A 134949-nucleotide genomic window follows, 5' to 3' on the forward strand; every position below is an offset into this window, starting at 1 on the left:
TATTACCTTCAAACACACAGTGCCTGAGCTGAGGTGCGGTGTCCCGGGCTGTCCCAGGAGCACCAAGGAGCAGAAACCATCCCTCTGTGCATGATCAGGAATGTCACCTTAACTGTTATTGCAATGCACAAATGAACTGGAGTTTTCCTACTGAATTCAGTTACATCTCTTGATATTTAGAGCACATTCACTTCACTGATATGACTATTGGGAACAAGAAGATATGAAATAACATGCCATTGGGGAAGGGAAAATCCTTAATCCAACAGGAACTGGGATATCATGGCAGGCTAGATGAATGCAGTTTAGTTTCTACACAATAACAATAAGAGTTTTTGTAAAAGGGCTCAATGTGCCATCATCCACTGCATCAGAGCTGTGTGTAGGGCTTTGCATCTTGTATCTTTTGACAGCTATGACATGTGCGTATTTGCTTGGAGAATTTTCTTGTAGACATAGCTCCAGCCATGGAGGAGAGTCCCTGGTGAGCAGTGACTGTAGGCTGGTCTCCAGTCAAACCTCCTCTGTTTTGAGGGTATTGGTGTGATGTATGGGAGGGCAGCTTTTCAAATTCTCACTGTCATGAGTGCACATCCTGGTTGATGGTGAAAACAAAGACTGGGAAGAGCTGCAACCTGTATGGCTTCTGAGTCAGTGAATAATCAAGGGTAATCCCGTCTTCTAGTGTCAGAAGCAGAAGATGAGATGTGAAATATAATGTTAATGATCAGTTTATTATGCACATTGGTCTGTATTCACAAAGACATTTAGGAGTTCAGGTTGTGTTAACTTGAGCCTTGCTTTCATTTAAATGTCCTGAGGGTCCTGAACATCCCTGTGGAACCTGGATGATGTGGCACACAGCTAAGACCAGAACAGACAGAGAGTTTCACAGCATGGTGTGACATCGTCCTTAATGTCACCTCGCTCTGCACAGACGTGACAGTAATGCTGATGTTTTGTGTCCAACTCAGGCGGAAAGAGAGGCTAAGGAGGGCACACAGTTCTGCTTCTGGCAAGATGACGAGGAATGGAAGATATGCAGGGTGAGTTGTTAGCAACTATCTCTGGTCAGTCAGTTCTGTTGTGTAGACTGGGATATGAGCTACAGCTCTGAATTTTCTCTGTTTGCCTCTGAGTCACTGACAAACACTGTGAGGAACCCCTGATACTGATCTGCCATGGAAAAAACCCAAGTGTTTGTTTTCTCAGATAAAATGTACTTTGGATTTGACCTAGAAGGTTCATATCTGGTGGAGAAAGACTCCTTCTGTGCTGGAGTTTAGCTTTTTTAACCATGATAAAGTTACCAATCATACAGAAACTTGGAAAAAAATAATCCATGATTTGCAGAGGTGGACCAGCAGAGCTCTTGATTGATATCAATTTACAGACCTTGCCTACAGATCAAGTAAATTAAAATCTCTTGCCTCATTACTCCTGATTCATATATTTTCTCAGTGGGCTGTTTTTAAAAAATCACAATTTAAAATATTTATTTTGTCAGTGTTAAATGCATTCTGTATTTTATGTTTGTAGTTTGATTTCCATATAGAAAACCCTTGTCTTTCAATACATAAAAGCTAAAAAACTTTGTCTGTTGGTGCTCCCTAGTGTTGAAGTTTGCATGCAGAAAAAATGAAAGAATTTTGCTAATGATTTGGCAATTCCACATGTTAATTGCTTTAAATTTAAGTCACTCAGAAAGCCTGTTTGGGGATATAAAGTCATCCAGAAGTATCAGTACTTGCAGGACTGTGCTTCATGTAGCACAAAGTCTTTATGATATGAAAAATATACAGAGCACTGAAGAAAATCCTTTTTCCTTTCTAGGTTTTGTTCATTTCTCTCCTTAGCATTAATATGCTACATAAACTTGCCTAAATAAGATTGTTTCTTGTTTCTTTTCTCATTCTGTATCAGACAGAAAGCCACACACACACTCACGGAATATTTCTGCTCTCAAACCCATCCCTGGGATCTGTTTCCAGCAGCAAGGGGTGCAGTTTGCAGTAGGGTGGTCATTCCTCTGCTGGGCTCTATGGCTCTCTCCCCATAAACGTGCCAGGCTGAGGACAAAGCATTGGCCAAATGGACTTTGACGAGTGCCAAACTGGCATCAACCCTTGCCTCTCTCTTGGGCTGAACTTTGCCAACTTGAGAAATATCTGAGGGAAGGTGAAACCCCACAGCCATGGGCAATGGTAGGTAAGCTAAGAAGAGTCTCTTCTGCCTTCCAACTGCTGCCAGCCATGGCACAGGAGTTACTTTGAGCCTGAGCTGATAAACAGAGCCTTGCACTGATAAATCCTCATTGTGTCAACCACATAAAGCCTTCGGATTTCTCTAGCACATGCTGGGATTTACATCTACACAGGTAAATGAAAAAACAAAAGGAGAAGCTGGTGCAATCTATACATTCAGATCTGCTATATTATAAATACATGTATGTAATATATAAAAGCATATAAAATGTGTATATACCTTTGAAATTGCTCCACTGTCAAACACTCAAGCCCAGCACAATAGTGTTGGCTGAGGTTCATTTAAGTGAAAGGTTGCCGAGGCTGTATTGCAGAAAAGGGAAGACCATAGCACCACATACACAGAGGCAGTGGGGTGATTCTACCCCAGGGAAACTAATCCCAGTCCAGTAAAGGACAAGGCTCACTGTGATGGTTTAGATTCTGTTGAGAAAGGGAAATTACCCCCGTACTTTGAAAGGCCCTAGAGAAAACAGCAGTGTCAGGATCATCTCTTTTTGCACAGAGGAATCACTGGCATAGGAGTATTGATAAGGGATCTACTCAGTTCCCTTCACCACTTCCCTGTGGCTGGCTTTTGGCTGATGGTTTAGTCAAACAAGGTGGTTACCAGATGATCTGATTGATGCTTATCAAACTTTTTTTTTATTTTATTGCAAGTACTGTTGATTATCAGGGATCCTTATTGCTTCACACTGTTCCTTTTGAAGCTTTTTCTCTCCCTTTTACTATCAGACAGGATATCATCGTCCTGCATTCAGCATTTTCAGCACCATATAATCTCTTGTAGGAAGTTGAGACCTGCTAGCAAACTGACTGGAAGCAAATTGAAATCAGTCTGTGGAACGTGTAAAGGAAAATTTTTATTTCTAGTGTTTGTCTTATCTATGCATAATACTAAGCCTTCACTCCCAGCACAAGAAATCCCAGTACAACAGATGGCTCCTGCAGTGACAAAGAGTATTTCCAGTGGCCTGGAACAAAACCTTTTCCCCATGTACTTTCCATGACTTAGGTCAGCTTTCGAGAATTGGTTCTCTGGGCGTTTCCAAAGCCTGCTAGCAGGCAATGTGCATCCTGGCTCCCTCGCTGCTGATGGGAAGAAGTTGCCTTGGTAAATATGGGCAAGTCAGCTCTGGTACAAGCCTCTGCCTCCTCAACTCCAGGTATGTTCATAGGTATTCACAATGCAGTCATCTACATCAAGGACTGATACAGCTGCAAAAATACACATATTTTCTCCCATCTTTTGTCTAGAATACGTGCTCAACTATAGGATACAAACACCTCACAGAAAGCAGGGCTGAGGCTCAGAAAATAAGGCTCATGTTGGGTCTTCCTGGTGATGCAAATGGTTAAAGTGTTTTTCAGAGCTAAACACCCCGAACTGTGCCTGATATGGAGAAAAGGCAACTGCACATGTCTTCAGAAGCAGTGGCTGGGTTCGCTTGCTGCTGCCCTAGAGTGACCTTGGTGCTGACCACAACCACAATGAAGTCCTGAGTCCTGGGCTACTGCTGATGCACCAAATACTTCCAGCTTGTTAATCAAGGTTAAGGAGCAGCAAGAAGAAAGGGAATACTTGACTGTCCGACAAAGCAGCCCAACAAGGCAGCCTCAACTCAGTGCTTTCAAATCCCAGAGCATAAAATCTGAACCCACTAACAAAATCATTGAACAGAAATTGTTTTTCTCTGCTGCTGTTTCACAGCATCCTCTGTGCTGATACAACCCCCTCTTCCCACAGTCTCTTCCTCTGCTCATTGATCCCACACCTCCTTCAGACCAGCGGTGGTAGCCAGGGAGGCAGCAGGGGTGCGGGTTTCCTGGTGTGCCTGGCTGCAGGCAAGGCTGCTCACCACCGCCATGCTGTGCCGGGGCAGTGTCACCCTTGTCATCAGATGGCCCAGTGACAGACGGAGCAAATAAGATATTTTATGGTTCACTTTTCTAATTGCCACAGGATATGTCAAAACAGCTCATCATTGAAGCCACTCAGATGGTCTTTCGTGCTTAAAGGTGTTTTGATTTTTTCTTTCAATATATCTTCTTATGGGAGGCATATAGGGTGATAAAAGTTTAAAGAGGAGAAATACTTCAGTAGATTATTGAATTAAGTGCAAAGTGTATTTTCCTCTAAGTCCAGCATGATATTAAATTTTAATCTGCCACACAGGGATGATATATTTCTCTTGTACTTTGTTTTCATGAAGATTTTGAGGGGGGAAAAAAATCTAGTGAATAGTATCAGTTTGTGCTCCTGAAACTCCCGACTTTGTCAGAGAGCAGATGGCTGAAGCCATATCTGCAAGGTCTGTGAGATGAGGGGTACATTTCAGTAAACTCTTTCTAGACATCATCCAAGAACTGTAGGTAGATGGTAACAGTCCACTGTTGTGAACTTTCTGGGGCAGGATGAATAGTCTTCCCTGTCTCTGCACCTAGGGGATCTGGAAAGCACCAGGAGATGTGACTTAAATTGAAGAGCTGTTTGGCTTTTGTTTTGCTTATCTCTCAGAAAACATTGTAGTGTTTTCCCCCTTCCTTCTACTCTTTCCGCTTTACAGTTCTAGAGTTTCTACCCTGAGCAGAGCTTTTGGGTGAGAACATAGGCTTCTCTCAGATCAGGGTTAGAGGTTGACTTGGGAGGATAAGGTTTTTCTGATGAGGAGGAATTAAACATTGGATGAAATAGATGAGACGTGACCTTGTGAAACCCAGATAGAAATGCTACAGTCTCAGGCAGAATATCTATTGAATTTCTTTGCTCCCTTTAAGATAACATTTCTTCATTCTTTGAAAAATGGCCTTTTATAAATGCATTGCAGCAGAGATAAAGAATGTTATGTTTGTTTTATGGCAGAAATATCCCTTGTAGAAATAGTCAAATTAGGACCATGGATATGTGCATAGACATGCCCAAAGTCTGAGTGTTATAAAATGACATGCATCTGTACACTGACCTCTCTCCTGATTGCTCCCAGTTTGATTCCAGAGATAGTGCTTTGGCCTTTGGGGAATACTGCACCAGTGCTTGAGACCAGAGACTTGGTAAAGCACAGCATCACATGGGTGTGAAGCCCTGCAGGACAGCCCTCCAGACGGAGAGCATCTTTTGGTGCTCATGCTTTTCTGTAGAATGATGGAGAATCTCTAGTAGGAATGGACCCATAAAGAATATCAAGTCCAACTCCCTAGTCCTTACAGGACTACCTAAAACTAACCATATTACTGGGAGTGTCGTCCAGATGCTCCTTGAACTCTGACAGGCTATGTCAGGCTTTCCATGTGCAACTCTGTCTCAGAAGGCACAATTGTTTGCAGGAGCCATTGCTTGCCATATTGCTGACCAAATTTTCAAGTGCTTATTTCCCTAAACAGACTTATTTGATTTCTCATGCTTTTAAAGGTCATGAGGAAACCTTCTGAGTAGCTGACTATGAGGACTGAAAGTGACCGCAAAATGGAGTGTCAGCACTAGATATCACATGCTGTTCAGATGCCCTAACACATCCTATGTTATAAAGGAAGGATGCACATATGCAAGTGCTGATCTCCAACCAGGGCAGAAGAGGAAGAGATCACTCTATAGACACAGTCTGTGAGAAACTGAGGAAAACAAATGCAGAGCCATCTTGCAGTGTCATGAGATGAGCTGCCACACTTGGGAAAAGCTCCTTTCTCTAGTTACTTTGGTTACATGAGTGCCATCTTTGTGATCCTGGTTCAGACCATCTGTGAGCTGACAGCCTTTTGAGGCACATCAGCAGTTGCATGCAGCTTTGCCGAAATGTGAGTTAGCCCAAGCAGTGCTCTTTGCTACTGTGATACATCAGCCTCAGGCAACTGAGTTAAGTTCACATGAACCCCCATCTAAGAATTCACCATGGATGTACTTAGGCTGTCCTCAAGCCCTGACTTAAGCGTAAAGTCTACCAGTGTCAGTCTTCACCTAACATTTCCATTAATGCTGACTGTGGTGTTTATCTGCTAGCTTGTTCTCTGATCATGAGTGGCACATACTGCTTGTAGACTGTGTGAACTGCCCTTTCCTTGTAATAGTTTTTCATGTTAAGAACAAGTGTAAAAGTAGTTTCTCAGATACACGGTTTTAGCCATTTGCATTATACTGTTACACTGATTTGCAGCTCACAGCTGTAGTTTGTTTCTGCAAGACTGGGAGAAGCCAGGCATCTCCTGTTTGAGGTCCCACTGGGTCTGGAGAGGCTGAAGGGTCTGCCCTCAGTGAACTGTAAGTGCTGAGGGTCAGGATATGCTCTGGAAGGTGGAAGACAGTATTTTTCACTGAATTTTACAAATCCCACCCAGCAGCAACCATGGAGCCAGAGTGATGACTATTTTGATTTGTTATGACAACTTCACACAAAATAATAAGGAGCTGGCAAAACATCAGTTTACTAATTGTGTCCTCGAGTTGTTTAGCAACACTTCCTTGGCCAAACTCAGAACTAAGGCAAAAGAAAAAAAACAAAACAGAACCTGCAAAGGCAAGTAGAAAATGAAGCTATTCAGGAAGATCTGAGTTTCTTTTCTTTTTCAAAGAAATATATGTCCTTGGGTCCCAACAAATTAGGAAATATATTTTGCAGACTCTGACATCTTGAAATGTTTCTGCCGGTCTGCTGGAGTGAATGGGGATGCCCTCTGGATGAGAGGTTTGGGTTTTGTTCCAGACTTCGATTATTTTTTATGGCAAACTTCTTCCTTGGTTTCTGCTTGTCGTTGCTGTGTCTGTTTTGCATGGGTGTATTCTCTCATTTTGCATTTTAATTCTTGCCCTGTCACCTCAGTCTCGGGGTGGTGCCCTTGTTGCAGGGCAGAGGCACTCTGTGGCTCTCAGCCTCTGGATGCACTTCACTGAGCACCATTGCATGCCCAGAGTTCACCATGGCATGTAAAAGGTAAAGAGCTGTAAATAACCTCAAATGCCTTTGGATTTTCACTTTTGGGAGCCCCACTTTTTCTCCCAAGAGAGGGTGCAGCACCAGGCAGGTATTTTGCCCTGGCCTGGAGTCTGTCTCCTGTTTCTTAGTGAAAGCAATAACAAATTATGAGAATGTACCAGTTTGCCAGATTCTCACTCTTCCGCCTTCAAACTGAGAGCAGAGAGGCTGTGCAGCTCTACCAAGCAGCACAATGAGATTGCAGTGCATTGAACACTTATGGCCTAATGCAAATTATTCCTCTCAAATCATGCTGGGCAGCTTATATTTGTACCAAGAGCGGTCCTTCCACAATTCTCTAGAACACGTCTGTCTCAGGGTGTTTGTGGTGAGGCCGTTGAGTTCTGGATATTCCTGTCACTAGATCAGACCTGCCTTCATTAATGAGTAACCAAATCAAAAAAAACCTCCAACCTTTCATTTAAGAGGCTGTAGCAACCAGACCAAGGTCACACCAGTCTGCAAAGCTGACAGACTTTGCAGGCAACGGTCCTAGGGTTAGTTAATAAGGAAGCTGTTTGGTTGGTTTCAATGCACACAGGTTGCAAGACATATGGGAAAGTCATGTGTGTGTGTGATTTTTTTTTTTTCTTTAAATGGTTGAATTATTCTCCCATATGCTTACATTTATATGGCTGTTGATATGCTTCTGATGTATTGATTGGTAGGAATTTTGCTCACAGATGAGAATAAACAATGTTTTTCTATGTACAATACAGTGAAGGAATGAACAAAGTGACTGTGGGACTTCCATAGGGCTTCATCTCTTTTTCTAAACCAGCACCATTAGTGCAAAGAGCCAAGAATTCAGGTAAGGAGAAAGATGTGATACCTGATTTCCTCTTGGTTCATTGGCAAGGCTACTGATTTATCTGTGTTCTGTTTTACTGTACTTTTGGTTTTGATTATGCTTAAATCTCTCTGCAAGCCTTGTTCATTGATGAGTTATTGTGTTAAAAGAGCTCTGAGTTCTCACTATGGCAGCTATGTGAAGATTTACTGCCTTTCTTTACTAAAGGAGGAAGTGATGTTTTGACTTGATGCAATTTCATTTTGTCAGCAAGGTATAAAAATCATAACAGCATATGTGGCTAAAAACCTGAAGTAGAAAATGATTGCTCATTGCATTTCAAACTTCACAAAATGAAATATTTTGAGTATTGTTTTATGACAAATATTTTGCTTTTAAAACTTCATATTGGGTTTTGGCTTTTTTGAGGCAAATCAAAATGATGATGTTCTACTGTAACAGCCTATCAACTTCAATGTTGTTTCAGCCTCGCAATGAGGGAGGAAAATCTTTTGCATTTTTCACTGCATATATAGTTTGTCTGGAAAACATTTTTCAAGTTTACTAACCATTACTATTTCCCAAAGACTCTATAACCTTCTGCTCCATCAAATAAATTTTGATTGACCACTGGAGTGAGAAATAGACTAGCAGTTCTGTCTTTTGCTGTTGGTAGAAAATTCTGATGAGCTTTGAACAGTGATGGTTTGTGATTTAGACAGGCTAGTCAAAACTAAGTACAACAAAAAGCTGAGGGAAGGATTCACTGCAGCAAAACACTTCTGTAAAGGCGAGCTATAGGCATGTGAAATGAATTGATTACAGGTAATAGATGGGGCTGCTTATTCCTGTTTGTCCTGTTTGTTGTTTTATGTGTTTTATAGGAAGAACTGTCTCGTGGTTTTATTCTTATTCCTAGAAAACATTTTTGAAAATACTTCTAAGCAATGAACAGCAATAGCAGGCCTTTCTTCATCACATTCAAAATTATTTATAAGCCACTTCTTAAATGGAAATAATGCACAGTCATGATTAGTACTCCTGATAAATAAGTGGCAAAAGAAGCCATTGTGACTTCCGGTCCTTAAAGTATTCTGTAAATTATTGATAACTGTGTGTCATGCATTTCTGGCCCTTTCTAGGTACACTGTTTAGCAACTTTGTACTCTGAGCAGACATACAGACTGTGCAAATGAGATGTCTCTCTAAGGATAAAGGCACAACTGCTAGTGATAGTTACTTGAGCTTTTGTTACGAGTTCGTGTGCTGTAGATGGACACCTTCACTATGGACAAGACTATGTTGATGCAGCTGATCCTGCTGAGCCTGGACATTTGGAGCAGCGAGGGGTGTTACTGTGAACATTACCCATGGGGGTCATGGTCTGCCTGTTCACAAACCTGCAATTACGGCACACAGACCAGGCACAGGTAGGACCAAACTATCTCACTACTGTGTTTCTATTTATTCCCTGAGAAAACACCACTTCTGGGCAGGTGAAACTGTATCTGAAGCTGCAGTTTCCATTATATTCTGAGGGAAAGAAAAAAAAAAAGTAATATCCAAGTGTTTACCAGATGAACAGATAATATTTTAATTGCAAGATTGATAATTACAAAATTATGTATATAGAGCATTATGGTGCCTCTAAACAAACCTATATCTGCCAATACCCATAAGCAAGGAGAAAACAGCCGGGTCCTAGGACAGCCTGGACAGCAGCGTGCATGGAGCACCAGCCCCATGAGCAGCCAGGGCTCAGCACCTCCTCAGGGAGCTCTGACCTGTGCAGGGCAATGCCATGGAAGGGGTGAGCTCCAGCGTGGCAAGCTTACAGCAGGTTCCTCATCCTGTGTTTAAGTTTATTACAATAAATAAACTCAAATAAAGATTCAGCAGCATCAGATTAAATATAATTCGGTGGTATAACCTAAAATTATGAGAAATCCCTTCTTTTCTTCCTGGCTCTTTTCACAGCTATTCTCTGGGACATTTCAAGTTACATGAATCAAACAGAAGTTTCTTGCTCTGTAAATTTAAGGGATATTGGGATTTTTTTTTTAAGATGAACACTTTGCAACTACCTATTATCTCTCAAGTTTTTTTCATTTGGTTCAAATAGTTTTCTTTATCAGCATTCACCTACAGTTACAGAACATCTACAATCTGTCTATGCTTCCTTCCTAGCATAACTTGTTCAATTTTTTTAGGCAAATAAGAATGGATGAATATTACAGCCAAAACTTCTGCGACCAGCTGTGCACAAAGCAGGAATTACGTGTATGTAACCAGCAAACATGCCCTATCAACTGTCAGCTTGGAGACTTTGGCCCTTGGTCAGAATGTGACCCATGCATTAAAAAACAAGTAGGTAGAAAATGTATTATATGGATTAAATGCAAGAAATTCTGCTTAAGAGATTTCTTTGTTTCAGATATTCAATTTCATGACAATTGATCTGCCAAATGACAATTTAAGTTAGCAAGAGAAATTGGTTATGCATGATAACAGTAGAAGATGGAGAGAACAAGTTAAAACAGCAGATCAAAACAGAAAGGGGTGATTTTGTAGCATAAATCCATTTATGAGGACCTCAAAAGTCCCATTGTCACAATTAAATATAAGTTTTCCTGAAAAAAGATGAATTAAGCTGTAGAGTTTACATGTATGTTTAAGGAGGAAATTGTCACAGAATCTTTAGCTTATCCATAGCTTTCTGTATGTTCTAAAGACAAGAAAAATAGGATCAAATAATCTGTTAAAAAGAGTTAATTAGCAAATCCTAACTAGCACTGGCTAGAAATATTCAGGTTATATCTTACACTGATGGTCAGGATCAGTTTGAAATTGCCATTACGAAATCCAGAGTACCATTCACACAATCTTTATAGCCTGCAAAAACATCAGGTGGATGTGTTTAATATCTGTGGAAAAAATCCCCAGGATGTTGGTTTTTCCTCTTGGACTTGTCTGTTGACTGATGGTAGACTTGGGGGTGAGATGGCAGAGATGGAAGAAGTAAAAGGGCTAGTTCAAGTAAATTTGCCCTAAAGACTCCAAGCCCTGTCAAATGTAATGTTGTAGGAAGTGGAGGGGAGCACAGATTAATTGGGGTAGTTATGTGGCTGGTGGGTCTGAGCTTTGAGTCTGACCATGATAGCAGCTCTGATTTTCTGTGCAGACACAGCCTACAGCTCTCCTGTGAATCTTCTGCTCAGCTTTCAGAAATCCATGCCTGAAAACTATCTTAGAAAATGTGTTAGATATCATAAGTATAACTTTACATACATATATCACTTTCTGATGCAAATTCAGGATGGCAAAGCTGAGCATGACATGTGAACCATCCTGTGACTGGGATGGAGAGTATGAGAGCAGAGCAGGGACAAACTCTGAAAGAGTGGGAGACAGTCAACAAACTGCAAGAGCTGAAAGGGGGCATTGCTCTCAATTAAACTGATTTTTATTTTTTGTAATCAATATTCTCTTAAATGGCTGAGTTTCTTACCCACATATATAGAAGCATTGTTCATTTTTATTAACTTTAAATATTGATGCAACATATTTGCTGCTTCAAGCAAAAGGTGCTTTTGTGGACTGTGATCCATTTTTTCCTCCAAGCTATAAAGATCACTGCTTGTGACCTTTATAAATTTGAACAGCCATCAGAATGGAGGACGTGACTTGCAAGGTAAGTTTGAAGACTAGTACAAGCAAGCTTGTAGTGAGGGGGAGGGAGGAAGAGGTGAAAGCTCACACAAATAATGTAGTGAGTGTTGTGGATCCCAAATCCAAGTACAAGGAAGGGTTATCTTGAGTTCAAAAGCTTTTGGATGGTCTGATGTGACTCTTCACACTCTCCCTCCATAGTGACTTGGTTACTGATTTTTAATAGACATTCTCCTGCATTGTTTGACTCCAAGGTCTGTCTTTAGGAAGGGAAGTAACAGAAATAACAGAAATTGTGCTTATCTTGTGGGGACGGAGAAGGAACATTTCAGTCATATGCAGGCAGGTCTCACCAGCAGACCCTTGAAGGGGAGTGGAAAACATATCTGAAGTGATTTGTCTAGCAGCCTTCAGCTTTGTTATGCTGTGTGGAGGGTACCGACTTGGGGAAAGAAACCCCAGTGAGCTGCAGATATTGATTCCAGATCTTCTTGAGTAACAGAAACTTTTAGAAAAACATTTTTGTTCTGTCCAGTCATCCAGTGCTCCTCAGACAAGATGCCCCTTGCATGGGAAACAAGCAAGCTGGTTTAGGGTGGGAGTACATGCCACTGAGAGAGCTTTTCTATTTCAACAGAGATGACAAAGAGCAGGAAATTCTTCATAAGCTTGTTCACACACCAGTTCTTACTGTACATTTAAAACTGAAGATCCACAGACTGAACTTTTGTTTCCCCCTGTGCTGTAGCCCAGGTTGTCAAGTATTTAATCATGTATGTTCTGTTAGGACTATTGAGGCTCTTGGATTTCAGTTACCTGCCTGTGTTACCTGGGTTGATGGCATGGTAGGATACAACAACAAAAATAACAGAATATTTCCTTTGGGACTCTGGTTTTCGTAAAGCTTCAGCAGCACTAAGGCACATGACTCTGACTGGGGAGGCACTTAGCTACAAAGACGGATCACACAAATAGCCCTGGTTTTACCTCTTCTGTCTTTCAGTTTCGTGTCAGGACACTCTTGCGACCATCCCAGTTTGGGGGTCAGGCCTGTACTGAGCCTCTGGTGGATTCCCGTCCATGCTTCCCAACCAAGCTCTGCAACATAGTGGAAGTTGATTGCAAGAATAAATTTCAGTGTGAAACTGGTAATGATAATCTTCATTGCATGACTGATGCATTATTAGATAGTCAAAAGACTAGGCACTGAGACAAAACAAAAGATCCAAATGATCCAGATCTTGTATATTCCATGCACAAATTCCATGGAAAAGTCTGCTTAAAGATTTCATATGTATTAGTACCAGCTTATGTTTATGGTTTCTTCTGTAACTGAAAGCAATTCAAGTACAATCTCTAGCCTGAGATGACCATGATAGCTAGACAGTAGCACTGTTCAAATAATGTTTCTTTGCACAGATTTTTCATGTATAAACATATCCATAGAATTTATCTGAATATGAACTTGCACTGTTTTTATTAAATGTGTGGGTATTTCTTTTTTACTTCAGTTTAAATATACCTGATTAGCCTCAAAATAACTTTATCCACATATCTTTTTGCTAAACCTTGAATGAAGCCTTCAGAAATTCAAAGCAAGGGAAAACTGGCAAAACTGAAACAAGCATTTCTTATTGTAAAATTGAAAGCGTTATGCTGCCTTGCTGATAATTCCTACAGAAATTTCACACCTTTACCAAGGAAAAAGATTGCCCTTTTTTGCATTCAGATGTGAAGAATCTTTGCATAATGTTTCTTGATGCTGCTTTTTCCCTGGTCTAGGTCGCTGTATTGCAAAAAAATTGGAATGTAATGGAGAAAATGACTGTGGGGACAATTCTGATGAAAGAAATTGTGGGAAGAAAAAGACCGTTTGTAACAGAAAGTATGAGAGCATCCCAGGTGTGCAGTTAATAGCCAGTGGGTAAGCCAGATTTGCTTATTTTTCATAAACTTGAGATGGTTGTCTCACAAATCAACATAAACAAAATAATCCCTAATTGGCATGTGACAGTGTCCCATTAAAATATATAATCTCTCAAATTGCTGGGCTGAGGCCAACTGTATGAGGTTTGACAAGGTCAAGTGCTGGGTCACAACAACCCCAGGAAGCACTACATGCTTGGGGAAGAGTGTCTGGAAAGCTGCCTGGCAGAGAGGGATCTGGGAGTGTTGAATGGCAGTGGCTGAACATGAGCCAGCAGTGTGCCCAGGTAGCCAAAAAGACCAACAGCATCCTGGCTTTTATCAGGAATAGTGTGGCCATCAGGACTAAAGAAGAGATGGTGCCACTGTACTTGGTGCTGGTGAGGCCCCACCTGGAATCTTGTGTTTGGTTTTGGGCCCCTCATTACAGGAAAGACATAGAAGTGCTGGATATAGTTCAGAGAAGGGCAATGAAGCTGTTGAAGGGTCTGGAGCACAACTCTGATGAGGAGTAGCCAAGGGAACTGGGGCTGTTCAGCCTGGAGAAAAGGAGGCTGGGATGAGATCTTATCACTGTCTACAACTACCTGAAAGGAGATTGTAGCATGGAGGGTGCTGGTCTCTTCTCACAAGTAGTAAGTGACAGAACAAGATGAAATGTCCTCAAGTTGTACCAGAGGAGGTTTAGTTTGGATGTTAGGAAATACTTCCTCATGGAAAGAGTTGTGAAGCAATGGAACAGGCTGCTCAGGGAAGTGGTGGAGTTGCCATCTCTGGAGATGTTTAAAAGACATATAGATGAGGTTCTTAGGGACATGGTTTAGTGCTAGAGTGAGGTTATGATTTAACTGGATGATCTTAAGGGTATCTTCCAACCAAAATGATTCTATGATTCTATGAAATCAAAATTAACAACAAATTATAAAAATGCACCTAAACCCTCAGGCTAGGACTTACCCACTGTGATAAATCTCACACGATATCAACCATAATGTTTTCCAGACTACCAAATTGTGCAGTGTGAAACCTAAACATGGGATGCCCGTTCCACGTGGTCTTGCATTTTTGAATTGAATTTTGAACTCAGTGCACTGTGGTAACATCACTTATGGTAGAAATGGAGAACTGCTTGTCCATTTTCCTTGGCCATTTTTAGGTGTTTCTCTGCTTAAGAGTTACAGTCTCATGCAACACTGGAGTTTTGTAGAGGGTTAGGCACTGCTGGAAAGTAGGAAACAGGTTTGTTACTACAGTATTTTCAGTTTGATTCAGTGTGAATGAGAAGTTCTGGTAGAGGAACTTCTTTCAAAGCAGTAACATATCCCAGATGTTCATACCATTTCCTTCAACCCTACAAAATCTTCAAGGCAGCTATGTATCACTAAATGTTTCAAGTCTATGTGTCTTTCTGTGGTTGTTTAATCTCTGCAAATATTTTTTTCTTAGATTTCACATTCTGGCAGGAGAGAGCCGAGGGGAAGTGCTTGGCAACTCATTCAATGGAGGACAATGCATAACAGTAAAGCACAACGACACAAGGAAATCGTATCGTGTTCCTGCAAACCTGGAGGCTGTCAGCTTTCAGGTACTCTGAAGCAGCAACTCTAGTTGAAAAACCCTTGCTGTAATCACAATCAAGTTATGTGCTCAAGTTTTAGGTAGTAATGTGTGTTTTAGGACAAGATTTCCCAACCTGGTGGGGCCTGAACGGGTGACAGGTGGAAATGGGATATATTCATCATTTGAGTGGCTCTACTCACACTGTTCCAACCTGTGTTCAGTTGCTGCATATCAGAGTCAATATGATGGACTTGTGCTTCTCTCCAGCTTCCTCATGGTTGTGGCCATTTCTTTATTCTTACTCAGTACCAAGGGCCTTACTCTTAAGCCTGACATACTCTGGCCAGGGTTTCGTTCAAGTCCAAATCTCATTTCAGCATCAGTGCTGTATCTTCACAGCACCAATAGCTGCCCTAACTCCAGCTTCCTTCTAGTCATCTGTAGCCTTGGGACATAATTCCACCCTGAGCCATTTTAGTCCCTCAGTCCTGCCGGTTCCTGTCCAGCCCTCTGATGAGCAGCAAAGACAGGAGTGAGGCGTTGAGTCTAGGAGGCAGGAGAACAAGAAGTACATAGTCTAGGGAGGAGTCTTGCAGGACAGGCCAAGGACAAAATGTACCAGGCTTGTGTATTATAAAAAATCTGGAAATCACTGATTGTTTTTGACCTGATATTTTAGACTTTTAGACACTGATATTTAGAAAAATACTTTTAATGCCATGTTTGGGGCACAACATTTGGTTGTACACATATCAGCAGTCTCTGTCTGAAGCCAATAGATACTGTATTGGGAAGGAAGGAATGCAGGATGTAAAAATAGCTCAACTAATAGATGAAATCTGAACTGACAATTTTTGCCACAAGTGCTGCGAGTTTTTAGTATTACTTTAACAGGAGCAACTGAACAAAGGACAGCCTAATACGTTCCATGGAAACTGTAACTGAATTAGCCATGACATATAGGTTTCTTTAATAATGATGAAAAATTACTGTACATGGAAATACTCAATGGGGAAAAAAAAAAAGCCTCGATTTATCCAGGTCTCTTTAAAGTTGCGTAGTTTACTAATTTACTGATGTCTATTTGCAGAACTGTTAAGGGTTTGTGAATGTCACCTTTGAGAGTGCATCTGTATATTTTAAGATACACTGCAGCCTTTGTTGTAGAAGGGTCACTGGATCGGGCTTTCTCCTTGGAACACCAGTGTTCTTTCATGCAAAAGCATGTGACTTCTTGGAGAATGAAAGTGGACTGGGGGAATGGACCGCCTTACCTCCCAAGGTCCTTAGTGGCCCTATTAAACAAGTCTAGAGAGGAGGAAAAATTGAATCTTTCAAACACCCACAGGGCTTTGTCCAAGATTTGGGAAATCTGTCATTTCTGAGCTGATGCTAAAATTGTCTTGGTGTTTTACACAACAGCATCACTGAGGTTTACTGACTTGATCAGACAGGGTTGTTCCCAGTTTCTTTTCACCTACCCTTAGTCCCTCATGCAGTACGGCTGCTCACACTGCAAATGTATTCTAAGACTCCCCTCTGGAAACCTGTTCATTCCTCTAGCTGGGAATTAAGAAGACATCAAGCTCTTTGCTTTGTATGATATAGAAGCCATGGGACTGGCACTTAGTCATAGAGCGGACATAGCGTTAAGGTCTGAGAGACTTTGAAAAGTTGAGTTGAAACACTTGTTGAAATTATTCTTGAGCTTTGGGGCACAGAGGTGGGGAATTTTAGAAGAAAGTGTTGTATGCTTGTTTTTTTGTTTGCTTATGGGGTTTGTTTGGGTTTATTTGTTGGTTGGTTTGGGTTGGTTTGGTTTGTTTGGTTGTTGTTGTTTTTTGGTCTTTTTGTTCATTTTTGGTTTTGTTTTTGTTTTGGTTTTGGTTTTTGTTTTCTTCCCTTGTATAAATGCCTATTAGTAATTCTGCTTCTTATCTTGTATTCTTCTTGAATACCTTTCTTGGCCTCATCTTTTGTGCTAAGGACATTATTTTAGCTTACTGACATATCTCAAATAATAAGGCATGCTTCTGCCTTAAAAATATCATGAATTCATTGCTTAATAGGTTTCTTAATAGGTTTCTATTCCAGATTATTATTTGGGCAAACGCATTTTGCTTTACTGAATCTCCAGGTAATAGATGAAGAGGACGATGTAACATCAGATTTCTACAATGATTTAACTCCCTTCAGTGATAGTGCTCATGGAAGTAGTTCATCCACTCATAGTGGTAGAAGATCTTCTGGTATCCCGTTTTTGTTTTCAAGAAAGACACGGGTTAAAGTCACATCATCTTCCTCCTTCAAGAAAGCCATTGAAGCCTCATATGAAAAGGTGATTGAATCTTGACTTCAATTTCTTCTTTTCGTTCAATTTACATCTGCTCATTTCAGAACCGAGTTACCAAAGGCTACTTTCTTTATCAAGGCATTGGAATTACACTTCTTTTCAAAAAACACTAGAACCACCCATAAAAAAATGTTTCTACTCTGATACTACATACAGGACGTTCCTGGTTGTAATATGCCTTCTGTAGCACCACATGCTTTTCTATTTTTAATACAGAAATCATAGCCTTATTCCCCTTTAAAAAGCAGCCCAGTTCAGCTTGATTGGCTGATTTTTGCCAATGAAGTAGTTTGTATAACAAAACTGAACTTGACTACTCATGCCTGATTTAGAACAGGATTTATTTGGGAATAATTATCCCTGATCCACTAATATTTCATATTAATACCTGGTACTGATGGGTTAAGCTTGCTACCAACACCAGGATTCACACTACAAATAAACACATGCCCAGAAATGACTGGAGACTTTAGAATCCAGTTTTCAGTGTGTGCTTCAGGGATTTAACATAGAAATCACTGGGTTTGACAACTGTAAGGTAGACTGCTAATAATAAAAGCACTTAGATTACTTTTACTAGCAGAAAAATGCAAATGTGAGATGTATGTCAAGAATAAAATTATTTTTAGCCTCTTATCCAACTAAGGTTTTAGAATCAGTATTTCCTGAAATAGCCTGTAGTTTTATGGGTCATAATGGAATGTTAGTTGGCACAGCTGAAAATTGTGGATCAAAACTTAAACCACCTGAAAATCCTGAAAATTATGTTACGACAGGGTATTTTGGGAGCTGAGTACAATCTAGAAATCATTACATACCCTATTTCTTCCATTCTTATTCTCACCGCAGCAGAAAGCTGAGTATTTTTAGCTTATTTTAAAATGTGAGAGTAAGAGCACTGAAATGAGCAGTGCTGTGCAGAGCAGAGAGCTGAGGTCCATCTCATATGTTACATTGCTCAGCCCTAGCTGGGAGAACTCCCTGTCTAGAGGCATCCTTATGAGTTGTAAGCCAAGTGAGCCTGGAGACAGCAGTGGAGTAGAGTCAAACTATAGAGCAAAATTCAGCAGAAGAACTGGCATATAAATCAGTTATAGACTGTTTTATAATGACTCTTTTCTGTGTGCAGGTTGGTCATTTGCTCCAGTTTCCTGCCCCTCCTTTTGCTCTTGATCTTTTTGCTTTGACCTCGTGCCATCAGTTCCCCTTATCATTTTGTAACTCCTTCCTTTCAGTGTTTCTTTCTCTATTTTTCTCCCTTCTATTTAGTTATATTCCCACATAAACCACTTTGAGCCTTGCAAAAAAAAAAAAAAAAGCTATTTCCAAAACTTTTTTTTTTTTCCTGAATGTAAGAGGTGTTTTCATTTTATGACCTTTCTCTTTTTTTTTTTTCCTCTCACATTAACAGCCTGACACTTGAACCCAATGAGATCTTTATCCCTGTGGTATAGTTTCACTTTTAGCAGATGGGTAAAGTATAATATTTCATAGAAGTTAGGATCTAAAATACACACTCATTAGGTTATTTGCAAATGGTCCGTGAATTTTTATAAGCTGAAGACTTTCCTCTGAACCTTTTAGTTGTCTTATCAATTGTTGATATATTTGCTATGGCAGAAATATTTTTACTTTCTATTTTGTAGGTGCTCAGGAAGTCCTAATTTTTGTTGGAATGCTTTATACTCCCACAGTGTAATGGAGTAATGAGCATTGTCCTCACAAACTTCACAGGGCTCTTGGAAAGCAGCATGATGTGCACAATAAATGAGTTCTTGCAGTACTCTTGGTCCCTCTACTTTCTGCAATTAACTACCTGTGAGGGTGCTAAGAGTCATCTTTTTTTCATTTCTAGAATTCCAACTTTATTAGAGTCCATAAAGTCATTTCTGTTGCAAACTTCACAATGAAACAGTCAGATCTGCAGCTCTCAGACGTCTTTCTGAAAGCACTTAACCACCTGCCCCTGGAGTACAACTACATTTTATACAGCAGAATATTTGATGACTTTGGCACTCATTACTACACCTCTGGGAAGATGGGTGGTTCCTATGACATTCTTTACCAGTACAGCTCTGAGGAATTGAAGAACTCGGGTATGTAAGCTTTAGCAAGAAAATATGATCTGTTTATCAGCTTTTCTTCTCACTGTTTTTATTTTCAGGCTTTACACCACAAAATAAGTTCTCCAACTAACAGAAAAATATCCTTTAGACTTGCATAGACCCCAAAATTACTCACACCACCTAAATATAGAACAAGAATAAATTTTTGCTCAACGTAGTCTTAATTTGAAAAGTTAGAGAGGCTCCTCACTTGGTAAATGTTATTGTGTTTAAGAAAACCTCTTAAGACCTTCATATCAAAAGTGGGTGTCATCAAGAAAAGGTGTCCCAGCACACTGTGGGAGTGAAGTCTGAGAGGCTTAACTGGGACACAGTCATTAAATTTGTTGGCATTGGTTAGAAATCACTCTAAAATTAATGCTCTGACTGCCAGATTGTTGAAATGAAAAGGCAATACCACAAAAGTGGAAATCTAAGGTTATAAGCTGTGATCCTTAATGTCACTGTGGGAACTTGCATGGGTATAGGAGCTAAGGGCATAACTCAGCCCTATGGTCTTTGTACCTGGGGAAGCAGGGGAAGCAGTAGTGGGTGAGGTCAGAAAGGAACCAGTGAGCAGGGAGACAGACGTGCGATGGATCACCTTGATGTGGGAGCCTGGGGGTGCGGTTCCATCAGGTAACATGGTTATGGTGATGAGGCTGCTGCTCTGTGGTATTTCTAGGTCTGGCAGTGGATGAATCAACAGAATGTGTCCGAACAGAAACAACAAGGCGTGTGTTCTTCCGGAAGAAAAAGAAAGTCAGTACCAGATGCACAACAAACAGGATGACTGTGAAGCATGGAGGTGACCATAATGAGAATAGGGCCCGTGTCCCATTACTTACCCTGGGAGATAATATTCTCTTCAGCCAGGTGCCCTAGGTGACCTCCCAGCTTTGTTGAACTACAGATGCTCTTCCACCACTGTCAGAGGAACCAGTCTCTGAAACAACCACTGGAAACACCCTTTTATTTGCAAAAGAGATTAGGAGTGCTCTTCCTCTGCTCTGGAGCACCATCATTATGAATCTCATGGCATTGGTTCTTGCAGTCTGTCACGGATCTGACAAGTACTCCCCATGGCCCTGGGTCCAGGGCCAGGCATGCTGAACTGGCAAATGGGCACAACTAGAAATGTGTGATCATGGCTGAGTCCCTGATCCTCTTTAAGTGTTGCTCAAGGCTCATTGAGAGATTTGGGCAGCGGTAACCAGACCTTCCCCTCCCATCTTCCTCATGTCAAGTAGATATCTAGGTGCAGGAGAAAAGGATGCATCTGGCATCAGGCAATGCCAGAAATGTGTCTGAGGAGTTGCAGAATGTTGGTGCAGTTTCTGCAAGAATGGCAAGAGTCATATTCTGCATCACTAAAACCAGGGATTCTATCACCTCCATGGTTTTGCCCTCATTTTACGATCAATTACCATTACTCCGGTGTTTACAGCTGGGACTAAATATTCTTCCTTGCAGTGTGTTCTTCTAATGGAGCCTCCGTATCCCCTGCATTTTCTACAAATGTCTTGTGTAGTTCTGAATAACTCCATGATTGACGTCTCAGACACTTCCGTTTGGAAGATTATGACTGGCTGCTGTCATTGGAGGGGTTGTTTTTCTGAGCTTAGAGTTCATTCTTCCACGGGTAGCTTCAATAAATTGATCTTAGTATAGTCTTTTATTTCCTCTTACATCTTTTCTTAGAGCTCTGTTGTTACATCCACTGTCTTTGAAGGCCTTTGTCTGACAATACTGTGATGAAATCCCCTTTCAGGTTCCATTTTGGAGTCAGCTGAACAGTCAGTCTCCTTGGTAAAAGGTGGCAGGTCAGAGTATGCAGCAGCTCTGGCTTGGGAGAAGAAGGGGGCTTTTCCAGGACACACAGTCTTCACAAACTGGTTGGAGTCAACAAAGGACAACCCTGTAGTAATTGATTTTGAGGTAAGAGAATAACAAGAAAAACATTGAGATAATAAAACACTCACCACTTAGCAGCTCTTCAGAGAGCTCTGCAGGTATTTTGTCTTTCAAATCAGGGTGATGCTCTCTGTGATAAGGATGTATATACATATGGGCATAATATAAACATACAAAAAATTTATTAGAACTATTTGTTGTACATCTTGCTTTATAAGCCACACCAAGTTTGCATTGACCATGGACAGTGAGAGTAAAATGGAGGAATGTGAGTGAATTACTCCAGCACCACCAGGAGCTCAGTCATGGACAGGGGTTAGTTACTGTGCAGAAAACATTGCATGATGTTGGGAAGACTTTTTTTTCCTTGTATTTTTTCCCTTGTTAGGCCTACTTTACAAGGTATGGCACAGAGATAATCTGAAACAAAACAGCAGTCCCCTGGTGTCACTGTCCTCTTGTTTGATGCGGCATGTCAGCGCCATTGTCAGTGTGCTGAGCTACCTGGCTCCCCGTATGGCCCAGTGGCCCCTCAGCAGCAGTGGCAAAGCACTGCCGAGAAGCAGCAAAACCTGACTGAATGCAGTATGTAGTGATCTTTTCCCTGCCGCAGCTGCTGAGCTCCTGAAGGCAGGGTAGGGATATTTCACATGGCGAGAACCAGGTGTAAGCAAACCCCACATCATCCATGACGTCCTGAATTTTTAGACATGGTATCCTATTTGGTTGGTTTTCCACTGGCTCTGTGATCCATAAACTGGGGAAATAAAAGCAATATAAACAGGATAATACAAATGTATAGCACTGTCATCCTCCTTTGAAGCATCTGTAACTTTCAATATTCCTGACTCCAGTGTGATATGTAGGCTCTAGTCCCTTTAAAACCCTGCAGTTGTCCCCAGCAGGACCTGCCGTGTCTAGGTAACTGTTGACTGAGCTGTCTGCTAGGTGTCACCTATCATGGATTTGGTGAAGAATGTGCCATGTGCCGTGACCAAACGTCATAACCTATGGAGAGCCCTGAGAGAATATGTGGGCACATTTGATCCTTGCCGGTGTGCCCCGTGCCCCAACAACGGCAGACCTGTGCTTTCCGGGACAGAGTGCCTCTGCCTGTGCCAGGCTGGCACCTACGGCAAAAACTGCGAGACGCGAGCTCCGGGTTACAAATCAGGTATCTGAGGTGACACTGTCATGATGGTCCTTCTGGTATCTATTTGTCAAAGATGAATCTGACATATCCTTCCCTTACTAAATCCATAGCACTTCTTACCACATAGTGATGGTCAGAAAGTGTAAGAATATATTAAAAGTTAAAAAATAAAACTGAATAGGCATGGCTTAAAAAAAATTGTAAGACTTGGTAAAAGATTCCTTAGCTACATAATTAAGATAATAGAAAATGAACCGTTGAGCAATAAGGGTGAAGTTGAGATCAAAGATAACTGATGCAAAAATTAAGAAACCCATTCCTTAGTTTTCTCTAAAGTCTGTTATGCTTAAGATTAAATGGATAATGGAGATAAAAATTACTGATTACAATGTGGAAGGAAAGCTCAGTTGTCTTAAGGAGAGGGAACATAATCATAATTCTGAAGAATTTAAAGAGTAATTTCATGTAAAAGGGTTTTTGAATGAAATAGGCTCTAGCACCATACCTACGGGAAACAGAAGACACTTACTGTATTGTCTTTTTTATTACATATATTTATATTACAGGACCAAAAGAGGACAGAAGAGAAAGTCACTTAGGCAGATACAGGTCTCATTATCTGATAAAGAAATATTTTGAAAGAAATAAACAACTGAAGATGGGCAGATAGAGATGAATGTAGAATGTGTGTTGCATGCAGAAAAAAAAAAATAGTGTGCAAATAAAAAAATTTGTATATGCTTCGTGGTGGCACAGACAAATACCCCAGAGGGGTTTGCATGAAATATATATTTGGGGTTTAGACACAGTGTTAGAGTTTAATAATTTATTAAATACTGAGCTCTTTGAAAAGGTTGTATGCACCCTGAAAACTCAAACATCTGTGTGTGCAATAGAAATAGAAAATGAGCTACTTCTGAATTTGATTATTACTTGCCATCAAAACTAGAAAGGAAGATATATTTTAAGTTTTCAGGAGGCATCTGGAATTTGGCTGACTATTTCTTCGGAAACCTTCATATTCCAAAGGCAATCTGTTCTCTTAACAGTAACAATTTTAAAGTCTCTAAAAATGACTGTTACAAATCTACTGTCTCATATATGGCCTTAAGAGATATATTGCGTATTGTACAGATCTACCAATAGATGCAATTTCTTCTATTTGATGCAGTTGCTGTAGATGGCCACTGGGGTTGCTGGTCTGAATGGAGTCCATGTGATGCTTCCTTCAAAACAAGAAGAACCCGTGAGTGTAATAATCCCTCCCCTATGAATGGTGGCAAGCCCTGTGAAGGTGAACAAGAAGAAGAGGAGGACTGTTATGTCTCTGTATTCACAGACAGGTAATAAGATAGTAGACCAAAAGATCTCCATAGTCAATGGGGCACAGTTACGAAGCCCTCCAGAGTGGCCTTGTGACTATCAAGGAGAAATAGCAGACAACTCTCTTGTCTGAACTTCTGTGGTGGAGGCTAGGAGAAGGAAATATCTAAAAATCCTTGCAGCTTGCTTCAAGTTTGAATTTATTCACTGTTTATTCCTAGAAAATGGCTGATGAATTGCATGCTAAAGTATGCCTATGGATCTCTTATGCTGTTTTGCATGGCTTCTTGACCAAAGCAAAAGAAAACTTGTCTGATTCCATTCATGGGAGTTCACATTTTCCATTTTTTAAGATCACATTCTCTTCTCTTAGAGAATTAGTTATGAACTCAGTGTCAGAATTCCACTGAAACTACCAAGCTTTTTATATTCCTGCTTATATCTGATGTAACAGTTTTGCATGATTTCAACTAAAAATCATAACCCCAACCCAAAACTGACTCAGTTTCTTGCATCTTCAAGAGTTAGGCTTTGTATAGATTCAGTTTTTCTACTCTAACCAAGAGCCAAAACAGGATTTTCATCATCCTTGTTGTAATGACTGGAGAGGGGATTCTGGAGTGGGTAGGAGAGGATTAAAAGCAACAAACTCTGCAGTCCTGTGTTACTCATTCCAGTTAAACACCATGGGCTACAAAGCTTCATACTTACAGAGACCAGCCTCCTTTAGCCATTGCCTGATGGCAACAGACAGGTTTTGACTACGTTGTCTGAAACCCAAGCAAATCACGTGGACCCCTTAGAGACTTCCTCTTTCTGCTGTTCTTTGCCTCTTTTTCTTACTTGACAAAAAATATTTCATGAGTTATGTCGATAGAAATTGTAGTCCTGTATCTATCACTTTTTTAGAGTTCTCACAATCTCCCTCCTACCAACACCTTTAACATTTTGTGTCCATAATAGTTTCTTTAACAGGATAAAGTTTGTTCACCACAGGGTGTGGGGCAGGACACACTTGCAGCATTCCTGTCCAAAGCTCCTGACATTCTGCCAGTGTGATTTGGTGACACCAATGCTTAAGTCACTTCCTTACCAGCAATTCTTTACTTTTCAGAGGTGCTTCTTGTATAAACGATGATGAATCCAGGAAAGAAGAAGATGTCTTGGTTGGTGAACCTGAATCTGGATGCTCCAGGCCAGACCCACCAGAAAATGGCTTTATCAGGGTGAGCACGAAAAATGAGTGATACAGAAGAAAAGTGTAGTAGTTGCAGAGCTGGGAAATTTTACAGCTTCTTTGCTACATATGCCTGATAGCCAAGCTAGCTACTATGCTAGTGAGTGTGTTGCTGTGTATGTGGCATGCTATGGGACTTGAGTCCACCAAAGCCCACCAGCAACTGAAGCAAAGGCAAGGTAAAATCAATTTCAAACAGTGGTCCTTGAATCCTTGTTTTGTAACCATGACATCAGTAAGCGTAGCTGGACAAACATATCATTATGTAGGTGAGTGTATGACTCATAGTTCAGAGTAGGAAAAGTAAGCATTCATTACCTTACATTCTTTTGATAATGTCCAGTCTCGTTACCACATATTTGGGTGTGTGGCTTTTTTGTTTCTCTTTTTGTAGAACGAAAAGAACCAGTATGCTGTAGGGGAAGAAGCTGAAATTGTCTGTGTGAGTGGTCATGTCCTCAGTGGCTATCAATTCCTTCGGTGTCTGCCAGATCAAAACTGGACGCAGCAACCTGTTGAATGTCAACGTAAGTAAAATTGATTTAGCCCAGCAACAAAACAGAAGTGGAAGAAAAAGACACATAATAGATTTTCATGCAGGTTTTAACAAAAGAATCCATACTGATATCTGCAAAGAAAGCATCTGAAGAAGGTATTTCATGTATTCACACTAGAGATGGCAAAAACCTGCTGAGTCACTGCATCATTCCTCTTTCAATCATAAGTGTTACTATTATGTGCTTTGTGAGATTACTGTAATATTCAATACTTTAGAAAAACCTCAGGTGCATACCGTGAGGTCCTTCTCTTGTCTAGTTTTAAGTACCTTTAACAGAAGGACTAATTTTTTCTTTCCAGACTTACATAAATACCTTTAAGTTGATGACAGTAATGCTGAAGAAAGCATTCTTAGAGGAATTTGTCTACTACATTTTTTTAAATTAAATGGATAATGTGTCTCTAACCACCACCAATTCCCCCAGGCTGCCTTTAAAATCCCCACAATAAATCAATGCCTTGAAGTATTTATAGTCCAACTAAGAATGAAGGATTAGAACTGACTTGGGTTTGCTAACAGGAGGCACTCTGGTAGCTTTCTAGAACTCAGTGTGATTTCATTGACTTAATGTTTTTTTTATCAAACAAATTTACCTGAATATACTCACGAGCTTTCTATTGCCATTAATTTTAATTATTTCATTAATAGCTTAATTTGCAAAAGAAAAAGCAAAATATGCTGTTAATGCCATTCTTATTATTTTTAAACTGTAAAATTAAATTACTCATACTAGCATAGATTAGAAACACATCTTAATTAGTCATTGATTGAAAATTATTTTTAAAGACTATGACAGTGCACCAAAAATTTCTAGACTTAATTATGTTAAATATTTATTCGTTTTAAATGTCAGTCAAATATTCAGTGTTATTGAGTGTCTTTATTGCTCTTCAGATGAAGCCTTGTAACATGCTGTAAATATCCACACACCATAAAAACAACAAGAATGATTATTTTTTCTTGTTTATTACAGCCTCAGTATGCCTCAGGCCACCAACATTTGACAGCGTCACAGTTTCTCCATTTAAGCAACAGTACAACATTGGTGAAACTGTGAAGCTGAGCTGCAGAGCTGGGTTTATAGTCACTGGTCAAACACAGTATACCTGTGGGAAAGACCTGTCCTGGACACCTCCTATTTTGAGATCTATTACATGTGAAAAAGGTCAGTATGCCTGCAGATAACTTTACTGTTTCTATGCTGCTGGTAGTTTGTTTTAGCTAGCTAGAACTACAAGGCAGACAACTGGTTTTAAGACATATAGCAACTGTTCGTCAATTTTGGTTTTACTTTGTGCTTACCACAGTGCTGTATAGTCTCAGCCCCAAACTTGTACATTAAGTTCAGAATTTTTGGGTGCAATGTATTGTAAACTTTAATTATGAGACCTAGGTACTGAAACTGTTTTATTAAAAACAAAACAAACACCAGGTGTATTAACAAGGCTTTATGAAAGTAAAGTAGGAGAATGCATGCTGTTGAAACTTCAGCTTCTCTTCAGGATTTTCCAGTGATTTCTGCAAAGACTGATATGGACTTGTGAAATCCCAACCGTGGCAGCTTTTGAATAGAGAAATATGGGATTAACAGAAATAAATCTATTTCTGTTCACTTTGTTACTATTTAGAATAACTCTCACTCTTATGTTTCAGATGTGCAAACTAAACTTAGAGGTGTTTGCAATCCAGGACAAAAGCAGGTTGGATCTCAGTGTGTTTGTATGTCTCCAGGAGATTGTGGGTAAGTCAAGTACTTCAATTAGAAAAAGAAAAGTTGAAGTTTCTCCACTGATAGATCATTGTGACACAAAACGGAAAGAGTGATAAGAGACAACCGCAGTGGAGGGCTGCCCTCTGTTCAGCTACTAGCCAGCTATGCCTCTATATCCAAATTATAACCCCACTTATAGCCTATGAAATAAATGAACAATGACATTAACTACATGGCATGCCATGATGCTCCCTTCTAACCTACATTATCATCTGCTACTGGAGATCCCAAGTCCTCCTTTCCTACTCTTTATTCCTCCAATTTCTATATTTTCACTATCATCCCCTTGCTATAGTGCGTCATGGTCCTTGTGTTTGAGATTCACCTTTTTCAGATGAACACACCGTGAAATACACATTATGTTTCATTCTTCAGATCACATAAAAATATGACACAAGATGGCCTGCAGAGACCATTAAGCCTTCAAGGGAATAGAGGGTTTGATACCATAAAATCGACAAAGTTACGGACCCTTAAAACCATGTTTTAGAGTTTTAGAAGTAGTATTTCTTTATTCGGTGCTGGGGCTGGACAGGGGGTGTCACTCCATAGGTCTACCGCTGACAAGCTGGTCATACATGGCTTCCATATTGACAGGAAAATTACAGATTCATCACAATTCTTGACAACCATTAACATATTCCACACCTGTTCTAACACAAGACATCTGTTCAAGTAATGTTAAGTAACTTTTGCATGTTTCTCAGTTACTTCTTATTCACCTGTTTTGAAATAATATGTCATAAATCTATGTCAATTTTAAGAATAGGGTGTGACTACTAAGTACAAAGATTCTATGGTTACGAGGTTGGTTAATCTTTAAAGGTTGCTACCTTAATATTCTCCTGAACTGTGAGTTCTATTATTCCTTAAAATACAGTCTAACAATTAGAAATACAGGTATCAGGTTATCCTAGATAATTTTTAGTAAATGACTGGCTAGGGTGGAGGTGTGGTGTGGGGCTGGAAATAGGAAAGAAGAGCATAGATTGAATATGAGCTGGGCAGTCATAGGGCTGAGATCAACACACATTCCACCACAGGGCTCCTGTGTGACCACAGGCAAGTCCCTTGGCACGGAATACATCTCATTCATGTTAACACCCAAATAACCAGGTATATTCTTTCTCCTTGGATAGAGAATGTCCAGAGGGTGATAGACATTGTCTAAAGCACATAGGCTAAATCCTCTGACAACTAGAGAGGTTTTATTGACTAAAGTTATAAGCTTAACTCCAGAACACAAAGTGAACTGCATTGCTCCCCCTCTTTGGGAAATGACTAAGCTCCACAAAATGACACTGCTTGGAACTCTTGCACTTGCTGAGAAAGAGCCCACACAGGAACCAAGAGCGATACAGAAAGAAACTACAAGCAGCATGGTTGGGTTTGCCTGCCATTGGTCCCAAACTAACAGTGCCCCAGAGGCAGATTTACACACACAGCTGCAGGACAGCATCAACTCAGACAAACCACCCCAGAGCCTGTGGAAATTTCACACACCTTGTGGAAGTAACAGCCCCACCTGTTTTCTCATGCAGGCACATGTTCTTCACCTCCCGTCTATTGGACAGGACCAAACCTTCCACATCTCATAGCCCTGGACTGTATCAGGTCCAGGTCCTGCAGCAGCTGGGACAGCCTTAGGTCTTTAGTCATATATCCAGCCTGGCCATGGCTTCGGTGTGTTTCATCCAATGTTGGTGGAGAGTTTAGAAGCATGGACTTGCTCCACAGCTTACTAAAATAATTTTTCTTTTTCCCTCTGGGCAGCCACTACTCAGAAGACATCTGTGTGCTAGATGCCGTTTCTGAACAGAATGTGACAAAGCCTAGTTGTCAGTATTCAGCTGAAATGTGTCTTGGAAAGCAGTCATTTCATTTCCTGCATGCTGGTCCTTGCCATGGGGATTCCAACCTAGCCTGGGCTATTGAAAGGGCAAAGCTCTCTACAAATAGTTTGAAGAAAGTGCCCTGTGGCTATGACACCTGCTATGACTGGGAGGAGTGTCCAGGTATGACTTCTGAACACGGCAATTTATCCAGACCTTTTGATGTAAAAATAAAATGTGCTGACTCTTTCACTGTTCCAAGAACAGGATTTACAGGCATTGTGGTCCACCTGAGCAATTTACGATGAGAAGTGTGTGGAACTGTAGTCAGTCCCATGTCCTCCTAGCAAGTGTTACACTTAGATAAGTGCCTTTTCCCTTAAGCAAAGGTCGTGTAGCTATTTCCCTTTAGTAAGGCACAAAAGGAACTTGGAGACTAAGGGAACCTTTTCAGGGAAATTAACATTTGAATCTTCAGTCACAAAAATGTGGTCAGCAATGTCATTGCCGGTTCCCACTGCTACTATAACCACTAGTTTGTACTTCAGGAGTTAATTTGGGCCACAGTTTCCATAGCTTATAATTAAATTATGAAATTAAATCATGATACTACTTAAAAAGCAAGACTGGGGCCATCAGACTTAATAGGATTTTAATGGTAAAATGTGCAAATACCTGTATATGAAAACAGTGTTTATTAAGAGTTTTAATGAAGTAGCTAAGCTGGTGAAATCTCTAAGAGGATTATTTTAAATACACTATTGTGCAACATGGCTATTTGATGTGTAACTTGATGATAAGAGCAGTGAGTTTTCCTGTAAATGTCTGGCTGGCTCTGTGCACATCAAGCATTTGCCAAAAAAAGTCTGAGTGGCAGCCGTGCTCATTGCTTCACTTGCTTCCAGAGAAAAATATGATCTTTATCATAGCTTGTCTACTCTTGACAAATAGAGCAACAACAGTGTGCAGCAGTACTAAAACCCTGTTTTGAAGATGCAAGATTTCTGCAGCACAGGATTTCAGACAGGTGGCTGCAAAATTACCACATGAGATATTGTTCCTTGTGGGGCTGAATCAGAAGGAATGACCAGGTGTGCCCCTTAAGTGACATGCTGTGGTGGACCATCTGGACACTTTGGGTTCCTGGGAAGGTTGCTATAATTTAAAAACATATTGGGCTTATTTATTCCAGAGCCCCTAAGAAGGCTAAATCTGCTCCCACTGTGGAAGTGGCTTAAACCTGGATCCTGTGCCAGAACCTCAGAGTTATTCTCTCAAAAGCCTACAGAGGAGCCATGTTCACTGAGGGAAAGTGATAGAGAGGGGAGAAAAAAAGACATTAAATAAGTTTTCATTGTGGTGCTAAAGAGGTTTGAATTGGACTTCCCTCCTCACCATCTCCACAAAGGTCCTCTTTCTCATGAGTATGCACAAACATTTAGGAAATAGAAGTTTTGATTTTCCTGGGAATGAGCAGCTGGTATGAACATAGAGGCAGAAGATACTGCAGTACCATGTAAAATCAGCTAAACAGAGGAAAACACGTATTTTTCATATGTTTTAAGAAAGGAAAGGCAGAAACTTAGTCTCCTGCCTAGGGAATTTCTGGGAAATAATATAAAGAGTCAGAATCTGATTAGATCAGAAATGGGTAATGAAATAACTGGCAGAACCGAGCTTTACCACAGGCTAGCAGCAGGTAGCTTATTCATAAAGGAAGCGTTAATGAAATAGGATCTGACACAATATGGACCTTAAGACTCCATTTCACAGCAACATTGTGTGGAAGGGTAATTGGGAACAGAAAGTCAACTTAATATCTTTTTGTTTAGAAGAAAGGTCAGGGAAAGCTAGTGGATAAAAATATTTAGATGCTTAATTTCTACTTCTGTGTGGATCACTGCTGCAAAACCAGATATTTAGAGCTGCTTTTGTCTCTTTTCCTAGCACTCTGCCATCTAGTATATGTGCTATAGGCTTCCTGTAACTAATGTTTTATGAACCTCCAGTGGTGTTTTTCCCTGTTGGACTCTGAAATGTTGTCAAATTATAAAATATGTTTTTAGTCATGCCATTTGCATTTAAAACTCCAACACATTCATTCCCAGAGACACAAGCCCAGTGCTCCTGCCTGATGCCTTACCAGTGCTCCAAAGAAGAGGACCACCTTCACTGCATCCGTATGGAGTCAACAGGGAGGAGGAGGACAGTCAGTCTTTGCGCACTGGCAGCCATGAAGTGTGCTGGCATCAAACTGGAGGTGCTGGAAGAGGGGAGCTGCTGATGTAACCTGTCAGGTCTCCCTGCAGCCACAACCATCATCCCACCCTGCGCAGGCTGAGCTACCCTGGGCAAAACTTGGCTGGTTATGAAAGGACAAGTAGATCAAAAACAAAGGATGAAAAACAAAAATGGACCTCACTTAGCATATTTTGGGGAGAAAGGTGGTAATGGGCTTTTTTTTTTGTCTGAAAATTACCTGGGGTGTGGGGTATAGGGGCTGCTCTCACTGCTGTTAACCGTGGGTGTGCAGAGAGAGGGAAGGGAGCAGATGGAAACAGAGGAAGAGGAACACTGCCTCTGGTCTCCCCTGGTGCTGTATGAGACTTTACCTTTCCTCAGACGTTTGTTGATCTGTTCCTGCACTTGTGACTGCTGTGCACCCTGCTCGTCTCTCTGGCTGAGTAACGGCTGTGTCATCCAGGCAGGCAGACTTCAGCATCATTGCACATTCCCTTTGACACCTAATGGGGTCATGAAGAAGGCTACCTATCTGGGTACTCACAGTATAAATTCAGGAAGAAATACAAAATGCTGAAACCCATAAATATATGATGATTGAATGAAGTCTTCAAAACCATTAGATTTTAAATCACAGTAATTGAAGGGAATAAATGTTTGTTTTCTGGGTTGGTTTGCTCGTTTTGTGCCTCAGACACTCTTGGGGAATTGTTATGGTTCCCCTTGAGGTGAATTAAACACATTGTGCTTAAATATAAAAGAAAATGTTAATGAGCAGTGCACTGGGCAGAGTCCTACTGTAATACTACATGATTCTACAAGGACTTTGCAAAGTTGCACCACAAGCAGGTTCCCTAAATACACTTGCACCAGCACCAATCCTGAGAAAAGTTGCACAGGGCACCTCAGACAGTGGGCCCATCCACTAGTCCAGCTCTACTGCCCAAAGAGTGCCACTGAGCTTGGGGCTCTGAGTGTTCCCCTTCCAGGATGGCTACAAGACAGAGCTAAGGCTGTTTCTTACCTCATTGCCAAAGGAAACTTTGCTCCCTTGCAAGGAGCCACTATTCCTCTGGTATTTCTGTTTCCAGCCAGTTTAGCCCCTTCTTGTATTTGGACCTTCTTGCTCTCCTTGTCACATCATTTCTTTGTTGCAAATTGTCGCTGCTGAGCAGTTACGATTAGAATTTTCCTTTCAGCACTAGAATTTCACAAAACCGAGGATTAGAAACCTGCCTTCCAAGAAGGAGAAAGGTGAAAGTCACTTTATTTGACCAGCACTAAGCAGAACACTTAAAATCAGGGAGGAAAAACAGAAAACCACAAATGAGAAGTGTCCACTGGTGGCTGGTGAATAACCTGCATTACATCTTACCAGAGGCTGGACAGAGTCACCTGAGAGCTGGGAGTCAGCTGGATGTGAAACAGTTATTTTGCCTCCAAGGAGGTATCAGACCCATATGTCCGGGATATTGCCAAAGCTCCATAAATCAGCAGCTAGTCTCAACTAGATGGAGCTCAAAGAAAAGAAGCAATTAATCCTGCTGCTAAATTCAATAAAGCATTACATTTTCTTCCTTAAAATGTGTAGTAAAAATTATAATAAAAATCTGAGATAGATTTGCCTTTGTAGTTCTACAGGTCTTTTGTCCATACTAATATGCTGGTGATTGTCTAGGAGAAGGTTGCAAATGTTGTTGTCCCCAGTTTGTTTTTTAGTGCCATTATTTCTTCTTTCTGGTGGCATTCTGTGAAGGAACAATCATTTAGAATGGCTATGTATGCCTTCTGCACCCTCAACAAGAATGAAGACTTCTTTCTCCTGACCCTCTAAATTTCATCCTAGGTTTTCATTACAAGACTCAGATTCTAGTGTGACTGTCTACCAATGTTTCTGACAGGAGGACTTTTTTTTTTTTTTTTCTTGAGTGGAAACATTGTCTTTCAGTGACTAATAAAGTTGTGATTCAGCCATAAACGGAAGCCAGGGCAAATTTTCAGCTCACTGAAACTAGTGGGAGTTTTGCTATTGGCTTCAGCAGAGTCAGGACTGCAGTCACAAGGACTTTGGATTTGCCACTATGCTCTGTCACAGGGGACCCCAACCCTTACATTAAAGACTGCAGCTCCCCAATGTTTCCTGCAGCATCTAGATTTTTCTTGGATAAGCTCTCTGCTTCTACTGTGATAACTTATATTAGGTTATGATAGAGTTTTCTTGTTCACCAGTGGCAGGAAATGCTATCCCTGTCTTGCCATTGTAAGCTCCAAGAAATGTTATCTGGCTTGATGGATCATTGCCTTGGGTCATTAATTATAACTGCGGAAGATGAAGAAAACCTGAACTGAATCTGTCAGGGTAACCAGGGTCACAGAGGCTGTACCAGTCCTTAAAGGACAGCCTTCTCAGTAATGCAGCTTCTCTACCATACAGAAAATATCTCATCTATTTGTTCCTAACGTCAGAGAGGACATTAGGAACATTATATTCACTGAAAATGAATATAATGAGCCTTTCCATTGACGTAAAGTTCCAAGCAGCATTGCAGCATATCTAATTTCTCACTAGCACAAGAGTATGTGAAGTGTATATAGAATACACTTACCACAGTGAGACAGCCGAGGCGTGATTCAATGGCTGGACAATTAGCAGCTGTTGTTGTGGGCTTCTGTATAATTAGTTATTGCACTTGTAGAAAGCAAAATTTGACCCAATATAGAAGAGTACTGAATATATATATGTATATACACACACATATATAGTGACTGTTATGATGTTTATCCTTACGCAGCCTCAGAAAATTGTAATCTAGAGATTGTTTCAAGGGTTTAAAGATACAGTGGATATATAAGTTTAAATACTAACTGCTAAACTTTTGGCAATGGACCACTGCTTAGTTATAACAATTACTGTTTCCTGATACAGCTATGAGAGAAAACATCTGGTATTAAATGTCTGAGCCCTGATATCTTTATTTCAGCTGCTACGTGAGAGGTAAACAGCTCTTAATTTAAGAATTTGGTGCAAAATATGACTATGACTATCAAATGCAAAGTTGCTAGAAGCAGCGAGCACAGTGGAAGATAGGTACCAGAGGTTTTGCTAGTGCCACTTTCCCAGTAAGTGATAAACCAGAGGCCATCCTGGCTAGTTTTTTCCCACTGGGTTCTTGCAGAGCTCACTGTTGTCCAACTCACTCATGGGATTGAAGTCCAGGAAGAAAAGGGATGCATGTCCAGCAGCAGCATAATTTGTGGCATTCATGATAGATCCAGCTCAATGTATTTGGTTTATGTATTTAGAGGAAGAGGTCCATCATATTTCTGCTCACCCAGAGATCCCTGAGCAGCATGCTTTGGCTAGTTGTCTCACAAAAGGGACGTTTCAGCTTTAATTGTAACAGAATTGACTCAGGTCTGCTGGTGGAGACTTATGGGATAAAAATGCTACAAATAACATTGTTATAAGCTAAAACTTAACTAGATTTAACAAACACTCTGCTCACACGTGTCAATTTTACTATAAGGAGTCTCTCAACTGGCTCCGAAGCCTCTGTGTGTTCGTATGTGAGCAGGAGTGAAGATTTCTAACACAGAGGGGTAGGCTGATCTTTCATTTGTTACTCAGAATGAGATGCCTCTCAAGGTGTATGTCTGTATCCAAGCTAATCACCTTTGGCTGTCCTTTTAGTAAGTGGAGGAGAGAAACGGTACCTTAGAGAACACGATTTCTGTCTTCTTAGCTCGACATCTAAAAGCAGGCTGGATGAGTCATGACCTAAATCTGCCTGGAGGTGACTAGGCCAAACACAAATATTAATGCTACACATGTCCGAAAGAGGAGGAAAGAAATCCTACCTCTTCTATTTTTAAAAAGTGTGTGTATAAACATTTAAAATATAGAAACACATACATATACTTCTAACATGCAATTTTCAGCACTGGATTATTTGTCTTCCAGATCAGAGCCTTCCAGATCAGCATATTGCTGCTTTTCAGGAATGAGTGGCTCCATCCACAAAGGACCACAGCTGTTGTGGGGCTCAGCACTGTGGTAACTCAAGGCTGGGAACTGGCTCCCAAGACAGTGCTGAGCACCAATGGAGGAGCCTGTGCTTCCTTCCCGTTGTATGCTCTGTGAGCTAGAAACCTTCAAGTGCTATTCACATGTGGGTGGCAGAGACAAGCTTGTCTGTGTGAGACACAGCCAGCCACCAGCAAACTGGGCATGGGATGATTTTAGTGCATTGCACCTTGTTCATTACCCAATGAAGTCTGAGGCCCAGTTCTTCCAGGCCTTGGTTCTTGCAATAACCAAACCTAGAGCAGAAAGGACTTGATCATAAAATGTTGCTTTTTAGATGAAGCCTGGCTGCCCTTTTTATTTTTTCCTCCTCTCCCTAGAGCCCTGTTACACCATGAGTCAAGAGTCAGGGCTCTTCAGCCTGACACAAACAGGCCTTTGGAAGATGTTGCTCCTATAACCTGCAGAGTAGCACAGCCTTTCATCCAGCATCATCCTTAAGTGACAAAATCATTTAGATCTATCTCCAGAGTCAGGGCCTGAGGCCACCAGCCACACTTATGGCCCAGACCAGCGTCCTGTGGGCCTCCCAGACCCTGTCCATGGCCTTAGACTCCATTTCAGCCCATCGAGGCCAGCAGACACTGCCCTGCCTGGCCACGGACCTCCTTGATTGAGATCCCTGCCCACGGGCCAGTGTGCTGGCTGGGCCCTGGCCCATCCCCGTCTCCAGGGAGGTGCCCAGGGCTGGGGCTGCCTGGCTGTGGCACCCTGACAGGAAGGCAAAGAAGTGCACATATAGCTGGGACTCATAATTGCATCAGCAAGTGCAAACTTCTAATTATATTTTCTTCATTGGGCATAAAACCCAGTTACCAGAGGGTTTCTCCCTCTGCTGCTCTCTGCTGCTGAGATCTTGCTAAAACAATAAAAAGTGTCTTTCTGTTTTATTAAATCCTCCTGTGAGCACAGTGTAAATAGTGTGGCTGATAGGAGAGCCTTAGTTTTCCCATGGTGATATCTTACTTTTCAGATACGTCAACCACAAAATGTATCACACACAAGGGACTGCAGTAACTGGGCACCAACTGGGAATTTCAGGGCCCTGATGAACAGCAGGTCTTGTCAAATGCTGTCTCAGAGACTTCAGGCCCTGGTCAATGTGACCCGTGTGTTAAAAACCACTCAAGGAGAAAATAAAGCTGATTATCTGCTGTTTACTTGTATCTCAGGAAGGCTTTCTTACGCAGCACTGCAAAGCAGCTGATGTGTGGCTTGAGATTACCAGTCCAGAGAGAGGGCTGCAGCTAACAGCAGAGCAGAAATTAGAAGATCTGTTCCTGGAAATCAGCTCAGCTAGAGTTAATTGACACTTGGAGCAGAATAAACCAAAACTGGTTGAAAACACTTGATATTTTTTTTTCCTAATTTCTACAATTAGTGTTTATGATGCATGTGCAAATCGGGGTGATGCAGGTTATAGCAAGCAGGTGGCATATGTGCCATTGCCACAGTCTCTCTCCAGAAATGAGTCACTGGATATGCCACCAGCCACTCTAGGGGGTGCAAGACTGAAGAAGGCCCTGACTGCATTGGAGCCCATTGATGCTCTCCCCAGGAGCTGCAACATTTGCTGGCTGCCATCTCCTGCTGCCTTTCAGGGGAGCTTGAGGGATAATTGTAATTTTGGACAAGGTGGTTTGGATCCTAACGCATCTGTGTGACTACACCGGAAGACTATGGTTAAGAGCATGTGGGGAAGTTTAGTGTTTCCATTACCTGAGGTCATTACTGTACGAGCTAAAACCAGCCAAAAATCCTGAAACTGCTGTTCTAAAATAGCCAATTAAAAGTGAACCATATGTACAGCCAGGGTGATGTGATTTCAAACCTGAACATGTACCAGGTAGATTGCCTCACAGAAAAATGGTCATCTTGGTTCACCAGGGCCATGCGGCAAGAAAATTATTTATGCAAAAAAAAATGTATCCAAGGACTGCAACAGGAGCAGGGACAACAAACTATGATAAACACCAGTCAAGTTGCCAGATTCAACAAGCACGCTTTAGATTTCAGGAGGCATAAGTGAACTGGCCTTTTATAAATTTTAGGGACTATGGATTTTTTCTGCCTCATTTTAAGTTTTTCTCTTTTGATAGTGACAGCTCTGGAGACGTGTGTCCTCGTCAAGGTTACAAAATAGAAGAGAATAAAGCCACACTGCCAGTATTTGGTTGAAAATGTCTGGATGACTATTAACACCCTTTTCTGTGTCCTGATCCCCTGTAATCATGGCACTGACATGAATTGGGCTAGTGAAAAGTTGAAGTCATCAGTGAGGTCTGGAAAGAAACAGCGCTGCAGGTGTGACACCTGCTACCACTGGGAAATGCATTAGGTATAACTTTCAAATGCCTTGATTTAGGTCTCACATTTTCAAAGTTCAAAGTTTCAAAGTTTTCAAAATTTGATGGTCAGTCCTTGGATTCACAAAAGTTTTGTGGCTGCTAGTTACAAAGCTTTCTACTGCATATAATGACTTGCTGATTTCATTTGCAGTGGTTTGAAAAGCAGAGATGAGTCTGACAAGTAAGTATTTCTCTTATGAAACCATTTTGGGAGCTACTGTTATTAACAACAATCAACTTAGTAATAAAAATTATATAGAAACTAAACAGAGCTTTAGAGCTGGACCTCACAAATGAGTTAATTTTCTGAATTTATTTCAGAATTCACTTAATAAAGCAGTTGCACTTAACATTTTGTTGGTCCTGTAAGCTCAGGATATTTTTGGAGAGGAGTGTTTTCAGTCCTGTGTCCTCAGAAGTAGCAGAGTGGAGTCACCATAACACTGTAGCTGTTTCTGTCCTCTGTTTAGCAGCCTGGTTGTGTCTGTGATGCCTAAATGAGAGATAATCAGGCCGTGGGCTTCAGGAAAGGCCACGTGATTATCCTGTCTGTGGAATTATTTAACATGGTTTTGCTCTGTGATAGCTAGTCCTCCCAGGAAGAGCATTTGGGCCCAGTTCAACCACTCAATGGGCCAAGGACTGTTTCCAGCAAGATAACTGTTTCTGAGGCTGGGGGTTAGCTGGCTGGATGTGAGCTGACCTATACCCCTTTGTCTCTGAGACTATAAAAGAGTCCTGTCCAGTTTTATTTACTGGTACAAGCACTAGTTATTTGCTCTTTCCTAAGAGTTCCTAGACTTGATTTACTTTATTCACATGCCTGTGTCTGTTTTGAAACTCTCTAGCATGCACTAGGGAAAGACAATAGTCCAAAGGGTCACTGTTCAGAGCCAGAGAAATGTTTCAGTGTTTGAAGTATAAATTAAACTTTGACAGTAGTGTTTCAGTCATCTGGAATCTCTAAATGAGGCTGGGAAATTTTAACAAACTAAGTTCTTTTTTCAGTATTGGCTGAAACCTCAAGCAATACCCCTTCAAGCTCTCTTAAGTACAATACAAGCTCTCTGCATAGTACAATACCTGATGTATCAAATGATACGTGGTAATCATCTCATATCCTTGGTTTAGGTCACTAGGGAATAATTTTTTGAATAAGTACATGTGAAATCCCATGCTATTTTGCTAGCATCTGTGAGTACATGGTTGTTTTGTCTGTGAAATTCCTCTGAGAGTTACAGTGTCAACATTTGTTGTGCAATGCTTTTATTTACTGTGTAACAGGGTGAGAACAGCAATGAAGTTTTCCTGTAAATGTGAAATTTTTCTTGGTTGACACAATATGCAGAGCACTGCCAAGAAAAAGCTGGGTAATGGTTGCATTCTTTGCTGGCTTGATGGGCGTGCTTGGGTGTCTGTGCGGGTATGTGTTTGCACACGTGTGCAAAAACACGCATTTACTGAAGGGACAGAACATGCTTCAGCACTGGCCAACACCACCACATGCTCCCATCACTGACATAGCCATGGATACTGCAGTCCTTGTTTAGGCTGCAGCCATAATAGCTTGCATATGTGAGTGTGCAAAACTGAGAGACATTACCAAAGACTTAGTTTTTCTTGCCTCTGTGCAAACTCAGTGTCAGGACTTTTTAGCTTACTTTTTAGCCTTATTATATATATCCTCTCTGTTTAAAATCAACAAGACTTGTAAATACTGAGAAGCATCTTGAGTGCAGCAGCAGCACAGCACAAGCAGTCAGTCCTTGCTGGACACAGTTGTGGCTAGCACTGCTGGCCTCGACTCTCTATTTATTCCACCTCTTCTCAGCCTAAAAGCTGTATCAAGTTTCAAAGCACTGTCCTGTGCTCAAGTTAATCCATCTTGATCTCCCTAGGGCTTATTAGCTCAGTCACTGTATTACCCTAGCACAGCTACATGGTCCCCAGATCAGGCTATCTTGTGTCCAGATGGTTTAAAGAGCTAGGAGAGTAGATATGTGTAGCCTAAGGCCACACATGGGACTTACAAGGATTTGGCCTTCTTGGAAAGCCATTTTGTTGATAAGCTTCCATAAAATCTGATTGAGGAAACAATATAGACAGAAGAAAACAATAAAACTCTAGCTATTCTGTCCTGGGAGATGATCCAAATAAATTCATTCTCACTCAAGAAATTCCAGTCTTAGCATATTTTCCTATTTGGAGAGGATTTGCAGCAGACTTTGCTTTACCAGAAGCTATTAAACTATCACTTTGCTCAAAAGCACCATTTGCAGCTGTTTGTCACTGCTTCCATCTACCTAAATATTATTTTGTATATTCACATTTAATACCGTTCCTAGAGGCTTGAGTATAATAAAAATCCATTTGCAGAAATGTTGAAGTGAGTTGATAGTTTTCTCTTGCCTGTTGTGGGGCAGGACTGTGCCCATTGGCCCCTGACCCCAAGAAATGAAAATAGCTGCCTGAGGAACACATGCAGGACCTGATGGCTGAGCCCCGAGCAGTTAATATGTCTCCAGAGTTTGACCAGAAGATCCAGGGTGTCACCACCATCCTTCTGATGGTCAGAGACAACACTCCTATGTTTTGCCATAGAGAGAGAAAGAAACCAATAGCAGTTTATATTCTTGCACCTCCTGTCACACACGGTAATGGCTCTGCTGTTACTTGCCATGGTGGCTTGTCACAGTGAGCAACGTGGCAGAGTCACAGTGTGGTGGAAATCAAGCTGATCTGTAGTGATGTTATGAATATGGTGATGCAATGGCTTTTCAGTGGTGACAAGACCAGGACAGGATGTTGTTGATTAAGCTTCTGTCGGGGCTGGAGAGAGAATAAAGAAGTGATACAACAGCTCCAAGTTCGGAAAGCAATAGGCAGAATCATCAGGTATGAAGATCTGTCAAAGAAAACTGAGAGCATGTTTCATCAGATTATGAACTGGCAAGTGAGAGACAACAGCAAGTTAAGCCCTATGAGAAGAGAGGTGGAATTGAAAAAGTGTACTTGACAAATGCTGTCTAAAGAAGACATTAACAGAATGTGGGAGAAAATAAATTTCTCAATGGCAGGGAATAAGATAACTTGCAAATGTTATTTACACTGGCTTTTTAATATTTTCAAGTTTTCTTCTTCTTCAAAATATTTCTATTTTGGTTAGTGATGTGTTTTTCTTGGTTGACACAATATGCAGAGCCCCGCCAAGAAAAAGTGGTTGCATTCCTTGCTGGCTTGATGGGCGCGCTTGGGTGTGTGTGCAGGTATGCTTTTGGCAGTGTGCTAAACTGGTGATCCACTGTCACCTGGGAGATTCCTGTGCAGGGCAGCAGGTCAGGGAGTGCTTTGGGAACCACAGCCTCCCACTGTAGGTGTCTCCCACCCTGAGAGGTGGAGGATACCCATGGGTGCCAGAGGGTAAACTCAAAAAGCCCTGAGAAGCACTCTCCAGATATATAATCTCCAGTGAAAAAGGGATTTACAAATGGTAGATTAGACAATTACCATTATTAACAGCAGCAGGTTGGTGGACATTACTTGTTCTCCTTCAGTTAGTCTCCAGATGCACATGGTTCCCAAGACTTTTCAATGCAGACAGGCTAGCACCTGGGAGGAAGCTGGGAAGCTTCTACCACATTACTGTATAGGAAGATGAAGTGTTTGTCACTCTTCAGGTGTTGATTTGTTTCTCCCAGATTAGGAAAAAGTACATCAGAAGAATTTTATTATTTCCTAAGTTTCTGCTAGATACTCATCTCTTATGCTTGGAAATATTCCATGCCTTATGCTTAATGTGGGGCCACTACTTCTCTGTGCCAGTCCCGCTGGATACTTCCCACCTTTGCTTCTGGTTCATTTCGTTCTTCCTTTTCCAGCTTGCCATTTTTTCAGAAAGCAAGCCTGTCACAGGGCCATTTGAGCAGGAGTTGTCTCTTCAATAGTATTTGAACCTGCTGTCTATTTTTTACAACACGTAACTGAAGGTTAGTCATGCCAAAGGTATTGATTCTTTACTATCTTTCAAGCAAATAGGCAGCTAGGTAGAGAAAGTTCTCTCCTGTATCTTCCCCAAGGGACAGGATGTGGTGCAGACTTATTCATCAGAGAATCTACACAAAAAAAAATAAATTCCTAGAAAAACTAGTCTTGACAGTGGTGCTGCTCAGGGGCCCAGTTTATTGCAAGGAAGCAGCCAAGGCTGGTACTGTTTACTAAATAGTGTTAGCTAGGAGGAATTTTTTCAGCATAGTTGTTTTAGAAAGGTCCCTCCACTCTGTCCTTGTAACTGCTGCTCTGCATCACGCAAACATTTTTACTGAGCAGTTTCTGACCATATTTTCCAAGTCACTGGCCTCAAATCACCCCATGAGTCTGGTTCATCAGTCTAGTTAAGAAGTTTACCTTATCTAAGAGTTAAATTTCATTTGCCACAGCATCACTCAATTTCCCTTTCTGTCTCTCAGAATATTCTTACAGGGTTTTCTTAGTTGAATGTCACTTGCAAAAATTTACCAGCTTTCTGTCAACTTTCTCCTTTTCTTTTCATACAACATATGAAACTGTTGATCCTTTTACACATCTCTGGGACAGTTTCATCTCATTGATAACAGGGGCAGAAATGTACAATACTGCATGAAGCATTAAGGTGCTCCCCCTTAGGAAATGTATGCATTGCAGATCTCGTTAGATCTAGCATCATAGACTGGGAAATGCAGAAGCAAGGCAGACTGAGGCTCTTAGTAGCTTAAAAGAGCACAGTTCTTGTAAAAGCCTGGTTTCTGCCATGGAAGTGTCTTGCAGCTCTCTATTTCTGCTCTTCATGGTTCAGCTGCCCAAGACACAGATCATCTAATTTCAAATTGCTCCCAAGCATTCTGACACATGGTGATGAGGCAAATGTTTGTCCAATGCTCAGGTAGAATGAAAGGATTTACTACTCTCTGCCAGCTAATTTTGCTAAACTGATTGACTCCGTGAAACCATGGGTCCCTCTCTGTTCTTGTCATCTGATGCTAATTCATTAGACTTTGCATTCTTACCAAGAGAAAATGTCCTGCTGTTGGTTGTTAGTTTAACAACAGTATGGTAAAGGGGTGAATCACAGTGACTGGGGATTTTTTTGTACTGAAAGGGACAACGTGTGGCCAGCAGATGTGCACACCACTGGGATGAATGAATGATTGGACAGCAATCTGTTCTCTCAGCCACTGGTTCTCCATGAGCACGTTTTTCCTTCAATACATAGTCCCATTGCTTTGAAAAAAAGTCTACCTACTGATCCTCTTCTTTCCTCTTGTCCTGGTTTTGTTAAAAAACAAGTTTCTCTTTTAGTGAATTTGCCTGTCAGCTAAAGCCTTCATATTAGCTGCATTTTTCTGGAGAACCAGATACGTGTTTTGGTAAACATAGCAATGGAATGCGAACTTATTGGTAAGGAGAGATTCACATCTTGTGAGAGGGGCAATGAGAAACAGGTGACCAAGGAACTGACCAACTGAGTTTAACATCCCATTCACATGAATACTTCATATAAAAGTGGGAGATCACAAGGATCTCGTCCCTTTCCTTCTTTTTCTTTTGCTTATGGCCGACATTAGGAGAGGACCTTGCTAGTTGTCCCTGCAAACTGAGGTCTAGTGAGAAACTGAATCCAGCTCTAGTTGGCTGCAGAGTCCAATCCAGGATTTCAGGTGCTGTCTCTGCAGTTGCTGAGACTTTCAAGATTGGTTTTGTATATTTTGTATTATTTTCTCTATTCTTCTTATTTTTAATTTTTCCAACTCTCTTCTCTCTGTCTTTCTTTCCCTCCCAATTGCCTGTCCTTAGTGGGAAGGGGGGAGAGGGAGGGGCTAAAGGGGGAAGTGGTGGGAGAGGGTGTTAACAATACATCTGCCATGGTTTTATTGTCACCCCACAATAATCAAAACCCTCGACACCTCCCAAGCAACATTAGACAGTCAGCTGGTTTGTTTGTTCGTTTGTTTAAAGAAAAGCATCATGTCTATTCTAAAATGTGTAAGATATCCTCAAGTTTTCAGGAGGGATGATGGAACAGAAGTACTTCCTGACCTGGGCAAATGTGAGACTGAAAACAGCATGTGGCAGAAGTCAGGCAGGGAAAGCACTGCGATGTCACAGCAGGAAGGGACTCAGAGCCTCACCAGACACACATGGGCAGGCGGCTGGGAAGAAAAGGGTCTTTGAGCGATCTACAAAGAAGAAGCTGGCTGAGCTGAGAAGTAAGAAGGGAAAAGATGGAGTGGGTAATCACAAAGAAAAAGCAGAGAAAGAGGAGCCCTGCGAAGATTAGACAGGTCAGGTAAACAGTGAAAAATAAAGGACTGGATGAAGCATTTGAAATGTAGCCTTCATTAATATTTTTTTCTTTCTTATCGCAGACTGATTTATTCTATGGCCTTGGAGATCTGTTCCTGCTGATATATTGATGTGATTATCAAGCAAGACTATTGATTTTTTGAACTGTTTCTTAAGCAGGAATTCTCAACATTTCTTGAGGCCCTGTTCTGGTTTTCTACATTTCCCTGTGTCTGAAGACATGAATCACCAAGTCACTATTATTTCTGTGCTATCTATCAGGAAATTTCCAGATTATTTTCTTCTGCCTCTAGGAGTTACAGAAGCTTTTGCTACACAGTGAATTAATGGTCAAATCACATGTTGTGCCAGCTGCCACAAGAAAAAGTCTAGTAATTATGGACAAGAGAGCTGGCAGTAACCAAGGGGTAAACATTCAGCTGCTCTCCAACCTGCTACTCCTGAGCAAATCATTCAGAGCAAATAACTGAGGAAATTAATTTGGCTTTTATGCTACCTGCTTTCATATATAAGCTGTCTGCAAAAAATATTATAAATTACTGAAAACCAAAAAAGTGTCATTAAGTAGCAGAGAACATAAAGGTCAAGAGGGCCTTTCAGTCAGTGCAGTGGCAACCTTGCCCTCCAACATAGCTGCACCTAGGAGGAGTCTCCAAGGGAAAGCATGCTGCTCCTGTTCTGGGTTAAGCTTCATTGCCAGCACCACAGAAAGCAAAGCTTCTCCAGCTAAGGGTAGGGTTTATGTGAGGATGCTACAGGCAGAAACATTAAAACCAACAGAGGTGTTTTATCTGTTAGGTATTTATTGATAGTAAGAAATAAAATCTGTCACATAGAAGGAATACAGGCATCCTACTGATAATGCTCCATTTGGCTCAGCATCCACCTGCTCTCCAATCTTTTGTCCTATTTGCATCTGAGAATGGTCAGAAGTGACTGAACTGCAAGAATGGGTACCTGAATGGACTTGCAAGGTATATCATATGCCAGCAAAGAAGTTCCTGCCTGACTACACTAGACAGCATGCTTAGCTGTGTAAGGAAGGAGTGAAAGAGACCTCTTTTATTCAGGAAGTCTTAGGAGATTGTCCAAAAGTATCTCCACGAGGATTGCATGCAGAGTGTCTCCATTTCTGTGAAGATATACATTCCCTAATAGCTGCCTTCAAGAAAGTTTTGCTGTGGCAGAAGGCCCCCGTGTGCAATGGTCTGTAAGCAAACTGGTCTTGGTACAAACTTAAAAGCATGTGACAATTACAACTGAGTTACCTGTGGTTACAAATGTAGCTCATGATGATAGTTATGACAATGTAAAATGGTGATTTTTCATTATGTGGTTCTGTGTACAAGAAGCTGCAAGCATAGAAGGCTTCTCATTACTTTAAGCCGGCTTTACTATTAATGCACATTGTTTTGACCTTTAAGAGCTTCGGGCTCAATGACAGGCTCAATGGTGCATGTACTGTTTGCTCAACTGAACAAGCACAGGAGGAAGAAGATACTTTATTAAAAAAGAAGAATCATACCTCTTACTCTGCAGAGCCTATTTTTTCTTTCTTTTTTTTTTCTTTTTTTAATCTAAATCTACTCAGTGCATGAGTACGCTTGTGTGGCCTTAAGAAAAATATATTTACAATGTCAGACACTGAGATCCATCACTATAAATGCTACTTTGGCAACTGCATCTCAGAAACGTTCTTTTATTCTGATGGAAATGTGAAGCAAACTTGCAGTGCTATATCCAGGGCCTCAGCAAGGAGCCCTGTCATGAGCAGTAGTGGTGAGTGCAGATCTGTCTGAGGAAGAGCCTTGGGCCCTGATTCAGAGCTGACCAGAGCTGATGCACACAGCCTCATCAGCTGCAGTGGACTTGACAGCAGAGCTTGCATTTGATAGAGCAAGATTTGAAGTGTATCCTGCCCCAGAGTTGACACATTTAGACATATCCCATGGCAACAGGCAAAATGAACCATGACATATATTATTTGCTCTGTATATCACAGGGCCTTATGCTGACAAGAGTGAGACTCTCCCCTTGGCATTTGAGTCGCCCAGCGTCGCACTCGGTCATGGTCCGACGGGCAGCAGAGCCGCTCACTTCAGCACAGATCTGAATGCCTCCCTCATCACACGACCCATCTTCATCACAAACACAGCTGTTGGATTGTGCTATGCAGGAACAGAGAGGAAAAACACTCAGGATGGCATCCAACTCAGCAAAAAACAGATGAAAATGTTTCCAGCAAAACTGTAGGATTGACGGCAACTTCTCTTCAGGCTGCTCCGTACAACAAAAGACATGCACCTGTTAGAGGGGGGTCCAGAGAGGACCACAAAAATGATCAGAGGGCTGGAACAGCTCTCCTGTGAGGACAGGCTAAGAGAGTTGGGGTTGTTCAGCCTGGAGAAGAGAAGGCTCTGGGGAGACCTTACTGTGGCCTTTCAGTATTTGAAAGGGGCCTGTAAGAAAGATATGGACAGACTTTTTCATAGAATGATTTCATTTGGAAGAGACCCTCAGGATCATTGAGTCCAGCCATAATCTAGTCTTTCTAGCAGGGCCTGTTGCGGTAGGACAAGGGGTAATGTTTTTAAAGTGGGAAGGTTCAGGCTAGATATAAGGAAAGGATGTTTTATAATTACAGTAGTGAAACATTGAAACCATTGCCCAGAAAGGTGGTAGATGCCCCATCCCTGGAGACATTCAAGGCCAGGCTGGAGGGGGCTCTGAGCAACTTCATCTGGTAAAAGGTGTCCCTGCTCATTGAAGGGGGGCTGGACAAAATGAGCTTTGAAGGTCCCTTCCAATCCAAACTATTCTGTGATTCTATGATTTTTTTTTCCTATCCAGAAGTAACAATAGCTGATACTCAGGTTCAGTGGAAAAGCTAGAAGTGGAAACGAGTGGTGCTCTGATTAGGCTTCCTCTGATCAGAAAGGGTTATTGTGCTTGTGGGTAAAGCTTGCTCAAGGTGCTTGAGATATTGCTCTCAAAGATTTCTCTGATATTACTGCTTGAACCAGTTCATGTATCCACTGCTCCAGAGTCAACATAACATGCAAGATGAGAGATCTGTTCTTGAACAGCAGCAAACTGATCATGCAGACACAGCCAGCATCTTTAATTACATATGGGTTGTTTCACCAAGATTAAAGGATCTACTCCTACAAATAAACAGGTGTAGTTGTTTCAGTGACAGCAGCTAAATAGATAAGAAGAAGATCTCATCTGCAATTTATTTTTGATAACTTTGTCTTTATTTTGGTGTTGTATGTTTGTTCGGTTTTTTTTTTGGCCTGTGTTTGTCTCTGCTGAAGCTCCAGCCCGTTTTGATTATCTTTTTTTTGTTGTTGTTATTATTTCTGTCTGCTCAACCCTGTTAGACAAAACAGATTAACTCCTATCAAGTAATCTTTTTTTGTTTTCAAAATACAACAATAACTGTGCCTCTATCTGGGGCACTTCTAAAAATCTAATTTACTTCTTTGTCTTCCCATTTCTGTCATCCCTCCATTAAATGCAATGTAGTGTAGGATACTCAGGGAAATTATATCAGGGCACTTGAAAACTTGCACTGCAGACAGATTGCAAAAGACTGTGACTATTTCCTCTGAGGGAAGAGATATTCACCTTTCATCATAATATGAGAAAATGGAATATGCAGTGAAGTACAAACAAAAGTAAGTGACTTTCCTAGATAGTATAGAATAAGACATTCAGTTCCTTGCCACATGATACTGCTGAGGAGACTGCTCCACAAATTTCAGAAAAGGATTAGCTATTCCTGTCATCAGTAAGGACTGCCACAGTTACTGTGTGTAGAAATTTAAAACAGGTGGGTATTGTGAAAAAAGAGTAGGGAAAGGGTTTAACCCAAAACTTCGAGGGAACCAACAGGTAAACTCCTTAACAAGGACTAGGAATAAGTTTTTCCTGGAGATAGTGCATTTTGTTGTGATATCCTCTGGGTTGGTTTTTTTTTTTTCCCATGAGTTTCCTGCTGATTTTGGACATGAAGCACTGGGCTGATGGTCTGAAGAGTTTAGCAGTGCCTGGTGCTCATGTGAGAGTCTGCAGATACCATACCAGGACTATGCTTAATGAGTACATGGGGATAAAGATTTCATTTTGGTCATACAAATAATTTTGCTTACAGTTGTGAAGAATCTCTTACCATCGCATTTTTCCCATGCGCGGCATGATCCACATGATATATCAGCTGCCTGAGGTATTTTGCAGTTTTCTGCATTAGTAAGAGAGTATTTTCTGCCCATGCACTCCAAAGCATGCATCTTGCAAACAGTTAAAGGTATGTTTCTCTTGGTTCTTTGATCTGTAGCACAGGTGTCCAGGGAAGGACTGAAAATGAAAGCAGAGATCATGCTATTTAAATATGCTTTATCTTGGTATCTCTTAAAGGAGCTGAAGGACTCGAAAATATTCAGGGTCCAGTTCAAATTTTCCCATTAATTGAAACTCATTCAAACAGTGCAGCAAGGGAAGTCAAAACAAGACGTGAATAATTCAGACTCCTTTCTTGTCTACAGGTTGCTGTACCTCCGCAGGGCCAGGATCTGTCCCTTTCTCAATGCTTATAAATATCTCAAGGGTGGATGTCAAGAAGATGGGCCAGACTCTTTTCAGTGGTTCGCAAAAATAGGATGAGTGGCAAAAGGCACAGGCTGAAGCACAGGAGGTTCCATTTGAACATGAAGAAAAACTTACTTACTTTGAGGGTGCCAGAGCACAGCAGTGAGAGCGAGACTTCAGTTAAAAATACTCCAGACCTGAATTATTCTCTAATACGCTACACATGCTTGCACCTAAGTACATACATAGAAAACATTTCATATACATATAATGATACATGCACTCACAAAAACTAGCTTGTAGAAATGGTAATAACAATTCTTGGATAACCTTAAACAGTGTTTGCTGCATGCCTGTGCTCCCCTGGTTACAGCCACAGGTAAGGTGCTGTGCAGGGAATGAGAGAGCACAGATGTGCTCCCAGGGGATGGAGGCCTTTGAAATATGGCACCAAAGGCTTATTTTCAGCACAGTTCCTTGTTTTGAGCTCACAAACCCTCCCACAGAGACTTTCAGTGTCTAAAGGATCAGTTCCGACGGTGAGCCTCAGGTAAACAGTTGTTTTGTGGGGAGGAGAGGCCAACAAGAAATGGGCAAATGGCCCTGATGAGCTTCACAAGGCTGCCTGAAGGGGAGGGTAAGTCCCTGTTAAAGTGGCTTGTCAGAGTGGGGAAAAGGAATTTGGAAGAAGGAAGGTGTGGTAAGAAATTCTTGGCTCAAATCTTGCTTGATGGCCAAGTGTTATAGTAATTTTTCTTTTTTTTCCTTGGAACTAGGAAGTGGGTTTTGGTAGACCTATAAGTAAGGCACTGAGGAAAAGTGCCTGCTCCAAGCTTTGAGACTGATTCTTTGAGACATGTTGTGGAAGCCTCTTAAAAGAGCTGGGTTTACAGAAGTTTAAACTACCTGTAACACAGTGCACCTTTAAGATATTTAAAATTTGGCAAAGAGTTCACCAGCTGAGCCTGAAAACTTCACTGCATCTACTTGCAGCCAAATATGTCTTCAAATAATAGTAACTGTGTTACATCTCCTGCTTAAGTTAGCATCCTCAACCACAGTGGTTCCCTCACTAGTGTGCTCAGTCAAAATACCAGTCACTAAATCCTTAGCGAAGTTTGTTGCCTGAATTTTCCTGAATGTTCTTTTGTTAACATAGAAAATGAAGTTAACTTGCTTATTCTAAGGCACAACAAGTGAGCAGACCAATGGATACGCAAGACCAAGCAGCTAACAAGGGAAGCCCGTGTATTTGTCTGCATTCTATTGTTTGTTTGGCTGGCTGCACAACCTATGAGTTAGTGGTGCACTGATTTATAATTTGAAAGTTATTTTTACAGACAGACGTATAAGAAAACTTTATCTCTAAATATTATCTTAAATTTGGAAGAACAAAGTGTGACCCAGGGAAAGCCTCTAATCTGTAATTAAGTTGTTTATTATGTCTAAAATTGTTCAGAGGCCTTCTTTATTTGCCTGAGTGATGAATCTCAATATCTGAGTCTTAAGGCAAAAAACCTGTATACAAGACAGTTTGATGAAGCTGAAAAGATTAAGTTCAGACACAAGCTCACTGCTCTGTCTGCTTTGCACCACTTTCACGACACCCAAAGGCGGGGATGGAGGCTGATTTAACCAGCTGCTGAAGGTTCAAACCAGGGAGCTCATGGTCCATGTTGCCAATCTCTAGCTACAGTATAATCTCTCAAACTGTCTTGAGAGTGCTTCACATATTGGCTGCAGCTGGAAGAAAGCCAGTGGAAATCAACACGTTCAGATACATAAGAAAAAGCCTGGAGAATCTGTACTCATAGAGAAAGTAATAATTCGTAGTCATTGCTGAGAAAGGTTGAGACAGGGCTAGAAGCACCACAGCAGTGCAATAAAAATTATTAGAGGAAAGGAGGAGTCTTTGTGTAAAGTGAGTGTGAGGAATTCAATACCTTTTACCTGAAAGAGAAGGCTTGGGTAAGAACAAGCTTTTACTAAAGCACATATTGTCAGAAATTAAATAGCAGGTGTAAGTCAGCAAATAACTTATCTCCCTTTCTCCTACAATAAGAGGCAGGCAACTTCCAGTGGAAGTAAAAAGTGAAAAATTCAGCATGCTGGAAATCATTTTAACTCCTTAAAATAATATTCAAGTTTTAATATAACACAGGTCAACCCTTAGGAGACACATACATGCTATGCAAATAAATGTGGAGGAGAAAAAGAGGTTACAGTACTTAAAAAATACAGAATCTCATGTCTCACTGTGGAGATAGTATTCAGTTACTGGAGGCTGAGGTTTGATCTCTATTAATACACTGACTGTACTCCAACCTCTTTCTTGCACTAACTCCAGTTCATATGAAAGAGCTAGTGTCCATGCTGTTAAACTACTTGTCCCCAGAAGACTGGAATGGTCCCTGAACCTCGTAACTCCTGTGTTGTGCCTAGGAATCATCTAGGAGTTGGCCTCTGCCAAAGCTGCTTTAGCAATTCAGCAGCTCTGGTGGCCCAAGATCGTTCCCTTGCTCTAACAGATGTGGACAGATGCAGCCTAAGGCACCACATCATGAGGGACAAATTACCCTTCATGAGCCTGTTGTGGGGTTCTCGTGCTGTCTTAGGAAGTCTCTGTTGTTGGCCTCTTGGAAACCGAAAGGAGGTAGGATGGGTTTGAAACAATGGTGTTCCTGAATTCCCACATGAGCTGTTCACAGCTCTCTTCTGAGCAGAGGCTGCTGCTGAAAGCCACTGCCAAAGCAAGCCAAGTTACTTCTGATCTCTGAGGAAAGACCAAGATGTGCTTACATGCCTTTCTCCTACTTCTTAACAGGCTGGCAGATTAGTCTGCTGTGACAGCTCATGATTTATCCTTCTATTATTAGATGTGTTATTTCAACAGACAGAGTGAAAAGATGGCATCAGGGAACAGAAATGACTGTTATCTATCTTCCTGCCATTTTGAACATAATTTTTAAAAATAGAAACAAGCAAGTAGTAGATTAATTATAACGAATGCCTGAACGCCTAACTAAGTGTAATTCATTTAACTTCCAAGGTTATTGTGACTCTGCTGATGGTCTTTCCTAGCATTGTGGACTTGCCTTGCCTTCTATATAACTAAGCTCAATACATCCATGAACAACACGAGGATTTGTACCTTGCTTTAATGAGTATTGGGAAAAAAACGGTAGGACCAGGTGTTTAAGGATAGGAATAGAGTCTTAGCAGAGCTGTTACAAACCTGGCACTTATTTTCATATGCAAGACAATGGCCTCAGATCCTAGGCAACTGCCCAGGGGGTGTACAAAATCTGAATTAAGCTCAGCAAATTTAATTTTGAGATGTTCAAAGTGTGCTAATTTTGCCTTAGAACCAGAGTCACTGTGCAGGGCACCCTTGAGCTATGTGGCTGATGGAAAGCATACTTACTCCACTGAGAAGTTCTGCTACCTTGATATAACTTGAGATGACTTAAAAGTTTCTTCTGCCTGCTACAGGAGGAAAAGGCAAACGTGATCTGTTACCCTACAATTTCCGAACTGCTCAGCTCCTGCTGTGACATAAACCTGGCCAGATTTCACATCCAGAGCTCACACTCACTGTGATGGCTTTACAGCAGACTTCATCCAGTCTATGAAAACCAGCCCAGATGCCGGAGTGCTGAGCTCTTTGGCACACCTGGCCATCAGTGCCAGGTGGTCTCAGGTGTCTTCCTGTTATGCCTCTGTTTTGGTTCTGTTACCTCCATATTTAGCAAAGAACTGAGAGAGTTACTAAGATCTTTACATTTCTCCTGCATTGCTTAATGCAGAATATAGACTTAGATCAAATAGAAAACAATAAATTCTGGTCTGCAAATTATGAGGCCAGGAAAGATGATGCGACTGGTCTGTGCAAACTGCTGTGCAAATGGGACATTAGATTTTTGTGCCTTTCATAACTCTCCAGTCTCTCAGTAGGAAAAATAATTCTGCTTTATTTCACTAGCTTACTGCTTCGATGGTTTATGTCCCAGGGGCCTCAGTTCTAACTTTTCCTCAGTCTTCTAAATCTTCAAAATATAATTTCATCTTTTTCCATCTATTTCACAGCTCAAGTGAAGCTGAAATTATCCCTTCACCTTCTGTCATCCAACCAAATTTCGTCACTGCTAAAACCCACTGACAGCTCTGACAAGGCAGGTAAGTAATGAACAGGACATTGATTGAGCTGTAAAGCAAACAAAGTACAATGCCTCCTTCTCATATGAGTAAAGCTTTCTCACCTGTCACGGACCGAAGACGTACAAAATTTAATTGGTCTTGAGTAAAGTGAGAAAGTCATTGCAAATTCAGCGCGAACTTACCCACACTCATAGGGCATTTTGCACACACATTGCGACTGATGCACTTTTTCCCAGGGCTGACATTTAGGCTCTGTCACTTCTGGTTTCACACTGGGCACTGAAGTAAAAGAACACAGACAGTGCTATTAAGGGTCAGAAGTACAAGGGCTGTTAAAGGTCTCTGAAAGTATCTTATCAGTTAATCTTAAAAGGCACTGAACCATACACCATGACATAAATTCACATCCTGCATGTTCAGTAAAAGTATCTACTGCAGGGAAGGAATCAATACTATTAAAAAAGATATGATACACTTTGCAAAGATACTGGTCAGCAATTTATCCACTGGTCATGTGTCAGATGGAAGGAGACAGGTACGATGTTCAAGCTTAAATATTCATCTTATTTCTGCAGTAGCCATTTGTTTCTACTAAACTTAGCAGTGTTGAATCATAGCTAGCAACAGCTTTATCATTAGGTTTCAGAGTTACTGGCTTCACTCTTGAACCTAAGGTTTCAAATTCCTATGTAGATGTGAACCTGAATATCTTTATACACTTATGATAATGAAAACTACAAGTTCCATCCTTAGCTCTCAATCTGCACTAACTTTAAAAGTAAAAGCAATAGTGACTCTTGGCGAATTTTTATGGTTGTACATGTAATGTTCTTTGAGTGCCGAATCGTATTCCAAGCTTGAAAATGAAATAGGCCTTTGCTAAACATTCCTCTGGAGATTTCTGGATCAAGTAATGACAAGACTTTGCTAAATCTGTACAGATACAATATCTGAGAGAGCTTTATCCTGATTTGTGTTTTAGATTAGGTATCTGTAATTTCCTACTTTAACATGAAACTTTAATACTTGTGAACATCATTGCCTTTGAATAAAAAGTTTAAAAAAATCTCCCTATAGAGACCAACAGAAATTGCCAGAGAACAAAAAAAAAAAAGAAGAGTTGCAGTGTATTGCAATACAGACAGCAGGCATATCAGGCATAACCCAGTCTCCTTGCAGAGGGGAAATTTCCACCAAAAATCTCGGCATTATCTCCACCACTGGGGCTGTTGGTTGCATTGTTGTTTGTCACTGACACTACAGCTGACTAAATCCAAATTTATGTTTGCTGCTGTACCTTGGATATACGTATCTTCTTAATTTTTGTGCCTCTTATTTCATATTCCTTGCCTTTTTTTTACATTGTTGTTATATTAATAATCATTATTCTAATGTAATTGTTGTCCCTTTTTGTTGTTTGTTTTTTTGGTTTTGGTTTTGGTTTTGCCTTCCTAAAACTTTTGTACTGATGTAATGCTCCCATACAACCAGGTACAAACTTTTTCTAAAGATGGAAGTATTTGAAATTGGTTCTAATTATTACTGGAATTTGAAAACATGATAAAACAAAAAAAATTATGAAAATCAGTCACTCAGCCTAAGGAGTAATTGGCAACAGTACTTCAGCACTGGCACTTTAGCACTTCATCAGCAGTGAACTGTTCAGGTACAGCTATGTTACTCCTTCTGAAATCCTTATGGTTCCAGAGTACATGGATATGACACAGCAGCAGACAACTTTTGCACTGGGAATCTCACAGGACAGCTGCCTTTTGAGGTCTAAGCCTGACTGTCACCTACCTCTTCTCTCAGGTCACGCAACCTCAGGCAGCAGTTGGCCAATAAAGAGAGGACAGGCATGAAATGTAGGAGACACGCCTGGTCTTCTACAGTAGTGACTGTTGTCTCCAAGTAAGGGTCTCCCCAGGGATACGAGAACGTCTGGGACCTCGAGTGAGGATGTGACTGGCCTGAAGCAGCAAGCTGCTTGGATGTCTGCATGTCACTGACCAGCAACACAGGAGTGCACAGAGGAAAGTGTTGTCTGCCTTCTACAGCTGGAAAAGATGACTTAGAGCTGCTGCCTGCTATAGCCTGTAACCCCCTCTGCCAGCTCTTGCCAGTAGCCCATATTAGCTGTGTGACAGTCAGATGACAAAAGGAGTAATCCAGCCTTGTCCTTCTCTGCCATGAGAGGTCATGGTGCACTGAACAGCTTCCAGATAGAAAAGCCACATCTCTAAGGTGCAGCTCACATGGTGATGGTGTTACACAACATGGGTGAAAAGTGAAGTATACTTAGGTGATGGAATAAGCAGTGTACATCCCAGGTGAGCTCTCAAAGTATTTTTAGTGGCAATATTAGATAGAAATAGGTGAGTGGGAAGCAAAAAGACATAAGAAAACCTCAGTAGAAATGTCTTATGGCATCTTTTTTGAACAGCCCACAGAAAACATATGCTCATGTTTTCTGCGCTTCCTGCTGGTGATGTAAGTATGGCTTCTCTCTATTACTGTATCAGATATAAGCATTGTCCATATCTTATCTACAACATATCTACAGCAATATATCTATCTAGTCTGTCCAAGAAAGAAACTCCTGCATTGCATTTGGAGGACTGCAATGTCTTACCTGGTCTCTTGCACTGGATAGTCTTCACGTCAGGAGACCACTTGAGGCTGGGCTCACACAAAATAGAGCGTGCCCCTTCCAAGTGCATGCCATGAGGACAGGACAGAGTTATTCTCTCACCAATCTCATACACAGGTTTCCATGGCTCTACTTGCAAACTCCATTCCAGGACAGGCAGGAGACAAGTGGTTTCTAAGAATTGAAGCATTCAAGACAGCCACAGCGAATCAGTGTATTGCAGAAAGCAGTCACATGTTTTAACTTCTTTTACATTCCTTAACAAATTGAATGGTAAGTTTAGCTGATTTTCCTGTAGAATCATATCAATCATGTTAGCACAGGATATTAACTCATCACACCAGCCAAACATGCAACACCAAGGACACAGTGACAATATGTTCTCCTACTGCCTGCAGGTCCAGCCCTAGCTTGAAGAGGGCTTCTGTGTTCTTATGAAGGAGGAAAGGATGGCGTTAAACTACAGGTCTGAAAATTCCCTTATCTCACTCAAAGTTGACTCACAAATAAAAGTGGCAGTGGAAAACAAACAAAACAAACAAACAAACCCCCTAATGGTTACTGACTGGATTAGGGGAAAGAAGTTAAATGGGATGATCATCCAATATGTAAAGTGATCCCTGGAGTAGTGTTCTTATCATAAGGTGGTTATTTGAGAACTTTCTTTTTTCCCAGTGTTGCCCACTGGACCTTTTCCTCAGTTTGCTTTATCCATAGACTCATCCTCCTGGTTCTTGGACATAGCCACAGGACTGAATTAAGCAGCCAAGTTTGTTTCCACAAGAAGTAATTCTTGGACTGGAGGTTAGTCTCCCTCACTTCTAGCCTTCCATAAAACCAGACTTCATGGACACATTTCTATTCCAATATTACAGCATCTGGATTGAAAATAAAAGTCAATTTAGACCTAACTATGTCTAGCAACTGGAAAATACAGGTGTGTATTTGTCCACCTCTGTAGCTGGAAAGCAGACATTCAGAGATGTTTCACTGTAATTCAGGGACAGAGTTGCATTTTAAAACAAGAATCACTTAGACATACCCTTGCAATATCTGTCTCCAATTTGCCACTGTAAATTACTGCCACACTTAGCAACAGGATCACCAACAAGAGAATATCCATGTCTGCAAGCATAAACAATGCTTTTCCCAACAGGATATGAGTTTTCAGCATTCTGAAAGAAAAGGAACAGCTGACATTTTGGATATACAATCTAAGAACCACCAGCAGCATTGAACTCCCTTTAATTCTGGCATGCAGTAGCTGAGGACAGTGAGAAGTGGTAATGTCACCGATGAGAGTGTCTGGAATACTGGAGCAACTCTGATTATCAGCAGTCAATAAATGTCATCAAAATGGAGACAATGATGTAACTAAGTTGGTAGAATGCAGAACATGCAGGCTATCTGAATGATTCGGATGAGGGAATAGAGTGTACTATCAGCAAGTTTGCTGATGACACCAAGCTGGGAGAAGTGGCTGACACGCCAGAAGGCTGTGCTGCCATCCAGAGAGACCTGGACAGGCTGGAGAGTTGGGCAGGGAGAAATTTAATGAAATATAACAAGGGCAAGTGTAGAGTATTGCATCTAGGTAGGAACAACCCCAGGTTCCAGTATAAGTTGGGGAATGACCTATTAGAGAGCAGTGTAGGGGAAAGGGACCTGCGGGTCCTGGTGGACAGCAGGATGACCATGAACCAGCGCTATGTCCTTGTGGCCAGGAAGGCCAATGACATCCTGGGGTGTATTAGAAAGGGTGGTTAGTAGGTTGAGAGAGGTTCTCCTCCCATCTACTCTGCCCTGGTGAGACCACACCTGGAATATTGTGTCCAGTTCTGAGCCCCTCAGTTCAAGAAGGACAGGGAACTGCTGGAGAGAGTCCAGAGTAGGGCAACAAAGATGATTAAGGGAGTGGAGCATCTCCCTTATGAGGAAAGGCTGAGGGAGCTGGGTCTCCTTAGCCTGGAGAAGAGGAGACTGAGGGGTGACCTCATTAATGTTTACAGATATATAAAGGGTGAGTGTCACAAGGATGGAGCCAGGCTCTTCTCGGTGACAACCAATGATAGGACAAGGGGTAATGGGTACAAACTGGAACACAAAAGGTTCCACTTAAATCTGAGAAGAAACTTCTTTTCAGTGAGGGTAACAGAGCACTGGAACAGGCTGCCCAGCGGGGTTGTGGAGTCTCCTACTCTGGAGGCATTCAAGACCTGCCTGGACACATTCCTGTGTAACCTCATCTAGGTGTTCCTGCTCCAGCAGGGGGATTGGACTGGAAGATCTTTTGAGGTCCCTTCCAATCCCTAACATTCTGTGATTCTGTGATTCTGTGATTCTGTGATTCTGTGATTCTGTGATTCTGTGAGGGTTAGAGCTGAAGGTACCTTCTGACAGGGGTCTGGCAGTGGTACATCAGTGATGGAGCAGTGCTCTCCTGCGAGTGACAGACTGACTTCAAATATGTCTGCCATCAAGCATTAAGAGGGGAACATAAGCTCCTGAACAGCCTTCCAAGTGGACTGGTGGGGAGTATACAGCTTTGCTAATGTTTAAGAGGGCATGTTATCAGCTTGTTGAGGGTTAATGTGATTTGGTCACTCAGAAGGGCTGAGCTTGAGGACATGTTTGTTTTTTTTTTTTCTCATTTTACATGCCAATCTGTTCTAACAAGAGATCTTATGAAAACTTGAGAGCACTACACAAATTGCAGGGTTTTAACTTTAGTTTGTGAACCAAAAATATCAATGTGGGAGGCAACAACTGATTACCCAAAAAAAAAAAAAGAAATCACTGGCAAAAGAGGGACCACAAAATTTTGGATCTTGCCTCAGGTTGCAGTTGTGCAGACAATTAATGAATTTTGAACTAATCCTTTTATCTATTTATTGAGCAAAAATACTCTAGATGGCCTCATAACATAGACAAGGCATAATTCATTCCTCCAAGTGAGGGATTTAGTCTCCCTTGTTAAATAGGCCCAAGTTACAGTCAGTCAAATACTTTGACAGATCATAGCTTCACCCGGGAACAAGTAAGTGCGATGGTAAGTTACAATAGACAATACAGTAGACTGAAGGTTCCTAAACTCTGTTTATACTTTTGCTGTAGACTTGCTGGGGGTTCTTCCACAGTTCACTTTCTGTGCTGTTTTTTCTCTAGTTTCTTGTGCTTTAATATGTAGTTCATTTGGCAGACAAAATATTTAATATGTGTATAGGGTAAAAGACAAGTAGATTACTTTTCTCTGTAGGTACCATGGTCCAGAAAAGCAAATATTTTGTTCCAGTTTGAGGGTTCAGACTTTATAAAATTTTATTTTTAGCAAGAAGTCTTGGTTAATGTCATGTAAACTTCAGCTGGGGAAAAATTCTGGGAGACCTGCTATACAGTAACTCTGATACTAAGCTTACCACGGTAAATACATATTTGCAAGTGAATATCTGTATTAACTGTAATAGAGACACTGCAGGTACAGAGGGGACAGATAATACAGTACTAGAAATAACTTGCTTATAACAGAGTACAAGAAATAACTTACTTGAACAAATCCATTTTCCAACAGAGGAGGAGGTGAACAGAATTCTGTAGGACTTATGGATAAATCAAAACAGTGTGGTTCAATCAACCTATGAAGCAAACAAAAGTACGATTTAGTTTGAATTTAGTCTCCCTTCCTTTAAAAATTCTACTGTTCTCAGTTTTCAAGATTATTATGCGCCTCATTTACATCACTATTACACAGTGCCAGGCTATCTGAGAGAATGCTAAATAGAATGCTGTCAAGTTTACTGGCTTTTACACCATTTTCTACTCTTACCTTGTATCAGATTCACAGCTTCAGAATTTCATTTTGTTTCAACTTAAATACAAAAGCTCAGTAAGTGATAGTCTCCCTGAATTCAATAGCTTAGGCACCGTTCTGAAAGAAATGTTTTAAACCTTCCTATAGTTGTGCTCCAACTGTTTTGGTTTCTGTTTCTTCTTACCGCAAATGCTGCAACTCTTCATCTTCACATGTTCTGCTTTCACGCTGCTCACCTATGCAGGCCTTCCCTCCCCCACGCGGGGAGGGGTTGTTGCAGGTTCGAGTCCTTGATTTCCTTCCCCCTGAACAAGGACTCCAGGAAGACCAGCAGCTCCAGTGTCCATCAACAACACCTATGCAAAATTTGGGAATATTTCACATTAAACTTCTTAGCAGGTTTTTTGTTGTCTAAGAAAAAAATCTAGTGATGGTCCAAACTGTGACCTTAAAAAGAATTCCAGGTTGCAACAATCTAATCTTACTCAAACTCATCTTTTACTTAAGTATAATTCCATGGAGTCTGTAAGTTAGCTATTTTTATATTCTCTTAGACTCACCAAATATCAATTATCAGAAAAATTAAAGAGTAAAAATTGATGAAGTTATTGATACCTATTCATTTACTACATATATTGATTTCTAGAAAGCCACATTTTTAGTGGTTAGCATTGTGAATTGCATTTAACAATATTAAAACCAGGTTTTGGTTGAGTGCTGCTCAGACATGTTAAGCAAAGACTAAGGCTTAGGATAACCCTCCGCATGCTGCGTATCTGCAGTGATATCTGACCCAAGCAGCCAACTCGGGTTATGCACTGGGACAGACACACTCTGGAAGCAGGAGAGCACACTCTGCCACTTCCAAACTCTCACAAGTTTAAACTGTGCTGACCTGGCTGATCTTGCACAAGAGTTCCCAGCTCACAAGCTGCTCCAAAGGTGTAAGGCTTGCAGTAACACACACACTGAGTTCCTTCCACAGCTGCCTCACCACCATTCTGGCAAGGCTGACATTTGCAGGGATCATTTTCAGCCATATATTCTTCAATGGCTTGTTTTAGGTAATGCTTTTTGACGGAGGAGCAGGGCACTTCCTTTACCAGCTCATACAATGGTGTTAGCTACACACAGTAGAGAAACATTTATATTAAATAGTTATAATTGGGATATAAGAGTTTATGAGCACATTTTGTCATGTAAAATGCAGCTGATCATTTTAGCTTCATGGAAACTTCCTGTGAATTTTTATTTTCTTTTTTTATAAAATGATCTGAAAACAAAACAATTGCAGACTACAGCCTGATTATTCACCAGCTGTAGCTCAATCATTTCTCCCATTTAGGTGATCCCACTTGCTCATCTCTGCTTCAGGAAAATAGCCTTACCTTTTGTTTAATTACTCTGGGATAGTCTGTCACTGATCTGGCCCAAAAGGAGTATCTCTGACTGTTCCCAGCAGGATTATTCAGCTCTAGATAACTAAGGCCTGCAACAGCACCTGGGCTTCCTCCTTCTATGTAGGGGTCTCCTTTAATCTTATTACCACTGCTTCCTGTAGATTAAGGATGGGAGATACAGAAAACACGATTGTTGCTATATTTACAAATGGAAATAGAAACAATACATGCAAAAACAATACTAGTAAACAGTGAAAGGGCTCTTTGGTGCAGATCAACATCTGTGCCTGGGTCAAGACTTCCTATATGGATAATATATAGGAAGCATCTGGTTTTGCAGGTATCTTAGCAGCCATGACTTAGGATGTCCAGAAAGGTACTAGTTACTGGGAAAGCATTTGTAATGACTGATGGGTGGTTAGATGGCCTTTTAAACTAGACACCTGGTGTCTGGGTTCAGAATGTTAAGATAAAGTTCAACAGAGCTATTAACACCTGCTCCTCACTTTGACAGATATTTAGGAAGAGATGATGGAAAGATGGAGACATGACAACTGTACAAGTCACCGTTGAACATTTACCTGAAGAAGTCTGTAGCAGTTCATCCAGTTTGGAGCACTTTACTTTTTTTTTTTTCACAATGAATGCATTCCAGCCTGATGTGGTGCACTCATACATGTCTGTTATGCTCAAACCTGCAGATAATCAATCCATTAAAAATACTGTACACAGAAAGTGCGTTGGATTAATTTCCAAGTTTCTCATTGTCTTGAGACATGTTTTAGGAAGAAAAGAAGCAGGAAGTATTATCCCTAAATTAGAAGGCAACTAACTAGCATGTTCTGTGGGAAGGTCCATACGCTGCTAAAGCCTGTGGATGGAGGCTGAAAGATGGGATGTGTATCTGGAAGAAGCTTATTGTTTCTTTCATCTCTTTTTTCAGCAATTGCTAGTCCTACAGCACTGCTCCCCACTGAGTAACATCATACATGTCACTCTGGTGTTTGCTCTATTTGTAATTTTTTTCTGCTTTACACAGTTTTACCCAACCTACATCTTCAAATAACTTTTAAGCTTTAACACTACTTGAGATTTAGATTGGCAGTGGAATTAAAGTTTAGCCTCATGAGCTCCTGAATCAACCATCAAATCTTTGCCACACAGAGCACTGCAGGTCACAGATGTGGATCTCAAACTAAATGTTGTAGTTTGGTCTCTTTTTCTAACCTTTTAAATTTTCTCTATGAAAAGAATGTGGTGACTAGCAAAGCCTCTTATTTGATTTTAAATATCAGTAGGGAGAACAGGCAAAGAAATTTTTGTATTTGTTTACTCACTTTGTTTCTTCTAACTGATACTCTAGTACTCTACCTTCTGCTTTCATGTTGTCAGTATCCATATAAAAGATAACTTTGTAATGTCCTCCTAGAGATCCTGAGTGTAAGAAATGAGTCCCAAAATGTTCAATAAGTCTTCGGTAGACGTTGTACTCATAGATGGTTGGAAGGTTGGCCAGTTCCTTCCAGAAAGGCTCTGCGAGAGTGAGGAAGTCTGGGCGGTTGTTAATAAACTGAGCAACTTCCACACTGTTCTCAACAACCATCAGCTGCCTGCTCTGGAGGAAGGAAAATATGTCAGTCATGCTTCATGTCACTGTCAGGGTGGTTTCCACTAGCCAGATGACATGCACATTATATTATCTACTAAACAACAGCTCTTCTAGAGTTGTCAGACACATCTAAAGAACTTGCTGAATGCCAAAAGAACATCCTGAATTTAGGAAACATCTTTTAGACCTTAACTTATAATTGCTGTGTGATTTATTTTCCTCCTGTGTACCTGAAACCTAGTGTAAGGAAAATAAGAAAAAAAAAATATCACTCTTCAAAGCTACTGGTTGTTTCCAACACTGAAAGCCTTACAGCAGCAGGTTAACAAGCCTTGTCTGAAAGCAAATCAGGGGCTCTAGAGAGGACTCTTTTTTACCCTTTTTTGTCTAGAGAAGCCTTTCTTTGTAACGGGCTCCAGGCATTTTGAGGCTGCTGCTAAGTTATAAAATCCTGTATGCCTATACAATAATGGTCATCTCACCCTCTCAAAGTTGCTTTTGAACTTTGTTGTGATCAAAATTCTTCCTTGTTAGTGTGGTAAAATGAGTTTGTTCTCTGTCAGCTTGGGGGCCATAAAATGTGTACATTCATGACTTGATTTTATTTGCTATAAGATAGAATTAATGCTTCATAATTGAGAGTTATATCAGATTATTTATCTAATGCTCTCTTTTAAACAAGTCAAAGGCATAAGCACTGTGACCTCCTGGCTGTTTAAAACACCAGATCTTTATCTTAATGGAGTTCTAGTAGTGGAAATTGCATTATAAAATAAAGTAGCTTTAACCACAGAACTATTTTATTTTTTTTTCACTCTAAGATGCTGACAAAGGTGAGAAGAAAAAAAAAAAAAAAGTGCAGTAAATCACTGGAAGAAATTAATAGAATCATTTTAGTTGGAAAAGACCTTTAAGATCATCAAGTCCAATCATTAACCCAACACTGCCAAGTCCACCACTAAACCATGTCCCTAAGAACCTCATCTCCACATCTTTTGAACCCCTCCAGGGATGATGACTCCACCAGTTCCCTGGGCAGACTGTTCCAATGCCTGACAATAAATTATGAGAAGAAGTGAATGGTTATCTTCCTCGAATAAGGAGGAAAACAGCTAGTAAATAAATAAATTACTAATAAAGAGGTAAAATGGAGAAAGTAAAAAACAGCAGCCAATGCTTTTTAATTGATAACGGAACCAGTGATCTCTTTGTTAATGTTTTATGCTTTGTGCCAAAAACATCTTGATAGTATAAATAGTTTCATCTCACTATAAAAGCACACGAAGAAAAATGATGAAAATATTTATGTAAAATACTAAGCCACAGTGACAACTTATACACACCTTTTGACTGTATTGCAGATTTTTATTCTGTGAATAATGGTGTCCACTGTTTGATTTTTCATACCTCTCTGTGTGTTTCATATAAGACCAGCTGCTGTTGAAAAACTCATAACTGAAATCATTCTGAATTTTAACCTAGAAAATGAAAGACAGAATTCTGTATGAAGAGCCTCATGAAAGATGTTAAAAATGGTAACTTATAGCGTAGAGCAAGTCCTTCCTGAAGCAAAAAATCCAATGTGTTTTTCAGGCTGAATCCATTTCAGACTTCATAAAAAGTAGCACACACTACTGGAAAATCCTTACATATATACATATATATAGTTTATACAGCTGTATATTAAGTACTTATGAAGTAAATTACATTAAAGACTGATTGCTATGCTTTTTATAAGTGTGAGACAACCCAAATCTTTGAGGCAATGACTTCAAACAAAACATATCTCTGGAAGATTGCCACAAAGCACCACAAAGAACCTCAAAGCCTTGAGCACGTAAAATTTCTTAGGGTGAATCAGCCACTACTTATGCTAACGAGATGGCTTTACATTCAGTCTAACTGTGTGAGAATTAGAAATCACATCCAAGGAATTACATTTTTCTTCCTTCCATTTTAGCAAGATATACACCAGTTTGTATTTCAAAATAATAAGAGACTTCATGAAGGGAACAGGTGTTCCTCAGCTGCATTTAGGGAAACCTTCCTGCCAAGAGGCCCTACAAGCTGTGCATTATTCTCCCAGTCTGAATCATGACTCTAAATATAAAGCTGTGCTTAATGGAAACATACTTGGAAAGTATAAGCAAGAACGCTTTCACTCAGCCTGTAGTATTCTCTCCCATCACCGCTAAAGACCCTTCTGCATTGTCCTCCAAAGCTTTTTGTATGAATGACTCTTCCCCTAGTCTCACCAGTAATGGCATCAAAGCTATGAGAAGAAAAACATGGAAGATCATTAAGACAGAGAGGTAGCAAATTATTTTACAGGAGCTGAAAATTACAGAGCCATTATAACTGAATGCTGTATTTGCAGATTAAGATCATAAACTTATTTACCCAAGAAAAGGGAATATCAATTCATAGACTTTGTTGTACACAGCATTTTAAAATATAGAAAGCAAAATGTTGCTCTTGGTTTGTCAACAAAAATGAACATATATCAATATCTCTTAACATTAAGACATTCATATCTATCATAACTGATTTTATTGTGTTTTATTGTTGCAGCAGTTAATGCAACACTGAAGCAACAGGGCATCCATTCCAAAATGTTTTTGTATTATATGTGAATTATATCACATACCAAGTGATACAACTATGCTAAAGAAACTTAGGATAGTTATTTTGCTAGGTTGCAGATAGGATATATAAACAGAAATCCATATGGATTGACTGTACTAAATGCAATAGCAATGAACGAAAAGAACGAGCATTTTGGCTCATTTTTTCCATGCATTTTTTCCATGCTGATGATTATGTTTTTTTGGTTGACATTTCATTTCACGTCTTAAAATATGTTTTTAAATGGCAGGAATGAAAGATAAAAAGCTTTATTCTGTGCTTCAGATTAAGGGGCCTGTGCATCCTGGCTGCACTGAGCCACTGACATGGTGCAGGCTCACTTTTGAACATGGGATGTTTCCCCATAGGCCCAGTGAATCTGTTTGTAGAGCCAGAGCTTGTAAATACAACAAAAATGTAAATGCATTTGGCACCAGTATTACTGAGCCCAGCACAGAACATTACCCTATTCCTGTAAGTTCTGAATTCGGTGGTGTTTTATCAGTATCGCATATAGTTGTCTTCTCTTCACATTGATCTTCATCTGCACCATCTTCCTCACAATCCTGATCTCCATTGCACACAAGAGATCTGCTAATACACTGACCTAAATCAGAACAAAAGTGCATGAGGAAAGGAGTAGAGTTTGTTCATTTGAAAATAAACAATCTAAATCCAAATAAAAAGTCACACTTATGTACTATGTTAATTAGCTTGGCTACTCACATGATGAAGAGTCTGTACACAGGAGGGCTTATGAAACAACAGTAAATGTAGACAGAAAGAAAAAGTGCTTAGCATACTTGAGGGAATCAGAGCCATTCAAGGTTTGTGATATATTAATGAAACAGTTGACTTCTGGATTTATTTTCTGAGCTTTCATGCTTTGACCCTATCATTTGTGATTAACTGTGATTATCTCACTGGTAGCACCAAAACATGTTTATCATATTCCTCTGTGAAAAATGTCTACCTACTGAGGTAATGTGCTTTTTTTGTGAAGGTAATGGAAGCTGCTTGGATACTACCACTGTTTTAGGGAGCATTAGTTTCCATGATCTGAGCAATTTCCAAGATGTTTGGATATAGCCTAAAAGAGTTTGAACGATGGCATCTAAGGTTGCCTCCTTCATTACCTTCTCATAATGAAAAAACTGTACTCTAGGGCAAATTAGTAAACCAGAACAACTTAGAAAGGCTACCAGGGCTACTGAGTATTATCTGCAAAGCTTTGCAACACTTCAGATGAAATTAAAACCTGTAGTAGCCTGAAAAAAAGCAAGAATACAACTAAACCAAATTTCTGTGTAGGTCAGGGGTCTTGCAAAGTCATTACCCATTTACTGAACTTCAAAGATAACAAGGTCAGCTTCTTAACTTCATGACCAGAAAACAGAGGAAAAAAGATCTTGGATGGTACCTGAGAAACACCTGAACCGATCACCACAGCCATCCTCTGTTGGGCAGCCCCTTGTGGGGGTGCATGGTCTGGTTTCAAAGGCAGCCCCAGAGCAGGGGTTTCCCCCATACTGGCCATAAACTGCTACCGTCCGTCTCCGAATCTGAACAAAAATCAAGGGAGATATTATAAAATCCAAATGCAAAGCAGGACTAGTTTACTGGTGTCAAGACAATGCTACCACTCTACTGCTATAAGGAAATGAGACACTCACCATTTTTTCTGAGAACAATACCTCTTGGTATTACCACAATATGTTAAAACACTCTCAAGTTCATAGAAAGACAACTATTTTGTCTATAAGGCTTTTAGACGGAACCATAAGCCTGGCTGGCTTGTTCAAAAATCTCATATGTAACTAAAACCAAAAGAAAGCTGATGACAAATTTCAGTTTTATTTTATATTTTTAATATTAAATTCAAAGTCAATTATGCTTTTAAGGAAGATGATAAAATCTAACATTAAGTAGGCTACTTTTTTCTTCTAAAAAGACTAAGGACAGTCTCATGGTGCATCTTTAATTTTGACTATTGTCTCTTAATCAATGCAACATCAAAGTAAATGAGAAAGAAAATCACAAGTAAGAAGTAAGTGTCTTGCACATCAAGAGAGTTGCACTTTAAAAATTATCAGTTTGTTTTTATTTAAGATACTATTTTGCAACCAAGTTTTCCTTCCTTGAGACTTGACTCCTCTAATGGAAAATCAATGGAATTGGTACAAACCAGCATCAATAGAGGAATGTCTCAGTTTACCAAACAGTTCAGTTGAGCTTTTTGGAACTATCACCAAAATGAAAAGTGCTCAAATTATTTTATGACATGAATTTCATAGTTTTGAAAGGGAACAAAAAGGAGACTGGAGGATTTCCGTTCTGAATTCTTTATTGTTCCTCCTTCTTGTTCTTCTGAGGATTTGTCTGACACTTGATTTGTGATTTTAAAGATACAGTGGCTCCTCAACTACAGGGAAAAAAAGCATACTCTTTTGAAGTCATGAGTAGAAAAAGCATGTCCATCTATACCTGTTTTTGAGTACAGCCATCGCACTCGGACCAAGGGCCAAAAGAATTCCAGCGGCAATGGACTGGACGGGATGGGCTGCATCGGTAGTATGTTTTTGCACAAAAAAATAATAATAATAATAATCAGGGAATGCCATCCATGAGTATTAGTGCAAAACTTTCCTAGACAGCATAATAGGCCTCCAATAAAAATAAGGTCTGTGATCAGGCCCCCTCTAAATCCATTGGGATTTGCTTGTCATGAGTAGGAATGAAACCAGTTCCTGCTTGGGCTTTCTGGTCATGGAACAACAGAAGAAATGAGACATCGACCTAGTCTGAAGTCCAGCAAGGACTTTGTGTACCCTGTACCAGCTTTGAAGCTCACCTTCAGCGGTGAAGCGGGAGAGGCCAGACCATGCTGAGAGGCGGGCAGCGGGCTGCCAGGGGCTGTGTGTGCCGTGGAGTGGGGCAGAGCTCCCAAGCAGCCCGAGTGCCCCTGCGAGGCACAGGGAGTGCAGCTTGCCCCTGGGATCAGGGCTGGCTTGGGGTCAGCTGCCCCGTTTGGCAGATGTGAGCTGCTGTGGCTCACACCACTGCCCTATGCTTTACTCCCAAAGGGAATCTGACTCCTCCAGGCAGAGGTAAGGGACGCCGCGATATCCTCACTCCTGTCACCACTGACAGCACTGCTGACACTGAACAGTGTCTTCACTCCCACCAAATACATCCAAAAACCCCTTGAAGCCCTGTCCCATGCACCAGAGGCTGTCTATTAGATTATATATGCCTAGCTTTTAGCATGTAACTTACTAAAGAAATATTCACCTGGAAAAAATGGGAAAGAAGCCTGAAACTTCCAGCAACAGAAAAATCCCCAGCACCTGAAAAAAAGAGAAGCAAAAGCAAACTTACTCTGCTTTTCTGCTTTTTCCATTAGCTCATGTAGCTTTTCCAACTTTCTGCAATCTTTACATTAGACAGCTTAAGAAATAAAGGACAGCATCATACTGACTTTCTTCAGCTTTGTTGTGCAAGCTCTTGTTCTTTACTTCTTTTCTTTCTTGCAATACTGCCTAATTACATTTTCAGCTAAGTATTTCTCCATATAAATTAATATTTCATTTCACTCACCATATTCACTTCATCAGTAAAAATTAAGTAAGCAATTGTCTTACCTTCATGTTAGATGAAATACTCAGATATCCAGCAATTACCACAGAAAATGCACTTCCACTCAATTCAGCAGCCAAAGGAGTCAGTCAGTCTGTCTGCTACTGTACATCTCTTCTCTCTCTGCCTTGCTATTCAGCTTTTCTTTCCCCAGACAGGCTGAATATTGCCAAGGAATTTTTATCTTAGCCCATCTAGTCCTCTCCAGGGACACAGCCTGCTTTGGGACCTGCTCAGTGTTTTTAAGATATATAAATCAAGGCTTGGCTGTGCTGACTAGCGCTGGCACAAAGCTGTGAGGAGCGCTTACTGGAAAAATGTTTAGCTTTTCCGTATCTTCTCTCTCACAGCTTCTCTCTTCTGGACAAGACTTTTGAGAGATCCCAGGATAGTCTTGGTGTCATATACACTGGACCAGAGTTGAGTCGCCAGCTTCAATAGGAAAAGCCACTCCAGAATTAGGGTGATGTTGCTAAGGTTTAATTTTTATAATCAATCTTCAGTCTTCACTTCTGTAGTTATTCTGGGGTTTGTGTATCAGGTGTCACACTGGAAATCAGTTTACGGATCTAAATGCCAGTTTTAGCCAATTTTGGTACGGTCCTGCCTGTGAAAGGCTTCCTGAGATCACCCACAGCCCTTAGTTTCAATGACACAATAGCTGGGTTTTCGTAGGGATGCTCTTGCAGAAGTAAGAGCACTTCAGTTTTTCCTCATTCTGTCATGCCTCCTTAATTTATTTTTGTCTTTTTTCACTTTCCAGGGCTTATCCATTCCAGTAATAGCAAGAAAATGCCACTTCTGGGGAAATTCACTTGAATTTATCCTAGTGGAGCTTGGATGAAGCCCTCGTGGAAAAGCAGCATCTCTATCTAATAACCCTATTTCAGATACTAAATCTATTTTGGACAGTCTAACACAGTCCTCAGAAAATTAAATGCTTCATGTCACAGCATCACTACATAGTGACTTTCAAACCCCACACTCTGTTGGCATGGTTTGCTTTCCTTAAGGAAGATACCTAGATCTTGGATCACATTACCCCATCCATGTGAGGGATGCCTATGTACTCTGAAGTAAGCAAACCCAGAGCTAAGACAGAGCCTGTCTTTGAGACTTTTCAGGTTTAGTGACTATGAATCTCTGTGGTAATGTAATTCATATGCTTTCATCACTTCTGTACATATTTCATTGCTTTTGATCGAAATCCTCCTGCTCCTATTAAGTTTTATGATCAATTTGTGCAACATTGTCAGTGGTCATTTGCCTATGAATGAAATTATTAAAACAGAGTTAAGCCCTTTAATAGCTGGCACAGAATATGGGAACTCTGAGTAATGTTTTATCTCTACAGACGTACATCTTGATCTTGTAGTTAGCTGTTTTAATGGCTTAGATAGCAATTCACTTTCTGTAAGTACATCATTAGCTATAATAATCCTCAAGGTAAAGATATACCTTAATTTGCTCACAAACAAAACATGCAAATAAACATAAAAGAGGACAAATACTCCTAGCAAAGAAAGCCTGTGAGTTTACATTGATGGAATATCTTATTGAAAGAAGCATTTCAGCAAGACAAAAATGTTGCTTTGGTGGATGCTGTATAATAGTCCTTTTAGCACACATTTCCAGGTACCTCAGCCTAAAGACTTTGTGTTCTTTCATTTGGAAATAGGACCTTGCTTTTTTATTGATCCTGACTTCAGTAGTAGCAAGAGCAAAAAGACTGAACTGACAAGATGCAAAAGAGAGGGAGCTTAGGGTCGGACTTGGGTTGTTCCTGGACTGCAAATGCACAGGTCCTGTGGCACTTTACTGGTTTGCAGTGGATGGATGTTCAGTTTCCTCTACAACAGTGGGACTGTGAATGGTTGATTCTTGTTTCATTTAACAGGGTACTTATAATAACTTTTTTCTACTTAGCATTTAGGCTCTGGGCCATTTAGACAGTTTCCTGTTTTTCTGTGTTATTTATACTTAAGGCTATATGCAGTTGCATCATAATCTACACTGCAATTTTGTGATAAGGGACTATGCAGCACCTAGCACAGTCCCAGTCTGACTGACAGGCACTTCTACAATTACATACATTGTAATAAAAGGCCTGATCGAGGGAGGTCCCAAATTACCTCTCCTGCCTGCATGGTATTGAGAGTGTAACTGCATGGACAGAGTGTAACCTAAAGAGAAGATGGGGCTGGTTTTCCCTTACTGTTAGTGAAAATGGCAACAATTTACTCACCATTTTGGAGTTAAAAATGTGTTTTATCATAGCAACTTTAAGTCATTGCTCAATATTTCTACTTTTTATTCAGACACAAACTGTCTTTAGGCTTAAAAACAATGGTTTGGAGGAATAAAAGAGGGATAGTTTGAGAGACACAATGGGTTAGCCATAAAAAAAGGCATTTCTTGTCTTGCGCCAAATGATAATTCCAGCACAAGAATGATTAATGCAGTGCTTCACTTGCTGGGCAAATGATATCCTGTCTGGTCTGGAGACAACATGAAATGGTATTGTCTGTATTCTACTTCACACTAAGGTCAGCCAGAATATAATTATATCAGTGACATTTCCCTGTAGACTTCCAGCTTTTTATAGGATTGATGCTAAGGTTACTCAATAGTTTACCAAGCTTTAAATAGTCCTGTGTCTTCATTGTCCAAGTTCATTATGTATTACAGCCCTAAAAACAGTCTGTGCTCTGTGACTGCTGCAAATGCCAAGGACCCAGTGACAACTGAGTGGAGAAAGAACATCTTGTCATTATGGTTTTAAGTTGTGAAATTGACTTGGAGAGTTTTTGGAGTTGTTTTTGTTTGTTAACGCTGTCTCAAAAAAACAAAAAAAACAAAACAAAACACGACAAAAAAATAAAAAGAAAAAAAAAACCACAAAATTTAAATTGCCCAGGTTTTTTTCATGTATTTGTCACATTTCATGGATTAATGACAATGCCTAGGGATGTTCATCTATGAAGTATGTCAAATAGCATTAATGCTGTGCTAAATGTAATGCAAATGATTCTCTTTCAGTGGACCTTGTACAAGGATATTGCCTCAGATACTGCAATCCTAATGCTGCAGAAACTACGACAAACAAACACGGGCTGTTAGAGTTCTGATCTGTGTGAACTGAGTTGGAAGAAAAGAGCTCATGTTAAAATAATTCAAAATTCAGAGAGCTTTAGGAGTATATAGGTAATAAATCAGACTTGTCTAAAGTGTAGACATTTCAGCCTGTGTGCATACACTGGGCAAACAAATTATTACTTTAGAGTTAGGTTCTGATCTTAGGACACAAGACATGGTGAACAAATTTAGCACCTTGAAACTGCCCCAAATGGTGAGTTATTATTCTGTTTTATCCACATCTTTCTCTGCTTTCACCTCCAATTTCCACCGTGTGTTCTTTCTGCACATCTGGTGCTGGTTTGGGCATACTTCAGTCCCCTGTGTGAGCCAGTTTAATTTATTACAATGACAGAAAATAAATCCAACAAAAGAAAAATCTGGATGGTTTTGTGCTGGTTTAGTGAGTTAGATCTTCTCCCAGGAAGGTCTGGTAGGCAACAGACCCAGGGAGAAGGTAAAAACATACAGCCATGGAGAAGAGAGAGGTGAGAAAATAGGTGGGAAGTGTGAGAGGAGGGAGGGGAGCAGGAAGGCCTTCTGCTTGCATATGCAGACAGCCACTGCGTCTGCTCAAGCGTCAGTGAACCGCCACCTTGCACAAACTCTTCTGGTTGCTGTTTATCCCAGGCTAGCAGATACAGACCTCCCCACCACTCACTGCTTCACATAATGTTCCTGGACAGGATGGTGGCATCCAAATTCACACTCTATCTACTAACTGGTTTCCCAGACAGTCCTGATTTAGGTATTCACTGAAGCTGAATATTTCTTTTTCATTTCTACTGATATTTGCCTCCCTGAGACATGTCACTTTCAGGCTGAAAAACTGTAGAATTGTAGAACTGTTTGGGTTTGAAGGGACCTTCAAAGGTCTAGTCTGACCCTCCTGCAATAGGCAGAGACATCTTCAACTAGATCAGGTTGCTCAGAGCCCCATCCAGCCTGGCCTGGAATGTTTTCAGGGATGAGGCATCTACCACCTCTCTGGGCAACCTGTTCCAGTGTTTCACCATCCTCATTGTAAAAACTGCTCAGGTTCAGACCATCTGTCTTTGGAGATGACCACAACCAAACTATGGATAGTAAATTTGAGTGAGATTTTCAACGGCCTTCATAACTGAGGGTTGGGAGCAGGCTTAGCCGCACTCTGAGTCCTTCTCAACTGAAAATCAAGCCCACATTGCTCACAGGAGTCAGGGCTCTTCTGAGAGATCACCTGCCAGCTGTGTGCAGAAGCAGAGGGTCTGTGTCTACAACAGATCTACACGCTCCCACATGCCTGCCCAGCAGCAGAGAGGTACATTTATATGTAAAATAGGTGAATTTCATGAACCAGAGAGCTCGTCTCATGATTTTAACACTTCTAATAAGCTAACAGCGGAAGAGTCACATGAAATAGGCTAAAGTGGAAGTATTATTGCATTTGTTTTAATAGTGACACAAAACCACACATAGTATTTGAAGGGGTGTATCAGAGGTTAAATAACATAGAGATTGCAGAGCATGTTCCAGGCAATTGATCTTCAGAGACAGGCAAGGTCAATTTTTCACAAATATCTGATGATTTACACTTTCATTGTTTTTGTTCTTGCATTCTTCTACATTGTTTGACTATTAATTTAATTCTTACAGTTTAATAAATTCATAAGCAGCCGTATATGACTGCCCAAGACAGCAGTATCTCAAGCTGATGATCCAGAAGATCTCTTCTAGCCTGATGTCTTGGTGCTTTTCAAAATATCATTTCTTTCTGATTGTTCTTTGTAGAGTGAACAGAACGTCAAATATGAGCCATTAGCAACCCTGTCCATGCTTTTATATTTCTGTTTCTTTCTGAATCAGTGGTGTATGTGTATTATATATTTTAGAATTATTATTGTAACTCATTGGAAAGCTAAAATGCTTCCAGCAGCAAACTTTGAACAAAAATCTTTCATCAAAATCCACCTGAAAAATCCATTCTCTGAAAATTTCCAAGTACCTTGAAATTAAAACCTGAATATGCTTTTCAAGAACTGGAACAAAGATTCCTCTCTTATAAAGAAGAGGTGAAGAAAATGAAGGCAAGACTTCAAAGAAATAGATTTTATTAGGATATCTTTTTGAACTACAATGTTTTTAGGGCCATCTGAAATTCATTAAAATTTTGTCAGCTTACTTAGGAAGTCAGTAATTAACCCTAACTGCTACTGTGAAACTTTCTAAAAGGAGCTTTGATAGATATATTTCTGCTGGAATCAAAGTTCAACAAACAAAGTAATCTTTTGCTGACTTTCACAGAGACAATTGAGATGGACAACATTGTGTAGAAAAAGAAATGACATAGCGTTGACTTCTGCTCTCCCTGATTCTGGGCTGGCTATGTATACAACAACCATCACACGGAAATAAATGAAAACACATACCAGTAACAAAAAAGAGCTGATATAGTTGCAGAGATTCATGTGAGCTCCAGAGAAATTTAATTGTGTTCAACTTTTGATATTCTTCTACAACAAACTTGTAGGCCCTTATAATTTCTGTGATGTCCTTTTTGAATTACTCTGGCCTCCGTCTGTACTTGGAGTTCAGTTCAAAGGAGCAGCACTGACACATAGTCAAAGTACTCCCTTTATATATACATCTTTTTTGTGTGTGTGTGTAGGTGAATACATCTCTCGTTCTGTGCCTGTATTAATGATGTGCTTTGTTATTTGCAGATATAAAACTCTCAGACAAGTTCTGCCTATCAAGCCATGCAATTACTCGCATGTATCAATTTTGATTAGTATAGAAAAAATTGATTTGGAGTTGCCTAAACTGGAAATGTTTTTATCTGGTAATGGAGACCATATCACTAAGTATCTCAGAAGCAGTATGCATCTCTGGAGATGGCACTTGTTCTTAATTAGCCTGTAAACACATTCTGTGCTTATTTGGTTGAAATCATGAGAATAAAAGAGAATAATGAAGGTGTGGTACTCTAACATGGGCAGAGGTTCTGTAGAACAAGTAATAGCTAGGAAATGGCATTCAGCAAACAGCCATGTCCAGACTTTTTAAAGCTAGCAAACGGCTTTGACATTTTTATGAATGATCAAAAAAAGAGATGACACTGATTATTCCAAGGAAAGAATATAAAATGTAAGGTTTGTGATAGCAACAAATGAGGAAGCTTCCTGTTAGCTCCTTTGTGTGGGCTCATGACAAGAGAGGCATGCATCTCTGCCCATTTATTGGCAACTATACATTGTGTCTTCAGAGGCAGTAATGAAGCCAGAGCAGGGAAATACTGCCAGATAAAAAACACATCAGCCATGAGAAAGGTACCTTAAGAAAGGTTGATGGTCAGTTTTGACTGAAATCGATAACAAACTTGTAAAATGGTTGAGAGACTCAACAGAAAGTTAATTACCAATATTGATGCTTCAAGGGTTACCACATTTTATTCTGCTGTTAAAATACAGTAAGACAGAATAAGTAGGCTTAGACTTGTCACAGTTCTGTGACCTTTTCATAGCACTAGATTCCCTCTGGCATTTTTCCCTTCTCAAGCAGTCACTTTTTAGGCTACATCTCTCCCTAACATATGTTCAAGCACAACTGAAAAACATTTCTAATCTACAGCAATTAGTTAACAACTACTACTTAACATGATAACTCAAACCTAAAATCATAAGTTCTGGCATGTTCTCCACCATCAGCACAAGTGCTGGCAAAGCTCAGCCTGCCCTGCTCCATCCAAAAGCAGAGACAGAAGGGTGCTACGGTGTAGAGGCTCCAAGTACAACAACGGGAGCTACTTAGCTGGACATTCTGGAAAATCTTTCTGCATATTTGCTGCCCCAGCAGGCAGACCAGGACCAGCATCGCCCTCTGCCTTGCTGAATGGTGCACAGCCCCCCCTCCAGAAGACTGGCTGTGCTGCATGTGCTGGTCTAATCCAGGCCTTGTGGCCACAGGATCGTGACCTCCACGTTGTGATCAGATAAGAAAAAGTTCAACAACTCGATTTATTTTCTGTGTCCTCTTTGCACACACTAACAAGGCCAGGCACTGTTTTGTCCTCTATTTTTATTGAAGTGAAATAGCGTAAAAGGGAAATTGTGCATGGAGGTTAGGGGAATTCCCTGATGGAGACAGTATGCCTCAGTTCCAGTAAATGGAAAGCTGAAAGTGCCTGATACAGGGAAAATATATTCCAAAATAAACATAAAATAACATTTGTAACCGCAGAGTTGAGCTGACCTTTGTTAGCAAAGCATTGGTACTTAGGGAAGGTTATCAGCTGGCAAAAATAATAAAATGCAACACTGATTTTGATGAAGGAAAGAAAACTTATTTTACCTGGGGAAATGGGCTTTATCTTCAATAAATACAGAACTTGCATTTGTCCACTTCGTTTCACTGCAAAGCCTTTTTTTCTTACAGTTTGTGTCTCACATCCAAATATTAAAGGCAAATCTCGCAATTCCATACAGGGTGAAGAGTGCTGTACAAGTGATGGGTTTTTCTACTTTGAAGTCAGCTTATGTGTTTATTTCTAGAGAAGTGACAGAGTGACCAGAGAAAGCAGTCATTTGCGGTAATCCCAGAGCAAGATAAATGTAAATTCTTTAGGATGCCTGAAGTGCAATGTGAGATAAAGTAAATAAATAACAAATAATATATTAGGCTTATTTTATCGGTTTTCAGATTAAACATGAGTTTTCTCCAATGTTTTCTTCTCTGACCTACTTTACTGCAAACATACATATTTTTCCCCTGAATGTTATATCTAAAATAAAACTTGAAATGTATAAACAGTAAACATCTGTGAGAAGTAAATATGTATTTCTGAAAGAAAATCAGACAAGTTATATTAACCTAATGCACATTTTGTGCACAGCTTTGTATTTAATCACACACTTGGATGCCTCTAATTGCAACATCCATGAAAAATTTGAAAATGTACTGTACCATCTACACTCCGGACCAGCACTTTTAACACTTACAAGTAGCAAACCTGGATAGATTAGGTAAAAACTGATTTACTTGCTTACTTTTGGAGACAGTAGGCACCATAAGGCATGCATGTGCGTTTCTCCAGCTACCCAAAAGTATTCCAGGAGAAGAACAACATCAAGTCACATTCTAAGGAATGGTTGGTGAGAAGTAAAATCATTCACATAATTTTACTAAAGATAAACTCATTCACATATGCACTTGAAGCATAGCTGAGTAACATATGAAGAGAATGCGACTGCGGAGATATATCTAGGCTAGCGTGTAATTCCACATAAAAAGTGAGAAAACTGAGAAGGTAAGATAGCCAACTGCTTGAATCTAACTTTAAATTTAAGATGCCTTTCTTTCCTGAGCTTCTGGCAAAGACATTGACTTCAACATTTCTGCAGGCAAGTTGTTGTTTGGTTTTTTTTCATATTCAGTTGAAATTCTATTTCTTTTCCAAAGAGTATGCCCATGTATCATTCATACCAGAACATTTGGAAGTATAAAAGAATTGACATTGTTAGTTCTGTTTAGACAGTCACCTTCCAAGTTAGCAAATTTCAGCCATAATGTCTGGGCTTAGATATAGGCTGTGTCTAGCTATTAATCAGACAAGCTTTTGATATTTCTTTTAGTAAAATATATATATATATATATAAAATAAATAAATAAATTTTAAAAAGGAGGGAAGGAAGCATTGCTGGTACTGCTAAGTGTGTACAGTTCATTTGAATGCACCTGAACAGAGAGATACACACATACATACACATGTTAGTGGGTGACATTCGTTTTACTTTGGTCAATAGTCAATCTTTTGGGCTTACTGTGATTTAGCATAATTCTAAAACATACAAGTCAGAGACCTACATTACCCTTGGGAGGGATGGATGTTTAAAATGCAGACCCGTCAGCACAAGGCAAGCTTGTAAGGCAGAGGCCATAGCATTTATTTGGCCAACCGCCATAACGGGAAAATCAGACAAAATTTGAAGGCAGAACTCAAGAAGATTGGACCTTTTTTCCCAAGCATAAAATTGGTGAAATGCATTTGCCTTAGAACATGACACCCAGGGAGATGAGAGATACAGTTATGTCTTTATACTTAGAAAGAAGCCTCTTACAATAAATTACAGCATCACAGAAGTACATCTGGGAGGAACCTCAGAAGATCATCCAGCCTACTTGCCTCACCACTTCAAGATCTGCTACCCCTAAGCCATTTCAGTCAAACATTTACCCAGTCTCTTCCCCAAAACTCCAGAATGATCTGAAGGAAATTTGCTTTGCAGCCTATACTGGTAGGAAAATTCTTCTCACGACCAAGTGAAATATTTTCTGCTGCAGTGCAAGGTGAAAGTGGTGAGAAGCTGGGCCTTTCCGCCCAGAATGCAATGCAGACTACAATTCTGGACTTTGGTGGCTTGAATCCTTTTTTGTGCATCTCCAGTGAAAATTTTGTTCTAGGCTTGTGTGTGCACGTATTTGTGCATGAATATTGCAACAAAGGTTTAAGACAACAGTATCAAACAACTTAGGCTATTTGTTATCAAAACAATACTAACAAGACAAGAATATTTAGTTGTTATACAGCTGAGAAGAAAATGGCTGTCATCTTGTAAGGGAACTTGTGGCTCTCTCCTATGCACCTCTTCTGGTCTTCTGTCCAAGCTGACAGGCAGCCACCTCTGCAAGGTTCAGGCTAGCCAGCAAAACCCCCTCAGATGTACTGCTTTGGTGCAACAATGCACTACCACCCTGTAGTCTAAGTAAAAGCATAAAAACAAAATGTAAGGAAATTCTTAAATTTTGAATTATGCTGTTGCACTGTGTCACAGTTTTTTTTCCAGGCTGGTAGCTATCTCTGCCATACAGAGGTATCTGCCCCCGTTCCCTTGGCTACATGGAACAACAAAGAAAGATTTTAGTGGGGTTTCTGGTGGAGAAGGTCTCAGGATTCCCGCAGGCATCCTAAGGCAGAGTTTAAATACAGCTGAAGAAGTGACTGGGAGCTCTTGCTCCTGCTATGTTTGTGACAGTAGTCATGCTTTAATAATGATCTACCAAGTATTAGTGCCACCCTCTAAGCATTTGTCAGTGGTCTGGAGAACACTATCCGATCTCACTGTCCAGTGCTAATGAGTGGTGGTAAAAAAGTATCGCTTTTCTAATGTAACTTAACCATATGAGCACTGAGCATTGCAGAAGAGAGGTTATGTGATCATCAGTATGAACCTATTGATGCCATCATAAATAGAAAGGACTACTGACTACAAGAACCTCAGTATTGAGAAAAACACTCCAAGACTTTCTTTAGTGTGTGTTGGAAGAATTTATTTTTATTATTAAGCTCTGGCATTGATTTCAGTGTGCTACATCCTAGGTCATATTTTGTGCTGTTTTTTATGAGAATGTCTCAATGTATGGAAAGAGTATGGAGTTGTGACAAAGGGACTCTTTCCTTCCCATTCAGGACTGGCTATAGGAAGCAACAGTACTAAACGTATTTCATACACATTGCATAATCTTTGTTATACAAAGAGGTTTGATTTTTTTTTTAATCATTTACACTATATTTTAACAAGCAATCGCTTAAGTTAGTGGCAGCTGTTTGATTTTCTTCTATTTCCATTTCAAACAAGTAGAAAGCCTCTTGTAGAAGGATGCAACAGCCTTTTTCATAAGCATTGCTGTTTGCCCATATTTTCTGTTATTGTCATAGAGATTTAAGAACTGTACAGATCATATTGTTTTCAATTTATTAACCTAATTTACTGTTGCTGTTTAGAGTATTTTCACGGAGTTGTCGAGAATAAAAGTTTTAGTTGAACTATACTGCCATCATGTGGTGACCAATGTTTCTGGTTCAAATTCACACATGAAAGTTTTGTTTTCAAACTGAAGAACCTGGATACCATACAAATAAAGTTATGTTTCTTGTGGCTGCTTGGTAACAGATATTCAATGTAGTTTCTTCCCCACTGATTCCAACTGAGGTGTCCACCCCTGCAGCCCCAGAAACAAATGACATCCAAACTGACCCTCATGAAAATGTTGCCCTTGAAACCATCAGTTCTCCTGCAGCCTTCCTGAGACAGAAATTGCTCAGATATCAGTCCTGCACATGCCACACAGAAGTTTTCAGCAGTGTTCAACTTTCATATAGTCAATACAACTACTCTATTTTGGAGCAAACCCCACTATCAAGGACCGTATGGCTGCACAGATGACCCTGGTGATGGTGCTAAGTAGTAGTATGACACCAAACCTATGCAAAATTGGGTTGCAAACTGGCTTAAGGAGAGAATCCAGAGAGTGGTAGTCAATGGTGTGGAGTCTAGTTGGAGGCCAGTATCTACTGGAGTGCCTCAGGGGTCAGTACTGGGGCCAGTATTATTCAATATATTCATTAACGATTTAGACAAGGGAATAGAGTGTACTATCAGCAAGTTTGCTGATGACACTAAGCTGGGAGGAGTGGCTGACACGCCAGAAGGCTGTGCTGCCATCCAGAGACCTGGACAGGCTGGAGAATTGGGCGGGGAATAACCTAATGAAATTTAACAAGGGAAAGTGTAGAGTCCTGCATCTGGGCAGGAAAAAACCCAGGTTCCAGTATAGGTTGGGAAATTACATATTAGAGAGCAGTGTAGGGGAAAGGGACCTGGGGGTCCTGGCGGACAACAGGATGACCATGAGCCAGCACTGTGCCCTTGTGGCCAGGAAGGCCAATGGCATCCTGGGGTGTATTAGAAGGGGGGTGGTTAGTAGATCGAGAGAGGTCCTCCTTCCCCTCTACTCTGCCCTGGTGAGACCCCATCTGGAATATTGTGTCCAGTTCTGGGCCCCTCAGTTCAAGAAGGACAGGGAACTGCTGGAGAGGGTCCAGCGTAGGGCAACAAAGATGATTAAAGGAGTGGAGCATCTCTCTTATGAGGAAAGGCTGAGGGAGCTGGGTCTCTTTAGTTTGGAGAAGAGGAGACTGAGGGGTGACCTTATTAATGTTTATAAATATATAAAGGGTGAGTGTCACAAGGATGGAGCCAGGCTCTTCTTGGTGGCAAACAATGATAGGACAAGGGGTAATGGGATCAAGCTGGAACACAAGAGGTTTCACTTAAATTTGAGAAAAAACTTCTTCTCAGTAAGGGTGACAGAACACTGGAACAGGCTGCCCAGAGAGGTTGTGGAGTCTCCTTCTCTGGAGACATTCAAAACCCACCTGGACATGTTCCTGTGCAACCTCACCTAGGCGTTCCTGCTCCAGCAGGGGGATTGGACTAGATGATCTTTTGAGGTCCCTTCCAATCCCAAACATACTGTGATACTGTGATACTGTGAAAACAAGTGCCACTGAGGTTATCTGGTGTGCATACTTACCTTCCCCTCAAGTGACTAGCCAGTCTTGTTTTGTTCTCCCTGTCCCTGAGCTGGACTAATCCATAAAGCTGCTCTGCTCTAGCTGTGGGAGAAACTGGATGGAAGTGGGTGATTCTCCTCTTCTCCAGCAAGCTACCTGGGCAGAGTGTGGTGGTCATGTAGGTCTATGGGCCTTGAGTGGGATCATCTTGAGGGAGAGGGGCCTGTACACGAGAGGCTTTGAAATAAAAATGAATAGGTATGTCCAGTGTTGCATTTAGATTTAGTTTTTCAACCCCAACCAGACTGGATGGGCTGCAGAACATGATGCTAGGGGATAGAGAAAAGAACTCACCTCCATAGTATTCAATAAACCCTGATCTAGATACTTACCAGGATCGCAGTGTTTGCTGTTATGACAAAGAGTATCTGCTGTCACTGGACCCAGCTGGAACAAAAGTGCTGTACAGGAGCTGTGATGCTACACCAGCTGCAGTCACAGGCTTCTGTTTTCCTACATCTAAACCAAAACCCTGAAATCCAGAGGTGTTACCTTCTAGATAGTTGAGCTACTTTAATGCATCAAAGAAAAGCGAACTACCCAGTGTTGAATTTAGGCTGGTGACACTCAGCTGTGGTCAGTACCAGAGTCAGTGGTTTTAAGCAGGCTGGCGGTGAACTCTGTCCTCATCCGCAAACTGCATGCAGGTTAAGAGCTCCTGGGATGGTCCTGGGTCAGCCACAGCTCTGTCCGTTCCCTACCCTAAAAGTCTCCCCAATACTAAAGTCAACTGCATGACAAAAATCTTTCTTTCCTAACAGGTTTGAAGACATGTAAATGAACAAGATTATTTTTATCCCACAAAGGACAAGAATGATTCCTCTGGCAGCTTATCCTTGCAGGGAGCCAGACCAACATACTTCCTTCAGAAGCTGTTGCCATGGCATCTGTCCAACGTCTTCACAGCATCTTCTAGATTTCTGAGATCTAACAAGAAAAGAGGAGGGAAGGAGTCACTAGTTAAAAGACACACAGCAAGGTTGCTGGGAGAAATGTTACCTAGTCTAGCCTATAGGATGTATTCATACTGTTTGAGTTAATTGGGATATTTTTTCTGAATGGCTTTTCATCCACAGGACACTGAGTTTTCTCTTTTCATTTTTGGCAAGGAAGACAGAATTGCTATAAAAATAGTTTCACTAAATCAGTTAGGGCAAAACTTTAGACACTTAATGTAAGATGGGATGAATTAGCCTTTGGAACGATTTGTCTCTCTCCTTTAACGACAGTGGGACTACGGACGGACTCCATGCATGGATTTTCAGCTGAGATAAAGTGAATATAAGTGAACACTTAAGTGTTATTCTGATGATAGAAACTGACAATCAAAAAAGAAAGATCTGAGTGAACATCCTGGGTCACACCTTCATGTGCCTGGAAACAATGCAGCTAAAGGCAAAATGGCTTTTTGCCCCATCCCTCAACCTTCGCAGAGGTCAACAGCCTCCCAGCACATAAATAAGTGCCAAAGGAATTCAGCGAGAGGTCACATTCAGGAAACAAGCGAGGATAAATTAACACTGAGACAACTGTACAGGGCTGGTTTGTCCAGGAGTGAAAATGCCAGAGTTTGACACAGTTTCACTGCTTTGGACGTTGTGCCATGAGATGATGCGTTCTTCTGGACAGTAAGCTCTATGTCACAGGGGTTCAACTGTCCATTGTGGGAGGGCTCCTCACCATTTGCTGGCTGGTGGCAGGGCCAGACATTTGTGTTATGGAATAACTGCATTTTTAGTCAGTAAACCAGAAGTGTAAGGAGTGAGATCTAGCCTGCCAGACAAATATATTTATCAAAAGCTGTTAGACAAGGTTATATACTTCTACAATCAAGGATAAATAAACTGGCTTTATCATCAGTTTCTGACTTCAAGATGACAGGGGTTGAACTCGCGACGTGTGAGCCAGCAGAGGCAGGTTGCAGGAACACTCACAAACCGTAGATGAAATGCAGAGAGTCAATTTATTTTTGTTAACTCACTAACCAGGGATCTCTGAACATGCACTCAAGCACTCAGGCAGAGGCACAGAAGCCGGAATGCAGGCACTGCAGAGCTCAGTCCTCGCTAGATTAACAAGTTCCTGGTTTCACCTGTATTTCAAGAATTCAAGCAGGCACAGTTTTCCACTGTGCTTTGACTTCTCTCATTGAAAAGTGAGAATCTCGAGCATATTCAATAAGGTGGTTTTGAGTTTCTCACTGGCCTATATTATCTAAACAGAGGCTCTACTTGTCAAGCACACAAGGCCAAAAAAGGGTGATAAATGTGTTTTTCTACACACCTGCAGTTGCTTGAGTGTATTTACAATTCCTCTCTTTGACAACGTTCCATGATATTCCCAAAAATAAAGACAAATTTCTTCAGTTTCTCCCTGTACATGTTATTTTACCCAAATCCACTCTCCTAAGACAAAATTGCATGTAGAATCTACCGAAAACATGTGGTAGGCTGGCATGTAAGAATTTAAATGCTGCCTCTAGATAAAAACACTATTTTTTGTTAATGTCTATTGCGACACTTGGGGCTGCCCGTGGCGTGTGGGGGGTGGGAGGAGGAGGACACCGACCAGCAGAACGCACAGGAGGAGCTGCCTGCTTTCCACAGCAGCTCACCTTCAAAGTACGTGTGACAGCCAAGAGCACCCTGTCCCTCCATTTCAATCATTTCAATCATTCTCGCTGAGGGCCCAGCAGGGCCCGACTGGCCTCCGCAGCCCGAGCTGCAGCTGTGTGCAGCTCTGCAGAGCAGCAGCGCCAAACAGGACGCGCCAGCGTGGCCGCTTCAGCGCATTAACCATCATCTTCACCAGAGACACAGACACCCCCCAGCCGCCATTTCCAGAGCCAGCCGCACCGCGGGCCAAGACACAGCAGGACACACCAGCTGTGGGGAGGTGTCACCGCGGACAACTGAGCTTCCAGAGCCCAGGTACCCGCGGGTCCCGGCCAGGGCACGGGTCTCCGGCCGGGACGGAGGGACCGCGGTGCGCCACAGCCGGGACGGGCAAAAGGGGGGAGTGGGGGGGGCGGGGCCGGACGCTGCCGTGGCGCCCCCGGAAGTGCTGGCTGGACCATAGCGGAAGCGGGGCGGGGCTCGGCCTCTTTGGTGCTGGCGGCCGGGCAAGATGGTGAGTGTTGGGGCGCGGGCGCGGGGTATCCGCCGCCATCCGCCGCCAGGCCGGGCCCTGTGAGGCCGCGAGCTGCGTCTGAGGAGCCGGGCGGCTCCCTGACCTGCTGCGGCCGGGCCTGGCGGCGGGACGGCGCTGCGGGGCGGCCGCTGCGGGGCCGGGGCCTGAGGGCCTGGCGGCGGGCGCTGCTGCTGTGCCGGGGCGGGGGGGCCGCAGTGGGGCGCGGGGCCGCGCTGCCGCTCGGGCGTCTCAGGGGTTTCCTTGGGGGTCTCTGTGCCTGGTGTGCGCCGGGGCCGAGGTGGCCAGGCGGGTAATGTAACAAGAGGGGCTTCGGTGGCCAGAGCCTGTTGTGAGCGTGCAGCAGGTCTGCCTGAAGGAGATAACCTTTCTTTCGTTTGTACTTTGTCAGTGGTGAGTGTGGGTGAGATGGGAAAGAGGCTGGAGAGAACCACTCAGTGGCTTTATCGCAGCACAAGGCGGTGGGAAGATGAGAAATGGCGACGGGAGATGCCAAGCACACGATTTCTGAAAATGGGGGTTACCTATAGGCGAAACTGAGTTGGTGTTTCAGAGTTTAGTTTGCTTCTGGCATGTTTATTGGAGTTTTTAGATTTGTGCATGGTTTTTAGAGTAGCTTACTCTTCTTTGGCAATTATAACATGCCATGCCTTAAATGCTTTCTAGACGAAGGGTACATCGTCATTTGGTAAGCGACGAAACAAGACACACACCCTGTGTCGTCGATGTGGGTCCAAGGCGTACCACCTGCAGAAATCTACCTGTGGGAAATGTGGTTACCCTGCTAAGCGCAAGAGAAAGTGTAAGTAACAAACTTCTAACTGACCTCAGTCTAAAAATTTCTGTTTCTTTCTGCAACTGTGCTCTTTGGAGCTTCTTTCGAATGAATGCTGATTTAACTATATTTAGCGAACATGCGGTATTACTGCATAATAATTCACTTAATTTTAGACTATATTTCTGTCAGATTGAATAATTGTGCTAAACAAATGTAATGTGCAACCTAGTTATTTAGCGTAGATGAGTAACAATAATTTGTATGTTGTAGATAACTGGAGTGCAAAGGCTAAGAGACGCAACACCACTGGTACTGGTCGCATGAGGCACCTGAAAAAGGTCTACCGCCGATTCAGGTATAATGTACTGCAAATTAGTGTTCTGTGAAATCCTGCATAGATATCATGTAGTTGCAAAATTAATCATTCAAAGTTCATATTTTTATTTATTTAGTACAGTTAATGTGGTATGATCTTTATTCCTAAATATGTTAGGAAATAAATGATGCCTTATATAATCAGCTGTGTATTTCTTTGAGGATAACTGGCTGTTAATATACAGGGTGTAAAACAAGCTCTGATGTTTCTATGAAATGTAGCTAGTATAGAACAGAGGTTGTTGTAATAATACTTTTTATATTACTCCTTGCTTTCTTCTTTTTCTTGGTGAGTCAATTAAATTGCCATTTGCACTGAAGTTTGAGTTTTTGTAAGAGAAAAGTGTTGAAGTGCATTCCAATCCTGTTCTGCCCACAAAAATACAACAACATCAGAAATGGAATAGCTTCAGTAGTCATGCTCAGTTAGCAGTAAGTAGCTATAACATATTCTGAGTTACAGGTTTTTAAAACTTCCCACAAAGCTTTGAGTTGTACTTAAGAGATAATAGTGGGGGTATTTTACTATTAAACTTATTAAGAATTTCTTTTGTATGACCTTCATGTTCTAAAATTGAGTTCTGCAGCTTCTGGCCTAATATACAAGAAAGCTGGATAAAAATACCAAGGAATTGAAGAATCTTGTAAAAACATAGATTTGATTTAATAGTGAAAAGTGGGAGACTTTTAAGTTCCAGATCTGAGTCTTGTTGAGGGATCCATTCAGCTGTTTGTTTTGGTGAGCAGTCTTTCCCAGCACTAGCCACAAAACACCCTGTAGTGTGCATCTGTAGCCTGCTTTCCCCTGGGTTTTACTGGCATCAAAATGTGAGCTTGTCGCTGAGTCTTCTCTTGTCATGCCTGTGTTAATCTCTGGTTGGAGGCATAGAGGATTTCTGTAAGAAGTTGACTTACGCTGAGTTGCTTAGCAGGAGCATAAAGGTGTGCCTTCAGCAGGTGTGCTGTATCTGAGGCAGTCTGGCAATTTTCACTCAGTTACTGAAATCTTCCTGCTGGAAGAAGTCAAATTTACTTCAGCAGGAGAGGGTGAAAGCCATACTGCTTATTCCAGACACTTCTTGATGTTTCTTACTGAAAATGTATGAACACAAGAACTCTGTAGTGATTTTACTGTATTACTGAGATAAGCCTGAAGGAGCTGTTGCACTTAATCTTAAACATTACTTGTCAGAAAATAACCTGGAGCAGGAATTGTCCTTTCAAAAAGTGGTAATTGTATTTCTATTTGTAGGAATGGATTCCGTGAGGGAACAACACCAAAGCCCAAGAGAGCAGCTGTTGCAGCCTCCAGTTCATCGTAAAGACTCATCCATTTGTTAAAATAAATGGTCTTATCCAGAAAACCTGTAACCTTTTGTAAGTGTTTTACTCCAGTGAAATTCAAGATTCCTGAAAATACATATATTTACACACACGGTTTCCTCATGGTATGCACTGAAGCAATTAATTAAAAACAATCCTTTAGCTGACGTTTCAATTGGTAGCACCTCTGCCTTGAAAAGGACCATTGTATCTACGCTAAACTTAAAAAGAGGCTTGTATGTGTTAAGCAAAAGAACTGGCCTGCAAGAGAAATGGTATAGTGGCACTATGAACTTGCCCTACTTGCCTCTGAGTTTTCATTGTGCCTTAGCATGGTGAGTTAGAAATTATCTCAAAGATAATAACATGAAGAATGGCTCTACATGCTGTTCTGAGAGGGAACAGTTAAAGAGGGTTGCTCTGTCTTTGCCATTTTTCACTGCTCTGAAAGGCCTGTGAAAGTATGGCTTATTCATTGTGTCACTGCTTCTTGGGCACAAACTCCCAAGTCTGGAGCCTGCACGCTGCCAGACTGGAGATGTGCTGTAACTGGGAGAGAAGTTGCCCAAGTGTTCTGGGAATGTCAATACGGAAAGCTGATGCACAAAAAAAAATGAGTTAACTATGCTGGGTGTTAACAATAAATGGTAGGTAGCGTGATACAGAAGTCACTTGGAGTACATGTGAAGCATGGACAAGGCTCTGAGCAAACTGGTCTAAGTTGAAGACGTCACTTCTAATTGCGGTGGGGTTGAACTAGATGACTTTGAAAGTTCCTTGCAACCCAAATCCTATGACTCTGATCCTATAATTTTTGCAGTATTCTCAACCCCAAAGCTAGAAACAGCAGCACAGTCACAGGCCTGGAGCTCGGTGAAAAATGCTTGTGGGGGTGGCAAAGGGAATGTGGACACAGGATCTGGTGTCTGCAGAAGAATCATACATCAGGAAAAGGGAGAGAAAGCAACACTGGTGGGGACAGCAGCACCACCTGCATTGTTAGTAATCCTGAGACCTTTTCTGCATGTTTCTGGCTATTTTATTGTGTAATAAACAGATCCAGGGGTCTGGGATCTCATGGGCACCCGCCTGAAGACCCAGCTGCCAGTCTGGCCATGATATGGCAGCCCCTGAGCCACCCTCCCAGTATCACTGCTGGTGGGGTGGCTTTTTGCAGGGCTGGGAGGGCTCCTCAGAGCTGCCGGCCCTCCTCTTTGGTGCTCGCCGGGGCCTCCCACGGGAGCGTTGGCTGCTCCGGCTGGAAGTGGAGGGCCCGGGCACAGCTTCCTCGCGGTCCTCCTGCATCTCTTCTCGCTCCCCATGGGTTGGATGGGGAGCGCTGCGGGGGCTGCTGGGACTCCCTCGAAGAGCTGGGCTGGGGGCAGGAGGCTCCCCGTGGGAGGCAGCAGGGCCCGGAGCAGGATCAGGGCTGCTCTCCCGCTCTCCAGCAGCAGGGGTGTCCTCCAGGCCCAGCTGACGTCGGACCTCCCCGCTGCACCGGCGCACGACGGTGTCGATGAGCTGCTGGACAAAGCTCCTCGTGCGCCCGCCCAGGGAGGTCTGCAGCACCCGCACCAGAGACTCTTGGATGAGGCCGAAGCGGCGCAGGCTGGACAGGATGAGTCTCTCTGCTGCTGCTGCCTCCTGGGCATCCTCCAAGAGCTGCCCCAGCTCCTGGCGCAGCCAGGGCAGCAGGGGCTGGAGGACAGCGGGGTGGACACGAAAGATGGACGCCCAGGTGGAGGCATGGAAGCCGCCCCACGGGAGCCCTGGGCAGCGGCCCCGCAGCCGGTGGCCGGGCCGCTGCAGGCTGATGGAGGCCGTGGGCGGCTGGCTGTCCGGGAGCCCCTGCTGTCACGCGGACGACGACCGATCGTATACGTGGTGGGATGACCCGCTCCTCATAGTCGTCGTCCGCCCGCACCGAGTGCAAGATGGAGGTCACCCTCCTCTTGCAGAGGGGGCACTCGGGCTTGGTCTCAGCCCACCGCACGATGCACGGGTAGCAGAACTGGTGGAGGCACGGCAGGACGTAGCTGGCCTCCTCCCAGCTGTCCAGGCAGATTGGACAGCGGGTGTCCAGCTCCGCGGCCATGCTCTCCACGTGCGGCGGTGGGCTGTGGGGAGCTGGGGGTGTCACGCTGCTCCCTCTCGCTGGCGCTGCAGCAGCGGGTGTCACGCTAGAAAAGGAAGAGAGGCCACAGTCCATCGCTGGTCCGGGCAGGGCTGGGAGCAATGCCCAGGCCCCTCAAGAAGGAGAGCCTCCCGGCTCCCCAGGGGGAGCTTTCCCCTCTCAGCTCACCTCTGCTGCTGCGAACGCTCCGCCTGGGTGTCCCGGCTGCCCGAACGAGCCAGGGCCGGGCAAAAACCTCCGATGGCTCTGGGGTCGCGCACTGAGAGTTGCACTGAAGAACTCCCCGAACTCGACCTCAGCACCAGGAACCGCCTCGCAGAACACTCCAACCTCGCGTCCTCGCTCAGCTGGCGTGCGGGCAAAAACCGACGGGGTCAGGCTCGGCGCCCGGATACAAGCAGCCAGGGATGCGTGGTCACAATCCATCTCTCGGTGATGTCACCGTCCATCGCTCAGGGACATCACCGTCCTTCTCTCGGCCAACTCACCATGGGCCATCCTCTCCCACGGTGCTCAAATGCATACGTGGTGTCACTGCAAGGCCACTGTTCATTCCACGCGCCATCTCTCGCCTTCAGCTCAACAACTGTGTTTCACTCCGGTCGCCGACCCCCTGCCCATGTCTCCCCAGGGTCCCGTCAGGTCACTACGGCCATGGCTGACGTCTCCAAGCACATGCGACCGGAGGGTTCACTCAACAACGCCTCCTGCCTCCCTGGGAGGCTGCAGCACAAAGTCCCACGGGCTCTCCCCGCACCCCAGCACTGCCGGCCATCCCTCTGCGCTCCCCTTCTTCCCCCCACAGAGGGTCACAGGCAGCCCCTGGCTGACTCTCAGGGATCCTGTTCTACCCAGGGGGGATCAAAAAGCCCATGGCAGCCTCCAGCCCCGAGCCCTGGCTGTCCATTTGCTGAGGGCGGCTGCACCACACACGCCCTGTGGAGACATCGCAGGACACGCTCCCTTCTCCAGGAAGGGTCCTTGTGTTGGGTTCCAGATGCCCCTTGGGCCGGGCTGGTCTGGATGGGGCCCAGCCTCCGCGGGTCAGAGTCTGCAGGGTGATGGGGGCACAGCACCAGACACATGGTTTACAGTCCATAGCCACTTTGTGCCATCCTTGAAGGTGTTTTCTTGTCTGAAAGAATCCTTTTTGTCCAGCAAAGTGCAAAACAGGCCTTATCTTGTAGGTGCTCGTAGTCATGTCTTGCTTCCTGTTTTCCTCGATGGCGTGATATTGCCCGAGTAAATTCTGTTCTTCCTAGCAAAGTGCAAAACGCGCCTTACCTCACAGCTGTCCATAGTAGTCTGTAGCCACTTTTCGTGCCATTAAGTAGATGCAATTTTGGTCAATACGAGCCACACTTTACAACACACAGCTTAAGATTTCCATACATTCAGCTTACTAAGTAACATGAAGCAGACAGTATACTAAAAGTCACCCGACCTTGTAATTCTAAGTAATTCATACACACGTACTTAAGCCGAATGCTTGATACAAAACTTAAATTGGGCCCATCCAGTGATCCGTTAGCAGTAAAAGAGCTTTGCCAAAGAGCCACACTTGCTTAGCAGAGAGAGCTCAAAACAGGCTGTCATCCGTGTGGAATAAAGTGGTTGGCTTAAAGTCAAATCACATACAGCGGGCAAGGTCTGCACAAGGCTCCTTGTGCCCGCAACGTATTGGTGTTCAGTGTGTCGTTCTGCTTCCTTGCGGGTTTCCTAGAAGGAGTTCGTGGCCCAGCTGCAGCTCAGGCCTTTAGCTCCTTTGGAGCCTGAACCAAACTGCTGCTGGCTTGGCTGAGTGAGCGCCTCTTTCACATAGGTGCGTTCTTAATATATATTAATTCTCCATATACATTAGAAATACTGGTAGACTAGTTAGGGCTTTTTGCCGGGGCTGGCTCAAGTAGCTGCAGAAGGTCCCAGCTTTCACTTGCTTCAGACGCATCATACCGAGCACCGTTAGACTCCTGGAACTGGACTTCTGCTTGTATTTACTTTTTAATTTCTGTGACTTCTGCCAACTGTTCTTGTTTCTCTCTGTTGTGTTTTCTCCTATGGCACTACCGAAGCTTTCTCAGATTTGAATCTACTAACGAACATTCTACAGAGAGCATCTTCAATGTGTCGAGGGTTAAGATTGCGGGGTGACAATAAAACCCTGGCAGATGTATTGTTAACCTCCTCTTCCCCCCGCTGCCCCCGTTTGCCCCTCCCTCTCCCCCCTTCCCACTAAGGACAGGCGATCGGGAGGAAAAGAAGGACGGAGGGAAGAGAGGTGGAAAAATTAAAAATGCTTTACTAATGCTACTAATAAGAATAGAGAAAATAATACAAAACATACAAAACCAATCTTGAAAGTCTCAGCAACTGCAGAGCCGGCACCCAAAGTCCTGGACTGGACCCTGCAGCCAACCGGAGCTGGATTCAGTCTCTCACTAGGCCTCAGTTCGCAGGGCCGACTAGCAAGGTCCTCTCCTCATGTCGGCCATAAGCAGAGGGGACGAAGAAAGAGCAAAGAGGCAAAGAGGACAAGACCCTCGTGATCTCCCACTTTTATATGAAGTATTCACGTGAATGGAATGTTATACACAGTTGGTCGGTTTCTTGGTCACTTGTTTCTCGTTGCCCCTTTGGCGAGATGTGAATCTCTCCTTATCAATAAGTTCGCATTCCATTGCTATGTTTACCAAAACACGTATCTGGTTCTCCAGGAAAATGCAGCTAATATGAAGGCTTTAGCTGACAGGCAAAATTCCCTAAAAGAGAAACTTGGTTTTTAACAAAACCAGGACACAATGTAACAGTGTCTGGCCCTGATGCTGATTATTTTTGTGCTGTGGAATATAGGAAGCAGAGTGCTGGTGGATAAAAATGCTACTAAGTAAGAAGTTGACGAGTTGATATTAGTCAATGTCAAATACCCTTTAATACTAGGTTTTTTAAAGGTAAGGACTGATTTGTATTAGAACGGAAACAAGTCATTTAAAAGCCATGTCTATGGAAGCTAATAGCTCTGAACTTGTTCTGGTTTTCCTTAAAAATAGGGGACGCCGTTTCAGTTTAGGCAGAACTGTAGGAGATCACGTACGGACGGGTACAAAGCTTCTTGACGCTTGCTCATCTCCATGCTCTCTCTGTGCATACATACGCTGTCACTCCTCCAGGTTCATCTGTTTGTTTCCAGGCAGGGGTGGAAAGTGATCGAAAAATAATACAGTTGTAGTGAACAATAAAAGAATGTGGTCTTTGCTATGTAGAAGATGCACAGTCCGTGAATGGAAGGAAGACTACTGGCCTAACTGCGACGTGGATGGACGGATGGATGGATGGATGGATGGATGGATGGATGGGTTTGCCAGACAAACTGGAGGACATTTTAACAAACATGTAAGACATTCTCACAAGCCCACCTGCACGTTTGGAAAGACTCTGTGCAGATGAGATTACAAAGCAGCCAAACGGCATTGCCACTTCTGTGGGTTGACACGATTAGGAAAGCCTTGCTCTGTCACTGTCGCACAGCGCTCGCCACCTGGGCGCTGCGAAGGGCATCCACAGTGGGGCAACACACAGACCTCCCTGACACACCAGTAACAGCCCCACATCCCACCAGAGTGGGGATATTTCTAAAGAAACAAGAGCTCCACTTGATGCAGAGCACCCCTGAGGAAAGGGCTGCTGCAAGGCATGGCCGCCTTTGGCCAGGAGAACCGAAGCAGAGAGGCTTGTGCCTCTGCTCCTCCGTGGACCTGAGCCTCGTCCCATCTCCTGCCCCCACTCCTCCGCAGCCCACGGCGTGTGCAGCCCGTGCCTCGAGTCCCGTCGCCCAGGAACGTGGCGGGGCTGTGGCACTACCAGCCTGCAGGCTCTGTACCCACTTTCAAGGCTTCTGGGTGGAGGAGATGGTAGGGCCCAGCGGACACGTGAGGAAGTCTCCCACAGCATCCTAGTTGCTAAGTCGCAGAGGTGTGGTCTAGACAATAGAGTAGTGAGGTGGGTTACAAACTGGCTTAAGGAGAGAAGCCAGAGAGTGGTAGTCAATGGTGCGGAGTCTAGTTGGAGACCAGTATCTAGTGGAGTACCTCAGGGGTCAGTACTGGGGCCAGTATTATTCAATATATTCATTAACGACTTAGACGAGGGAATAGAGTGTACTCTCAGCAAGTTTGCTGATGACACTAAGCTGGGAGGAGTGGCTGACACGCCAGAAGGCTGTGCTGCCATCCAGCGAGACCTAGACAGGCTGGAGAATTGGGCGGGGAATAACCTAATGAAATTTAACAAGGAAAAGTGTAGAGTCCTGCATCTGGGCAGGAACAACCCCAGGTTCCAGTATCGGTTGGGAAATTACATATTAGAGAGCAGTGTAGGGGAAAGGGACCTGGGGATCCTGGTGGACAACAGGATGACCATGAGCCAGCACTGTGCCCTTGTGGCTAGGAAGGCCAATGGCATCCTGGGATGTATTAGAAGGGGGGTGGTTAGTAGATCAAGAGAGGTCCTCCTTCCCCTCTACTCTGCCCTGGTGAGACCCCATCTGGAATATTGTGTCCAGTTCTGGGCCCCTCAGTTCAAGAAGGACAAGGAACTGCTGGAGAGGGTCCAGCGTAGGGCAACCAAGATGATTAAGGGAGTGGAGCACCTCCCTTATGAGGAAAGGCTGAGGGAGCTGGGTCTCTTTAGTTTGGAGAAGAGGAGACTGAGGGGTGACCTTATTAATGTTTATAAATATATAAAAGGTGAGTGCCATGAGGATGGAGCCAGGCTCTTCTCGTTGGCAAACAATGATAGGACAAGGGGCAATGGGATCAAGCTGGAACACAAGAGGTTCCACTTAAATTTGAGAAGAAACTTCTTCTCAGTAAGGGTGACAGAGCACTGGAACAGGCTGCCCAGGGGGGTTGTGGAGTCTCCTTCTCTGGAGACATTCAAGACCCACCTGGACATGTTCCTGTGCAACCTCACTTAGGCGTTCCTGTTCCAGCAGGGGGATTGGACTAGATGATCTTTTGAGGTCCCTTCCAATCCAGAACATACTGTGATACTGTGATACTGTGAGGCTTTGGGTGCAGCACCAGCAAAAGGGAGAGAAAGCAGCACGGGTGGGGACAGCGACACCAACTGCATTGTCAGTAATCCTGAGACTTTTTCTGCATATTTTGTGCCTTTCTGTTCTTTTATTGCATAGTAACTAGATGTAAGGGCCCAGGATCTCTTGGGGAGTAGGCTGAGCCCCAGCTGCCAGCCCGGCCATGGTTTAGCAGCCCTTGCAGCACCCTCCCATCATCACTGACGGGAGGTGGGGGCGGCTTCTTGTGGGGCTGGGAGGGGTCCTCAGCGCAGCCGGCCTTCCTCTCGGGGCTCAGCCGTCCCTCCCACGAGACCATTGGCTGCCCCGGCTGGAAGCCGAGGGCCCGGGCACAGCCTCCTCGCGGTCCTCCTGCAGGTGTTCTCGCTCTCCGTGGCTGGAAACATGAGCACTGGGGGGGCTGCAGGGATGTCACTCAAAGAGACGGCACAGGAGCAGGATCAGGGCTGCCGTCCCTCTCTCCGGCAGCACGGGTGTCCTCCAGGCCCAGCTGACGTCGGACCTCCGCGCTGCACCGGCGCACGACGGTGTCGACGAGCTGCTGGACGAAGCTCCTCGTGCGCCCGCCCAGGGAGGCCTGCAGCATCCAGATCAGACTCTCCTCATCCAGGCCGAAGTAGCGCAGGCTGGAGATGACGAGTCTCTGCGCTGCTGCTGCCTCCTGGGCACCCTCCAAGAGCTGCCCCGGCTCCTGATGCAGCCAGGGCAGCAGGGGCTGGAGGGCAGCGGGGTGGACGTGGAAGATGGACGCCCAGGTGTAGGCGTGGAAGATGGACGCCCAGGTGTAGGCATGTCTTGTCTTCTGCTTGGCATCGCTGTTTCACTCCAGTCACTGAGCAGTCGGCCGTGTCTCCCCAGGATATCTTGGGGACTGGCTTGGACCCCAGCCCACCATCCAGGCCATGGTGTTGTGGTCCCGGAGCCACTCTCCCAGCATCACTGCTGGTGGGGTGGCTTCTTGCGGGGCTGGGAGGAGTCTTCAGAGCTGCCGGCCCTCCTCTTCGGGGCTCGCCGGGGCCTCCCACGGGAGCGTTGTCTGCTCCGGCTGGAAGTGGAGGGCCCGGGCACAGCTTCCTCGCGGTCCTCCTGCATCTCTTCTCGCTCCCCGTGGGTTGGATGGGGAGCATTGCGGGGGCTGCTGGGACTCCCCCGAAGAGCTGGGCTGGAGGCAGGAGGCTCCCCGTGGGAGGCAGCAGGGCCCGGAGCAGGATCAGGGCTGCTCTCCCGCTCTCCAGCAGCAGGGGTGTCCTCCAGGCCCAGCTGACGTCGGACCTCCCCGCTGCACCGGCGCACGACGGTGTCGATGAGCTGCTGGACAAAGCTCCTCGTGCGCCCGCCCAGGGAGGCCTGCAGCACCCGCACCAGAGACTCTTGGATGAGGCCGAAGCGGCGCAGGCTGGACAGGATGAGTCTCTCTGCTGCTGCTGCCTCCTGGGCATCCTCCAAGAGCTGCCCCAGCTCCTGGCGCAGCCAGGGCAGCAGGGGCTGGAGGACAGCGGGGTGGACACGAAAGATGGACGCCCAGGTGGAGGCATGGAAGCCGCCCACGGGAGCCCTGGGCAGCGGCCCCGCAGCCGGTGGCCGGGCCGCTGCAGGCTGATGGAGGCCGTGGGCGGCTGGCTGTCCGGGAGCCCCTGCTGTCACGCGGACGACGACCGATCGTATACGTGGTGGGATGACCCGCTCCTCATAGTCGTCGTCCGCCCGCACCGAGTGCAAGATGGAGGTCACCCTCCTCTTGCAGAGGGGGCACTCGGGCTTGGTCTCAGCCCACCGCACGATGCACGGGTAGCAGAACTGGTGGAGGCACGGCAGGACGTAGCTGGCCTCCTCCCAGCTGTCCAGGCAGATTGGACAGCGGGTGTCCAGCTCCGCGGCCATGCTCTCCACGTGCGGCGGTGGGCTGTGGGGAGCTGGGGGTGTCACGCTGCTCCCTCTCGCTGGCGCTGCAGCAGCGGGTGTCACGCTAGAAAAGGAAGAGAGGCCACAGTCCATCGCTGGTCCGGGCAGGGCTGGGAGCAACGCCCAGGCCCCTCAAGAAGGAGAGCCTCCCGGCTCCCCAGGGGGAGCTTTCCCCTCTCAGCTCACCTCTGCTGCTGCGAACGCTCCGCCTGGGTGTCCCGGCTGCCCGAACGAGCCAGGGCCGGGCAAAAACCTCCGATGGCTCTGGGGTCGCGCACTGAGAGTTGCACTGAAGAACTCCCCGAACTCGACCTCAGCACCAGGAACCGCCTCGCAGAACACTCCAACCTCGCGTCCTCGCTCAGCTGGCGTGCGGGCAAAAACCGACGGGGTCAGGCTCGGCGCCCGGATACAAGCAGCCAGGGATGCGTGGTCACAATCCATCTCTCGGTGATGTCACCGTCCATCGCTCAGGGACATCACCGTCCTTCTCTCGGCCAACTCACCATGGGCCATCCTCTCCCACGGTGCTCAAATGCATACGTGGTGTCACTGCAAGGCCACTGTTCATTCCACGCGCCATCTCTCGCCTTCAGCTCAACAACTGTGTTTCACTCCGGTCGCCGACCCCCTGCCCATGTCTCCCCAGGGTCCCGTCAGGTCACTACGGCCATGGCTGACGTCTCCAAGCACATGCGACCGGAGGGTTCACTCAACAACGCCTCCTGCCTCCCTGGGAGGCTGCAGCACAAAGTCCCACGGGCTCTCCCCGCACCCCAGCACTGCCGGCCATCCCTCTGCGCTCCCCTTCTTCCCCCCACAGAGGGTCACAGGCAGCCCCTGGCTGACTCTCAGGGATCCTGTTCTACCCAGGGGGGATCAAAAAGCCCATGGCAGCCTCCAGCCCCGAGCCCTGGCTGTCCATTTGCTGAGGGCGGCTGCACCACACACGCCCTGTGGAGACATCGCAGGACACGCTCCCTTCTCCAGGAAGGGTCCTTGTGTTGGGTTCCAGATGCCCCTTGGGCCGGGCTGGTCTGGATGGGGCCCAGCCTCCGCGGGTCAGAGTCTGCAGGGTGATGGGGGCACAGCACCAGACACATGGTTTACAGTCCATAGCCACTTTGTGCCATCCTTGAAGGTGTTTTCTTGTCTGAAAGAATCCTTTTTGTCCAGCAAAGTGCAAAACAGGCCTTATCTTGTAGGTGCTCGTAGTCATGTCTTGCTTCCTGTTTTCCTCGATGGCGTGATATTGCCCGAGTAAATTCTGTTCTTCCTAGCAAAGTGCAAAACGCGCCTTACCTCACAGCTGTCCATAGTAGTCTGTAGCCACTTTTCGTGCCATTAAGTAGATGCAATTTTGGTCAATACGAGCCACACTTTACAACACACAGCTTAAGATTTCCATACATTCAGCTTACTAAGTAACATGAAGCAGACAGTATACTAAAAATCACCCGACCTTGTAATTCTAAGTGATTCATACACACGTACTTAAGCCGAATGCTTGATACAAAACTTAAATTGGGCCCATCCAGTGATCCGTTAGCAGTAAAAGAGCTTTGCCAAAGAGCCACACTTGCTTAGCAGAGAGAGCTCAAAACAGGCTGTCATCCGTGTGGAATAAAGTGGTTGGCTTAAAGTCAAATCACATACAGCGGGCAAGGTCTGCACAAGGCTCCTTGTGCCCGCAACGTATTGGTGTTCAGTGTGTCGTTCTGCTTCCTTGCGGGTTTCCTAGAAGGAGTTCGTGGCCCAGCTGCAGCTCAGGCCTTTAGCTCCTTTGGAGCCTGAACCAAACTGCTGCTGGCTTGGCTGAGTGAGCGCCTCTTTCACATAGGTGCGTTCTTAATATATATTAATTCTCCATATACATTAGAAATACTGGTAGACTAGTTAGGGCTTTTTGCCGGGGCTGGCTCAAGTAGCTGCAGAAGGTCCCAGCTTTCACTTGCTTCAGACGCATCATACCGAGCACCGTTAGACTCCTGGAACTGGACTTCTGCTTGTATTTACTTTTTAATTTCTGTGACTTCTGCCAACTGTTCTTGTTTCTCTCTGTTGTGTTTTCTCCTATGGCACTACCGAAGCTTTCTCAGATTTGAATCTACTAACGAACATTCTACAGAGAGCATCTTCAATGTGTCGAGGGTTAAGATTGCGGGGTGACAATAAAACCCTGGCAGATGTATTGTTAACCTCCTCTTCCCCCCGCTGCCCCCGTTTGCCCCTCCCTCTCCCCCCTTCCCACTAAGGACAGGCGATCGGGAGGAAAAGAAGGACGGAGGGAAGAGAGGTGGAAAAATTAAAAATGCTTTACTAATGCTACTAATAAGAATAGAGAAAATAATACAAAACATACAAAACCAATCTTGAAAGTCTCAGCAACTGCAGAGCCGGCACCCAAAGTCCTGGACTGGACCCTGCAGCCAACCGGAGCTGGATTCAGTCTCTCACTAGGCCTCAGTTCGCAGGGCCGACTAGCAAGGTCCTCTCCTCATGTCGGCCATGAGCAGAGGGGACGAAGAAAGAGCAAAGAGGCAAAGAGGACAAGACCCTCGTGATCTCCCACTTTTATATGAAGTATTCACGTGAATGGAATGTTATACACAGTTGGTCGGTTTCTTGGTCACTTGTTTCTCGTTGCCCCTTTGGCGAGATGTGAATCTCTCCTTATCAATAAGTTCGCATTCCATTGCTATGTTTACCAAAACACGTATCTGGTTCTCCAGGAAAATGCAGCTAATATGAAGGCTTTAGCTGACAGGCAAAATTCCCTAAAAGAGAAACTTGGTTTTTAACAAAACCAGGACACAATGTAACAGTGTCTGGCCCTGATGCTGATTATTTTTGTGCTGTGGAATATAGGAAGCAGAGTGCTGGTGGATAAAAATGCTACTAAGTAAGAAGTTGACGAGTTGATATTAGTCAATGTCAAATACCCTTTAATACTAGGTTTTTTAAAGGTAAGGACTGATTTGTATTAGAACGGAAACAAGTCATTTAAAAGCCATGTCTATGGAAGCTAATAGCTCTGAACTTGTTCTGGTTTTCCTTAAAAATAGGGGACGCCGTTTCAGGTTAGGCAGAACTGTAGGAGATCACGTACGGACGGGTACAAAGCTTCTTGACGCTTGCTCATCTCCATGCTCTCTCTGTGCATACATACGCTGTCACTCCTCCAGGTTCATCTGTTTGTTTCCAGGCAGGGGTGGAAAGTGATCGAAAAATAATACAGTTGTAGTGAACAATAAAAGAATGTGGTCTTTGCTATGTAGAAGATGCACAGTCCGTGAATGGAAGGAAGACTACTGGCCTAACTGCGACGTGGATGGACGGATGGATGGATGGATGGATGGATGGATGGGTTTGCCAGACAAACTGGAGGACATTTTAACAAACATGTAAGACATTCTCACAAGCCCACCTGCACGTTTGGAAAGACTCTGTGCAGATGAGATTACAAAGCAGCCAAACGGCATTGCCACTTCTGTGGGTTGACACGATTAGGAAAGCCTTGCTCTGTCACTGTCGCACAGCGCTCGCCACCTGGGCGCTGCGAAGGGCATCCACAGTGGGGCAACACACAGACCTCCCTGACACACCAGTAACAGCCCCACATCCCACCAGAGTGGGGATATTTCTAAAGAAACAAGAGCTCCACTTGATGCAGAGCACCCCTGAGGAAAGGGCTGCTGCAAGGCATGGCCGCCTTTGGCCAGGAGAACCGAAGCAGAGAGGCTTGTGCCTCTGCTCCTCCGTGGACCTGAGCCTCGTCCCATCTCCTGCCCCCACTCCTCCGCAGCCCACGGCGTGTGCAGCCCGTGCCTCGAGTCCCGTCGCCCAGGAACGTGGCGGGGCTGTGGCACTACCAGCCTGCAGGCTCTGTACCCACTTTCAAGGCTTCTGGGTGGAGGAGATGGTAGGGCCCAGCGGACACGTGAGGAAGTCTCCCACAGCATCCTAGTTGCTAAGTCGCAGAGGTGTGGTCTAGACAATAGAGTAGTGAGGTGGGTTACAAACTGGCTTAAGGAGAGAAGCCAGAGAGTGGTAGTCAATGGTGCGGAGTCTAGTTGGAGACCAGTATCTAGTGGAGTACCTCAGGGGTCAGTACTGGGGCCAGTATTATTCAATATATTCAGTAACGACTTAGACGAGGGAATAGAGTGTACTCTCAGCAAGTTTGCTGATGACACTAAGCTGGGAGGAGTGGCTGACACGCCAGAAGGCTGTGCTGCCATCCAGCGAGACCTAGACAGGCTGGAGAATTGGGCGGGGAATAACCTAATGAAATTTAACAAGGAAAAGTGTAGAGTCCTGCATCTGGGCAGGAACAACCCCAGGTTCCAGTATCGGTTGGGAAATTACATATTAGAGAGCAGTGTAGGGGAAAGGGACCTGGGGATCCTGGTGGACAACAGGATGACCATGAGCCAGCACTGTGCCCTTGTGGCCAGCAAGGCCAATGGCATCCTGGGATGTATTAGAAGGGGGGTGGTTAGTAGATCAAGAGAGGTCCTCCTTCCCCTCTACTCTGCCCTGGTGAGACCCCATCTGGAATATTGTGTCCAGTTCTGGGCCCCTCAGTTCAAGAAGGACAAGGAACTGCTGGAGAGGGTCCAGCGTAGGGCAACCAAGATGATTAAGGGAGTGGAGCACCTCCCTTATGAGGAAAGGCTGAGGGAGCTGGGTCTCTTTAGTTTGGAGAAGAGGAGACTGAGGGGTGACCTTATTAATGTTTATAAATATATAAAAGGTGAGTGCCATGAGGATGGAGCCAGGCTCTTCTCGTTGGCAAACAATGATAGGACAAGGGGCAATGGGATCAAGCTGGAACACAAGAGGTTCCACTTAAATTTGAGAAGAAACTTCTTCTCAGTAAGGGTGACAGAGCACTGGAACAGGCTGCCCAGGGGGGTTGTGGAGTCTCCTTCTCTGGAGACATTCAAGACCCACCTGGACATGTTCCTGTGCAACCTCACTTAGGCGTTCCTGTTCCAGCAGGGGGATTGGACTAGATGATCTTTTGAGGTCCCTTCCAATCCAGAACATACTGTGATACTGTGATACTGTGAGGCTTTGGGTGCAGCACCAGCAAAAGGGAGAGAAAGCAGCACGGGTGGGGACAGCGACACCAACTGCATTGTCAGTAATCCTGAGACTTTTTCTGCATATTTTGTGCCTTTCTGTTCTTTTATTGCATAGTAACTAGATGTAAGGGCCCAGGATCTCTTGGGGAGTAGGCTGAGCCCCAGCTGCCAGCCCGGCCATGGTTTAGCAGCCCTTGCAGCACCCTCCCATCATCACTGACGGGAGGTGGGGGCGGCTTCTTGTGGGGCTGGGAGGGGTCCTCAGCGCAGCCGGCCTTCCTCTCGGGGCTCAGCCGTCCCTCCCACGAGACCATTGGCTGCCCCGGCTGGAAGCCGAGGGCCCGGGCACAGCCTCCTCTCGGTCCTCCTGCAGGTGTTCTCGCTCTCCGTGGCTGGAAACATGAGCACTGGGGGGGCTGCAGGGATGTCACTCAAAGAGACGGCACAGGAGCAGGATCAGGGCTGCCGTCCCTCTCTCCGGCAGCACGGGTGTCCTCCAGGCCCAGCTGACGTCGGACCTCCGCGCTGCACCGGCGCACGACGGTGTCGACGAGCTGCTGGACGAAGCTCCTCGTGCGCCCGCCCAGGGAGGCCTGCAGCATCCAGATCAGACTCTCCTCATCCAGGCCGAAGTAGCGCAGGCTGGAGATGACGAGTCTCTGCGCTGCTGCTGCCTCCTGGGCACCCTCCAAGAGCTGCCCCGGCTCCTGATGCAGCCAGGGCAGCAGGGGCTGGAGGGCAGCGGGGTGGACGTGGAAGATGGACGCCCAGGTGTAGGCGTGGAAGATGGACGCCCAGGTGTAGGCATGTCTTGTCTTCTGCTTGGCATCGCTGTTTCACTCCAGTCACTGAGCAGTCGGCCGTGTCTCCCCAGGATATCTTGGGGACTGGCTTGGACCCCAGCCCACCATCCAGGCCATGGTGTTGTGGTCCCGGAGCCACCCTCCCAGCATCACTGCTGGTGGGGCGGCTTCTTGCGGGGCTGGGAGGAGTCTTCAGAGCTGCCGGCCCTCCTCTTCGGGGCTCGCCGGGGCCCCCCACGGGAGCGTTGTCTGCTCCGGCTGGAAGTGGAGGGCCCGGGCACAGCTTCCTCGCGGTCCTCCTGCATCTCTTCTCGCTCCCCGTGGGTTGGATGGGGAGCGTTGCGGGGGCTGCTGGGACTCCCCCGAAGAGCTGGGCTGGAGGCAGGAGGCTCCCCGTGGGAGGCAGCAGGGCCCGGAGCAGGATCAGGGCTGCTCTCCCGCTCTCCAGCAGCAGGGGTGTCCTCCAGGCCCAGCTGACGTCGGACCTCCCCGCTGCACCGGCGCACGACGGTGTCGATGAGCTGCTGGACAAAGCTCCTCGTGCGCCCGCCCAGGGAGGCCTGCAGCACCCGCACCAGAGACTCTTGGATGAGGCCGAAGCGGCGCAGGCTGGACAGGATGAGTCTCTCTGCTGCTGCTGCCTCCTGGGCATCCTCCAAGAGCTGCCCCAGCTCCTGGCGCAGCCAGGGCAGCAGGGGCTGGAGGACAGCGGGGTGGACACGAAAGATGGACGCCCAGGTGGAGGCATGGAAGCCGCCCACGGGAGCCCTGGGCAGCGGCCCCGCAGCCGGTGGCCGGGCCGCTGCAGGCTGATGGAGGCCGTGGGCGGCTGGCTGTCCGGGAGCCCCTGCTGTCACGCGGACGACGACCGATCGTATACGTGGTGGGATGACCCGCTCCTCATAGTCGTCGTCCGCCCGCACCGAGTGCAAGATGGAGGTCACCCTCCTCTTGCAGAGGGGGCACTCGGGCTTGGTCTCAGCCCACCGCACGATGCACGGGTAGCAGAACTGGTGGAGGCACGGCAGGACGTAGCTGGCCTCCTCCCAGCTGTCCAGGCAGATTGGACAGCGGGTGTCCAGCTCCGCGGCCATGCTCTCCACGTGCGGCGGTGGGCTGTGGGGAGCTGGGGGTGTCACGCTGCTCCCTCTCGCTGGCGCTGCAGCAGCGGGTGTCACGCTAGAAAAGGAAGAGAGGCCACAGTCCATCGCTGGTCCGGGCAGGGCTGGGAGCAACGCCCAGGCCCCTCAAGAAGGAGAGCCTCCCGGCTCCCCAGGGGGAGCTTTCCCCTCTCAGCTCACCTCTGCTGCTGCGAACGCTCCGCCTGGGTGTCCCGGCTGCCCGAACGAGCCAGGGCCGGGCAAAAACCTCCGATGGCTCTGGGATCGCGCACTGAGAGTTGCACTGAAGAACTCCCCGAACTCGACCTCAGCACCAGGAACCGCCTCGCAGAACACTCCAACCTCGCGTCCTCGCTCAGCTGGCGTGCGGGCAAAAACCGACGGGGTCAGGCTCGGCGCCCGGATACAAGCAGCCAGGGATGTGTGGTCACAATCCATCTCTCGGTGATGTCACCGTCCATCGCTCAGGGACATCACCGTCCTTCTCTCGGCCAACTCACCATGGGCCATCCTCTCCCACGGTGCTCAAATGCATACGTGGTGTCACTGCAAGGCCACTGTTCATTCCACGCGCCATCTCTCGCCTTCAGCTCAACAACTGTGTTTCACTCCGGTCGCCGACCCCCTGCCCATGTCTCCCCAGGGTCCCGTCAGGTCACTACGGCCATGGCTGACGTCTCCAAGCACATGCGACCGGAGGGTTCACTCAACAACGCCTCCTGCCTCCCTGGGAGGCTGCAGCACAAAGTCCCACGGGCTCTCCCCGCACCCCAGCACTGCCGGCCATCCCTCTGCGCTCCCCTTCTTCCCCCCACAGAGGGTCACAGGCAGCCCCTGGCTGACTCTCAGGGATCCTGTTCTACCCAGGGGGGATCAAAAAGCCCATGGCAGCCTCCAGCCCCGAGCCCTGGCTGTCCATTTGCTGAGGGCGGCTGCACCACACACGCCCTGTGGAGACATCGCAGGACACGCTCCCTTCTCCAGGAAGGGTCCTTGTGTTGGGTTCCAGATGCCCCTTGGGCCGGGCTGGTCTGGATGGGGCCCAGCCTCCGCGGGTCAGAGTCTGCAGGGTGATGGGGGCACAGCACCAGACACATGGTTTACAGTCCATAGCCACTTTATGCCATCCTTGAAGGTGTTTTCTTGTCTGAAAGAATCCTTTTTGTCCAGCAAAGTGCAAAACAGGCCTTATCTTGTAGGTGCTCGTAGTCATGTCTTGCTTCCTGTTTTCCTCGATGGCGTGATATTGCCCGAGTAAATTCTGTTCTTCCTAGCAAAGTGCAAAACGCGCCTTACCTCACAGCTGTCCATAGTAGTCTGTAGCCACTTTTCGTGCCATTAAGTAGATGCAATTTTGGTCAATACGAGCCACACTTTACAACACACAGCTTAAGATTTCCATACATTCAGCTTACTAAGTAACATGAAGCAGACAGTATACTAAAAATCACCCGACCTTGTAATTCTAAGTGATTCATACACACGTACTTAAGCCGAATGCTTGATACAAAACTTAAATTGGGCCCATCCAGTGATCCGTTAGCAGTAAAAGAGCTTTGCCAAAGAGCCACACTTGCTTAGCAGAGAGAGCTCAAAACAGGCTGTCATCCGTGTGGAATAAAGTGGTTGGCTTAAAGTCAAATCACATACAGCGGGCAAGGTCTGCACAAGGCTCCTTGTGCCCGCAACGTATTGGTGTTCAGTGTGTCGTTCTGCTTCCTTGCGGGTTTCCTAGAAGGAGTTCGTGGCCCAGCTGCAGCTCAGGCCTTTAGCTCCTTTGGAGCCTGAACCAAACTGCTGCTGGCTTGGCTGAGTGAGCGCCTCTTTCACATAGGTGCGTTCTTAATATATATTAATTCTCCATATACATTAGAAATACTGGTAGACTAGTTAGGGCTTTTTGCCGGGGCTGGCTCAAGTAGCTGCAGAAGGTCCCAGCTTTCACTTGCTTCAGACGCATCATACCGAGCACCGTTAGACTCCTGGAACTGGACTTCTGCTTGTATTTACTTTTTAATTTCTGTGACTTCTGCCAACTGTTCTTGTTTCTCTCTGTTGTGTTTTCTCCTATGGCACTACCGAAGCTTTCTCAGATTTGAATCTACTAACGAACATTCTACAGAGAGCATCTTCAATGTGTCGAGGGTTAAGATTGCGGGGTGACAATAAAACCCTGGCAGATGTATTGTTAACCTCCTCTTCCCCCCGCTGCCCCCGTTTGCCCCTCCCTCTCCCCCCTTCCCACTAAGGACAGGCGATCGGGAGGAAAAGAAGGACGGAGGGAAGAGAGGTGGAAAAATTAAAAATGCTTTACTAATGCTACTAATAAGAATAGAGAAAATAATACAAAACATACAAAACCAATCTTGAAAGTCTCAGCAACTGCAGAGCCGGCACCCAAAGTCCTGGACTGGACCCTGCAGCCAACCGGAGCTGGATTCAGTCTCTCACTAGGCCTCAGTTCGCAGGGCCGACTAGCAAGGTCCTCTCCTCATGTCGGCCATAAGCAGAGGGGACGAAGAAAGAGCAAAGAGGCAAAGAGGACAAGGCCCTCGTGATCTCCCACTTTTATATGAAGTATTCACGTGAATGGAATGTTATACACAGTTGGTCGGTTTCTTGGTCACTTGTTTCTCGTTGCCCCTTTGGCGAGATGTGAATCTCTCCTTATCAATAAGTTCGCATTCCATTGCTATGTTTACCAAAACACGTATCTGGTTCTCCAGGAAAATGCAGCTAATATGAAGGCTTTAGCTGACAGGCAAAATTCCCTAAAAGAGAAACTTGGTTTTTAACAAAACCAGGACACAATGTAACAGTGTCTGGCCCTGATGCTGATTATTTTTGTGCTGTGGAATATAGGAAGCAGAGTGCTGGTGGATAAAAATGCTACTAAGTAAGAAGTTGACGAGTTGATATTAGTCAATGTCAAATACCCTTTAATACTAGGTTTTTTAAAGGTAAGGACTGATTTGTATTAGAACGGAAACAAGTCATTTAAAAGCCATGTCTATGGAAGCTAATAGCTCTGGTTTACTAATGCTACTAGTAAGAATAGAGAAAATAATACAAAACATACAAAACCAATCTTGAAAGTCCGTGTGGTCCTAGCTCTCTTTGTGTACCCATAATAGGGTCTGGATTTAGGTATTCGCTGACACATTTGAAGTTGTACTTACAGTAAGCAAGAATAAGCACTGAGTGACATCACTCAGTTCTGGGGAAAGGAGTTGAAGGGATGGGAGTTGTGTGGATTTGTACAAGAGGAACTGGGAGAACTAACAGATTTAATCTGGAAGGTTGATTTCAAATAGAGAAACTTGAGAGGTCTATTTTTTCGAGTTCCCGTATTTTCTGTCTTTGGATCCCGGTACTCATTTTTTGTAAATTGATCTTGTAGCAGTTTACCCTCCTGACATAACTGTAATGCAGGCCTAGATGGGTGTTTGCCTGCGCTAGAGCCAGGGTGAGAAGCAGGAAGCAACATGACTATACCATCTCCCTTTATCTGCAAGTGCCACAGACCCCTCTTCACAGCTGGCCACAGGTGGTGTGGTAGGAAAGCCTGTGGTGTGCTGGCCATCAGCCCCTCGGCTGGCACAGCGAGTGTCAGCGAACAACCCCAGCAGCCCCGGAAGCCGCGGTGGCAATGTGGACAGCCAAGCCGCCTCCTTGCCAGGGCGAGATTTCTTAATTAAAAGTACGCCTACATTCCCTGTCTCTCCTCACTGGGGCGCCGGGAGGGACAACTGGCGCTATGGGGAGCGCTCGGCCCCAGCTCCACAGCGCGGGGCAGCCTCAGCTTCCGGGCGGTGGCTTCTCCGACACCGGGGGCCCAGGCCAGCCCCCCGCACCTTGCCGGTGCTGAGGCGAGCGGCCAGGGCCGATGGGGAGCGAGCCCCGCGTCCGCCTTCCCCTGGTCACGAAACCCGCGTGAATCCTCTCCGCTCCTCAGTGTGTGTAAAAACGGGAACCCCTCCCGGCCTCTCACTCCGATTTGCGGGGCTGCTTTTCTCAGCCCGCCAGCAGCAGCCGCACGCCCCGCTGGGCCGACCCGCCCCTCTGCCGAACCGCAATGGCTTGTCCCTGGGGACGCCGGGAAGGCGGCAAGCGCAGCGCTCACTTCCCGCTTTCGGTGCGGGCGGGCGCTGTGTGGTTGCTCCTCCCCCGCCGGCGCTCAGGCCCGTCTCGGCGCGGGGGCACAATGCGCAGACTCGGCCCTTGGCTCAAGATGGCGGCGGCGGATAAACAGAAGCACGAGCACGGGCGGGTGAAGATCGGGCACTACATTCTGGGCGACACCCTTGGCGTTGGAACCTTCGGCAAAGTCAAGGGTGAGCGGCGGGGAGCGGAGCTGTACGGCCCGGCTGGGCTGCGGGGAGCGGAGCTGTACGGCCCGGCTGGGCTGCGGGGAGCGGGAGCAGGCTGGCGGACGTGTGACGCTGAGCAGCGGGGTCTCTCCTGCCGCTGCCGTCACCTCAAGGCGGCCGGTCCGGTGGGGCTGAGTGGACGCGGAGGCCTGGCCGAGCAGTGTGTGGAGGCCCAAGGGAGTGGGGCGGGTCCGGGCCGCTGCTGCCTCAGTTCGGGCTTGGCCCCGCTGCGCCTCCCGGCCTCAGCTCCGAGGTGGCTGGGGGAGACGCCGGGAAACCTGAGCCTGCTGGGCGCTGCCCCGCCGTCCCCGCCGGGCCGGATGAGTCACGGGGGCTGCGGCGGCGCTGGCACCGCGGTCCGGCGGGGACGGAGGAGAGGGGCCGGGGGGAGACAGCGCCAGAAGGGCAGGTAGCGGGAGCCTCGGAGACTGCGGGGTGCGGGCCGCCGGCCGACCCCGGTGTTGCGGGAACAGCGGCCGGCGCGCCGGGGAAGCGGAGTTGCCTGCGCTGAGCGGCGGGGGTGGAACTTTTGGTCCCGCAGCGGGAAGTAATGGCTGGGGCAGGAACAGCTTTCAGCTCTGTATCGACGGAAATAACTCCTGGAAGTTAATGATGCTGCATTTATTTCAAATTGCCCTGGCTATGTAGTGAAAGTAGGCAGTCTTGGTTCTCAAGCTGTCTGTACATTGCATTTAGCTGCACAAATACTAACACTTGGTGTTCTTGTAAGGAAGGCAAGATTTCTCCCTCTACAAAGGGAGGAATAAGCATAAAAAATTGAGTCTGGGAGTATTGAATTAACTGGCATCACAGCTGACACAAGCATGGAAAGACTTTATGCTAAATCTCATTGACCAGTGATTATCAAAGCTTTTTTTCAGCTCGAACTTTAAAAACTAAAAAAGGGGTGCAGATGCAATGCTACAGATTTGAAGCCTAGTGGAAATAAAATAACTTACACTGTTTCTGCTGTGTTGTTTGTGAGAATGGTTCAAATATTGAGGTATGCAACTTGAAAACATCCTTTCACGGGTGGGTTAGACTAGACTCAGGTTTTATTCTTAGTAAGGTGTGGGGGTTTTTTTATCCTTAATCTCATGAATTGCTCATGACTACAAGCAATAAAAAAAACACAGGTTATCCTGTTGTATCTAATGTGTTAGCTGTATTTTAACATTATAACTTTTTCAGTGTAGATGTTCCTAATGTACGTTTTTTGCACAAGCTCTTTCAACTATTGGCATGTTCTGAACAAATTACAAATGTATAGAAAATAGGAGTGTATTTGTCCATAAGAATATCTAGGAAAGCAGTGGAAAATATTTTGAGAGTAGAGTCCTTTGAGCCTCCTTTTTTCAAGGCAGGCTTATGAAGTGTCACCCCCAGCCACTGGGGGGCCATGACCCCCAGCTGGCAGCTGGAATACCATTCCTTTCCTTGGGAACCGAGCACCGCCTTAAAGAGAGAGGAAATTAGGTGAGGCAGAAGACAGGCATCAAATTCCCTTTCATCTTGGAGGGACTACTTGGTAAGAGGGGAGAAGAGGAATCTGTGTTGTATTTCCTCAGTGAACTGTGCAGAATTGAAGTTGGTATACCCGTAAATGTTCTAATCTGCTTTTAAATTTCAGAGAGTGCTGTTGCTCTACGGCTGCTCTTCTTACCCCTATCGGCAAAAATGCATCTTAAGTTGAAACCTTGCAAGATGCTCAGTTATGGAGCTACTGTTACATTTTTAGTATATTATTGAACATCACTCCTATTAATATTTCATAAAATACAGTTAGCTTGAAACAATTGAAAAAAATAATTTGCCAGTTTTATTGCTCTGTTTCCATTATACACGTCTGTCTGCATTATTCGATTGATGTTAAGTGTTCTTTTAGACTGCTTTGTAACTATTGATTGTATGAAGAGTACACACATGCGTGTGTGAAAATATTTTTTGCTAAGTATGTAGGAGAAATCACCTTGTGACGAAATGCAGCATCATTCTATATACTATATGTCGTCTTTAAGTGGCCTTGGAATTTATTTAGGATCTACAAGCGTTAGACTTCATGGACTAATACTTTGTTTCATATACTAGTTGTTATAAGTTTTTTGTTACTGTTGTCCCTAGATTGTGTTAATTTTGTCTTGCTTTAGCTGTACATAATGAAGGATGTATTTTATCAACGATGCACTGGTTTTCCTCCCAAGCACACAGTTTCTTCATTTAATGCTAGATCTGTGATTGTTTTCCTGCAGTCATCATAACTTTCCTTGTCTGGTGAATCTGATATGGTTTTATCACTTGACAATAAAGTGAAAAACTAGTGAATATGTTCTTTTTTTAAATTCAGTTATGATTTTCTTTGCACTTGTGTGATGTAGGATGTCAAGCATATGGCTTATTGAAAGTGAGTCCTTAATTTTACACTGGTGGCAGCCTGAGAAGATTGAAGTGAAAAAACAGTGCTTTACTTGGTAATTATTAAAGATCTCTTGCTGTCAAGGTAGCTGTCCGATGAGTTTCCCCTGCTGCTTACCCTTTTACCCTCACAGAGAACTGTTAGTGGTGTGATTTTTTTTTTTTTTTTAAATTTTATTTTAAATTTTATTTTATTTTTCTCCAGTTTAACTGTTCATTTGGCTCTACTGGACTGAAATTAACTACTGCCTTACTTAGTGCACTTGGCTGTGCCTCATATGGGCAGCTATGGAGGAGGCAGCTGTTTCTAGCCAATATCCAGGCAGAGCTAAAATGACGCAGAAGTAAAAAGCTGTGAGTTAAAAGAGACTACTGAACCTAAATCAACTGTGTGAAACACGTTCTTAGTTAAATTTCACCAGGCTTCAGTGTAAAACATCTATCCCTATTTTTGTCAGTTTTATTGTTATGGGTTTTTTAATAACCAACGAACAGCCACCACCAACATCAGCAACAAAACCAAACAACAAAAAAGCCCTCAACATGCACACAAAAAACCCAAAACAGAACCCCAGAAGACATTACTGATGTTTTCTGCTGAAGCCAAATACAAACTTTTATTTCCAGATTTTTTTTTTTTAAATAAAGTTAGCTTTCATAAAAGGAAGTAATCAGGTTTCCAGTGATTTGGGCTGAGGAAATGAGGGATGCTGCTTAAGTTTGTAAATATATGGTATTTGTTCCAGCCTATAGAAGTAGGTTAAAAACCCTGGTCTGTATAGACTTCAAAGCTGAAGTAAATAGGTCTTGGTCAAGGCAATGGTAAGAGACCTGGAAAAGGACAGTGATGACCAGTTTGCTCTGTAATGTTGTTATGCAGCAATATGCCTTCGCACAGCATTAACTCGTGTATTTTTTTGTCTTAGTGGAGACATTTGTTTAGCTTATACTTTTAAAGACTACTTTCCTCTGGCCCTCAGGCTGTTTGGTTTTTTTTTGGCCTATTGCAGAAATGTTTCATTAAATACAACATATGCTTTTTCAGGTTTTTTTCCTACAAACTTCATGACTGGTACCTGTATTCCGTCAGAATGTTGCTTTTACTTTGAATGAACTTGTAATCAGTTTTCTTTTCCAATTGAAGGCCTGCTGAATGAAGTTTAGAGGCTGTTGCGCCTGCACTTCAGCAGTTCAAAGAAGTCACTGCTGCTTTGAGACTATCACTGTCTTGGGAATCTTGGTGCTGTGCACAGCCATAGTGAAGCTTGAAGGCAGTTGGTATTGAAATATAGGGAAATACTAGGTCTGTGGAATTAACATCTTGCAGTGATTCTTTTGAAGGACTGGTAGCTGGTTGAGGATTAGTGTGAATAACAAATATTTTGCTTACTTCTGATTTGTGATCCTTCCCTTTTATAGGTAAAACTTCTGTCAAGTGGTAATACACAGTAGCTTTTGAAAGATAACACGGCCTTCTTACTTTTCTGTAGGATACTGTCATCTGAGGTCTTGCCTTCAGTTCTGTCCTTATGCCAAATTCAAAAGTAGTCAGCTGTCTGTTACCAATTAGTGTCTGCTGTTTTGCAGATAACAGATACCTTGAACCATATCCAAGAAAACTGTTTTGTTTCATGCAGTAGATGGTAATTGGAAAATTGTATCTGGGAAAGCTATTTTTGTTATAGGCTTAAATGGAATTTTAAAAGGGAGGCAAAAATTACTGAAGAGCCTTTCAATTTGGAATGTCTTAAGCAAGTGTACAGGCTCTTTGACATCTTTTTGCACTGGCACAAAACTACAGTATGTTTTTGTTACAGTAATTTATTCAAAGTTGGCAAGCAGAGTTGAAGAAGTGGAAAATCTTGTTATCTCCCAGTCAATGAATAAAATCAAGGCTGTGACAACTAGAATTTATTTCAGTCAACTGCATTACTGTTAAATTACTTTTAAAGAAAAAATATGTTTTGAAAAACTATGTGCCTTGCATATTGAACGTGGATTGCTGTAGCTAATAAATTACTTTCTAATGTTTTTCTGAGTTCTAATGAAATTCTAGCTTTTGTGTAAGTTAGACTGACAAATCAGAAATGAAACAAATTTGCTGATAAAAGAGACTTTGTAACACAATATGTGTCAGAACTGAGTATCTATATGCTAGCTGTAGAACTGCTTGAATCGCTGCTTACTAAATTAAACACCTCAAATGTACTTTGTAAAGCAAAGGGAGGTGCAAATTCATGTGTCTTAACTGATTTTTGGTTAGTTTCTAAGAAGCTGGTTTTTACTAACCAAAATTAATGTTAAATTTTAACTTGCTTATTAAGAAATTTTTTTTTCAAATACTTCTGAGTTACTTCGGCTCACGTTATTTATAGACAAAAGCTTTGTAATTCAAATGTATTAGTTGCTTTCCTATTATTAAATGTTATTGATTCGTTACTTATTAGGGTTTGAACATATGTGGTATAATTTGGTGGGTTCCTTTAAAAGTCCAGCCACATTTGAGCTGAAGAAAGCAAAGGGGATGTGATTACTTTAATTGTAGATCTGGTTGAAAGCAAATAATTCTCACAGGTGACACGATTCTACAGTTCTAGGCACTCACCTACCAGTGCTTTGCGGTCTGTCTAGAACTTGTGGTGGATGTAGGCTTTGTCCTGCATTGCTCAGCAGTGCAAATGTGCCTGTACAGTCAGTATTTTGATTATTGGTGCTGTTTTTAGGTAATGCCTCCTCAGCATGAGGGGTTGTGTTTTTTCACCTCGTAATTGGAGCCTTTCTGTAGTCTTGGGTACAAAAGGCATCTCACCACTGCATTGTTGATGGTCCAGGGTCTGGGTAACCTACTACTTAGTTACTTCCCTACAGGAATTTAGACATACTGCTTTGTTTTGCACAGTGACTGTTTTGTTGTAAGAATTATTACTCATCTGCTTATCTTACCTTTGTCTCTCTGCTAAGAATTTTTTTTCCCCTTGCATTGTTTTTTGGATCAAGATAGAGGCAGAAGGCAGCAGGAAGGTCTTGTGCTGGGAATGAGGTTTACAGATAAATAAGTGTTTGCTAATTCTATCCAAATTAGCTGTTGAATGCAGAAATATTGTTGTAGCTCACTTGTGTTTATCACAGCTTCCCATGGATATATTTGAATAAAGCCTGGAGCTTGAGACTTAGTTCTAAGTCCTCAAGTGAGGAGAGACACCCAGATAAGTGAGTAATGTGTTCACTACAGGTCTGTTAGTGTCTGCTCAAGTGGACAAGTATGAACCGTGTAGGTGTCACTGGAATCTGGCTTATCTTCAACAGATGGGAATCAGGGTGGCAAATGAAAGTGATGTACTTATAATATTATCAGTGTTAAATCACTGTATGCAGAAACCTATGCAGATAGCATCTCTAGTGGAAAATATTTTTATCTTTGGTAGTTTATTTGTGATCCAGTGTTTGGTTTAAGAAGATATTCTTAGCAACTCTGTTTTGGCTGCTTCCAACAGCATCTGCAAAATTGAGGACTCCAAGAGGGATAATTGTCTAGGAAATATTTTACACTTTTGAGTTCCTCTGTTGAAAAAATAATGATCTCCTAGAAGTAGGAAAGAAACAGAGGGATGTATGAGGTTATATGTTTGCACTGCTTCTCATAGTTACTATTGAATTTAATTTTATGCATTTATTGTAGCTTTTGCCATTCATTTTTCATAATAAACCTCTGGTGTTTACTGCAGAGAATGTGAAGTTTGATAGGGTCAGACTACATAAAGGACAGATAAATATTTTTCAAGTAAACTGATCAGATACTCGTAGTGGTAATTCAGACTAATTACTGAAACAGACTTCTTGGGGGAAGAACAGCCCTGATTTCTTCAGTAGGCGTGATCTTTTTGCAGATCAAGTGAAAGAGCTGTAGAACATGTTTGAGTGTGTTACCAAGTAATCCAACAGCTTGGAGTGACTTACACGGGGAGAGAAAATGGTCTCCCTAATTAGCAAGGTTGGCAATATTTTGGTATATGCTTGCTTTGCAATAGTGCAAAAATGTAGTCATGCTGCAAGACTTCTGAGGGTTAGGTTTACTTTTTTTCTTACGTTTCCCATTCATCTTCTAATGATAGAATTGGGGGAGAAATTGGGAATAAGGCAGAAGAAATAATGTGTCATCTGGTTTTCAATATCCCCAAATATAATGGGGAGATGTGGAATCCTAACATCTTAACTAGTATTTCTTGGGTACAGCTGAAATGGGCAAATTGATGTCTTTACGGAGCAATTGAAAACCCTGACTAAAGACTTCTTTGTTCTTTGCAGTTGGCAAACATGAGTTAACTGGGCATAAAGTTGCAGTGAAGATCCTGAATCGACAGAAGATTCGCAGCCTGGATGTTGTAGGAAAAATACGCAGGGAGATTCAGAATCTCAAACTCTTCAGGCATCCTCATATAATTAAGCTGTAAGTTTTGCTTTCTGTAATAAAACTTATTTGATCACTAATCTCTTTTTGCTCTCACGGATCTGAAATGTTTAAAGGGCAATGCTACTAGCTGTAACTTGTCAGGAAAGTAACTGTCTTTCAAGTATGCAACCATTTTCAGTGGCCTCTATAATGTGTTTTTGCAAAATTGATCTCTTCAGGCCAGAGAGCTTCCATTAGATATTTGTTTACAAGTTCTTTGGACAGGCATATAAAAAGTAATGGCATGATAGATGCTTCTACTAGCATCCATCACTGTTTTTAGCTGCTACATCAGTTTTCTTTTCCTTGTTATATTTGATCTTATTTCTGCTTTGAAAATGAGTTATTAAAAACAATATTGTAAATGGCATTTCTCTACTAAGCTTATTGTGTTTTCTTACTTGAAATATGTTTTTAATGATCTGCTGGTCAGTGATCTATGGCTTTCCAATGTAGATGGTGCTCTGTGAGATTTTTATGAATTAAGTATGTATGGTTGTTAAATGGTACTGATATTTCAGAATTCTTCAGTATGACTGCTACCACGTGTCCAAATGTGGTATTTAGAATATGCCTCTTTACATCTGTTCGGTGATCAATAGTTCATCAGTGGACTTCAGAGCAGAATTAAATATGTCCCAGAGTAGACCCCTTGTGCCCAGTATGAGGAAATAATTTATAAATGCCATTGATTTTTGCTTTTGTTTCCTGTAAAGTTAACCTGCACCTGTAGAGTGTGGCTGACTTTCACTGTCTTAGTCATGGTATTGTTGTTAGGGTTTTTTTATTGTCAGTCTTAAAAGCCCGCTGCCACTGATAGCTGCCATCTCAGTACACTCCCTTTAATTTAGCAGCCGCTCTTACACTGAAGCTAGATTGGATTCTGTAAAATTAAGTCACTAACTTCTTCAGTATGTTAGTTTTTGGGAGACTGTTGAGCTGACTTAGCTACAAAGTTGCTAATGCTGCCAGTCAGAGTTCACTAATGAGTCCAACAGACATAGGTGTAGCCAAAACAAATACAAAGTGTCAGTGTACCAGCTTAGATAGGGAGATGGAACAGGAATGTGTACTTCTGGGGTTGTTGAACTGTTAAGTCAGCTTAACAGGTTTCAGATTACAGTTTCTTTCTCAGGGAATTAATGAGGACGATTTTTTTCTCCTGTATGTGGAGAGACGGAGTAAGATGTAGGAGGTGATGGAAAAACTGATGAACCCAAGCTTTTCAGTTAGTCATCCTGCATTTCTAAAGCAGAAGTATTACTAGCCTGTGTGTAAATAGCATTTGGGATACAATTGATATCATTGTGCAGGTAGACTTGCTGGTAATTTAGGATCACGATGCTTGTGATATTAGGAACTGGATTAGGGAACTGCTAGATAGCAGCTCAAGATAGCTGGGATAAAGGTAAACTGATCTCTTCAGTTTAATATTACAAATTAGACAGTTTCTAATTTGGAACACTGCTGTGCTTTATGAAGGACTTTATACATGGCATTAACAATACATGCATTACAAGCCTGTGGCAATAAGATTTTCTTTCTATACCATGCTTTAAATAAGAAACTGTGTAGCATCTTCTCTGATTTTTGACTGCTAACAATAGAATGCATCTTGTTTTCCTACATAAAATTGGCTCTTTTTGCATTCTGGTCATTTATGCCGTTTGGCTTGATAAACTTATTTATATTATAGGTGTGTTACTATTCCACAACCTCCTTTTCCATAACCAGAAAAGGGAACTGACTATACAGAAACACTCCTGTAACTTTTGGATTGAAAGGATTAAAATACTATTTCTGTAGCAATATGTTAGCCATGGCTTCAGAATGTTGTTGATGTGTAAGTACATGAGATATTTTCAACCAAGGTATTAGAAAATTAGAAACGGTAAAGTACCTTGGACTGTAAGATTTTATGTAGAACTAACTTAGAAGATCTCATGTTGATAACTGCCTCAGAAGGGTATTGAGGTTATTGAAATGTTACAGTATAATACTAAGCTATGCACACGCACATTCACCTGGGTAGTCTGAACTCACTGCTGTCTGTGTAGTTCATGAATAATTTGCCTGAGTAAACTGAAGCACATCTGTTTTCCCCTTTGTCTTGGAATTGGCATTTTGAAAAATGTTGCAGTTCTGTATGTTTGAGTTCAGTTATTTATTACAATTTAAATGTTTGAATGCTTAGATGTGATACCTTGAAACATTAATTTTCATCCAGTTGCTGCTTCTTATCTTCTCAATATAATATGCTGTATGGGGAAGAAATAAAACAACTTTTAGGTAAGGATATGTAGAACAAAATCAAAAGTTCTTAAATGTGAATTTGGCCATAAACTAGTTATTTAAAAGCTTCAAAGTTTTTTGTTTTTTGTTTTTTTTTTTAAACTTAATTGATGTAGAATGATTAAAATATAATAATCAGAGTGTTGATACTTTTAATCACAAATTACACATTTGAATCTCTTTGTAAAATATTATATTAATGGTTACTAAGAAGATTCTTTTTCTAGTCTCGAAGTACACTTTTCATTTATAACAAGTCAGGTTTTTTGCATACTAAGGTTGAAAAGTGTATATTTTTGAGACACTAGCAAAGGCCTTTTGAATGCCTTCCTTCCTGCACCAAGCTATCTATGGGGCAGCACTGTAAATAGCTTCATATAAATCATTTGGACTAAGTGTGGTTCTCTTAAAAGTGCAAAGACTGCTACTCCTGGTGGGGTATACAATTTTCTTGCTAGTCTTGGCAATGGTGGCATCACGTAGTGAAAGGAAAAGAAATAACTTCTGAAAAATATTGTCATTACAGTAGCTGTAAATGGTCTGATAAATATTTTAAAGTATGCTTTTATCTGTCTCTTTGCACAACTTTGGTTTTAATTAAATGTAACTAGCATCTTTTACTGAGTGCATAGACTAACAGATACCTTGTCTTATCAGGTACCAGGTCATCAGTACACCCACTGACATTTTCATGGTGATGGAATATGTTTCAGGAGGAGAGCTGTTTGATTATATCTGTAAAAATGGAAGGGTAAGAAGTGGTCCAAATCTAAAAATGAATGACTTGCATTCTGTTACTGCTTTTGCAACATTCCTGCCTCACCTGACACTGAGAGTCAGATGAGTTCTTTTTGAGGATCCTTGGCAGAATGATATAATTGAAACTTTATTTTCTTAGCAGGATATTATGATTAGCGTAGCAGATAATTTATGATTAGAGTGGCAGGATTTCTGCAAACAGAATCAAATTAGTACAATTTATAAGTAGCCTAATACAGAATTTATAATACAACTAAACCTATGATTTCTAATCACCTGGACTGTCTACAGATTGGCTCAAGTCTTAATACATGGTTTGCTGTATCAATAGAACAAACACAGTCCAGAGTCAAAAATTATATCAAAGACAACAAATCACTCAATCCTTGGAGGATGCAGATGACTGTGGAGGCAGCCCTGGCTATGGGCGTTCCCAGGTCTCACTGTCCAGCAGCAGTTCTGGTCCAGGTTTCCCGCTTAGGACTTGTAATGGATTTTACGGACAGTGCTCTGAGTGCTGTTGTGCTTCCCTGTTCTGTGATGGAGTCATCACCAGTGCCTGACTGGGTGCCAGGGACCTTCAAGGCTGGTAAGGAAGAGAGTGACCTGCCTGCTTCCCAGGCACCTTGGAGCCAGTAGAGAGGGGAAGAAGAAACCTGTTTGGTTTGTATGCTTGATTCACAAGACCAAGACCTTCACAGCCTGATAATGAGGGAAAGGGCATGAATACATTAGTTGCTCAGTCACAGAATGGCTGCTTGCTCATAAACTGGTGTTATTTATGCTAACCACATTACCAGGGACTGGGAGCAGGGCTACCGGTCACATCAATTAAGGTTTGGTTTTATGTATTCAGCATTAATTTTGCTGTTAGCACTTAAAATATACTTTATGACTACATCTTGTTCTGAAAGTAAAAATGGTTATATGTTAATATGTTTCAGATCATTGTCATAGCATTTTTCCTCTCTACTGATATTGATATGTTAATTTACAATTACTACATACAAACTGGATGGATATGTATCCAGCTGGAGTAGCTGAAAACTATTTCTTCAATATAACCTATTATTAAAAAGCTGCCATTGTACCCTTGTTACCCTCTTCTATTAGTAAAAGTATTTCTGTGAATATCTGAAGTCTCTTTTGACAAACCATCTAGATAGCTGGGATACTTTGTTAGTAATTAGAAAATTAGTTAGTTTTAGTTAGTAATTAGAGAAAGCTTTGACATGGATTAGGGCATGTTTGTAGGAAAAGCCCAGCTAGGTCTGCTGTTTAGGGCTAGCTGCTAATATCATAAATAGCATCTAAAATGTATCACTTCTTTGCTGTATGTCAGCAGCTTTTGTCAAATTAAATCTTATGCTGTGCTTAAATGTCAAAGTTTATTGATATTCCAATTAGACAGAGTTAATCACAGAATGTTAGGAATTGGAAGGGACCTCTAAAGATCATCCAGTCCAATCCCCCTGCCGAAGCAGAACACCTAGATGAGGTTACAATGTTTGAGTGCCAATGTTTCTAGCTACTGAGTGTGTAACATCTCACCAAGAAATTTCAAAAGTGATTGACGAATTTCAGTGACTTTCTGGATTAGTGGATATGTTTTGTTTTAGTCACTTTAGAGCTGTGTTACAAACAAAATGGTGTAGGGTATGAAGCTTTCTGCTGCAGGTTCTGATAATCTGCTGTGTAAAATGTAAAACCCGCAAATTATAACTTTAGGTTATGGGAAAAAATCATTTAATTCATATAAATGAAAAACAAGTTATCTTCCACTGTCTCATGGTTGTTTAAAACCTTTGTCTGTCTCAGCTTGATGAGAAGGAAAGTAGACGTCTGTTCCAGCAAATCCTTTCTGGCGTGGATTACTGTCACAGGCATATGGTAGTACACAGAGATCTGAAGCCTGAAAATGTGCTGCTTGATGCACACATGAATGCTAAGATAGCTGACTTTGGTAAGCATTGCTATTTTATATCTGATTGCATTTCTGATGCTATTTAGACTCTGTTAATTACTATGGCAAACATTTAATAAAATGTGTATACCTGAATATCCTGGTGGTGGGACACAATACAAGAACCTGAGGAGTACGAATGTAACACAAAACTATATATCTCAGGTTTTCTTTTCTGGTATTTTCTGCTACTGGGTGAAGTTGTGGAGTGACTTGTTTGGTTTTGCTTAACAGCATTTTCTCTGAAGTACTAAGTAGACTTGGTTCCTGACCTTTCCATTTCAAAATTCACTCCTATTGCCTATTTTACCATCTGTAAAATGTAGATGTTTAGATCTCCTGGAAACGAAGTGCGAGGGAAGTTCATGTTTAAGAACCACATTGCTATAGTAAAATACAGTAATCCTCCTATTAAACTAGTCTAACTTTAAAAACTCTAAAGATGTAATTGAAAAATTTGAATTAATGCATAAAAACTAGAATAAGAACAGTTAATCTTGCAAATTCCTATGCTTTTTTTTTTCCATATACCTGTCTAATTAATCAGAAAGCTTAATTGTTTATACTAGCTGTTTGTGACACAGATGCTGAGAAGACTGGCAGCTAATCCTTGCAATTATCTGAATCAGGAAACCTCACCATATAACCACAATAAAGTATCCCTACTACCTATATAATCGTGATATATCTCTTGTAGACATAGTGTATAATACCTGCCCTTGTAAAGCACTTGAAGTTTCTGATGAAATGTGCTAGGTAATACTGAGTATTCTGAGTATATTTTAAAAGTATGGTGTTAAAGTGTGTGGGCACTGGGAATCATTGATTTCTTGTGTGCAGAAAATGCTTTGGGTGAAATGTCTTAAATGGTCAAGAAATGCAGTGCAGTAACTTATAAAAATATCTTCCTGTAACTAAAGTATCAGCAAAACTTAGCACTCAGTTAATTGTGACTAGTGTATTAAACAAGAGCTTAATAAAAGCTTTTGTGTATTAGAATATGAAAGCTAGCCAAGTTGTACTCTTATCTCCCCGCCACACACACCTTAAAAAGGCATAATTCCTTCTTGGAGACTGAATTATCTGGCTTATGGTGGTTTTGATCATGCAGCCTTCACTGGGGAGACTAGATTATATTTTCCACAGCTATTCTAGAAGTGGTAGTTCTTACTGATATTAGAATATACTGAGGGTTGGTGAGTGAAGATGGCCTGGTGCTGAAGTATGCTTCAATTACCAACAGAATATCTGAAATCAAACTACTGAACTGCAGTGATTCAGGAACCAGTTGAGCAGTGTAGATGTCTAAATTGTGGAGAAGTCATGTGTACTCCTCAGTTCCCTTTTTCTGTATAACCTCTTACAGAATTGTTGGCAATTCTGTTGCAGCATCTTTCACTTGAGCATTTAGGAGCAAATGTGTTTTTTAAGACCTTATTGTTAATGACCAAAACCCTCCCTTACTATGCTGCTCTATCTCCCTTAGAGTAACTTTGTTCTCTGTCATGCTTGCGTCATCCAAATGGGACTGTTTTTTGAACTCTTGGAATGAGAATGTTCTCAAACAGTTTTAGGTTGTGCAATACAGGATTGATGTTACTCAAATTTCTTGTAAACTTAATGGAGGATTATGTGGCATGCTAACGTAAAAATGTCAGTAATTCCAAACAACGTTACTACTTAATGAGATAAATTTGGTAATTTTCTAATTTGAGTTAACTGGTGATTTGTTCTAGGTGGCATATGCACTGTGAAATCATTTTGGTCTCTGAATTTTTAGTAGTTACTCTTATACACTTTCAGGTCTATCAAATATGATGTCAGATGGAGAATTTTTAAGAACAAGCTGTGGTTCCCCTAACTATGCTGCACCAGAAGTAATTTCAGGAAGGTAGTTTCTTTTATATTGGATACATGTGTGCATGTACTTCCGTCATTTTGCTGCTTGATTCTGAAGGCTATAGAACTAGCGCAATTAAGAAGCTTGATGCTGAGAAACCGTGGGCTGAACTTTTAATTATTGTGATAATTTTTCTTGAGTTTTTAATGTTTCTATGAACTAGCTTTAAATAGCTCCTCTGTGGTGGATATGATGTCTAATTCCCCAAATTCATTGTGTTCACCGTGCCTGAATTGGTTTACAAATCTCACTTACAGCTCAAATCTTGGAAGTAGAGGTACGGATAGAATTACAGGCAAAGTCTGCTGTGAAGTTGATGGTATCTGCTGCAGAGTAGATACTTAGTCTGAAGGTAACTTCTACTTTTTTGAACTTCATGACTGTCAAATCTGCGGCTTTCAGCTACCCAACCTAATGCTGAGTGGAGGCCAAATGTCTTTTATTCAGGCAGCAGCACAGAATATGTGACAAGTTCTGCCATGTGGACTTGTCTTAAACTTTCAGCCTCTCAGATTTGGGTGATAGATGACTTTTCACAGATTTTGCTAAAACAGCAATAACAATGTGTAACATGGGTTTCTTAGTAGTAGTAGGTGCAAGTTTCAGTTTGCCATTGTCTTTAATTGCGTTTGTGGGTTATTGTTATACAATAGAGAAGAAAACTATGAACTCATGCCCTGTTATGTATTTGAAGGGGAAGAATGCTGAGGTTCAAGGGAGGCATGGCAGAGGGCTAGAACGTTAACAGTACTTGTGGATTAGTTGTCCCAAGTTCAGACACTTTTAATCAGTGTGATACGATGTAAGAAAGTAGAGGGGGAAAAAATTAAATGTATTAAACACAAATCACTAATAGTTAACTTTTTCCCAGATTATATGCAGGTCCAGAAGTAGACATTTGGAGCAGTGGGGTTATTCTCTATGCTTTGTTATGTGGAACGCTTCCATTTGATGATGATCATGTGCCAACCCTTTTTAAGAAGATATGTGATGGTATCTTTTATACCCCTCAGTACCTGAATCCATCTGTAATTAGTCTTTTGAAGCACATGCTGCAAGTGGATCCAATGAAGAGAGCAACAATCAGAGACATTAGGTAAGACACTAGCTGATGCCTAATCACAGGATGCTGGAATGATAATCTCAGTGCAAATAGAATTATAATCTCAGTGTGAATATGCAGAACAAAGGAATCATTCATAGAACTTGTCTGTGTTTTATAGACAGAGATGGAATATTCTCTTTCTGTTTTGGCTTTAGCTGTGGTTCTGATCTTCACTGGCTAATGAAGTATCTATTGGAGGTCACAGTAAAACAAATTATATGTATTACATTAAAAAACTGTGAGAAACTCCACGTTTAAGAATGCTATAGCGAAGTTATTCATCTGCAGAATGGTTTGCAAATCTACACTCTATTGACTTCTCTGGGGAGAAAAAAAAAAGTCTTTACTGTTAAGAACCCCTCTCTGTACTGTAAATGTCTGAGAGGAAGTTACAGCTCTTTAATCTGATAACTACTGGTTTTATTGATACTTCTGCTGACTCTGAAAAATCGTGTGTTAAGACTGTTAATATTCCACATGCAAGATAACATTTTCTAGCTTCAAAACCCTAGCATGAATTTGTGTATGAGTGATAAGTTAAAGCTTGTAGGTACATATAGCCATCATGGGCTCCAGATTCCAAGAGGAGATTCCGGAGAAGTTGACTGCTTTGACAAGTGTACAGTAGGTCAAATAAGAAAAAAAAAAAAAAAAAAGAAAATGGTAACTGTTAGAGTTGTACTTTGTGCAGCAGCTTACTTAGGTTTTCTTGTTCTCATTTGTAAGCAGCTCTAAGGAGAGAGCTCTGATACACTGCCTTAGTGAAAATGCTGCTTCTTGTAAGGCTGGAAGTTAGGAAGTTGACAGTGTTCATGTTCTTTCAGTAAATTGGGTGCACTTATCACTTGCTACTTAATTACAATGGGAAGTACTTTTTGCAGAAGTCGAAGCACTGTGAGAACTAAGCATGGTAAAACTTGGGAGAACAAGAATTTAGCTTATCTCAGTCACATTGAGTAAGTCCAGAAGAGAAATGGTGTGAAAAATATGTTGATAAATGTTGGTTACAGAGCATGGATGTTCTAATCCTGAACAGTTCTGTCCTATTAGTCATAAGACATGTCATCTCACAGTTTAAAAGACAAACTGAGTTTAATTGGATACTTTAATTCTCCTAGTGGTATGTGTCCTTTCAAAGGGAAAGGCCCAGTGGGTTCAGTCATCCAGCTAGGGCTGTGCTTTTTAGTAGTATAGGAAAATCTTTCTATTTCCGAATTAGGTGGTTGCTTCTGATGAAAGTGTATTTTGCTCAACACATTTTTGCTGAGGTAGGTTCTGAGGATGACACTGACTAGAGCTTGGTCCGCGTACTAGTTTTGGCTGGGATAGAGTTAAATTTCTTCACAGGATTAGGTTGGTGCAAAAGAAATTGTGTTTTGCATTGATGAAATTTGCTCTTCGATATTGGAATACATTCTTAAATGTTGTTTTGTTGTACATCATTTTAATGTGCTTTTCTCACTTTGTTTTTTTTGCTACTGACTTACTGCTTGCTGTTTATTTTATATTTATTTTAGACTATGGAAATAATGTTAGCCAAAAGGCAAATTTGAGTGATTTTATTATTTGAGTTCAGAATGGGTCATAAAGCAGTAGAGACAACTCCCAACATCAGCAGTACATTTGGCCCAGGAGCTGCTAATGAACGTAAAGTGCAGTGGTGGTTCAAAAAGTTTCACAAAGGAGATGAGAGCCTTGAAGATGAGGTGTAGTGGTCAGCCATTGGAAGTTGACAACGACCAATTGAGAGCAATCATTGAAGCTGATCGTCTTACAGCTACACAAGAAGTTGCTCAAGAGCTCAGTGTTGACCATTCTACAGTCACTTGGCATTTGAAGCAAATTGGAAAGGTGAAAAACCTGAATTGGGTGCCTCAAGAGCTGACTGAAAAACCAAAACATTGTTTTGAAGTATCGTCTTCTCCTATTCTACGCAACAACAATGAACAATTTCTTGATCAGATTGTGACGTGTGATGTTACTGGATTTTATATGACAACTGGTGATGAGCAGCTCAGTAGTTGGACTGAGAAGAACCTCCAAAGCACTTCCCAAAGCCAAATTTGCACCAAAAAAGGTCATGGTCTGCTGCCAGTCTGATCCACCACAGCTTTCTGAATCCTGGTGAAAACATTACACTAAGAAGGATGCTCAGCAAAGCCATGAGATGCACCGAAAACTGCAACATGTACAGCTGGCATTGGTCACCAGAAAGGGGCCAGTTCTTCTCCACAACAATGCCTGACCACACATCACACAACCAACGCTTCAAAATTTGAACGAGTTGGGCTATGAAGTTTTGCCTCATCCACCATATTCACCTAACCTCTTGCCAACCAACTTCCTTCAAGCATCATGGTAACTTTTTTCAGGGAAAATGCTTCCAGAACCAGCAGTGTAATAGATAATGGTCAAGGTTGTTGAACAAATCGAGTAGGGTTCAATCATATTATGCATATCGTTGTAAGAAGTAATTGCGCTTGTGCAAGTTTCATTATATTTTGTGAAAAAATAGTAGTTAAGCCAATGGCCGGATGCTGGACTCCAACCAAGCCAATGGCCGGATGGTGCAACAGATAACAGAGCGCCCGAATGGTGCAACAGATAACAGAACTCCAGAGGCAGAAACACCAAGCGACACCCAGCAACATCTTTCACTGTCGACTAGCCAACCAGGAGCTAACTCGTCAGGGTGTCCCAGCGCGTGAACAAGTGTATAACATATATAAGCACATACGAAAAGTTGAGTTTTGTGCCGTCGGTGGAACTGAGCTTCCCCCGGTCACCCAGCGCTGTTTTGCCTAATTACTGCTTGCTTTAAATTTGCTTGCTTAATAAAATTAATTAATTGGCTCAAAGACTCATCTTCATTTATAACAAGCAGGATGCAGAAAATGCTTTCCAAGAGTTTGTCGATCCTGAAGCGTGGATTTTTACACTACAGGAACAAACAAGCTTACTTCTCATTGGCAAAATGTTTTGATTGTAATGGTTCCTATTTTGATTAATAAAGATGTGTTTGAGCCTTGTTATAAATGTTTTAAAATTCATGGTCCACAACCACAATTACTTTTGCACCAACTTAGTAAAAAGAAACAATCAAAGTGGAAGTCAGCTTGTTTTGTAAGGGATGAAGAAGCTTCTCCTAAGAGGGAGAAGGAGAGACTTGAAAGAGGGAGCCTTTTCTGCAGCAGAGCAGTCACAGGAACAGGAGGAAAAAGAAACTGGAATCATAAATAAGGCAGAAACCACCTGCTGCCTATCCCTAAGTAAGCTATGAGGTATGCAAAAAGGTTTCAGCTAGTGCTGGAATATTGAGGCGAATAGCCAGGAATTAAAGGGTTATGAGGCCTGGCATCTGGGATCCATTGTTAGAGATAAGGCCATTGACAAAGGGATTGTAATAAGGGGCAGGAATCCTCAGTCTTTGGAGGTGTCTTCTGTCAAGTGTGAGGCATGGGTATCTCTCCAAGGAAGTTCTTTAAAATTGCCTAAGTATGTGGACCACCAGTGAGGGAGGTATGTGGTATCTTAGGGAATTAGCTGTGGCAGAGGTGATCTGTAGCAACCTGGATGACAACCAGGTATCCAAAGACCTGGATGAAATCTAGTACACACAGTACACGTGGCAAAAGTTTCTGTGGAGTCCACTGACATCATACACCAACACTGTGGCAGTAATGAGCTGGACAGACATGGAGGCACCGGCTGTGTGTGAATTGGGCAGTCAACTCTGATAATTCAAACTGAATCTCACTCTTCCATATGGGCCTGCACCTCAGCTGTGAAGAAACTGAGAAGTTTCTTTCTGGCTCTTATCTCTGATTCTCCACCCCCATCCTAATGGGGGAAAGTGAGCAAGTATCTGTGTGGTCCTTAGTTGCCAAACAGGGTTAAACCACAACATCCGTATAACTGCTCTTAAACTTCTAGCAAGTCTTTATGCTAGAACAGGCTAGAATAATTTAAAAAATAATGTCATGCCATGTGACTTTAATGTTCAAAAATCCATGTCAAAACATCTATCAAAAACAGATTCAGCATCAACATTTATTAGTTTTGTTACACATTTTTATCTGTGTACTTGGGGAGGGACAACTCAGGTGGGATGTATAAGAATTTTAGTTGAAAATATCTCAAAATGAACATAGTGGCAGTAAAAACCCCACCAATTTTATAAAAAGCTCTTTGAGTTATATGAAGATATTTTTGGAGGTCAGGTAGTTGAAACACTTACAGGAAATAGGATTTTTCCCAGTCTCTTCCAAAATTTCTAGCTAAACCTTGTGAAGGAAGGGATTACTTTCTATTAGGTACTGGTCATTGTCTGGGCTGCACAGAAGGGAACTTGGACTGGCAACTGTTATTCTCTTTGTACAGACTAAAAATAATGTTATTTTTAAGTAATTTAATATTAAAAACATTTGCTTTGTTTATTTTTAAATCTAGGGAACATGAATGGTTTAAGCAGGACCTTCCCAAATACTTGTTTCCTGAAGACCCATCATATAGCTCTACCATGATTGATGATGAAGCCTTAAAAGAAGTTTGTGAGAAGTTTGAATGTACCGAAGAAGAAGTGCTAAGTTGTCTATACAGCAGAAATCATCAAGACCCTTTAGCGGTTGCTTATCACCTCATTATAGATAATAGAAGAATAATGAATGAGGCCAAAGACTTCTACTTGGCTACAAGCCCACCAGATTCTTTTCTTGATGATCATCATCTGTCTCGCCCTCATCCTGAAAGAGTGCCATTTTTAGTAGCTGAAGCACCACGTCCTCGCCATACTCTTGATGAGCTGAATCCACAGAAGTCAAAACACCAAGGTGTAAGAAGAGCTAAGTGGCATTTGGGAATACGGAGTCAGAGTCGACCAAATGATATCATGGCTGAAGTTTGTAGAGCAATTAAACAGCTGGATTATGAATGGAAGGTAAAAGAATAAAGAATCTTTACAGCAGATAACAGTAAATTTTTGTTTGATCTGTGTAGTTACATAGCCTAGAAGTCTGAAACTTATATTCTCCTGTGCTGGAAAATAGTCTTGTGTGCCTGTGCTGACTGTTTAGGCTTGCTGTGCAGGAAGGGTTTTGGGGGAGGCTATTCAGGCTGACAGGAAAATAAAGTCATGCAAACATGTAACTTTACTGTTGGAGCTCTATGAATGTTTTTCTGTTAGCTAAAATAAAAAATGAACTTAACAATAACCACAAAACCCCGTCAGGTAAGCCTGATATTGTGTAATACCAGTGGGTTGAAATGGCTATAGTGATATGCAGTGCTCTCAAGCAGTTCTGGTAACTAATTCAGATGTCTTTTGTACTAGGTTGTAAATCCTTACTATCTGCGTGTTCGAAGGAAGAATCCAGTAACAAGTGCATATTCCAAAATGAGTCTACAGTTGTATCAGGTGGACAGCAGGACATACTTACTGGACTTCCGTAGCATTGATGGTATGTGAAGACTTACTTAAGTTAATAGAAATAATTCTAAGTAGTGCAAAGATGTCTTAATTAACTTGTTTAGAAGTGACGTAAGCGTTGCCATGTATTAGTTTAAGCCAATCTAGATCTATAGTAGTGTTCCTTTATTCCTTCCTGCTATAGTTTTCATTTGATCAGATAGTGAGCTGTTTCATCACCTAAATAATAGCTATTTAGCAGTCCTGAACTGCTCCATTTTGTCTGCACCAGCACTACTACCACTAGCGCAAAAGGGGACAGAGCTGGAAGTGAACTGTCTTTGGAGCCTCATCCCCAAATTTAAATAATATTTTAGATCTGAAGTAAGCATGTGAATAACATTTCCTAGTGAAGATAAAGCTTGACATCTGGGCATTTAAATTTGACTTGGACTGTACGTTGCTGTACTTGGTCTGGCTGAGATGGAGTTAATTTTCTTTACAGCAGCTTATATGGTGCTGTGTTTTTAATCTGTGACTAAAACTTTGTTGATGACACAGCAGTGTCCTGGTTGTTGCTGAGCAGTACTTGCAGTGTTGCCTTGTTTTTTTTCCTACTCTGTTGCACCCAGTGAGTAGGCTGGTGCGGGGAGCAAGATGTTGGGACAGGATGCAGTCTGGAGAGCTGAGCAAGTTTCACCAAAGGGATATTCCATGATATAAAATGTTATGCTTAGCAAAGAAACTGAGGGGGTGGGGTCTTGGGGAAGGTTGCTTTGAGACTGGTTGGTCATCAGTCTTCTTTAAAGAGGTGATGTTGGCATCAGTTGTTTTTTTTTCTTTCATCCTCTTATTAAACTATGCTTATTTCTACCCATGAATATTCTCACTTTTGCCCTTCCAGTTCTCATCCCCATTGTGCTAAGGTATTAGGTGCCAGGCAGAGTCAACCCACCAGTGACAAAATTTGAGATAGGAATTGTATGCTTGCAGTAAATGAACTCTTGAAAGCAATTGGTCTAACCTGTGCAAAGATTTCTTCTGCAGTGTAACAGTAACATGGCATACAAATCCTGGTTGGATACCTTTCAGAAAACAAATGGAGGAGTTAATAGAGACTAGACATAATGCTTATTTATGGCATAGTAGGCTAAAGCAAATTACCTACAGCCAGTGGTATAGATGACATGGCTAGGGTAAAACATGTGGCATGGAAAAAGGATTTACTGGAGTGTGGCTGAATTGCAGTACAGGGTGGCTGTGCCACATGACAGTTTAATCTGATCTGGCTTGGCAGTGCAGTTCTTACCTCATTCCTTCCAACAATACAGGTGCTTGCTTAGGTCCAGCCGTACTTGATATGGGCAACTAACCACTCTCCTGTACTGGCCTGTAGCAGTGTAGGACAAATGCCATCCCTGTTGGAGGGGAGATGCCTGCGGGAGGGCAGCCTGCTGCAGTCCTGGCTTCAGTGCTTGAGGAAACACAAGTCCAGGGTGTGGATTTACCATTTATCTTCCAATAGTGAGGCTGATTTGACTTTCCTTTCTCTCCACCACAGTTAACTGTTCTGTGTTCCTCTTACCAAACTGTAGTTTAAATTAGGTTTTATGGGAAAAGGCAGTCTCTCCTATGTTGACTGATTTCTCCTGGAAATAACTTACTTGGTGGCAAGGGAGAGTCAAACTAATCTTCAGTATTTAAAGTAAGAATAGAGATACTTCAGTAGAACATTACTTCTCAGATGAAAGTATTTCATTCTCATACTGAAGGTTAACTTAAGCTGCTGCAGCCCAAATATACAGTATCAATTACTTAAAAATACAAATAATAACAAAGCATAAATAACCAAATAGAAAGCAAAATAGAATAAGTATGTGCTAGCAAAAAGCATCTACAAAATGTTTGAACTGTTATTTAACTTCATCTTAGGATCCTATCCTGTTTTTGTTTTAAGGAATCTAAATTGAACTATTAGCCGCAGAAATTAGTTCGTGAAAAAAATGGTGCATGCTGGCCTAAACTAGATGTAAATGGTTCTGGAGCACAGTTCAGAGTACAGGAGTAAATTGCATAAGGACACTTGCTTCTGTGTTGCTATATGTGTGAGCTTTGATTTTGTATCAAATATATACAGTTTGCAAAAGCTGTTTATGTATTAATCGAGATTAAAAACAAACAAGCAAAAGAAAAACAACAACAATAAAAACCCAACCAAAACACAATGGGATTTAGAATTAAGAGAAGGGGACGACGTGTGCTGTTCCTATAACTGATGTAGTACTGATTACTAATTTTCTTCCTCTCTCCTCGCCACAGATGAAATTACTGAAGCAAAGTCTGGGACTGCAACTCCACAGCGGTCAGGCTCTGTGAGCAACTATAGATCCTGTCAAAAAGATGCAGATGCTGATGCACAAGGAAAATCTGCAGATACATCCCTTACCTCATCAGTGAGCTCTTTGCTTGAGTCTTCTACAGCTGACTTAACTCCAAGGCCAGGGAGTCATACAATAGAATTTTTTGAGATGTGTGCAAATCTTATTAAAATACTTGCACAATAATTTTGAAGATGGGCTTATTTCTTTTACAGCAATAAGCATGCCTAAAGCATAGTGTCAGATGCTTCCGATTATAGTCAAATTAACTAAGGCGCTGAAAAAGCTAGCCACAGAATGCAATTTGCACAGGTATTGAAGTGATTATGGGGAGTTACATATATTATTTTGAAGCCTGAGTGAATTCTGATTGTCTGCTGTCCGATAGTGTAACACAGGTACAGGAAACCACATGCCCTTGGGGCAGTGTCTGTAACAATTTTAATTGAATGCACATCAGACTGTATATAACATCTAAGTTAGACGGACTTTCTTGTTTTTTTTTTTTTCTTTTCACTGGTAATACATGGATCTGATGTACTGTAAGTAAATATACATTTACTAGTTCAGTGACCTAAGTATGACTTGTTGGTCACCGTCTACAATTGTGCCTCATTGGGTCAGAACTATCAACATCTTCTAACAGTAATGTGTTAAAACTGCTGTGTTTCTTCCCCCTTATTTGATAGTAAATTATAAAGAATAGTTTAATGTGTTATAATGTACTGCTTCTAACAACTGATAAATTTGATTAAATGCATGCAAATCCAAGCAGTTGGAAGTGCATGTAGGTGCTCTGCAGTGCACTAAGGGTGAAATTCTGTGGCCTGTGAGTAGAATAATTGAGTCTACAATGAGGGCAAGAGGCTTAATGCTGAGAAGACTTGGCATCCCATGGGCTAAACCAAAATGTTGCTCTTTGAAGGAGAACTGACAGTGGTCTCCTGATCCGTGCATGTACCTTGGTGTTGTAACAGCACAGCAGCTCCCTGCTGCTACTGCAGGCTGATAATCCTTTTCCTTAGAAATGTGCATGTAATTAATGGCACAGCCCAGGGGCTATTGCATGCTATTCCAGAATCTGAAGTGGACAGTTTTTAAAAATTTATGTTAATACTTTGATACAACTGTTTATCACAAGTTAACTTTGCATATACTATATAGAATTCACTTTGCAGTTGAAACTACATATATAGCTTAGGTTTTCCCAGGCCACATTTATAGCTTTGCTGTTTAAATTAATTGTGAAATTAGATAGTCCAGCTTTTCAGTTGAATATGAAAAATGATCATGACAACTTAGTGCTAATATTCAAGTTTTCAACAGTATATTGCAATTACCAGTAAAAAATTCTTTTGCATTTATGGTTTTGTAATGATGAGGAAGAAATTTGAATCTTATATGTTAAAATCACAACTAGTACTTGCACAAAAACATTTAGTCTCTTGTAAATTGGATATAATTAGACACAGTTCCATTTTCATCTAGCACTAATAGACATAAACAGTAAACTGTATGTCATAAAATGTTTAGTTTTGCATTCAATAATTAATGTTCTCTTCAGAATAAACTTCATGACCTACTCAGTTTCAAGGGCTGCTCTCCCAGGGCCAGACTGGAAATCAAGGCATTACTATGCACAGTGAAACCTAGACTCTTAAAACAGATGGGAATTCTTGCCAATCACCAGTGAGTCTGAGACCATGCACAGAAAACCACTAGCTACAGATAGAACAGTTTAATTCAGGCCAACTGGCTTCAGTCCATAAATTTGTCTGTTATGAACATGCACAGAATTTGAAGAAACATAAAGCTGTTTTAAGCCCTGGAACTACTGCAACTGTGTTCTGAACTGGGCAATGGTGTGGTCTGCTGAGTGTGTGGGTACAGGTTACAACTTCAGTTGTTTACCCTCAAGTGTCACACATGGTCCCTGTACCACAACGTTGTATTGCTGTATCCCAGACTAGACTTCCCTTAGATAAAGCTTTGGGCTTAAACTCCTGAGATTGTGATGTCAACATGAGGGACCAGCTGCAAAACATGCTTTTACGTCCTGTTTTTAGTCTTGTAAAAATTTGTTCTGATGTATTGAATAAATCTGTGTGTTCAGTTTTGCTACCCTTTCATTTTGAAATTAAGCATTGCACTTGTACAAATACAACAAACGGACAGGTTTTTTTTATTGTAGTAATTCCTCATCTGGAATTGGTTTGGGATCACTCTTGCATATATTAAACTAAATATTTACAAATGATATCTGCTCTTGGTTTGCAAACTTGGAATGCTGACCACAAGTGCAAGGTGTCAAGGTGCAAATAGCTCTTAATTTTTATACACTTTTTCGGCCCTCTTGTGCATTAAGATAACCCTGTTTTTTACTTTGTCTTGGTTATCTGGAGGTTAAATTAAGTTTCTGGCAGAAGTGTACTGTATGTGTAGTTTTAAATAAAGTAAAATATATTGGTGTGAGAAATCAGTTTTGATGGCCAAAAGTTTTCTGATTGAACTGAGATTTTTATATTGGGCAGGGAAGGGCAAAAGGGGGACTGTGACAGCCTAGCTGAACCCCGAGCATTTGTCTTTCGTGTGACTTTCCTATGCTTTGTAGTTCTTGCTGTTGAAACTGCTTTCTTCACATGTTCCTACTGATCTTGTGGACCCTTTTTTAGCATCGCACTAGTATCTGCCAATAGGCTGTGAGACACAACTTCACTAAGAAAGCTGCCAGGGTTATAAGGAGGCAGCTTATGCAAATATAGAGATTGGTCAAGTATGTTACTCTATATTCCCAAGCTTACTCCAGTTGGAGTACATTGAATTATTTTGCCTTTTAATTGTAATTTTTTCAAAACCATGGATGAGTCTGATTGTCCATGTGCAATATGACTCACTAGGTAATGGATGAAAATTAATTTTGGTGGTGCAATATTAAAGCAAAATCTGTCATGTTTGTCTTGAGTAGTTTTTATTACAAACTCGGAAATAAATTTTATTTTACCAGTTGATTACCGTTGTAAAATATGAAGTCCTGTTCTTTAACAAAGATGTGCCTACTTCCTATGTTAATTTCTTTTGTCAAAGCTGAATGGCAAAAAATGCTTGTTTATAACTGTATAACTTTTTAAACTTTCAAAACTTTAAGTAAACATGAAATACTGAACCATCTTGTCTGCAACTGTGTGCATGCTGTCTTCTAGAGTTATATATGTTATAAATTAATGGATAAAGACTGTTACACTTGTTTTAAAAGCGACAGCAATTATGATTTTTAGAATAAGCAGCAACATGAGCACTAAAATTACTGCAGAATTCTCAACAACAAGGCAGTGTTGTGGTTTAACCTGGCAGGCAGCTAAACACCACACAGCTTTTTGCTCACAAACTCCTGCCAGTGGGATGGGGGAGAATTGGGGGGGTGGGGAGGACAGTAAACCTTGTAGGTTAAGATAAAGACAGTTTAATAGAACAGAAAGGGAAAGTATGAATACAATATATGAAATGAGTGATGCACAATGATGCAATTTCTCAACACCTCGTGGCTGATGCTCAGTCTGTCCCTGAGCCGCAGTTCTCCTGGTCAGCTTCCCTCAAGATACATACTGGCCATGATGTCATGTCATGATATGTCATGATGACATTTCCCTTGGGTCAGCTGTCCTGGCGCCTCCCAATGTCTTGTGCACCAGGGAGGGGGGTGGGAAGCTGAAAAGTCCTTGATTACTTAGAAATAACTAAAACATCAGTGTGTTACCACATTGTTGTAACCCCAAAACAGCACTATACACACTAGGAGGAAGAAAATAACCCAGGACAGCAGGCTGGGCCACCAACTGCACCAGCCTGGCCCCTGCCTGACCCTTTTCCCACAGATCCTGTAAACTGTCTCACTGCAGAAGGGGGCTGCAGATGGAAGGAGCAGGAAATACTCGGTGCAGACGTCCCCTTCACCCTGCCGTGCGGTGACTGGCCCTGCCTGGCATCTTCCAGTCCGCTCTTTCAGCGCACTGTGGGTGGCTCTTTTGTCTTGGTGTTTGCTTCTGTAACCAGGGAGCAATTTTAAACCCTGTAGTTTCTGTATTTTTCTTCCCTTGAGGAAAATCCCCCTCATTTTCAGTTTTGGTTGTTCTTCCCTGTAGTTTTTACTGCTTGGAGCCATGTCCCCCATGGGGAGGCAATGGTTGTCACGCAGGGCAGTCAGTGCTGTGGGGCTGTGGGTGACACACTGCGGGTGTTTCCACCATCCTTCACCTGCCCCTCTGGGACCTGAGCGTCACTGGCAGGTGGTGGCTGCAGAGCTGCTTGCACCAGTGGTACTTCTGTACTTAGTTGCATCATGTGCACATGGCAGAGGTTACTGAAATCTCCAGAGCTGCACCACAGTCACAGAATGGTTGGGGTTGGAAGGGACCTCTGGAGATCACCTAGTCCAGCCCACCTGCTAAAGCAAGTTCACCCAGAGCAGACTGCACAGGAATGTGCCCAGGCGGGTTTTGAATGTCTCCAGAGAAGGAAGCTCCACAGGCTCTCTGGGCAGCCTGTTCCCGTGCTCTGGCCCCCTCAGAGTAAAGAAGTTTCCCCTCATGTTTAGATGGAAACTCTTGTGCTTCACCAATCCTGCACCTCCCGCCATGCAGTTGGCCCCGGTCTCGCCCCCAGAGCTGCTGATCCCCTGCGGTGCCCGGACGCCTCCCGCTCGGCTCCCGAAAGCTGCGCC

The 134949-nt window shown here is 42.8% G+C and overlaps 4 protein-coding genes across 7 annotated transcripts; 3 read left to right on the forward strand and 1 right to left on the reverse strand.

The window, feature by feature from the left end:
* Positions 1–9290: 9290 nt before the first annotated feature.
* C6 (complement C6) lies at positions 9291–31704 on the forward strand (the record flags this gene model as incomplete). The annotated part of the gene is made up of 17 exons (XM_080362786.1): positions 9291–9448; positions 10229–10385; positions 12691–12835; positions 13470–13611; positions 15060–15198; positions 17311–17511; positions 19382–19622; positions 20317–20439; positions 21403–21569; positions 22494–22719; positions 23870–24041; positions 25136–25247; positions 25653–25785; positions 26791–26982; positions 27471–27558; positions 29362–29603; positions 31529–31704. 17 exons carry the CDS (start codon positions 9291–9293, stop codon positions 31702–31704), a joined length of 2814 nt encoding a protein of 937 aa, XP_080218912.1.
* A 14708-nt stretch (positions 31705–46412) lies between these two features.
* Positions 46413–68919, reverse strand: C7 (complement C7; the record flags this gene model as incomplete). Its single annotated transcript, XM_080362525.1, has 18 exons — positions 46413–46600; positions 48607–48791; positions 53363–53459; positions 55813–56004; positions 56873–57005; positions 59375–59462; positions 59823–59994; positions 60534–60762; positions 61027–61193; positions 61620–61733; positions 62410–62653; positions 63991–64125; positions 64781–64919; positions 65738–65879; positions 66693–66834; positions 67757–67832; positions 68564–68619; positions 68914–68919. 18 exons carry the CDS (start codon positions 68917–68919, stop codon positions 46413–46415), a joined length of 2505 nt encoding a protein of 834 aa, XP_080218651.1.
* A 15597-nt stretch (positions 68920–84516) lies between these two features.
* Positions 84517–87105, forward strand: RPL37 (ribosomal protein L37). The gene is made up of 4 exons (XM_080362116.1): positions 84517–84563; positions 85248–85383; positions 85630–85714; positions 86987–87105. Exons 1-4 carry the CDS (start codon positions 84561–84563, stop codon positions 87054–87056), a joined length of 294 nt encoding a protein of 97 aa, XP_080218242.1. The 5' UTR covers positions 84517–84560; the 3' UTR covers positions 87057–87105.
* Positions 87106–107388: 20283 nt separating this feature from the next.
* On the forward strand, positions 107389–133240 carry PRKAA1 (protein kinase AMP-activated catalytic subunit alpha 1). 4 transcript variants are annotated; one of them, XM_080363099.1, is made up of 9 exons: positions 107389–107533; positions 114287–114428; positions 117381–117474; positions 119301–119445; positions 121249–121336; positions 122217–122441; positions 126900–127386; positions 127780–127906; positions 130174–133240. In XM_080363099.1, the coding sequence occupies exons 1-9, from the start codon at positions 107404–107406 to the stop codon at positions 130416–130418; spliced, it is 1683 nt and encodes a 560-aa protein (XP_080219225.1). In that variant the 5' UTR covers positions 107389–107403; the 3' UTR covers positions 130419–133240. The 4 variants fall into 4 exon arrangements, with proteins under 4 accessions (XP_080219225.1, XP_080219224.1, XP_080219227.1 ...); XM_080363098.1 differs by lacking the exons at positions 107389–107533; positions 114287–114428; positions 117381–117474 and having other exon boundaries at positions 119333–119445; positions 121182–121336; XM_080363101.1 differs by lacking the exons at positions 107389–107533; positions 114287–114428; positions 117381–117474; positions 121249–121336 and having other exon boundaries at positions 119381–119445; positions 122359–122441.
* The last annotated feature ends 1709 nt before the right edge of the window (positions 133241–134949 follow it).

This window comes from Nesoenas mayeri (assembly GCF_963082525.1).
Source record: "Nesoenas mayeri genome assembly, chromosome: Z".
NCBI classification, from domain to species: domain Eukaryota; kingdom Metazoa; phylum Chordata; class Aves; order Columbiformes; family Columbidae; genus Nesoenas; species Nesoenas mayeri.

What these genes read in the sequence shown, in the direction of transcription:
- PRKAA1 (XM_080363099.1), top strand. Translation starts at nt 107,404, where the DNA reads ATGCGCAGACTCGGCCCTTGGCTCAAGATGGCGGCGGCGGATAAACAG. An exon ending in CATCCTCATATAATTAAGCT is followed by an intron (nt 114,429 to 117,380) that starts GTAAGTTTTGCT and finishes TTGTCTTATCAG; the next exon opens with GTACCAGGTCATCAGTACAC. An exon ending in CCAGAAGTAATTTCAGGAAG is followed by an intron (nt 121,337 to 122,216) that starts GTAGTTTCTTTT and finishes ACTTTTTCCCAG; the next exon opens with ATTATATGCAGGTCCAGAAG.
- RPL37 (XM_080362116.1), top strand. An exon ending in TGCTAAGCGCAAGAGAAAGT is followed by an intron (nt 85,384 to 85,629) that starts GTAAGTAACAAA and finishes TGTATGTTGTAG; the next exon opens with ATAACTGGAGTGCAAAGGCT. An exon ending in AAGGTCTACCGCCGATTCAG is followed by an intron (nt 85,715 to 86,986) that starts GTATAATGTACT and finishes TTCTATTTGTAG; the next exon opens with GAATGGATTCCGTGAGGGAA.